At 38.1% G+C, this 121897-nt stretch overlaps 5 protein-coding genes and 2 long non-coding RNA genes across 9 annotated transcripts; 4 read left to right on the plus strand and 3 right to left on the minus strand.

Annotated features, from left to right (window-relative positions):
* Positions 1-3850: 3850 nt before the first annotated feature.
* Positions 3851-18756, minus strand: LOC136248840 (uncharacterized). The gene is made up of 8 exons (XM_066040655.1): positions 18529-18756; positions 17032-17211; positions 16069-16234; positions 14674-14834; positions 14500-14620; positions 11695-11872; positions 8710-8964; positions 3851-4152 (listed from the first exon to the last, which is right to left on the minus strand). The coding sequence occupies exons 1-8, from the start codon at positions 18699-18701 to the stop codon at positions 4064-4066; spliced, it is 1323 nt and encodes a 440-aa protein (XP_065896727.1). The 5' UTR covers positions 18702-18756; the 3' UTR covers positions 3851-4063.
* On the plus strand, positions 18528-26956 carry LOC136248842 (uncharacterized). The gene is made up of 2 exons (XR_010697843.1): positions 18528-18915; positions 26694-26956. It is a non-coding gene; the product is annotated as an uncharacterized lncRNA (long non-coding RNA).
* LOC136248841 (uncharacterized) lies at positions 25175-55274 on the minus strand. Of its 3 annotated transcripts, XR_010697842.1 has the most exons (11): positions 55117-55274; positions 45733-45912; positions 45433-45598; positions 44481-44641; positions 44315-44435; positions 43817-43994; positions 35520-35774; positions 26301-27754; positions 26011-26253; positions 25679-25850; positions 25175-25263 (listed from the first exon to the last, which is right to left on the minus strand). XR_010697842.1 is itself a non-coding variant. In XM_066040656.1 (8 exons), exons 1-8 carry the CDS (start codon positions 55248-55250, stop codon positions 32732-32734), a joined length of 1281 nt encoding a protein of 426 aa, XP_065896728.1. In that variant the 5' UTR covers positions 55251-55274; the 3' UTR covers positions 32658-32731. The 3 variants fall into 3 exon arrangements, 2 of the variants coding, with proteins under 2 accessions (XP_065896728.1, XP_065896729.1); XM_066040656.1 differs by lacking the exons at positions 25175-25263; positions 25679-25850; positions 26011-26253; positions 26301-27754 and adding an exon at positions 32658-32817; XM_066040657.1 differs by lacking the exons at positions 25175-25263; positions 25679-25850; positions 26011-26253; positions 26301-27754 and adding an exon at positions 32872-33881.
* A 3539-nt stretch (positions 55275-58813) lies between these two features.
* On the minus strand, positions 58814-70658 carry LOC136248843 (vacuolar-sorting protein SNF8-like). Its single transcript, XM_066040659.1, has 8 exons — positions 70541-70658; positions 70434-70484; positions 70248-70386; positions 70149-70201; positions 66669-66720; positions 66240-66312; positions 64203-64419; positions 58814-59013 (listed from the first exon to the last, which is right to left on the minus strand). The coding sequence occupies exons 1-8, from the start codon at positions 70598-70600 to the stop codon at positions 58906-58908; spliced, it is 753 nt and encodes a 250-aa protein (XP_065896731.1). The 5' UTR covers positions 70601-70658; the 3' UTR covers positions 58814-58905.
* Positions 70659-70689: 31 nt separating this feature from the next.
* Positions 70690-81347, plus strand: LOC136248844 (proline rich transmembrane protein 1B-like). The gene is made up of 4 exons (XM_066040660.1): positions 70690-70891; positions 74929-74972; positions 80550-80684; positions 81005-81347. The coding sequence occupies exons 1-4, from the start codon at positions 70789-70791 to the stop codon at positions 81191-81193; spliced, it is 471 nt and encodes a 156-aa protein (XP_065896732.1). The 5' UTR covers positions 70690-70788; the 3' UTR covers positions 81194-81347.
* An 18730-nt stretch (positions 81348-100077) lies between these two features.
* LOC136251646 (uncharacterized) lies at positions 100078-114416 on the plus strand. Its single transcript, XR_010699132.1, has 3 exons — positions 100078-100293; positions 112884-113021; positions 114290-114416. It is a non-coding gene; the product is annotated as an uncharacterized lncRNA (long non-coding RNA).
* A 3206-nt stretch (positions 114417-117622) lies between these two features.
* On the plus strand, positions 117623-120303 carry LOC136251647 (synapse differentiation-inducing gene protein 1-like). Its single transcript, XM_066044102.1, has 4 exons — positions 117623-117796; positions 118913-118962; positions 119672-119806; positions 120014-120303. Exons 1-4 carry the CDS (start codon positions 117694-117696, stop codon positions 120203-120205), a joined length of 480 nt encoding a protein of 159 aa, XP_065900174.1. The 5' UTR covers positions 117623-117693; the 3' UTR covers positions 120206-120303.
* Positions 120304-121897: the final 1594 nt, after the last annotated feature.

Below are 121897 nucleotides of genomic sequence, written 5' to 3' on the forward strand. Positions count from 1 at the left end.
ATCCAGTAATGGATTATGAGATTTCTTTTATTGATAATAAAGACTGTTGTGAATAGTGTAATTTTGCATTCTGCATAGTAACACTGTCAACATTTCAGTACACACATGAAACTGATCAAATTGCAATGAGCATACAGACTGAGATTCTCCTAATATGAGCTACAATTTACATTACTGGTGCCTTTAATAGCTGTCAAATTCAGTGCAAGGATTGTAGTTATACACTTGACTGCATTATTAGAGTATTTAAGTGAATGCTCTATTAGAGTATTTAATCTGGATAACCCGCCCACGTACAATAATCACGGAGCGAAAAAAACCACCTTGCAACAAAGTCATCAGCCCAGATTAAGCTTCCTGGCCTATACTGAGTTTAATAAAGACGGATTCTATTAGCCACAAGTAGCGCGCACACCAAAAAACTTAACTCTGAACGTGATCTTGTATGGCTTCTCGAGCGTAATGGCGTTTGGCAAGAAGAAACGGCCCGGTTTGGGCTGTTTCCATCCGAAAACGGAATCAAAAATAGGTCATGGACACGCACAATGATCCATTCAGTAAGCCTTACTACTTTTTATCCCAGGATTCTCCTTGTAAACTTCGCTATGCCTGTGTAAGAATAATAATAATATTATTATGATGAATAATAATAATAATATGAACAAACGGGCATATTTCAGTTTTGTCTGAAATACACATACTGCTTCCTTTTCACTTGATACTTACTAGTGGACCTATACTCATTGCAAAGAACCACCAGAGGGTTGTTTTGAGTTGGAGGATACTTTCCAAGCCGGATGGTTTTTAGGCGTGTGTTCTATTCAGTAGTAGTAGAGTTTTTGCAAACTGAAAACATGGGCGATCCCTATTATGAACCCACTATCGTGGTTCATGATATAGTATCTCTAGGTAGATTGTTCCATAATCGAATTGAAGTAGGAAAGAAGCTGTACTTGTATGCATCAATAGCTGTGTCTGGCTGTATAAATTTAAGGTCACTGCCCCTGGTATTCCTTGTTCTCTAGGTAGTGAGACATCCACGCTACTATGAATAATTTTGTGCAACATCTGAAGTTTTAGATGTTTGAAGTGTGTTTCCATGGTATTCCAATTAAGATGTAATAACATGTTTGATACACTGCTATAGTACGTTCGCGTTGAGCTGAATCCTCAAAAACATTTAATAACTCATGGATGCAATTACACATGATCTTGAAATTTGGCTCATTTGTAGTACTGCTTGACCCGCTAAAAATATTTCCAAATCTTGTTGTTCAAATGTTTGACATAATATTTACGGCCAATCAAATTTTTAACAATACATTTCCTATGGAGAAACCATATAAGTATACAGTGTCCATTAGAGCCCTTTCCAGAACTTGTAATGGAGCCAAACCATACGTGCCTGTTGTTGACACCTTTGCTGTTACCAATAATCATCTGGTTGGCAGAAATGTTAACTCTGTTGAGAAAAAATCCACTTTTAATTTTTAGCTGTTTTTCAGGGTTCAGCTCAACGTGAACATACTATAGTTTGGTAATAATCATGCATCACAAAACGAGCTGTTCGTCTTTGTACAGACTCCAGCTTGTTAATTGACTGCCTGCTGTAAGATTCCCAAGCTGTATAGCTGCATATTCCAAAGTGGATTTGACATATGTAAGATACAGATCTTCTTTGATTTTACATGAGCTGTTTGTGAAATTTCTCCTTACAAAATTTATTACAGAGTTTGCCTTTTTGTACACTTTGTCCATGACATACATATATCATTTTATATAAAGAAATAATGATCTTATTTATGTCTACTGCATCATCAAATGCACATGATACACATACCGTTGGGGTTATTAAAACAAAACTAAGATATTTGAACTCACCTCCATTAGCGGGTACACGTATAAGATGGTGCATAGGTTTGCGACATACTATCCTAAGTAATGGCTTGATTAAAACTTGCATATATTTTTTATTGTAGCATGTGTAATTTCAACACTTTTTAATTTTTTTTCTCAAAATGCTTGCTTGTGTGAACTAGGCAGGTATATTGCTGAGACAGTCACATACATAATTATCATATTTAAAATCAAAACATTTAATATACATGTACAACATTTCATAAATGCATATTAATTGACAGTTTTCAGTAACCTGTAGTACCTTCCAACTACAAAGGGACAAAAAAGTTAAACACTGTAGTTAACAGACACCCTGCAGCTATGATTTTAGCTAGCTAGTAGCTAGAAGGCTTTGAATATTCAAGTCCATGCATACCACCTTTATCCCTGATAGCACCACCAATTAATTATGCATATATACTCAACCACATTACTATAGATTATATGCATATGTAAGAATATGTATTTAGGTGGTCCCAGTGTCTAATGACCATTGGCTGTTTACTAAGTACATGTAGACTATAGGAAACTGTTGGTAAGTAGAGAGTTCTACAAAAACAGGAATAGAAAGTGGGGACAATTAATGAAAAATGCCTGATACAAGTCATCATGTCAATATACAGTGCATGCAGGTTGTATTTTATACCAAAATGCTTCTTTACAGCATTGCTGGATCCTTAATGAAATCCTAATAGAGCAGTCCCACAGCACTAAAATACTCCAACTGCGCAGTTAAGAATTGTTTTATTAATCACTATTCCTCCAGGGACTTGCATTGAAAGTAGTCTTGAAATTATAGGCTATCCAGCATACATTAGCTCCATAGACTAGGATATAGGACTAGGATTGAAATTAGCATCAGCATGTTTGTTAGGCTGCATGCCGCTGTTCATAATGTCTTTGGCCTCCTCATTGGGACTACTTCAGCCTGACAAGTATACCACATATATGTGACTTCTTATCCTAAGTCGTCAGGTACAGTTTCCCAAACCTATGTACAGGCACTGATAGTTAACTAGAATACTTAGTAAACTTCTTCATTTTTAATAGTTGTAGTTTTAAAATGTTTATATAATGGTTTAAAGAAAGTAACTTTTTAGTGTCGACTAGTCTATCATAGAGTCTGGTTGTTAAGTGCAAGTATATTCTGCACATACATTCAGCGTAGCAATATTTTATGCATAGCACCATAGCTATAGTTCAACATCGATCCTGACATTAAAAGCCTAAACGGTCTTAAGTGAGTAGTAGCATGAGTTCAGCAGTCCAGTCCAGTCCAGTAATTGTACGTAGCTAGCTATACAACCTGTTGCATAACAAACATCAATCAGTTGTTTCTTTTATCAGCACACAAACTCTGGTCTTGTAAAAAGCATCGTATCATGTGTACATAGGAGGGGGGAATTTAGTGGTTCTTGCTCAGAGTCAGATGTAGCTAGCTATGATAGAACTATGTTTTCAAGAGTGGGCAAGCCTGACCTGACATACCTTCTGAGCAGCCTTATGGCCCAGCCCCACTGCTGGTCTGTGCTTACCTGAAGTCTAAATTTCTCATGCTCTTGGTACTGAATTGCAATAGAGAAGTCAGTTAATAAGAACTATTCCAATAGAATGGTCATTAGGTATTACAGGCCAGAGTGAAAACCCTTATCCTGTAATGTTGCTGTATAAGCACTATTCATACAGAACAGTCTGACTATGTGAGACTTCGTGAATATAAGATAGTCAAGCTCACATAGTTTGTCAATTGTAGAACTGAACTAAAGTTTTCACTTCCACAATTGTCCAAAAGTTTTGTTTTACATGCACACATATTTACGGAGTACATATTGCAGTTAACCTAACGACAATCATGACAAACCACGCTGTAAGTTGCTAAATGTAATTCTAGCCCAAATGTACCATACCCATGATAGTAGCTTAGCCAGCATTGTGGTACAGCTATAATGGGTCTTATTTGAAACTCTTTATTTATAGTATGTTGTTCAACTACTCTAATAGAAAATACAACTGCTATCAATCCTAACTGAACAGTCATTTGTGGTACACTTGTTTTATATTGGTACAGTAACAAATTATATATACATTTACTTTACATATACAATCTATCAACAGTCACACATTGTTACAAGGTATATTCAATGCAGGAGAGCCACACAGGTGTTCACCAGTTTGCTGCACTACACAATTTGGTCATTTTCTGGATCAGGATATCCATCTCCACAGAATGCAGGAACATTGAGAATCTCAAATCTGAACAAACACAGTCACAAGTATTAAATACTGATTACTAGCATACTTAAAAATTAATAATTTAAAAGTGAAGTATATAGGGATCTAAGGAATAAATAGTAACAAGAAATGAGTGATGGTATTACAGCGGGAAAATCCCTACATTGGCATGATATAGCAATCATTTTGTTGAATGCTAAAGTAACCTGACAAGTTATGCTGTAATACCATCATTCATCTCTCACTTTACTACTTTTTATCACTTGGATCCCTTATAATATACTAGATTCAGTGGTGGATACAGGGGGGTTGCAATGGTTTCAGCTGAAACCCCCTCTGAAAATAGTGCGTGTACCCAAAATTTATTTATGATTCGTGTGGGTGATAAAATCATCAGGAGTTATGCATAGTGTATTATATTGGGACTTGCTTTTGCCTTTGAAATCGCTGAAAATGCCATTACGGCATTTAAATGTGTTAAATGTCTCTAAAAATAATTATCGTTTTAATGAGTACAAGTGCTGTTTTGTTTCATTGGTAAGATTCAACTGTCAAACAATGTTGTGCAGTGATGTTTACTGATTCATTGCTAGCTACCGTATACCCAGAAAGTTTCGCGGTACGTAATTTTCACGGTCAGTAAAGCTACTATGAAATTTTATCACGTGAAAATTTATGTAAGTCCTACAAACTTCAACTCACCTTACTAATAAACTAATAAATCAGTGTGGCTCCTGGTGTGTGATAGTGTTGTAGGCATATGTGAACTCCACATATGCTTACAAACTGTATCACACTTTTCCGATTTTAAAATGGGCATAGCTCACGAATGAAGCTGGCCTACTGCATGCCTCATACAGAGATTGCCACTACTGTGCTACTTGGTTCAGACGTGCTTTAGCACTCTGTACGATGATTGAAGTAAATATATCAATGCAGACCCTTCGTAGCTGTGTGGTTGAGAACAAAAATTTCAGCAGCAATCTGTGAAATTTAAAACGCGAAAATTCTGGGCTAAAAAGCATCTGTGAAATTTAAAACGAGAAAATCTTGACTAAGGACAAAACTGTGAAATATACATACTGTGAAAATTTCCGGGTATATGATAGTTTAAGCTATAGATCTATGTAGCTATAGGCCACTGACATTCACCCCAGCTGGACTATATACACTTTTCAGTCTGGGATCACAGTTATTGAAAACTTCCAGAACCTGAAATCCCCTCTGAAAATTTCTAGATCCGCTACTGAGACTGTTTAGTTTTTTTTGTTTTTTTTGGGTTATTGCATACAGCTATACATGTGTAACTAGGGTGGCTGCTGTATTAGAGTATCTTAAGTTAGCCTCTGGTCTACCAAGACTGAGGCATGATCACTATTCCTTATTTTCATTGTGCTATTATTATAAACTAGCATAGGTAACTGCCATACAAGCAGGACCATTTCATAGCAAAGCCTAGTAATGGGGTTAACTAAACAGCAGAATTGCATGCAAGCTAAACCAATAATTATTAAGACATGTGCAAATTATGTGGGCACTGTAATAATGTGGTCAACAAAGAGTATTAAAGCAGTTGAAGGGGTCAGTGGAAAAGGGGATAACCCACATTTTGAGATTTAACATTTTGTCAAAACAAAATTGCTTGGTTAGGCATGTTAATAACGTTTCCACAAAATTTAACAACAGGACTTCAAAGTTCACGTCACAACCAAATTTAAATTTACATTAGTCTACAGCAATTCAGGAATGTCAGAAAATTCTATTTAATGCCCACCATACACCAATTTTATTTTTCAAGTTTGGGTTACCCCATTTTCCACTGACCCCTTCAGTTGTAGCTCTACTGCAAGCAAAAGTTTGAGTAAAATTAACTTAATACTGAGGTACACACTTCCTGGGTATAATTTAGGCATTCACATCACTTAGAAAATGCTATGCATAGTATGCTTTGATCTTTGGCAGATAATGAGGTCTTTAAAAACCATGAAGAAACCTGCTAGTAGGTTTCTAAAATGGTTAGAAACCTGCTAGCAGGTCTCTAACTAAGTTAGAAACCTGCTAGCAGATAGACCTCAGCATTGCAAATCTCACTTTTGATCATTGATTTGCTATGCCATCTCTGCAAAGTATATACAGGCTAAGAGCCCATAGACCAACAGAGCTTGACCTACTCCATTTCTTTTATAAGCACACCTACGCCAATTCGATTATGGGAGCTAGACTATAACGTTGAAGGTACGTTTGCTATCATAAGCAGAGAATTCCAGAAATATAATGGAGGTCTATTTAATGCCCGTCAATGTTTCAAGCCTGTTTAATATGCTTTTACTGTACTTTAAGCAGACTTCCTATTAAAAGAACTAAATAGGTAAGCTTTCTTGTAGAATGTTTATTTGTTTCTTGTAAAAAAAGTTATTTAGGTGTGAAATCGTGTATATACTGGCTTAGTCAAGTATTTTTAACCATTGACAACAATGTTACCACTTACTTTAAACCCTTGGCAGTGCTGGCTTTAACTTTATTGTCACAGTAGCTATCACTCTTTGTTTGATCCACCAGCTAACAGAAGCAGCGATAATGTAGCTAGTTACAAGCTTTAATTCGAAAACATGTTCAATCTTCTCTACTGGCCATGGTCGCATGACTTGTTTTAACACTGTGACGATTTTGAAACGATATATAACTCAACCCCACAATGGTTCCACCTACATAGCGATATATATAACACCCACATTTTCTAAGTCGGTTAGGAACCACGCCCTCGGCTCTTCGTGTTTTAGAAACCTCGCTTCATTCGGTTTCTAAAACCACGAAGAGCCTTGGTCTAGGTTCCTAACTTATACATAGAAATAAAAATAAAAAAGTTGTGAAACAAGGGAGGTCACCTACACCTGATGATATACTGGTGGACCCTAATTCAGTCATGGGTATAGACTAAATATGGGATTAAATGCCAAAAGTATATCTTCAGGTGTGGGTGACTTCCCTTGTTTCACTTTTTTATTTCTATAATCCCTAAAATTCTTAATTTTTCCTTGTAACTTGTAATACTAAACTTCCAGTTGTGAAGCTTGGTCTATATAAATGTTTTTAGCTTTTGCAATTAATGCTATACGGTAGTAACACTAGACCTCTTAATACTTTTAATGTAAATAGCTGATATTAAAGTCCTATACAGTGCTCCCTCAATTATCCAAACCCCTATTATCTGAACCTCTACTATCTGAACACTTGGTTATCTGAACAGTAGAAATGACTGCTCTATTAGAGTATTTTACCTTTATATTAGAGTATTTGAACAGGCTCTGTATAAAAATGAATGGGCTTTGAACTTTTTGATTACCTAAACATACCTTGGTCTGAAGGGGGTTGGATAATCAAGGGAGTACCATACAACATATCACAGGTTCACATTTAAATCAATAGTTAATAGCCTTTTCCATAGCTAATATCCACATTTTTACACCTATGATTTCTGACATCCCTGATATTCTAGCACCACCAATTAAAACACAATATTATGCACAGCATACTCAACCACACTATGATATCATATGCACCTGTGAGAATACTTAAATCTTTGTGCATTAAGTGTCTAATGATCATTGGCTGATTTTCTGTTAGTTGTTCCTGTTCCTGCTTTCCATTCCTGTTCCCTAGAACACTCTGTTAGAATTCCACCATTCTCCTATACGTGTACTTAGTAATGTTGGAAAAAGGTCATCGTGTCAATTTACTGGTTGGATGTTACACCTTTGCAGCATTACTGGATCCTTCCACTAAAATGATCAAATATACACACTCTAATAGAGCAGTCAAGAATTGTTTTATTGATAACTATTCGTCCAGGGTCTTGCATTGAAAGCCTTGGCTATTTGTTAGCTACTCACATAAATTCTGAAAGATATTTTAAACTATTAAAGACAAGGAGGTATAGCTATTCTAAATAATTGACAGCATCTGTATATCAGTTTGGAAGACTGCATTTGCAGCCTCAGGATATGACAGGATATATGCAACATGCCTCCACTCATGGCAGTTTGTAGCATCTCTAGCCTCCTCACTGCTTGACAAGGTGCCACATACTGTATCATGTGACTTCTTACACTGAGATTGCAGGTGCAATTTCCCAAACCTACATTGTTACTTAACTAGTAAACTTTTTCATCTGTATCCTTTAAAATATTTACATTTTAAAGAGAGAACTTTTTCAGTGCATGCTGACAAGTCACTTGGTTTATGTAGCCGGCTAGTCATCAAATTCACAGGCTTTGAAAGCACGCCAGGACCCTGATGGGATGGTTATTAGTTTTAAACTGCTCTATTAGAGTGTTTTAGTGCAGAGTGACTGCTCTATACCAGAGTGCTCATTTTAGTGAAGGATCCAGCAATGCTGTAAAAAAGGCATTTTGGTACAAAGTTCACCTCATATATTGACATGGTGATTTTTATCAGGCATTTTCTGTTGTTCACGCTTTCTGTTCCCATCCCATTACCGTGTCCCTAGAATTCTACTAACCCAAGAATGTTACCAAAAAATGGTATAGGACATGCACTAAAAGCTAACTACCAACTTACAATCATCTGTGGCTCCGTATCCACTACCAGAGGTTCCCTCTATTCCTGTTAACTCCTTCACCTTGTCCAAACACTTCACACCATCAGCACATTTCATCCAGGCATAGGCACCAGGAGAGTGTTCAATATCATTCAACAAGTCAATTTCCGTACAATCCTTCATGGCTTCAGAGAGACGACTAAATGCAGTAAAAATCTTCTTACGTCCAAACTCATGGTAGGGTAACATGCCACTGGCTGGAGAGGGATCCTCCTCTGTAAAGTACATAACAATAATATGCGAAGAGAAGCAAAATAATTCAGAAAGTTATGTTAATCAAATAATCCTATAGCTACAACCTGCTGGCTACTCTATTGGATTTTTCAAATCAATAATCAGTTGATCCATAGAGTTACGTAATTACAGAACACGGTGTAATTTGCTTTTAATTACATAATTTACTGCTAATGTGATAAACAAAATACCAAAAAAGTACAATAAAAATCTATAGATTCCTCCCTTCTCCTGTGTATGCAATATAAAGTCTAGTAAGGACATTCTGACCTAGTGACTGCAAAGTTTTGCATGCAAACGTTTGTAAAGATGTCGATTTCACACAAAAGCACTGTAGAAAAATATAATAATTGTCACAAAATTAATATAAACTATTTTACAGAAAACAAAGTACAGTGACCCTTTACAATCTATTATACAACTTTGCGTGGGGATCAAAGGAAAAAGTGTACTTTAAATGTCATAAAGTACACTCTCAGCCGGCTAACAGCTGCATCGACCACAAAGAGTACTTTATTGCACCGCAAAGAGTGCTTTATTCATTCAATAAAGCACTCTTTGTGGGAAATAAAGCACTCTTTGTGGGCAATAAAGCACTCTTTGAAGGCAATAAAGCACTCTTTGTGGGCAATAAAGCACTCTTTGTGGGCAATAAAGCACAGTTGCCCACGTGCTCTAGTGCAGGCTAATAGCCTGCGGGGCTCGCGCCAGTACGAATAATCACCCAAGCCGGTGAAGGCTGATAGCTTCGCCGTGCTGAGTGATCAATCACCCCAGCCAATACAAGTTCTACCACTGTATTGCTTTTATAGACATACCTAAACGCTTCGATGATGGGTGGGAGAAGGTAACATTGCTGTTACGTTTGTTAATGTAAACGGACAAGTCCTGGAGATATCACAGAAATACTTCACCAATAGAATCGATTGTGGGTTGCGAGCAAAACCTGCCAAAAGACGCAATGAACGTCTACCATGCCAAACTATGGTGAACTACGCGTGAGTTACTTTGTTAAACTGGTTTGTGTGTGTTCAGGCTACTAATAGTTCGTGCAATGCATGTTAATTACGAGTTCTAGTGTATGGTGAAGCTACACGAGTAGAAAGTTCCATAAATCATTTAAAGCATAGCCGCGAGTGCTATATGAAAAATAAAGTACTCGGCACTTGGCCTCGATGCTATTTTTCGCCGAGTACTTTATTAGCATTTCGGCCACGCGCCTCGTACTTTATTTTTCATATAGCACTCGCGGCTATACTTTAACATATACATATACTGTACACATGTTCTAATCCATACACATAATAGACCCATATGCATATGGTATAACCTGTATGCATACACCCATATGGGCCACTTAAAGCAAGGGTTCTATATACATACAGGGTGCCCATACACGTATGAGACAGTTGCTTAAAGCCATTAAGATAATAAGCCTTTCACTTGAAAGTGTTCTACTACTTGTTAGCTTGCCATTGCGATATACGTAGCTAGCTATTTCCAAATATTTATAATGATGGGGTAAAAGGTTTGAGAATTGCATGAAGCCAAGATCAAGACACTCTTATAAATAGACCAGTCACTATCTCTAATAGAACAGTCATCGAAACATTCCTTATATCCATAGGCCAATAAGCAATAAGTATCTTACTAATAAAAAAAAGTAGCAATTCAACCTACACAACAATAGGAATCAAGTATTGCTGGACAGTTTGATTACAAAGATAAGAAAAACTAATTTTTGAGTGTATTTTGGTAACTAAGTTGCCATTCCTCATAACAACATCACACGGACTTTTGGTTTGGCTATTCAACAGAGCCTCCTTTGGTCTCTCTGGGTACCAAGTTGTAAGACAATCACACCAACACATTATGAGTTATGCATGAATTTGTTGAACAGCAGTACTTTAGTCAATGACCATTTTTCAAACAGTTCACACATTCCAATAAATAACTTACTAGAGAATTACCCTGTCACTTTGAGGTTTCTATGGAATATTCAACTACTGGATAACAACTTGTGACAAATTTTATGGAGATTGAATACATCATTAATGAGTTATTCAGGTTAGACTGAAACCATGGATGTTATAGGTGCTACTGTTTGCTCATAACTTGAGGCCTGCTAGTTCGATTTACTAACAACTGGGGCCTCAAAGAGAATAAAGTCTCCTCTAGTGAATGGTCCAAACTGGAAGGATATGCGTTGTTGTGGTGAGAAGTTATAGCTATAGAGCAAAGTTACTGTAGGCCAACATAATGCAACCAATGGAGAAACCAGCATAGAATTGCATTGCTGCTTGCTTGGCTATCACACACATGGCTGACATTAATAGTATACTAGCCCTGGATAAGAGGAGAAATTTCTAGCAAAGAGAAAAGCAAAGACACTCAAACTAAACCAAACAAACAAAACCACTATGTACACTTAGTTATCCATCACATGCCATCCTTGATGCTACTGTAGCAGGCAAGGGAAGTTTATTATGTTCAAACAGCAACAAGGTATGCAGGAGCAGAGTAAGACCCATGGAGTTAAAGTTGCTCCATACACTTACCAGCTGCCCATGCATGTCTCCAATATGCAAATGGGATCACAATACACACATGAGACAAGTGAGTTGTCTCCTGTACAGTGTGGTATGAACCATATGTGTACAGGGCAAATACAGGTATGATTCATAACACATACTCATCACACACTCACTCACTTAGTACAGAGCTAATGGTGTTGTATGCTCGCAACATTGAGTCCTCTGGTGGTGTGATCAAAACACCAAAATCCACTCCCATTATGCTATTAGCCAGTTTAGCATCCTTCACCAGACCCCAACCAAACCGGGTACCAGCAAGACCACAATGTTTGGAAGCACTAAATATCATAAGGTCCTAGAAATATACAAAACAAGACAATCAGTGTACTACAAAATGTACAACAAATTTCTTTCCCACCCCTGCTACAACAAAAAACTAAACAAACCAGTATTTTTTAAAAATTGTTACTTTAAAAATGAAGTAGGGATCCAATAAAAAGTAGTGAAACAAGAGATGAATGATGGCATTACAGCATAGCTCGATGGAAAAGTCCCTACTTTAGTACATTAGCTGTAATTTTGTTCAATGCCAAAGTAGGGACTTTCCCACCGAGCTATGCTGCAATACCTTCATTCATATGTTGTTTCACTACTTTTTATTGCATAGATCCCTACTTCATTTTTAAATTAACAATTTTTTAAAATACTAGTAGTATATTAGGGGTCATGGAGATTTGGATTAATCTTTCTGGCCAAAAATATCACCCAAAAACCAGTTTCACAATGCCATCCTAGCGCCTTGGCAGTATTGGTTAGGCATAACCAAGCCCAAAAGTGCCTTCAGTATAACCCTAAATGCTACCAATAGGTTTTAATTTTCTTTATTCAATGGAATTTTCTACTAACTATCTGCCTGCCTGCCTGATTCCTGCAGGCAAGCATAACTCGATGACGGCTAAGGCTACGGGTTCGATTTTTTCACTGCTCGACATCACTTTGTTCCGACACATGCCTTTTGGCATACCGCAGTGCGTACAATGGGTACATCATGGACTTACCTTTGTCCTCTTTTTATGTCCCATTTCTTTTTGCTGACAGCTCAAGGTGTCAATTCACGGTAGCAATGGCTTCCCTATGTTTGTAAATGGAAATTGTTTGTAATTTCTGTGGTGATTGGATTGATTGCAAAGGCGCTCTCTTACTTTTTTTCATTTGCAATGCTGTGTAACAGGCTGAACAAAGCTAAAAGTGAAGTAAAATGGCCACTTCACTTTTGAGTCAATGATTGATAGCTGGGGCACGCATTCAGACAAAAACATAACTCAGGTGCCATCCTTTCTTTTGATACAGTATGCATGGGTTCACCAGTCATGATAATGTTACAAAAAAGTAAACAAGTACAAGGAAAATCAAACGGTACAGTCGTACCGTTTAAGTAGGAATCCAAGTGAAGTTTTCACGTGTCGCCCAAAATTTCGCCTTTAAAAATCATCCTAGAGATATCTTACGAGATGAAAATCACCTTTACAGAATAGTACTGGTCCATATAATACATAAAACAGTATTAAATTCAATGAAACTCTTACAGGTGGCCGGATACAGAATTTAAAAAAAATTGCCAAAACTTGAATTTAGACTGACTGCCCGACTGACTGACCACAGTTGCAAGCCTAGAGGCCAAATGAAGCAGTGCACTGTCACCATTTTATGCCACAATAACAAACTCACCAGTGGGATGTGCCTTTTGGGGTTCCGACGAGTGTGTGCCCTCTGTGCCTTGTCTTTTCTTTTATCTTCAATCAGGTTGCTTGTCTTCTTCATCCAACAAAACCATATCGAAGCGTTAATTTTCTATACGAACACTTACTTTAAGCAGCTTAATAGATGCCACAAGATTATTTAAGGAGCTGAGACTACGCTACTGTACGGAGGTACTGGTACTAGATAGCTTTCACGATAGGTCACAAGATCACGTCCATTCTTCATTCTACGCATTATCGATCTATCGATTGAAACCACGATGACACACCCCTCTTACACTAGCTGTATTTCAGTGACCACACACCTTTAAGTTGGAAGGCTGACTCGAGGTACTCTAATAATCGTTTGAAACCATGCCCCCCTTTTGGGCAAGTGCACATCTTTGCAGGCTGACTCGAGATACTCTAACACAGCAGTCACCCTAATAGAACAGTCACATGTTTATAGCTAGCTGTATGCTTTAACAAAAAAACTAAACAGACTAGTATATTAAAAATTATAAATTTAAAAATAAAGTAGGGATCCAAGTGATAAAATGTAGTGAAACAAGAGATGAATGATGGTAGCTATTACAGCATAGCTTGGTGGGAAATCCCTACTTTGGCATGGTATAACAATTATAGTTGAATGCCAAAGTAGGGATTTCCCAATGAGCTATGCTGTAATAGCTACCATCATTCATCTCTTGTTTCACTACTTTTTATCGCTTGGATCCCTACTTTATTTTTAAATTTATAATTTTTAATATATTTGATTAGAGATCATAGAAAAAAAAAGTAGTGAAACAAGAGAGGTTGCCTACACTTGCAGATAAACTAGTGGACATTTAATTCCTAAGTCATGGGTATCAGGGGCGTAGGCAGGATTTCCAAAAGGGGGGCTCTGCCCTAAGTATAGAATCTCCACAGCGGCCGTCAGGTGTGCACATGTAAACACGTGTACACGTGTAAACATGTGTATTCTTATAAATTCATTCGCAATAGCGAGTAGAGGTACTTGAATTCCTCTGCCTGAAGACCTGCAGCTACCCATTTCAGTGGATTTGTGTAAGTTAATTCAGTTCTAGTTAACCAGTATCACGATTTTAAAATCTTAACTCTGAAAAGGGGGTTCGTCCGAACCCTTTGAACCCCCCCCTGGCTACGCCCCTGGGTATAGACTGATTAAATGTCAACCAGTATTAAAATTTATTTTATGATCAGGGCTACATCATAAAGTCACCTCAGTCATCATCACACTAGCGTTGGTGTACATAGGCCAGTAGTACACCATATCATACATCACATGAGACCTGTCACTGACCAGTGGCTTCCTCAGTTCACCATTAGGATTATTGGGGTGCCTAGTACAGTGTACATTTGTATAGTAACTGTGAAGTAATGATTGTCTCCTTACGTCACTATCTCGATGGTGAACTCAGATGACACATTCGCTTGTGGGTTCCAGTTTGCTGTAGAGATTGACCCGACGATGTTAGAATATGCACCATAAAATGGTGCCTGTACAAACACATCCACTGTTGAAGGACAGTCCTTTCTTCCAGCCTTGACACATTTCTGTTATATTAAAAAACAACAACATTAAAAAGACAAAACATGCCATTTACCGAATATAAAGTAGTAAACATCCCCGAACCTTGGACATAGCAAAATAAAGAATTTTATACCTACACCTTGTATATACATATTGTGTAAAAACTTCAGTTATTCCAACAAGAAAACAGCCAAGGTAATTTTTACTGTATTAGAGTGTCCTGATTCACACACACAATGCAAAAAAGCAAAACATTCGGCTACCATGGTAGCATGGCCATGCCTATCCAGTGAACCAGCACTGGGACACCTCTGCGCTACTCAGGTGCTGTGAGTCAGCACAGACAAATACTTCTGGGGCAGGACTAGTAGTAGGCTGTGCCATGTCCCACAGGTGAAGGTGTGGGCACCCAAAGTCCCATCTGGACCTTCATGTGCTGTGTGAGACTTGGGACAGTTGGAATTTGGTTAATACGAAGTACCTGTTGATGTTACAGGGGGTGGGCTTGGCACCAGCTAGGTCAGCAGGTCCTCATTTACACAGCTGCATATACTGGAGCAAGTTTCACACTCAAACTACAACAACAACAGCAACTGGACATCAAAGATGAAAACTTTCGATTACCAGGCCATTGGCTATGCTGTACCACACCCATGCATGAATGAATGAATGAACGCGCGCACACACACACACACACACACACACACACACACACACACACACACACACACACACACACACACACACACACACACACACACACACACACACACACACACACACACACACACACACACACACACACACACACACACACACACACACACACACACACACACACACACACACACACACACACACACACACACACACACACACACACACACACACACACACACACACACACACACACACACACACACACACACACACACACACACACACACACACACACACACACACACACACACACACACACACACACACACACACACACACACACACACACACACACACACACACACACACACACACACACACACACACACACACACACACACACACACACACACACACACACACACACACACACACACACACACACACACACACACACACACACACACACACACACACACACACACACACACACACACACACACACACACACACACACACACACACACACACACACACACACACACACACACACACACACACACACACACACACACACACACACACACACACACTCACATCAATAATACTCTCTGACAAAGCAGTGATGGTCATGTATAGTACATTTGTTGCTCCCACTCCATGAACAATAGTGTAACCATCAGTGTCAGCATTACCAACAGTCTTGTGTAATTGTCTGATAGCTGCCTCAACTGGTGGGAGTAGTGTATTCTGATAGGCTGGACTATATAGTGGAGAGAAATTGTATGCATACACCAATGAACGAACGAACATACACACACTCATGAAAGAATCTAGACTACTACAATACAATCAATTAGTGGGCATGGCTTCATGTACTGTAAGCCTGCAGACAGCAACAGATATGGATTCATGCATATCAATTCTACTGATATATGCCTACAGACAGCAATCTTGATTAGTGGGTGTGGGTCACAAAAGAAACTGAGCTGCAGCAGGAATAGACTATGACATGTTAATACACTCCCACATTGTCCAACTAATTACTTTGTTTCACATGTGATCCAATCCGGATCAGACCTGGATAATGTGTAAAGTGGCCGGACAAAATGTGACCCAGTTATGTATGTATGTATGTATGTACAAGTACACAAAAAAATGGAACTGAGGTATGCCAAAAGGTACGTGTCCGGCTGAAGCAACGCCGAACAGTGAAAAAATTAAGCCCATAGCCTTAGCCGTTATTGAGCTACGCTTGTCTGAAGGTATCATCCAGTTTCTCAGTAAATCAGTCACTAGAAAATTCTGTTTAACAATTAAAAAAAAAAAAATTTTCATAGCAACTTGGTGAAAGAGTTTCAAGTCGATTTGAAAGCTTGTTAGGGCTTAGTTTTACCTAACCAATACTGCTTTATCGTTGTGAGGGATAAGTGAAGCTGGTTTTGAGTGATTTCTTCCATGGGCCACGCCCAAACCTTTGTGGTCCCTATCATACAGTACTATTGTACTGTATGATGTAACTGCCATTGTAAGTATAGCACATATAGTGTAGCCTCATACCGATAGTCAGCAGGAACACTGAGGCATGGATTATAGGATGAACTGGTGGTCCAATACTCTGATAATACCTCTGGATTGCCGTGCAGTGATTGTATCTGGCAGTCCTCCAGGACAGACATCTCCTGACAGTGCACACCAGAGTAGCACTGGTAACAATCCTCTCCACCAACTCCCTGACACCTGGTGGATATAACATCATTTAATTAACAATAATATGTCATCATTTTGTCAATTGATTAACAAAACTATTCTTTACTAAATCATAACACTATAGTGCTGTGACCTGCACCAGATATTTGGAGTGTTTGTGCAGCCAAGTACACTGTATAACATCCGATCAAACAGCCATTCATTAATGTAGTGTTGCTCAATTGCTCTAATAGAACATTCACCTGTTGATAAATATGCTTTAATTGAGCAATTGTTTTGGCATTCGGATATCTGATTGTTACGATAATTAAGGTTCGGGTAATCAACTCTACACTATATAACGTACATACGCAAATAAGTAATTCTCCATGAACTTTACGACACCAAGTTGGTCAGATATGTGGCCACATGTTGACTGAGGATCCATATACATGTACTTAATTTCATTTTGTTCATCATAAGGCCCCTATTTGGTGATTATTAGTTTCTCATCCAGTCTTTCTAATTATTATTATGATGCGAGGGCGGGAGGGCATTACCATTAGGCCATTATAATATTTGTACAGACCTTGTCCAAATCGTCTTTCTTACAAATTTATAGCTGCAATCATGCTCTATCGACTTAACCATAGCAGGATTTCAGTTGACTGTTGAAAAACAGAATCCACTGCAGTAATTTGCCAAGGAAAACAGCGATGCATAGTGCACTGTAGCGTTAATTTTAAAAACGTCATCTAGTTTCAATGCAAATTATGATGGTCTGATATCACGTGTTCTTCTGAGCATGCACAGAGTAAATAATGGTTTACCACGCGGGTAGCCTAAGAAGGATGCAGGCGGTGGATGAGAAACTAATAATCACCAAATAGGGGCCTAATCATGATGGTGTTTAATATAACCATTGAGGTGATTCCCTCTACCATAGATAATGCACTTGTCAATTTCATGCCCCACCCCCATACCCCTGGGCATCCCCACACTCAAGGTGGGGATTTGACATTGCTTCTCGTCCCCACACCTGAGGCAATTGGCAGTTGTCCAATTCACTGACCAATTTTCGGTAGCTGCATTTCTAAACAATAAAATCGCACTTGCTATAATTTTACTAGCTACAGGGCAGGTTTATTACTAGTCGCATGCATGAAATATGTGCTTAGTCATCCTTGAGGTGTTGTCAAATCCCCTACCATGGGGGTGGGGACATAGTGGGGATTTGATAGCCGATTTTTCCCCAGTAGTGGGGAATTTGACACCACGATTTGTCAAATCCCCTGTATTCCCCCACCCTCCCCGGGGGTGGGGCATGAAATTGACAAGTGCATAATATATAAGGTGAGGTATACTAACTTGTTCAACAGTGGGTCCCATTTTCCTCCAGGAGAACACGGATCAGGTGAAGGTCTGGTACAGAGGTCTACTCCATAAGTGACATTCACATGCTTCACAGGAGCAGCTGTAGAGTGTACTAACAGAACCACAACAAACACTACGACATAAACCAGCATCCTAGCCAGCATCATTATCACGTACACCTAGAATTTGTTGTTGTGGGCTTGGATTGTAACTTTTCACGTGACTCGATATGTTTATAAATTTAATCACGTGTAAGACCAACTCTCGGACCATAAATGGTTGTGGGTGTGGCGATCGCTTTCATCGTCCTGTGTTTGGGTTTTTTCCCTTCAGGTTTAGTGTGAAGAGTAAGAGTTATGGCTGATGGGGACCATGATCCTGGTGAGTTTTTATTAGATAAGGTTGCGACACTTGTTGGTGCCGTGGTCATTTACATTTCTGCATTTTCACTGCAATGAATCACAATTTTTGGCATGCTCATCATTTAAATAGTTAGCGATTCCGGGAGAATTTTAAACTTAATGGAAATACTTTATGTTTAGCATAACCTTGTGCAGTACTCCCTGAGGATCTCATAAACACTTAGTTTTTAAAACTCCGTCATATATGGTGGAGTTATAAGGCCACTCCTAGAAATTCATTGTTTCCCATTTCCCGCCCGCATGCAGATTCTCTTCCCGCATGATCATTCATTATTGCTGTCAATGTTCATTATTTATCCTGTGACTGCATAGGCAGCATAGCAGTAACTAGTTTAGGCCACTCAAAATAAATTCTCTGTTCATTCCGTCCTGGACTCAGGCATATTTGCATGCGGGCGGGCGGTCCATTTCCATTATTTCATTACAGCTTTTCAAGCCATTATTTGCCTGGCACAGCCAAAAAGGCTGCACAAAAGCATGTTCCTTCTTTTGTAAGTTGCAGAAATAACACAAACGTGAAATTTGTGCTGACTTGATAGCACTGCTGACACGTCAGCTGACACTGTTTCAAGATAGCTTTTACTGAGCCTATCAGTATGCAAGAATAACCAGAAAATAATGGAAGAATATGGAATAATGGAACGTTTAGAGCTGGCAGTAACCAGATGCAGGTGGTGGACGGGAAACAGAGAATTTATTTGGAGTGGCCTTAGCATTCAGAAAGCCCTTTTAGCTGGCTTTTTACTGTTCAGGTTCTTAGTTTAAATATTTCTACTGTATTCTTACCTGTAAGTTAGTTATGAATTTCCAAAATTAGTGGAATTATCATGAACTGCCCACCCGCATGTATTTTTAAGGTCAATGAAATGGGAAACAAGGAATTTTGTTGGAGTGGCCTAAGTAATTTTGTCCTTTAACCACACTCCCCATTGCTGGGCATGGGTTTGCTTTGAGCAAAGGGGAGTTTCGTGATGCTCTGTGTTTATGGATTGGATGGTAGTCTATTAACTTGCCTCAGACTGTATCCCTTGCTGTGGATACACTGTGTAAATGCTTTAAATTCTTAATACATATGTCCCTGAAGCCACAATATGAAATATCACCAAAGTTTATTGATGGGTTGGTGGTATATTTACACAATTTAAACAAGTGCTCTCAACAGTGACCCATGAATCTTGGCACCATTAAAAACAATAATGTGTTAAACTGTTCATGCATTTTGTTAAATATCTGCTTCTATTGTGATATTTTTATACAAATATATGCCTTCGAGGAAGTAGTGTTTGACACTCTCATTTGCACTTGCTTGGGCTTTTGTATCAAGACACACGATAGGCACGCGACAGACAAGTGTGTATTTTACAGGAACCAAGAAAATGCCGTATTCACGCATCCGTAGCTTGACAATGGCTGGACAGAAATTAACCATTTTTGCTGTGGAAACTCCCTTGGGGTGGGGCACCTCCCATTTCAAATTTGAGCTGAATCCGCCAGGCCATCACTGAGATATGCACCTTCAAAGTTCGTCTCAGTTTATTCATATTTTTCTTTATCTTCTTATTATTATTCTTCTTCTTTTCGTACCACTTAGAAAAATTGCTATAACTTACGCATGCTTTAGTCGATTTTCTTCAAATGTGAAAGGCTGTAAGAACGTAATTTAGCATGTTTACAGTCCAAAGTTTGTACACTTTGGATAAAGAACAAGGGAGTTACATGCGATTTTTGAAAAATTTGATAGTGATTTTGTGTCACGGCCACAGGGTAAACCGTTTGAAGGAATGACTTGAAAATCGGTCTGCACATGGAATAACCATTGTAGTGCAAACCTTTTGTGGTTTGAAAGAAACCGCACTACCAGTCATGGAGTTATAACAAAAACTCCAACCATATGTAAAATGCGCACGATCGAGTTTTGTTAATAAAAAGTAATACTTGCCACATCTACCAGGAAAACTAGTTAATGGAATCAGCTGAAATCAGGTAGAGAGGTAGATAAATCATTTTAGACTGATCTTACAGCAGTTTACAAGGAATCAGACCAAGCTACACTATGAAAGTGAACTAGGTGTAACAAGTGTGCGATCGAGATACTCTAATAGTGCAGTCACCTTAATAAACATTCAGCTGCGCAATAAGTCACTCTATTAGAACGTTCAGCTACAATCAAGTCACCATTCAGCTAACAACATAGGGAGTTCAAGTCACCCTTCAACTAGTATCAAAAGCAAATAGCCCTGTAGAGAGTTCAGTTACAAACAAGTCACCCTGTAGAGAGTTCAACTACAAACAAGTCACCCTAAAGACAGTTCAGCAGCAAACAAATCACTCTGTAGAGAGTTCAGCTACACTTCAAGTCACCCCGCAAAGAGCTCAGTAGAGATCAGCTAGAAACATATCACCCTGTAGAAAGATCATCTAGAAACAAGTCACCCTGTAGAGAGTTCAGCTGGAAACAATTAATTTAAGCCACCCATAGAGAGATCAGTTAGAAACAAGTCACCCTATACAGAATTCAGCTACATTTTGTAGAGTGTTTCAGCTAGAAATAAGCAACCATGTGGAGAGTTCAGCTACAAACAAACTCTTTCAATAGAAAGATCAGCTAGAAGCAAGTTATCCTGCAAAGAGTTCAAATCCATTTGAAGTCACTCTGTAGAGAGTCAAGTAACCTTGTAAAGAGATAGGTTACATTTCAAGTAATCCTGTAGAGAGATCAACTTGAAAGAAATCACCCTGTAGAGAAGTGTGGTAGAAACAAGTCACCCTGTACAGAAATCAGCTAGAAACAATTCACCCTGTAGAGATCAGCTAGAAACAAATTACCCTGTAGAGAGGTCAGCCAGAAACAAGTCACCCTGTAGAGAGTTGAGCTGGAAACTGTAGAGAAATCGGCTAGAAACAATTCACCCACAAATCACTCTGTAGAGAGATCTGGTAGAAACAAGTCACCCTGTGAGAAATTAGCTAGAAACATTTCACCCTGTAGAGATCAGCTAGAAACAAATCATTCTGTAGAGAGATCAGCTAGAAATAAGTTACCCTGTAGACAGTTCAGCTGGAAACAAGCCACCCATAGAGAGATCAGTTAGAAACAAGTCACCCTATACAGAATTCAGCTACATTTTGTAGAGTGTTTCAGCTAGAAATAAGCAACCATGTGGAGAGTTCAGCTACAAACAAACTCTTTCAGTAGAAAGATCAGCTAGAAGCAAGTTATCCTGCAAAGAGTTCAAATCCATTTGAAGTCACTCTGTAGAGAGTCAAGTAACCTTGTAAAGAGATAGGTTATATTTCAAATAACCCTGTAGAGAGATCAACTTGAAAGAAATCACCCTGTAGAGAAGTGTGGTAGAAACAAGTCACCCTGTACAGAAATCAGCTAGAAACAATTCACCCTGTAGAGATCAGCTAGAAACAAATTACCCTGTAGAGAGGTCAGCCAGAAACAAGTCACCCTGTAGAGAGTTGAGCTGGAAACTGTAGAGAAATCAGCTAGAAACAATTCACCCTGTACAGATCAGCTAGAAACAAATCACCCTGTAGGGAGATCAGATCAACACAAATCACCCTGTAGAGAGATCTGGTAGAAACAAGTCACCCTATGAGAAATTAGCTAGAAACATTTCACCCTGTAGAGATCAGCTAGAAACAAATCATTCTGTAGAGAGATCAGCTAGAAATAAGTTACCCTGTAGACAGTTCAATTGGAAACAAGTCACCCGTAGAGAGATCAGCTAAAAACAAACCACCTGGAGAGAATTCAGCTACATTTCATAGAGTGATTCAGCTAGAAATAAGCAACCCTGTAGAGAGTTCAGCTACAAACAAACGCTTTCAGCTAGTAGAGAGATCAGCTAGAAACAAGTTATCTTGCAAAGAGTTCAACTACTACATTTGAAGTCACCCTGTAGAGAAGACAGCTAGAAACAAGTATAGCCTTGTAAAGAGATAAGCTACATTTCAAATCACCCTGTAGAGAGATCAGCTCAAAACAAATCACCCTGTAGAGAGTTCTGGTAGAAACAAGTCAGCCTGTAGAGAGTTCAACCAGTAAGAAGTCACCTATAGAGAAATCAGCTAGAAAAAAATCACCTGTAGAAAGATCAGCTAGGAACAAGTCACCCTGCAGCGAGATCAGCTACATTTCAATCACCCTGTAGAAAGATCAGCTTGAAACAAATCACCCTATAGAAGGATCAGTTAGAAACAAGTCACCCTGTAGGGAGATCAGCTAGAAACAAATCACCCTGTAGAAAGATCAGCTTGAAACAAACCACACTGTTGAAAGATTAGTCAGAAACAAGTCACCCTGTAGAAAGATCAGATAGAATGAAGTCTGCACCATGTAGCACTACCAGAGAACAGTGCCATGAAACAACTATGGTTTGTCCATGAACAGTAAAATAATCCCCATTGAGGGTGCTCTGTACAGTCCGCTTATATGGCTTCCCATGAAATTTAATTTGTTCTATAACTTACAAATGGTTTTAGCAAATGTTCTGTACTTTTTTACTGGATATATGCTAACACTAGTACACAGTTTAGTCCAAACCCAACTGCTAAATTTGCTTTAGAACATGAGTTACAGTTTTCCCTTTATACTAGAACTAGTCCTACAGTTTACACACTAGAGCCTTGATACTTTTGTGATACACTATGCTAAACAGCAGAAACCATTGTGCGTTTTTATTTTTGTCTTTTAGCTTCTCCTTCATCACATATTTATCTTTTGGGTTGACACTCCCAGAAATCCTTTTCTTTACTTCCATGTTATTCATCATCTGAACTTGCTATTTAAAAATGGCAAACGCTCTTCTTTGGCAAAATTGCTAAAGTAGCTTGTGTGAAAATTTCATGTCCATTGGATTAAAAATGATGGAGTAGTTCTAATTTAAGTGAGAGGGTGTAGAATAGCAAGATGCGTGCGCTTGTTGCTATGGGATACCTAATTTATGGGTACTAAAATGTGTCCGCAACATGTCACAGACTAATTAAGTGACCATAATATTATTTTAGTGCAAAACAGACTATGTCTTGGGAAGCTTTGTACAAACTGTATAGAGCACCCTTAAGTGCCATGAAAGTCATTTCATTGATATTTCATTGTAATATCCATGCCATGAAATACTCATGATTTCATGGTAATTTTATAGCACTGACAAATTATTTCATGGCACAAGAAAATTTCATGGTTGCAGTGGCCATGAATTGTCAAATTTTCATAGGCAGTCTCCATGAATTCTTATAGGCAGTGTCCTTGAAAACTACATGAAATTTCATGGTTTACCTCACATTTTCATAGGCTATTCTCTGGGTGTTCAGCTACATGTAGAAATAAATCAGATTAGCTAGAAAAAATCATGTTGTAGAGAGATCAACTAGAAAAATAACTCTATAGGGAGATCAGCTGGAAACAAGGCACCCTGTAGAATGAGGCTGTGGGAAATCAGCGTGATCAAGTCACCCTCCGTAAGAGCCCAACTACTTTTCAAGTCACCCAATGGAGAATCCAGCTATGAACAAATCTCTCAGTAGAAAGATCAGTTAGAAATAAATCACCCTGCACAGTATTCAGTTAGAAACAAATCCCCCTGTAGAGAGATCAGTTAGGCAAGTTACCCTGTTACCTGCAAAGAGTTCAACTATTTTTCAAGTCACCCTGTAAAGAGTTCAGTAGAAACAAGCAGCCCTGTATAGAGATCAGCTAGAAACATATAACCCTGTAGAGAGATCAGCCAGAAACAAACCACCCTGTAGAGAAATCAGCTGGATCAAGTCACCCAGTAGGGTGTTCAACTACATTTCAAGTCACTCTGTAGAGAGTGTAGCTAGAAACAAGTCACCCTGTAGAGAGACCAGCTAGAAACAAGTCACCCTGTAGAGAGTTCAGCTGGAAACAAATCACCCTGTAGAAAGATCAGCTATAGAAACAATTCACCCTGTAGAGATTGGCTAGAAACAAATCACCCTGTAGAGAAATCAGCTAGAAATAAGTCACCCTGTAGAGAGATCAACTGGAAACTGGAGAGTATTCAGCTACATTTTGTAGAGTGTTTTAACTATAAATAAGCCACTATGTGGTGAGTTCAACTACAAACCATTTACCATGTAGTCAAAGAGTACAGTTACATTATGAGGCTCCATGTAGAAAAGAACTACATACACATTTCCCTATAGCTGCAAACAGTTTAACCTGTGTGATTTATTTTTATGATCAATCAACAAAATTAAAAATTATTGCCTAAATTACATGTAGCTAAAAAAAATCATTAAAATCTTCTTCATAATAATCTTCTCTCTAGATCTGTGGTAAAGAAAAAGACAAGTTAAAAGTAATACCTAAAGCTGGCCATAGGCTGGCTTTAGGTTTGAAATTACAAAAAGAAGTGATATCTAATCAAAAACAGCCAAGCTGTAAAAAAAAGGGTGCGGTCTCCAAAAATCCAGGGTGAAAAAAGATGTGAAATCAAAGGTGGCGGCCAAGAAATGGCTGAGATGGTAGGTTAATGGCAAAAATTTTAATAATAACAATTCAGGTGAATTTGTGTTGCCTCATCCACTAGGATTCGGCACCAAATTCACCTGAATTGTTGTTATTAGCCGTTTCTTGGCCGCCACCTTTGACTTCACATCTTTTTTCACCTTGGCTTTTTTGGAGGCCGCACCCTTTTTTACAGCTTGGATGTTTTTGATTAGATATATATTCTGTATGTTCATACCATATTCCATGCAGAATTCTCTTATATAGCAAGGTACTCCTTCCATCTCATCTGAAAAGGTAACAGCAATCTAGCATGGTTGATACGTCACTTCCTCATTTGTGAATTTGATAAGACATGGCCTGGGTCCTGTGGGTCTTCATCATATGAATGGGGTAAAGACATCATCTGCCTGCCATACAACAAGGTGTTAGAAGCTGAACATCAGTAACATTGTATTAGATACATAAGTTAATTAAGGGGTGGCCTCAACTTCCACAACAATGGTCTCAAGAATTTGCAAGGTAACAAAGTTACTGCCTTTAAGTGCCTGTTTAGTTAGGCCAACTAACCTTTCCCATAATAACTAAGGTGCTCTTTTAGTAATAAATTGCCATGTCACACCGTGGCCTTATTAAGGGAGGTGGAATTGAGAAGCTGCAATTCATCAGCTGCTGCCAAGAACTTTGAGGCATTGTTGGACAGCATTGTTTTGGGTAGTTATCTCCTGCTCACGAACTTCCAAAATGCCAGCATGAAACTCTCTACTATGTTGTCATGTCCAGCACCACTTCGAGGTGTACTGCTTTGTAGAGCTGGGAAATATTTCAATTTATTAGTGATATCGCAATATTGAACTCACTTATATATGTTGTGCACTGTATATATTATCCGTGGACGTGTCCCGTGCTTATGCGAACAAAATAAAGAGCAACCTTGAGGCTTTCTCTAAATAATTTACTTGAGAAAACATGATACACACACTATAAATCAGTTGAGAAGATATTTTTGTGCAGTTTGTTCAAGTTACGCTCCCTCAGCAGTGCATAGCAACATACTTACAAAATAATTCATGAACTACGAAATACGCTAGATTACAATATTTGCAAATCTAATATTAATTGTTGCCTATTTAGAAAGGGACAGCACGGGCACCTGAAGTAGCACAACATCAATTTGTTTTTCTTTACACCTGCAGAAATATTGTATTTTAGATTACAGTAATCAATGTGTGTGTGTTTTTTACATTTATTAGTTGATGCCAGAGAAAAGACAACATGCTAGTACTGTCGTTAATGCTTTGAAGGCAATTTACCCAAAGGAGTAGCTTTCTGGCTGTACAGCTGTCACTGTATTCAGCCGCTGCTCAAGAAGACTATTGTGACTATGCAAGAAGATTACTGTGTTAGTATATAACTAGATTATTTTTGTCATGAATTGTAGCTATCATAGATTTAGGTTATTTTTTGTAACTGTTAACAGTGGATCTTTAGCTTGTTTATAGTGAATGTAACAAAACTTTGTGGCTAGCAGTGTTGCATAGATACAGTCTATGACTTGGCACATCTGGCAGTGCATGCTCCTGAAAAACAAAACAAAACAAACAAAAAACATTCCCCTGGGGTACTAAAGAGAATGCTACTGTCACTAGTCGATTGTCATTATGTCCTGAATGATTCCAGTTCTAGGAGGAGAAACAGGGCACGATAAACAGAAACGGATTGCACTTCATCCGTAAATTTTGTATATACTCATGTTTTCTAGACCTAGCAGATTGAATGTTGTGTTTTGAGTGTAGAGGGCAGGTTAGTTAAAGTAAAGCAACAGAGGGTTTGCCTGAGTTATATACAACGATATCTGGCCTGTAAGGTGTGATTAGTAAGGTAGATGGAATAGTGGCTTGAGGTGCTTCACTAGCTCGTAAAGCCTGAAGGTCAGCAAAAACATGGATAGATGGATTGTCACTAAACTTTTCTTTGAGTTTAGAGACCAGAAGGTGAAGAACTGGATCGTGACGGTATGTATATGTCTGTTGTGTTAAGGCAACAGGACAGCCACCTAGAATGTGAGCTGTGGTAGGATGAGTTGAGTCACACAAAGTACACTTAACATCAGATCAAACACACCATGCGATTTTTAAAAAAATTTTTAAATATATATAACAAGTAAATGAAAAGATAAGAGACAACAAATCAAAGTACATGTGATGGACGCACCTGACCCTCAGATGTTGCAAGGTCAAGTGCTCCAATAGTCACTGGGCTGCCACGATGAGACCTGGCTCCACGCAAGCAGGTTACAGCTGACCTCAGTAACCTGGATTTTCAAGAATTTTAATTAAAACATGAAATGCTCGTGCCAACAATACTGCATAACATGAACGCATTACACATTATTACTGCATTTCATATCAAAAACTTTGTAGTGTTCTTATTTTTACTATGCCATTTTAACCCTTCTACCATCACCAAGATGATGCCTTTCTGAACTTCATGGCTTTCCATTTACATTAGACTCACCACTATATCACTGCTATTTTTGTATGACCTGATTCATCACCAAACTACAATTTCTTTTGAAAATCACTTTACATTTAACTCTACCTTTGTGTAATGTAATGTTGTATACATTTGTTGGGGGAATTCTTAGCCTCCTACTCTCCACAGTGAATTTTTCACAAATTAATAAAAATAAAATCAATTACGTTATGAGACATATAGGTGGAACACAATGGTGGTATTGACATTCTTTAATGGAGCAGTCAACCATTCTAATAGAACAGTCACTTTTGTGTTTTTTTTGTAATAATATAATGAAAATTAATTGTCTAAAATATCATTTATGAAATTTCCTAAGACAAGACCCTATGAATGGCATCCGTACCTATTATATGCTTCAAACACCACTGTGTTAGGTATTCTTTGGCCTGTTCCACCACCACATTTTATGAAGATATTGATACTCCCCAATAAAGCAGTCAGTGGAGAGTGCAATCTACTAGGTGTACATAGCTATTTAAAATTAATACTGTCTAATAGAACAGTCACTTTGTAGTGAAATATTCTAATAGAACATTCACTGATTAAAATGTTCCAAGACAGTTAATTGTAAGAAATGTTGCTAACCTAGAGCATAATGGGAACACTGAATTTGAAGAGCATAATAGCCATTAATAGGCAATTTTTTTATGGGAAATTCCTGAAAGCATTGTGAGCAAAATTTTGAGCATATTTGACTCAGGCCTATCTATCTCACTTTTATAATTTTATCCACTGGATATCATCAAGAGTCCTCTCTATTATGAACTCTTGATATCATTTATTACTGCAACAGTCTACAAGTAGGGACCAGCCTATTTTATTCCAGCATAATGTAGAGCATGTATAATTGATGCCAGAAAGGCATCCAGTTAGCAGTATATAATTATTATGTCTGTAAGCAATAGGGAAGCAGGGGCAGATCCAGGGGGTTCCAAGGGTTCCATGGAACCCCCCTTTTGAAAAAGCCTCTCTCACTCGAGATACTCTAATAGAGCAGTCAAATCGAGATACTTTAATAGAGCAGTCACAGTAGTCTTTTGAGGAGCAGTGTGGCAAGCTATATATCTAGTTATAAAAAAAGAAATATAGTTGGTGAGGTGGCAGCTATTGTCAGCAGGTGATGACTTTTTTTTTTTTTTGGTTTTCAACTTATACAGCTAGGCTAAAGTTGCAATTTCAAAGTGGAACCCCCCTTTTTAAAAGTCTGGATCCGCCCCTGGGAAGGATAGTTATTAAAACTCTACATCTTCATGCATGTATGCAGGGTTGTGTATATGTAAGCAAACACATGTACACATGTCCAAGCCCTAAGATAGGCATCTTTACAGCTATGTTAGCACCTTATAGTCATTACCAGAACATCCCTGGTATGATTGTTACTGGGATACGCTCCTCATCTGACATTTGGAATCAGCATGCTTTGTTACTTCCATCAAGATAAAAATGATAGTTTCAAAATAGGTTATGCTTATGGTTAACACAACAGGCTTATGATCACTGCATGGCCATAAAATGTATAATATAATTTGCAGTCTGTATGGCTCTAGCTCTGTTGCATAGGCCATAGGTTCACCTGGTACATATATTATGGAGATTGTTTGCAGAGATCCTGCCCCAAGTAAAATTCTAGGCTTGTCGAAGTGTACTTCTGCCGAGGATCTATTGCCCAAATGATTTTGTAAACCAATTTAAGAACATAAAAGTTAAGTCTTCTTTTAGGATTGAAACAGGTGTTTAATACTGAGATGCACTATTTTCATAACTTTGTTCATTTACCCAATCAACTCAAACAACAGTCACATTATATATACCATAAAATAGATTATGTGCTTGCTCGACATGTTTGTATCCTTTGGCACTTGAGAAGATCAAGGCCCCTCAGTGTTGATGTATTGTAAGTACAGTCAAACTCCGGTAATCTGAACACTTGTTAATCCAAACAGTACAAATGAGTGTTCTATTAGAGTATTTTGCAAAGGAGTGTACGTTCTATTAGAGTAACTGATCTAGGTTCTGTATTATAATCAATGGATTCACTAGGACAGGTTTGATTGTTCTATTAGAATATTTGCATGATTGTTCTGTTAGAGTATACATCAATCTTTTAAGCTGCTTCACTCAGATTTTAAGGTGTATAAATAGGGGTAAAGCTTGACTCTACATAAGTTAGCCAATTGTGTGCTCTCATCTTCTTTCCAAATGATGATTACAAAGCCAAAATGAGGCTCTCTACGCATCCCAGAAACCAGTTATAGCATCTAAAGCAAGTGCCATTTAAATACTTTACCCACTTTAAGAGGCAAAGGAACCACAAATAAATGATTCAGACTTCAATTTAACCCTGGTACACTCTGTTTTTTGCTGCAATGCATGGCATATACTCTGCTTTAATAAAATGGGGTTGATACCTTGAAAGTTGGTTCTGATCGTGTACTCAAAAGGTGCTAATAAAGCTGGAAAGATGGCTGTCTTGTGGCTTGAATCATTTGTTTGCTTACCCATACTCACGTATCGGTTGCATCTCTTTTAGCTGCTTTTCAACCATATAATGTACTTACCTTTTCATGCAAAACAATACAGTGGATCCTCACTAATCCGAACAGCTCTGCTTCTCTAGTTGACAAAAAGAAAATCTATTAATTCAATGTTATTCAGTTTGAAATCCGTCAAGTCCTTACTTTCTTGGCTACAATAGGCGCAGGGGCGGATCCAGGAGTTGGCAAGGGGAGGGGCACAAAGCCACAAACAGGCTAAGTTGTAAGTGGTTGGGGAGAGCCAGATTCTCTAGTTCGTGCGGTTGCATTTTTGAAGTAGCAAATAATCACCTCTTAGTAGTGTCTCACTGTTGATTTTTGCCATTTTGGCCTTTTCAGATAGTTGTAAAGTCTTAAAAGTTGTTTTAAGGCCCTGAATGTCTTAAACAACTGCAACGCGATAATTATTTTAGAGGCGCTTAGTACGTACGAAGGTGCTGAAAGACAATTTCACGGCTAGTTTGACTTTGGTTTCAGGTGAATTTGTAATAAATGCTAGTAAAATGTGCATATTTTCATGAGTTTCTTGGCCTGACAAAGTTTAGTAGCTATTTTAATCAGAAGTATGGCTGGCTCCTCCACACGGTTAGGGGGGGATTTGCCCCATCCTGGATCCGCCATTGAGGCGGGTGGTTACTTAAGATGCCTCGGCCTTGGGCTGATAACAAAGATAGATAGGCTCCACAACATGTACATAATTTCAAGACATTCTAATGCTTCTGGATGAGCACTTGACAAACACATTAAGAAAATTGTTCACAAGCAGAAACATTAGTTAGGCCACTCCAAGTCATACCTTAGTTTCTGGTCACTCCCAAGCCTACAAATGGATGCGGGCGGGCGGATGATCAGGACTTCAGGACTATAGACTCTACTGTGACAATATACTGTATGGTATTATTATTTGCTCAATTTAGCAAATTCATGTTGATTTTATACTTAACCATGCAACAACATAAGTAGTTGTGCTTCGGCAAAAAATGCACTAGGAAAGTTGTTGATGGATCATGGCTAGCTATACACTGATGTATAGCATTTAAGTATATATATATTTATTTATTTAGAATATACTATAGGAAATGTTTTGCTCATGTAGCTACTTATGCTTTCCAAGTGAAATAAATGTCTCATTAGCTATGTCAGGAAAGTATTACTATGACTTATAGCTAAGTTGTTCAAATGATCATGATACACAATGAAATTTAACTTCTATTTTCACATCAGAAATTCTTCATTCAAATGTAAAGTCTTAGCCCACTAGCTATGTGTTTCCAGCCTTCTATTCAGTAACCTTGAGAAAAGTAACTGTCAAAGTTTTGAGTCATTGAGTGCTCCAGACTACTGTTTTTTTAGTGATCATCTGGGAATGTTTAAACTATAAGGGTTTCTACTTGCCAATCTAATTTTAGTTATGGAAAAGTTTAAGTTTAAGCTCACTGAATGTTGCCGGCTTTCCATACCCCTGTAGTGTTCAGTGATAAGGAATTAGACTAATCATTAGAGGACTACATTTGAATTATAAAGTTAAAGCTATGGCCCATCTGCATGGACTAGTAGTTAATGCTACTGAAATTACTTTAGTTACAGAAGCATTAGTAAAACAGCTATATAATCAAGGACAAAACTAGCTATAGTTAGAAACATTTTATTAGTGTGGCATATATACCTAATATATACCTAATATTAGAGTTAAGAGTAGTGTGACTGCTCTATTGGAATCCCTGAATGCTCTATTAGAGTATATCGATCTTTTGCAGTAAAAAATAAGTGTCTTGCTGGGTCACGTGCACTTAAGCACCTGTAATATTAATAATAGTCCTCATAAACTAGGGTTTCAGGTTTACCATGTGGGCGGGTGACCAGAAACTAAGGTTTGACTTGGTGTGGCCTTATGTGAAGATCACTCTGCTGGACATCCTTGCTTTAGTTTTCCATGTCTACCATGTTGTACACACTCCTCTACAATATAGTTTTAGTGCCAGTCCACAAGTGTCTGTACATAACCACAAACTCACCAGCCAGCTATTTTTTAAGTAGTGTAGAAAAGACTTGTCAACCTATTTTTATATTATAGCCTAGCTACTAGCTAGCTGCATACTCTGAAAGGAGGTACCCATGCACAGTATTAAAAAAAAAAGGAATCTCTACAGTAGAATACAATATAATGGTGGTCATCTTGCTATACATGAATAAAACACAAGTTCATAATATCTGTTGTATTATATTAATTCACTACACAAGTTGGAGATCTTCTGGATCAAGATGTCCACCTCAACTGATGCCATGACCATTGAAACTCTTACGTCTGTAACAGACAATCACAGAGCAGAAAATTCCGTGCAGATAAGAATTCATGCAGGTACTACTGCTATTCAAATAGACCAAAAAAACATTTCAATTATTTAATATATTCAAAAAAAATATTATATGTGTATGTTAGAGACCTAGCATGAGGATTTTCAAAACTGAAGTGAAGCTGACATTGTAACACAAAGATCTGAGGACATGGTCTCTAACAATGGGGGCACTTTATATGAGTATATAGGTGGAGTCATTGTGTGATTATTGTTTTAGCAATAAGTACAGATGGCTGAAAAAGTTTTGTCCAGGAGCAGAAGAAATCAAAGCTTGCACCTTATTGCTGCTTTCTGAAGTTACACTTAATTGGGTAGCTATAGTGAAGGAAATATAATGCCAAGAAGAAAATTGACAAGTTGTTGCTCACCATTGCCTAAGGTATCATATCTAGCAGTGTAAATAACAGATGTATAAACAGTTTGGAGATGTGGATGATTATGTTATCACAAGTTGTTACTTATCACAGTGCCACAGCAGTACAATGGTTACTAGTTGCAAATATGTGAGCAAATACTGACCACACAGATAACATAAAATAACCATTCTGCAAGGAAGCAGGTCTTTAATAAAGTTTGCCTACATTTTAGCTGAAAACAAACAAATGGGCTCTAAACAGGATATTTCTGGACATGTTCATTCATCGTAACAAATATCAAACTTTACTTCCCAAAATTGAATGCTTCTAAGCAGGCATACAAAATGAATAGAATGGTTGAACGCATCTTCACGTGGCCCATTTTCAGATATTAGCCTGTAGAGAGCATAGCAATAAGCGATAGAAAATGAGATTTATACTGGCTGCTTGTCAAAGACCTCATTATCTTCCAAAGATCAAAGCATATTATGTATACCATTTTCTAATGAATGTTTTACTATTTGCTTCTACAAGACAATTCATACATAACATTAGTATGTAGAATACAATTAGTACAAGTAATCAAGTTAATTTTCTTCTCTAGTATATTAAAAGGATGAACATCACATTATTTGATACCCTAGACATGTTTATACCTAAAAGAATATACACATTTCATAGAAATAAAAACCAACGAAACAAGGGAGGTCATCTACACCTGCAGCTTCATTTTTGTAATGATAATATTAAAACAGCCTGTCTATAATAGCCACCAATAGCTGAAGGTGTAGATGATCCCTCCCTTGTTTCATTCCATGCTTTCATGATCTCCTACTCAAACGTAATTTTTTTTAAAAATATTTCCTTCAATATTTTAACATAATCCATTAACCAGTAAATTGCATCAATGGTGCCAGACATATTAGATGAATTGTGCAAGTGAATGCACGCCCTGGTTATCAATTACTGAAAAGCAAAGTAGCCATTCCACTTTGTTTTCAGCTATGTTCTGTATGAGAAACACCTCTGCAATCAATCCATTCACTACGAAAAAATTACTGATGACTCTCATGATATAGCGAATCGTATGGAGAAAGAAGTGGGACACGATGGAGGACAAAGGTACTGTAGCTGCTGTGTTCCAAAAAAGGCAAGTCTTAAACCTACGCAATATCGAACAGTGAAGAAGTCAAGCCTGTAGCCTTAACTATAGTCATGTTATACCTGCTTGAAAACATTAGTTAGTTGGTTAGCCTATACATTAAAATTGCTGGTGATACATTTGTACAAAAAAGCTCAAACCTTTGTGATTCCTACCTGTACGATACAAATTAAAATTGCTATTGTAGTTGTCATGCACTAATAAGTTGCTGAATATCAGTTAATGCAAAGTAATGAACTGCCATAATAGAAAGTTAATAACAAGTATAAGGAATTTTACAACTAACACTATATACGTAGCTACACTGTATATGTACCATTAGAATAAAAGTGCTGAGACAAGAGAGATCATAATTGGGCATTAAATCATCAGATAATGATCATGTTTTAGCACTTTTGATCATAGTGATCCCTAACTAGTAGCTATACACTAGCTTACATTTTTCTGACACTTCTGTTGCACTATATAGTAGTGGATGCCTATACTATAAATCAGGAAAAATTTGCCGACAAAATTTTTCATCGCTGGCTGTATCGACAAAATTTAAAACAACTAATTATTAACTATATGAATAATCTGTGCATACAAATATCGTATAGTTAATCCATCAAAATGTTTTTGTCAATTATGCCAGTGACGAAAATATTTTGCGTCAAAATTTTAATACTGATTTACAGTACAGTACACCACATCAAAGAAAAAAATTAAGTCTGTTGACTTGGCATATATTTACCATGAGCCAAGGAATCTAAGTTAAAATTGTTAACTAAAGTGAAATGGCCAGTAAGTGTTTTCTTGCTTTTCACACTGTATTTGATATTAGATGGACTAATATTATTCATAAAGTTTAATGTGTAAGATGTTTCTAGAATGATTTTTAATGATGGAATTTTAGGCATACCAGTATGCATCATTTTGGGGGATTCCTACTTAAACAGTACCACCATAATGTTTGATAGGACAAGATTTAACATGTAGTTGGGATCTGTGTGATCTTGACACATGTAGTTGGGATCTGTGTGATCTTGACACATGTAGTTGGGATCTGTGTGATCTTGACACATGTAGTTGGGATCTGTGTGATCTTGACACACATGAAATTGATCCACTTATTTACTACATGACCACTAACAATTATCTGAGGCTCCAAATTCAGTTCCAGCTAGTCCTTCTATCCCAGCAAGCTCCTTTATCTTTTCAGTACAATTTACTCCATCAGCACATTTCAACCAGGCATAAGCACCAGGGGAGTGTTCACCATCATTCAATAGCTTGATTATTTTACAATTCTCCATGGCTTCAGAGAGACGACTGAATGCAGTAAAAATCTTCTTACGACCAAATTCATGGTAGGGTAACATGCCAGTGACAGGAGAGGGATCCTCCTCTGTAAAGTAAATTCTATGTTAGTTGCAAATTTACAGTATACAAGCATATATGCACTAACTACTTGACTTCTCTACTCCTAAATTTGAAATCTGGATGTTCAGATAAAATAGCATCCATATTATTGCCTATGTTTAAATTCTAATTATGCACCACCAATTGTACAGTCACAAATTAGGTTTACATTACACACATACATGTATCTCATTTTACAAGTAAAATGAAATATTAAGATTTTCCCTAATGTTTCCTTTGTTACATAATTATGATTGCCATACCGCATGATATAAAGAATGGTACCAGATATATCATAAAACTAATTTGCTTCTGCCCCAATAGGGGCGTACCGAGAGGAGTTCTGAAACCCCTTTGGATTTTACACACCACTTGAAACATTAAGAAATTGAAACTTCAAGTTCCCAGAAATTGGAATCTGTCATGGAACAGGACACATTTTAAACTTTTATATTAGTTAAGGCCACTCCAAATAAGAATGTAGTTTCCCATCCTGAGGTTTTCATTTTTCGGTGCTGGCGGGAGGCTTATTATCATTATTAAAGATTCGACTGCTCTATTAGAGTATCTCGATCTTAAAAGGATTTCAAGGTCATGAAAATGAGAGATAAATGTCATAATTACATGAACAAATAATTACAAAAGAGGTCAGGAGTCCAGTCTCAGGGTTACCAAGTTATTACTAAAAAGTATGGAGCCCTGGCAAGACCAAAAAAATAAATAAACTACATACAAAACTAAACAATTATACATGGCTTCTCAACAGGTAAACAGATCAACTATATCCCAAGTAGTGGAAGCACGGGAGTTAAAGATCCTGTATGAACAGGAGATTGCAACACGAGCTGCTTGCTGAAGAATACAACGAATAGTATTCTTTGGTAGATGGCATACATCGCTTAGTTTAGAGACAGTCTCTGGCATGAAATGGCCCAAACAGCCAACCTCAATTGTCACAAGATTAACTGAAAATCTAGCCTGTTGAAGGTCAGTCAGTAATGAACCATAGCGATCTTCTTTACGGTTCCTTGCAGCTAAAAGGTGATGTTCAGTATTAGTAACTACAGAGAGTTCTAATAATGCAATGGAATCTGTGGAAACTACCACGAGATCAGGTCTGCTTAAAGTAGATGTAATATGAGGTGGAATAGTACTTGGGGGACTAACACTTGCCTGGTAGCCAGGAAGATCTGCATAAATCTTATAACATGGTGGTAAATCCTTCTTAAAGTTGCGAACAAGAACCTGCAGAACAGGGTCACGACGCCAAGTGTATCTACCTTGATCAAGCGCGACGGAACAACCAGTTAAAATATGGTTAGTTGTTGGTTGAGTACAGTGACAAAGGGTACAAACTGTACTAGTGATTATATTCCAGCGAGCCAGATTCATAGGTGTTGGTAAGGTGTCACAACTGGCACGCAATAAAAAAGAAAGTTGCTTTTCAGGTAAACCATACATTAATCTCTTCCACAAGGGACAATTTTGTTTTAGGGTAACTATATCCAGGAATTTATTCTGTACAGTCAATAGTTCAAGAGTGGAATTCCAATAGCAAACATGAGAGGACTGTAAACTGGTACGAGCCTTGCTTTTAAAAGTAGAGGAATGGATGTTAGAAACAGAAGATTTAGCAGCAGAAAGAGCATCAAAAACAACATCTGGTGCATCCTGAAAGTCATTAGACAAGAGAGAATGCCGTAATTCAACAATAATTGGGTCAACAGAGCGTTCAACAGCCAGGATATAAGATAGCTTAGCAGATTCCTTGAGATGAGGCAAAAAAGGAAGGTCTAAAACATCAGGATGGAAAACAGTTCCTGGAGTGCAATTACGAGGTAAATTTAGCCACTATTTCACAAACCTCAGCACAGATGATTGAGCAGATTGAATGGATGACACTGTAAGTCTCTCCACAGCAATATGACAGTGAAGTACAGATGAAACAAAGTTATTAAGGATCCACACTTTGTATTCTCTTCTAATAGAACAGTTGTCGGAGATACAACAAGATTTGCTGTTTGATATTGTCAGAGGCCAGCTTACGAGTAGCAGTGGGAGAAATACCAATTGTCTTGCCTAGAAATTTCGTACAGTTAATACTACAGATATTGATAGTATTACCAGTAAACATTGAGAACTCTGTAGTGGGCGCGACACGATGGCCATTAAAATGAAGGGATACGCATTTGGGAGGTTGAAACTCAAAGCAGATGTCAGCAGCTTTCAGCACTAATGAAGTAAGAGTTAGTTGATGTGAGTCAACTTTACTAGAAATGACAGTCAGATCATCAGTAAAACCTTTTGCCTTGTGAACTTTGGAGGAACAAGTCTTTGGTTCAGCAAAAGCTGCCCTAACAGAAGCTGAAGGTTGGGTGTTAATTGGTTTATCGACTCGAAAGTTCTTACGGTAACAACCAGCAAAACACCACTCAACAGTATGTAAATCCACTGACAGCTCTATATCACCATTGTCACAATGTAAACTACAGGAACCATCACAATAATAGGAGGTGACATTAGCTCTGTACCAACCAGCAGGAGAGTCTGTAGAAGAATCAGACCAAAGAACATAAATAGATACACCAGGAGGAGGTAAATCAGTTGAATGGGGAGCAAATAACTGAGCAGAGTACCCACAATGTTCTGATTTTGAAAGGAAAACAAACAATGGATTGATAGCTAGGTTAAACAAAAGGGGAGACAGTGGATCTCCCTGGAACACTTCCCTATTAATATGGAATATTGTTGTGTTCCAATCAGCTGTGGAAACATAGGCACTTTTTTGCAAGCTTAACAACCATTAGAACCGTTCATTTTAGGTTTCATTGTGCTATTTAGCAATGCAAAATAAAAGGCTCCATGAGAAGTTCCTGAAAGCAGCACAGGAAGTGGTTTTGGAAAAATAATGACAATAATGACCATTTAATGCGGGTGCCCAGACGTGATGCAGGCGGAGGACAGGAAACTACACTCTCATTTGGAGTGGCCTAAATAACAGTTTGAACATGATAGCAATACTTATAGCATTGTTCTGAATTATGATTTTGGTGAAAAGATCGTGATACTCTAATAGAGCAGTCAGGTAATACAAACTACTCTAATATAACAGTCAATTAACTTTAGTGGAAACCCCTTTTCAAAATTCCTGCGTACGCCCCTGCCAATTATCAATTACTGAAAAGTGAAGCGGCTATTATGCTTTGTTTTCAGCTATGCTCAGCCTGTTACACAGTGTTACAAATAAAGAACACTACAAGAAGTATCTCTGCATTTAGAAAATATGGATGATACCGTGATGTCAGCACAAGGAAGCAATTACACTCTATAAACTACAAGTTAAGCACTGCAATAAAGGGTTCAGCACTATACTGCATCAGTTGCACGGTAGCTGCATGCTAGCTAGTTGCACTAAACCATTGAAGAAAATACACAGCTAGCTAACTAATGCTTCTTTAGGTTCACAAGATAGTTAACATACTTATTTATTCAAAACCTCAGCTTGAATATTTCTTTAAATATTGTACAAAATCCTCCCACTTTGAGCTACTGATCCAAGACATGTCAGTATTCGTGCAATCACCTGTCATCTCTTCAAGTGGAGTTGCTTGCACATAGTCATAGTGTAGAGATTGTTATAGGCCATGAAAAGTTAATTATGTTCTCTGGTTTCTCATCAATTTTCGTAGAAGGAATCATACTACCATTAAGCAGCAGTGACAGTAAACAGTGTTCAGTAGACATGCCAGTGCTCAAGCAATTTATGTCAAGATGCACAAACTTAGTATATACATCAACTACTATTTTACTTTGCACTCCATGCTAGTACTACTCCATGCCCTGCAAATTCAAGTATATAGTTCACCACATTAAAACATAAAAAGGAAGTAACATTCAATCAATTTTGTGCGACCTTATAAGTCTAGTATAAATAGTCAACTTCAAGGACTGAATCTTGAACCATTCTTTGGAGGTACCAGGATTTATTGCCCGGGGACTCATATCATTGGTTGTGTGTTAACCGTTATATAGAGTAAAGCTGAAACAAATGTTCAATTGACTCGGATATTCGCTTGGTTGTGCAAGTATTTGAATACCTCCGTAAGTATTTAAATACAAAGCAACTAAACTTTAGCAAATAATTGCAGTATATTTTAGTATTTGTAACTGGATTTTAGGAATTTTTCAATTTCACTTGTAATTAATCTAATTCTAATTATATTTTCACTTATTTCAGTGGTGAAAGGTAATTGTAGTGTATTTGAAATAATACCATGGAATTTAAAATAGAGAATTACAAATTAAGTTATGTAAATTCAAACAAAACATTTCAAACTATTCAGATTATTCGCTTGTTGTACTATTCAAACTATTCAAATACTAAATCAGATATTCGTTTCAGCACTATTATAGAGGTGCCTGTTGTGCAGAGGTTGGTGATACACTAATATACAGAGTCTATGGTGGCATACTGTCAGTAATTAGGAGGTGTCCATTTAAAGGAGTGCCGGTTAATGGAGGTTCTACTGTAAAGTAATATCTAATCCAAAACAGCCAAGCTGTAAAAAAAACAGTGCGGCCCTCAAAAAGGCTATGGTGAAAAAAGATGTGAAATCTAAGGTGGCGGCCAAGAAATGGCTGTGATGGTAGGTTAATGGTAAAAAAATTTAATAACGACAATTCAGGTGAATTTTTGTGCCGCTTGGTCTTGGCAAAAAATTCACCTAAATTGCCGTTATTAAAATTTTTACCATTAACCTACCATCACAGCCATTTCTTGGCCGCCACCTTGGATTTCACATCTTTTTTCACCATAGCCTTTTTGAGGGCCGCACTGTTTTTTTACAGCTTGGCTGTTTTGAATTAGATTTCATTTCTTTTTGTATTTGTATACCACAAAGCTGGCCTATGGCCGGCTTTGGAACTTTTTTAACCTGTCTTTTTTTTCTTTACCACAGGAAGAAGAAAAGATGAAGCAGTTGTACTTTAAATCTTTCTGATTTTATCAGTAAATGTACAAATTATATATATAATACATATATTTATTACAGAACTCTCCATGGTGGTTTCTTTGTAACTGAACACTCTACAAGGTGACTTCTTCTTGCTGCCCTCTCTACAGGGTGAATTGTTAGTAGCTGAACAATCTACAAGGTAACTTCTTCTAGCTGATCTCTCTACAGGGTGATTTGTTTGTAGCTGAATTATCTACAAGGTAACTTCTTCTAGCTGATCTCTCTACAGGGTGATTTGTTTGTAGCTGAATTCTGTGCAGGTGATTTGTTTGCAGCTGAGCTCTTTACAGAATGGTTTCTTTGTAGCTGAACTCTCTACAAGGTAACTTCTTCTAACTGATCTTTCTACAGGGCAATTTGTTTATGGCTGAGTTTTCTACATGGTGGTTTCTTTGAAGCTGAACTCTCTACATGGTTGTTTCTTTGTAACTGAACTCTCTACAAGGTAATTTCTTCTAGCTGATCTCTCTACAGGGTGACTTCTTTGCAGCTGAACTCTCTACATGATGGTTTCTTTGTAGCTGAACTCTCCACAAGGTAACTTCTTCTAACTGATCTCTCTACAGGGAGATTTGTTTGTAGCTTAGCTCTCTACAGGTGATTTGTTTGCAGCTGAACTCTCTACATGATGGTTCTTTGTAGCTGAACTCTCTACAAGGTAACTTCTTCTAGCTGATCTTTCTACAGGGAGATTTGTTTGTAGCTGAACCTTCTATAGGTGATTTGTTTGCAGCTGAACTCTCTACATGATGGTTTCTTTGTAACTGAACTCTCTACAAGGTAACTTCTTCTAGCTGATCTTTCTAGAGGGCGATTTGTTTGTAGCTGAACTCTCTACAAGGAAACTTCTTCTAGCTGATCTCTCTACAGGGAGATTTGTTTGTAGCTGAACTCTCTACAGGTGATTTGTTTGCAGCTGAACTCTCTACATGATGGTTTCTTTGTAGCTGAACTCTCTACAAGATAATTTCTTTTAGCTGATGTCTCTACAAGGTCACTAGTTTGTAGCTGAACTCTCTACAAGGTGACCCCTTCTAGCTGATCTTTCTACAGGGTGATTTGTTTGTAGCTGAACCCTCTACAAGGTAACTTCTTCTATCTGATCTCTCTACAGGGAGATTTGTTTGTAGCTAAACTCTCTACAGGTGATTTGTTTGCAGCGAACTCTCTACATGATGGTTTCTTTGTAACTGAACTCTCCACAAGGTAACTTCTTCTAGCTGATCTTTCTACAGGGTGATTTGTTTGTAGCTGAACTCTCTACAAGGAATCTTCTTCTAGCTGATCTCTCTACAGGGAGATTTGTTTGTAGCTGAACTCTCTACAGGTGATTTGTTTGCAGCTGAACTATCTACATGATGGTTTCTTTGTAGCAGAACTCTCTACAAGGTAACTGATGTCTCTACAAGGTCACTAGTTTGTAGCTGAACTCTCTATATGGTGGTTTCTTTGTATCTGAACTCTCTACAAGGTGACTTCTTCTAGCTGATCTCTCTACAGGGAGATTTGTTTGTAGCTGAACTCTCTACAGGTGATTTGTTTGCAGCTGAACTCTCTACATGATGGTTTCTTTGAAGCTGAACTCTCCACAAGGTAACTTCTTCTAGCTGATCTCTCTACAGGGAGATTTGTTTGTAGCTGAACTCTCTACAGGTGATTTGTTTTAAGCTGAACTCTCTACATGATGGTTTCTTTGTAGCTGAACTCTGTACGAGGTAATTTATTTTAGCTGATGTCTCTACAAGGTCACTAGTTTGTAGCTGAACTCTCTACATGATGGTTTCTTTGTAGCTGAACTCTCTACAAGGTAACTTTTTCTATTGATCTCTCTACAGGGCGATTTGTTTGTAGTTGAACTCTCTACATGGTAGTTTCTTTGTAGCTGAACTATAGTTGCATGAACTCCCTATAAGGTAAATTTTTCTAACTGATCTCTCTACAGGGTGAATTGTTTGTAGCTGATCTCTCTACAGGGTGACTTGTTTCTAGCTGATCTCTATACAGGTTACTTCTTTCTAGCTGATCTCTTGAATTCTCTTCAGGGTGACTGTTCTATTAGAATGACTGCTCTATTAGAGTATCTCGATCTCGCACTTGCTGCACCAAGTTGGATTTCATGTTATAACTCTGTGGCTTTAAGTCTGATTCTTCTACACCATTGAAGAGCCTTTCTAAGATGATTACTCCTTCTATACAGCGATTTTCAAAGCATTCGCCCTAGATTTTCAAAGCATTCGCCCTAGCGGTTTATCTGGTAGGCGTAGCAAGTAGTCGTTTTCATTAGCTAATCTTGATTGCATAATTGTTACACACTGTTGGTTTTTTCGTTGTATCTTCCTGGTTTTTAGCTCGATTTCTTTCAAACCACAAAAGGTTTGAGGTTCAATAGTTAACCTATTCACCCACCGATTTTCAGCTTCTTCCCATACGCGGTTTACCCTGTAGGCGTGACAACATATTGGTGTTATTTGTCGTGAATAATCGATCATAACTCTTTTCCTGTTTATCGTATCCTAGCCAAAGTTGGTACAGAGATGCACCTTTATACCCCCCTTCTGTGTGCCAAATTTCAAGGCAATCGGATATTGCGTTCGCGTTTTATAGCAGTTTTTGTAAGTGTGCAAAAAGAGGAAGAAAAATAAGAAGAAAAAAAAACGAAGAAACTCAGCCATTTTTGAAGTCGCATATCTCGGGAACGCTTGAAGCAATTTTGCTCTAATTTGGAATGTGGAGTGCTGAAGGTGGAGGGAGTGTCCACAGCAAAAATCGTCTTGTTTCATCACGGCAGCACAGAGCTACGAAGGTGCAAAAATTGCGTTTTCTTTCTTCCTGTCAATATACTCACGGGTGTTGTGTGTCTTGATTTTGAAGTCAATAAAATGAACTACGCACGTATAGACAAAATCTTGAGTTAGGATTGCCACATGCCATTATTCTGGCACCAGACCTCTGTACATCACAGTTACTATGATGGAATGAATACAACACACCAGAGCCTCCATAGTACACTTACTAAGTATAGAGCTCATAGTATTGTATGTCCTCAATACTGCATCCTCTGGCATAGTATATACAATTGCTTCATTGACGTCATTCATACTCTTTGCTAACTCGACATCCTTCACCAAGCCCCACCCAAACCTGGACCCCGCAAGAGCATCATGCTTGGAAGCACTGAAAATCATTATATCCTACATGTGTGAAAATAGAATCTGTAACCTACATGTATCAGTTTCTTATCAAAATGGCACCCCTACAAAATGGTAGGGACATAAATGACAATAACGAGGTTAGACTATAATGTAAGTATAATACAATGTAAAAACTGAAATGTCCACATGGCACCAAAATGTCCCAATATGGATACCGTTGTCACCAGTGGTGTTCATATTAGGGCATTTTGGTGCCCAGGGGAAACTTCATTGTAGCAAAATGGCTATACACAAAATTTAAGAATTTTAATCACATCCTGTGTAATATATTTTACCACACACACACAGAGCACACATACCTCTGACATCTTCACACTAACATTGGTGAACATAGGCCAATAGTACACCATATCATACATCACATGAGACCTGTCCTTGACCAGTGGCTTCCTTGGTTCACCATCAGGATTGTTCGGTAGTCTGTGTTATACATGAAAAGTACTGTACATTAGTAATGTAACTAACGTTACGATTTCCATGCTGAATTCCGATGAAGTGTTTGCTTGTGGGTTCCAGTTTGTTGTAGAGATATACTCAATAAGGAGGGGATAGCCGGGATAAAATGGTGTCTGTACAAATACATCTACTGCTGATGGGCAGTCAGTCCTTCCAGCATTAACACATTTCTATAACAACATTAAGAAATTGTCACGTCATGATGGGTACAAGCAATACTGTTATTATTGTAACAGTCAGTAATGAATAGCACTAGCTTGTGACATGCAACCTAATGAGTCATTAACAGTTTGACAGGAGCACATGAAAACAAGTTCTCAAGCATTTCTCAGAAGTGTAAATTGCTTATCATTATTTAAATAGCCAAATCCATCTATAAATAAAACTGCTTTGAAGCAGTAGGCAAACAGTTTAACTATAAAATTAACATATAGAAAACACAATGCATCCACCATTATCCAAATTTCAGTTATCCTAGTACCTCGATTATCTGACTTCATTTATATACAATGCTCCATTCATTTACTCTAATGGAACATGCATTTACCATACATTAGCAGCTAATCCAACAGTCATTGTATATTGGCATCTTAGGCGGCTCCAGGATTTTGGTGACTGGTTTCTGATCAAAAGCACAGCTAGACTTTAGGTGAAGACAAAAAAAAAAGTCGACACCTCCTAAGAATGGCTATTCTCCACTAAATAGTATTTGTACCACTCATAAAGCACATAAAAATCTTTATTCACAACTTCATAGTTTGCTACACAGAGCCTACACTACTCTGAATACTGTGAGTAAGTGACTGACTGCTCTATTAGAGTATCATGATCTAAATGTGACCAGTTTCCAGAAACTTCAGAAACCCCCTGGAGCCGCCCCTGGGAATTAGCTTAGTTTACTGAGCAAATTCGCTTATCTGAATCTAATTCTAAGTTTGGATAACTGATGAACTGTACTTGCATTTATAATACTCCTTGACAGAGCAATGATAGCCACATAAAGCAAATTGGTTGCTCCCACTCCATAAACAATTGTATACCCATCAATCTCAGCATTCTTGACTACAGTGTGTAACTGTTTAATGGCTGCTTCAATTGGTGGGAATATCTTATCCTGATATGCAGGACTGTAATGAAAGATGACACACAATGAAATTCACAATAGAGAAACTGACAATTATATGCTTGTGTGCAAGTGTACGTGTTGCCTCTGTGTGTGCGTGTGTGTGTGTGTGTGTGTGTGACAATCCACACATCATACTGGTAGTCAGCAGGAATACTGAGACAGGGAATGTAGGATGAGTTGGTAGTCCAGTACTCTGCCAACACTTCCGGGTTTCCAGCTAGTGATTGTATATGACACTCCTTCAGGCTAGACACCTTTTGACAATGTTCACCAGAGAAACACTGGTAACAATCTTGCTCTCCTACCCCATGACATCTGGTGGTGGAAAAGATTAAACTTGTAATCTACATCCTCACACACACAGTGGTATATTGTGTGATCAAGATGTTTGTTATTACACTAGTGATTACTAACAAGACATATGTACATAGTTCTGTGCTCCCGTCTCCTAATTAGATGGTTGTTAAGTACAAACGTGTCCACTTTCTTGCACAAGCATACCAAATTAAGCAAACTCCGTTTAGGAATTCTTGAGGCAGAAGCCCCAAATTTTACCCATAATTCATTTGTTTTGGACTTTTCAGAAACACAAACAGTACAATAATAATAATAATACAGAAACAAAAATGTACAATTACATTTGTATGTTCTCCCTTCACTTTGAGGCATTTGCAGTTGCATTACCACTCAAAAAACTAATACATTTCAACAACAACACAACAGAAATGTGGAAACATGTTACAACGTAGTGAAACAAGGGAGGTGCCTACACCTGAAGATATACTAGTGGACACTTTAATCCCTAATTCAGTCATGGGTATAGACAGAAGTAGGGATTAAACGTCCATTAGTATGTATAGGCAACCTGCATTTTTTGAACAAGCAGCTTCTATTTTGCCTCATGGCACCAATATGATACTGATTAGGGGGTCCAGGCAAATGATGGGGATAAGCATTTTGAGGCAATTGTAGTAGCTACTACTACTTGAGAATGGCTAGCATTCACAAATTTAGACTAGCACAACCAGCATAAAATTGTCAATAATTTATGCATTTGTGCCTGAAAACATTTCACTTAGGTAAATTTAAGCCATCACATACTGTATAAAGGGAAACTTTGGCGGGGGTAAACTTTGGCGGGGGTAAACTTTGGCGAATAGCAAGCTAAATCACGTTTGGTGAAATAAACTTAGGCGAATTCAAGCTCAATCTATAGCTATAATCTCAGATGCTACGTGTTTGGCGAATTTGTAGCGAATTGCCAAATTCACCAAAGTTTCCCTCTATATGGTATTACTGATCATTGTGTAACACCTGAAACCTTTGAGAATAATACAGCAAAAAAAAAAGTGCAACATGCACTAATAGTAATGATGTAGCAAGAAACTTGAGGTGATTACTGCATCACTTGGATAATCCACTGAAAAGTCTACAACCATCACCGTGGTGGATCTGAGTGAGGCGATATCATCCCTGAGAGATGTTACTCCAAAAATCCTACTAAGCAATGTACAGTAACTGTCTTTTGTTACTCAGACAAAAGGATTGATGTGCACGGAATGTCTACTTGCAAACAGGTATATATTTTACCAAACCATGATTAGGCTGTGCAAACATTATTAATTGTTTCTCATCCCCACCACATTCCTTTTTACCTCACTGCCTCAAATTTCATTATTGCTGTTATCAATCACATGCACACGTATTTTGATACTAAAAAGGCTGGCTATCATTTTACAGCACAGCAAATGTCATTTGCACCTCAGAAACAGTGGTAAAACATAATACTAGTTCTTAAATTAACCTTTATAGTAACGGACAGGTTGATTTGGAGTATTTATGAACAATGAAAAATGACCTCCCGCCTGCAAGGAAATCTGTGGATGAGAAACAAGCAATCAAGTTTGCCTGGCCTACCTTGTGGATAACAAAGTGGTATCAGTCCCTGTATGACATCTGGCATTGTTTCTGACAAGCACAATCTAACCATTTAAGTAGTACATGACAATGTGATGAGAGACATCTTTAATATTATTAAGGCAATAATACAATATAAATACAGGGGGCTGCAGCAGGGACATACCGAGGGGGTTTCCAGGGGTTTCAGGAAACCCCTTTCAGTGTACAATATAAAGGAAAATTATTGCTCAGACAGAATGGCCAATCAAAAGTAATTTGATTGGCCATTTCTGAAATTGCATGGCCATAAGATAGAGGTGTACTAGCCTAGTGTGCAAAACACACTCTGCAGTGTGAAGCACAAGCCTTCTAGGGGGGTCTGGGGGTGTGCCCCCCCCCAGGAAATTTTTGAAAAAGGATCACTCCAAGATTGAATTTGAGACCACTTTCAGCTACTTTCATGCACATGCATTTTACAGAGAATTAATTGTTTATTAGTAATACGTGTACAAAATTTGTGTTGCTGCATACATATTTTACAAAAAAAACTATGAATCAATGTATTGTACAGCCAGTTTGTAGACTTAGCTAGGCTAAATACTTTGTTACAAGTGGTGTTGAGCCAGCACAGATTGAATTATCAACTAGCTATTGCTAAAGTTTCTCTTGTGAATAGCAATAGATCAATACTTACTCTCGAACTTTCCGCGTGCAGAACACTTTTATCACGTGACTTTTCCACTTTCTCCAGCCACTGCATCTCTACAGATTATAACCACGAAATGGCCATCTTATACTTAATATCGTACCTCCACTTCGCAAACATTACTTTCTTGTCTTCTCTTGGAAGGTGGCACTCGTGTAGTCAGTGTAGTGATCGCTTCTTCACAACATCGACAGTAACCCACAATCGATACTTTGGGTAAATACGAGGTGCAGTGCTCTAGCTTACGCATGCGCATCGAGTCGATGCTTCGACGGGATCGAGACTTCACGTAGTGATTAAATAGCTTCGGTAAGGAAAGTTAACGATACGACAATAATAATAACTATAATATTACATGTTATAAAGACTAATAATATAGAATTACAGTTGTAAGGCACAAATGGCCGACCAACGGCTACATTGATCGGTCAACAGCATCACTTGGTCGGAAAATGGCCGAGGGTCGACCGTTATATTGTACTCTGCCTTTGGATTTTACACATTTAAGAAATTGAAACTTCAGGTTTCCAGAATCTGGAATTTATCAAGGAACAGGACATATTTTAAACATGACAGCAACACTTATAGCGTTGTTCTGAATTATGATTTTGGTGAAAAGATCGAGATACTCTAATACAGCAGTCAGGTAATTATATAAAACTACTCTAGTCTGGCACCACTGACCCTATTTTAGGTTCCTATAAGTGCCCCAAAAAATAGGGTATGGTCTGTCTAGAATCAAGGACTTGTGCCACCATTACCAAAAACTGGTGCATCTAATTAAATCGCAGTATTGCCAATTAAATGCATCGTGGCTGCACAACTGAGTAAATACTGGGACAAAAGTCACAAAACAAAAGTTGCGTGAGTTCTTCTTGTGTCAGGGTGAATGAACCAGGGATGATTTTTCATTTAACATATGTGTGTAATAGACACCTTCCCTTGGAAAGTAGAATTATCACCTCCACAGCCTAAACATCAACCGCCCATAGAAAGTAACTCCTAAAGGCATCACTGTCATGATTGGATTCTTCACTATTCGTGATCTCTTACTATAGTTGTTAATGCAAGCTGTAGTGTAATTACACATTCCTAAGCACAAGTCCTGAATACTACACAGACCAGACCCTGGGACACTTATAAGCACCTAAAATAGGTTCGGCAGCGACAGACCAGAGGACGTTGGACACGCAAACGTGAGCGCATACATTTGTACTGAAAGTATAACCAAGCGTTTGGCGAAGTTTTAACAAATATCATTCGAAAGTGCACTTCAAGTTTAGTATGTTCAGGCGGTCTACCCCAGTCTACCCCACTACTCCAAGCACATAAATTGCAGTTGAAATCTCAGGAGATCACGTGTGTTGTGAGTTCATCAGTGTAATCGATAGGTAGAACTATAGGGACACCTTATGTGCTTGTAGTTGAGCCCAGTTAATCGTCAAAGAAAGTATGTGGATGCTACAATCGCCTCCAAATAGACTAAGGAAGCGGACGCCGCCCATCCTGGGCCTTACGGAGAATCGAATAGAGAACGGGAAACCTGGGCACTTATGTTTCAGTAAGAATTCTGTTGTACATCACAATAAACACAAGGTTGTACTATATTTAGAACTTGCACCGCACTATAATTAGAGTTTTTGCATGCACGTGCACAGTTGTTGTAAGACTTGTGATTTTGTTGTGAGCACGTTTTATCTGATCCAATCTTTATTCATCAACTGTTTGTCAGAACTTTACATGGTGTCAGAAGTGGGATCAAACTCTTATTCTCATCATGGATAATTTGAAACCACCGGGAGAATTGGATTTGTGTACCAATGGGCCAATCACCATTGTGGAGAGATGGCGGCAGTGGAAGCAGACGATGCAACTGTTTATCGAATTGAGTATGCCCAAGAAAACTGAAAGGGAGAAGTGCAGCGCCTTCCTCTACACCATAGGCCAGGCTGGGCGAGACGTGTACAACACGATGCAATTGACGGAGGAAGAAACGGACAAGATCGAAGTCTTATTTGCCAAATTCGAAGTGTACTGTAAACCCAAACAGAATGTCGCTATTGAGCGATACCGTTTCAACACGCGAGCCCAAAGTAAGGAGGAGACAGTTGATCAATATGTGCTAGAGCTAAGACTAATCGCAAAGAATTGTGGATTTGGCAATTTAGAAGATCAATTGATTAGAGACAGAATTGTTTGTGGCACATGTTCAGAAGATGTACGACAGCGGCTGCTGCGTGTTGATGGAAAAAGCCATATCAATTTGCCGCGCAGATGCAGAATCCAAGAAGAGCTCCCAATACATTGCTGAAACAAGTGCAGAAGTTTTTGGGTTGAAACAGAAGTACAACAATCGTCACAACACCCAGTCCAGAGTTGCCAGGAAGCCCCCAGAAGAGCTCACACAGCAAAAACGTACATGTGGTAATTGTGGTCTTGCGCACCCCAGAAAGCAATGTCCTGCGTATGGTAAGCAGTGCCTCAAGTGTAACAAATTCAACCATTTTGCAAAGCTCTGCAGAAGTGCTCCCCACAAAATTGATGCTATTGAACAGGCTGAACGGTGTGAATACCACAGTGACTCAGATGGTGGGGAATCTTTGTTCATTGATGCCATCAAGAATGATACAGAAATTTCAAACAATGACTGCTACACAACACTCCCAGTAGAGGGCACCCCAATTAATTCAAAGTTGACACTGGATCACAAGTGAACATCTTACCAGTTTCAGTGTATCATAAGTTGACCACCCAATCACCACTCAAGAGGTGCAACACTAAACTCACAAGTTACAGTGGTGGGAATCTGAAAGTGTTAGGGCGCAGCCATCTAAGCTGCAGACAGAAGAAATTGCTCTTTTATGTGGTGGACACAACACAAGACCCAATTCTGGGCCTATCAGCATCTCAGGAGTTGGGTATAATCAAGATTGTGTTAAATATAATGCAGGGTTCAGCTTCAGATCAACTTATCATGATGTACCCGAAGTTATTCAAAGGCTTGGGTTGTCTCAAGGCACCTTACCACATTCAAACAGATCCATCAGTCATCCCAGTCATAACACCATGTCGAAACCACCCTGTGGCCATAAGGGACAGACTAAAACAAACGCTAAATGAAATGGAAGCAATGGGTGTAATAAGAAAGGTGGATCAGCCCACAGACTGGGTGAACTCCCTTGTTGTAATTGAAAAACCACAGTTAAAGAAACTATGTGTCTGTCTCGACCCCAGGCCTCTCAATAATGCTATTCGCCGAGAACATTTTCAGTTGCCAACCCTTGAGGACATAACTACCCGATTATCAGGAGCTCATGTTTTTACCAAGCTGGACGCCAACCATGGCTATTGGTAAATACCCATTATCAGAAGAGAGCCAACTGCTGACCACTTTTAACAGCGTATTTGGTAGGTACTGTTTTATGCGGATGCCTTTTGGAATCAAGTCAGCCCAAGAGGTTTTTCAAAAGAGAATGAGTCAACTGCTTGGTGACCTGCCAGGGGTAGAAACTGATATTGATGACATTCTTGTATGGGGCACCAACCAAGAAGAGCATGATAGCACGTTAACGGCAGTACTAAAGAGATGTGAAGAGATCGACCTCACTTTGAACAAAGATAAGTGCCTATTTGGAGTTTCAGAGGTATCCTACATTGGTCACATTCTCAATGCTACTGGTGTTCAACCAGACCCTTCGAAGGTCAAAGCAATCACAAATATGCCACCACCATATGACAGAAAGGGTGTGGAAAGGTTACTTGGAACAATCAATTACCTGTCAAAGTTCATTCCCAACATGTCAACCGTAATCCAACCGATCCGAGAATTGCTGAAGTCAGAGATCATGTTTGAATGGATGGAGCCCCAAGAAAGAGCGTTTTGCAAAGTCAAAGAGATCTTATCTAAACATCCTGCACTAGCATATTTTGACGTAGCAAAACCTGTGACCATATCATGTGATGCTTCACAGTCTGGACTAGGGGCTGCCATTCTGCAAGATGATAAACCTGTTGCGTTTGCCTCCAGGGTTCTCACCGAGGCAGAAACAAGGTATGATCAAATTGAAAAAGAATTACTAGCAGTAGTTTTTGCTTTCAACAGTATGTCTATGGGACAGAGGTGACAGTGGAGTCTGACCACAAACCACTAGAAGCAATTACCAAAAAACAGTTGTCGGCTACACCACCAAGACTGCAGAGAATGCTTCTACAATTGCAAAAGTACAGTTTTACTTTAAAATACAAACCAGATAAAGAAATGTTAATAGCTGACACTCTATCGCGTGCCTATCTTGAGGATGAGCCCCCTTCAGAAGATCTTGGTGAGGACCTGGTCTGTGCAGTAAATCAAGTGATCAGTAACCTTCCAGTATCAGATGCCAAGTTAGAAGTAATACGACAGGCAACAGCAAATGATCCTGTTATGCTCAAACTACAAGACACCATCAAATGTGGGTGGCCCACTAATCGATTTCAAGTTTCTAATGACCTCAAGCCCTATTGGACTTTTCGAGAGGAACTAAGTGAAGCTGATGGAATTCTTCTCAAAGGGGAAAAGATAATGATACCAAGTACTCTGAGAAAAGATATGCTGGCAAAGATTCACACAAGCCACCTGGGGGTGGTCAAATGCAAACAGAGGGCAAAAAATGTTTTTTCTGGCCAGGAATGTCAAGAGACATTGAGGAACTTGTATCCACATGTGACATCTGCTTACAATATCAGCCATCAAACTCCAAAGAGCCCATGATACCCAGTGAGATGCCCACCAGACCTTGGGAGTTGGTGTCAACGGACTTGTTTAGTCTGGACGGAGAAGACTTTTTGCTGATCGTAGATAGCTATTCACAGTACATAGAAATAGCCAAGCTGTCCAACACCTCAAGTAAAAAAGTAATTGAGTGTACTAAATCCGTGTTTGCTCGCCACGGCATACCAACAACAGTCAAAAGTGATAATGGGCCCCAGTACACTGCAGCAGAATACAAAGAGTTTAGCAGAACTTGGGGATTCAAGCACATCACTGTAAGTCCATACCACCCACAGGCCAATGGCCTAGCAGAGAAATCAGTTCAAATCATCAAACAATTGTTGAAAAAAGCCAAAGCAGACGGAAAGGACCCCTACCTCAGCTTGTTGGAATACAGAAACTCCACAGTGAAGAGTATTGGTTCTCCAGCACAATTAGCAATGGATCGCCGATTGAACTCTGTGCTACCATGCATCCCAGAACTGCTAGCTCCGAAAACAATAGAACCAAAGAAAGTCATGGAATCAATCCAGAAAGCAAAGGAAGTTAACAGAAAATACTACAACCAGGGTGTTAAAGACCTTCCTAAACTACAACCAAATGACTCGGTTAGAATTCAGATGAATGGAGAGTGGGTTCAGGGAAGAGTGATAAAACTAGCTGGAACACCAAGGTCATACATAGTAGAAGGACCAGGTGGTCGAGAATATAGACGAAACCGTAGACACCTTAAAAAGACTTTCCAACTCCCATCTGCAACCAGTGTAGATGACGATGATGATGTGGAGGCACAACCTGGAGAACTAGAGACAGTCGAACAATCCAATAACCCACCTCCATCAGTTAATAGCCCACCTCCATCAGTTGTGACTTCAACAGGACGCACCATCAGGGCTCCCCCAAGATATCAAGACTTTGTAAGACACTAAACTACATGCACACAGCACACCTGTTGTAACTTTTATTAGGGGGAGTTGTACTATATTTAGAACTTGCACCGTACTATAATTAGAGTTTTTGCACGCACGTGCACAGTTGTTGTAAGACTTGTGATTTTGTTGTGAGCACATTTTATCTGATCCAATCTTTATTCATCAACTGTTTGTCAGAACTTTACAAAGGTACAGGTGGCTACCCCACCCTTCGGCACAACGAACTTAGGGATTTCACTGCTGTCATCCTGTCAGAAGTCTGTACTGATGTGTGTGTTGAGCCCCCTTTACAGTCTCTCTCTGGTGAAACACTCACATACGCTACTGCAAATCATGAGGATGGAGCACGATTGGATGTTTCAGCTGTTGGGTTCTGGGGTGGTCACCACCAACGGGCTTTCTTTGATGTTAAGGTGTTTAATCCAACTGCTTCGTCATACCGTGCTACACCAGTGGCTTCATTGTATCGGAGATTTGAAAAGGAGAAACGTAGGAAATATGAGCAGAGGATTAGGGAGGTTGAGATGGGTTCATTTACCCCATTAGTCTTTTCAACGTTTGGTGGAATCAGTGGATGTACCAGCATCTTTTACAAACGTCTAGCCTACTTACTGTCCCTGAAGAGAGAAGTTCCCTACAGCAGCGTAATGTCTTGGCTACGTTGTCGCATCAGCTTCTCGTTGCTCCGCTCAGCGATTGCGTGCCTTAGGGGGGTGCGCTCCCACAGTGGTTGTCCCATCAGCCATAGGGCACTTGACCTTGTACTATCAGAGGGTCGGGTGCCTTCCCCCTAATTATTTAAATTGCTCCATTTAATCTCATTCCAATTTTTGTCTAGCACTTCAACATCTAGTGCTAGGGGTGGTGGCAAGGGGTGCTGGTTACCCCGGGGAGAAAAAAAAAAACAAAAAAAACAAACAAAGGTAGAGTGGTATGGCTATATTGATAAAACCTTTTTGGTATCAGAAATATGCAATTAACGATAATAGTTTTTAGTAGCGCTTATAGAGTGAATATAACCTCCAATATGTCATAGATAATATGCTCGAGTATAAGTCACTTAGCTGTAGTAAAAATCCCCTTTTCAAAATTCCTCCGTACGCCCCTGTGCAGGTACCATACACTGATGCTCACAGCGCGCAGGGTGGTCAGTACAGGAGCCCTGGAAAAACTCTTACATCAATACAAAACTAATACATAATCCCCCGTTATGCAGCACACAATCCACACACCTGTTCAATAGTGGGTCCCATTTTCCTCCAGGAAAACACGGATCAGGTGAAGGTCTGGTGCAGAGGTCTACTCCATAACTAGTGTCGCTTACAGTTGGGTACGCTAAGAGAACGAAGATGCAAGCAAGCTTCATATCACGTTGAACATTGCGATTGTGGTTTCGACTTTTCTCGTGCACAGTCGGGCCCGCGCTAATAGAGGTTAACTCGAACCACGCTCGAACCCACAATCGCGATGTTTATGTAGTCTAGATCACACAAAAGAATTCTCACCTTTGCTAATTAATAGATACAACGGAAAACAAGTAAACAAACAATAACAACAAAATTTTATTTTTATATTCACTGACACCCTTGCCATGCCCACACAGGTTCTTCCTTAGGACCAAATACGTGGTCACATGTGACCGAGGACTATCATATTTTCTGTAATTTATGTACTTTCATCATTTCATAATTGATGGTTTTCTCTCTTAGAACCTAATTACAATAAACGATGTATGCTTGACCAAATTTGGCACTTTGAGGGTCAATATAGAATATGGTTTTTTTTTTAAATTAGAACAGTAGTAATAAAAGTAAACATCCTTGATTATGGAATACCGGGCTATTGCAATGTGTAGCTACATGTTTAAAGATTAATCACGAACATGTTGCCATCAGCCAGCCTTTCATTCATTAGGCCGAGAACGTAGCAGTATATGCAGAGATAGTTTGGGGCTGGTAACTCTATAGTACTGAACATTATCCTCAGAACAAGTGAATTGTGAGGCTAATACTAAATCTAACAGGAAGTTTGCTGTTAATATAGTTACAATGTAACACCAATCACCTACTAAAAGCTCAGGCAATGGCTACACCATACAACGAAGTACCCTCACAAAATTTAAATAGTATACGAGACGATTTTTTGAAATTTGATTTGCTATTATTTTGGATAGGAATTTTTGTGATTTAGTATAAATAGCAAACTATTGTTTGGTGTTCACATAAATTAATTCTCATCATACAGCTGTACACACTGTAAATGCACATACACATCTTTCTGTTCAAATGTGAGATTTTCAATGTTCCTTCCTTCAGTGGAGATGGCCAGAAAATGCACAATTGTGTACAGTAGTGCAGAAAACTGGTGAATATAATAATAATAATAATAAACTTTACAGTGTATATTTGATTCACTCTTCAGGCCCGTAGCCAGGGGGGTTCTGAAGAACCGCCCTCTTGGGAAAAAGGTCCACAATTTCAGTAAAAAGCAATGGCGGATCCAGCATGGGGCATTTGGGGCAAATGCCCCCCCACCTTGTGGAGGAGCCATACAGCCATGCTTCAGATTAAAATAGCTACTAAACTTGCAGACATGCCAACTCTCACGCATTAGGCGTGAGTCTCACTCTTTGGCTAGTAATCTCACGCTCTCACGCCTAACCCTCTGTTTCTCACTCTTTCAGCTTAATTCTCACGCATTTCTCACGCCTGATCTGCTTTGTAATTAGCCCTGTGCTTAAAATTGGGCAGACCTGTGCTTATTGTTGTACTTAGAACATGCGACGACCTTTTTTTTTTTTTTTTTTTTTGGTCTTCACTACCAAAAATCCTGGAGCTGCACTTGAATCTGGTCCACACTGCTGGTAGTGTTTGAGGTCTCACTCCTAAAATTGTTCAGAGGTTGGCATCTCTGAACTTGTGTCAGGCCAAGATCAGTTTATTAGCTAACTCATGAAAATATGCACATTTTACTAGCATTTATTACAAATTAAAAGCAAACCAGTCAAACTGGCTGTGAAATTGCCGCCCAGCATCTTCGTTCGTGCTAAGCGCCTCTAAATTTAATTATCGTGTTGCTGTTTTAATGATATTCAGGGCCTTTTAAACAGCCTTAAGACTTCACAGCCATCTGAAAAGGCCAAAATGGCAAAAAATCAACTGTGAGACACTACTGAGAGGTGATTATTTGTTGCTTCAAAAATGCAGCACTGAACTAGATAGAGAATCTGGCTCTCCCCAACCACCTACAACTTAGCCGGTTGTATACAATCACTGGACTGGACTAGTGGACTGGACTGGTGGACTCAGTTTTTTTTTTTTTTGTTTGTTTTTCATTTTAGTACATATTTGGGCAACTGGTCGTAGCTATTGCTACATTGAATGTAAAATATGCAGGTGAATCTGTCTACTTGGCACTGTCTGTTATCTTAGAATTGTGTGCAATTCTCTCTCTCTTGGCATAATCTGTATTGTACGACTACCATTTGTCTTATCATGAAGTACAAACCATACAGTACATGTGTATGTAGTGTTGTAGTATCCATGCAAGTTATAGTCATGGAGTCAGCTAAATTAAGTGGCAACAGTTAACTGTCTTGCTATTTATTCAATAGCTGATAAAAAGGTTCTATAGTTTTTGCACGACCGCAATAACAAGTGAAATCACATGCACAAGATTTCAACCAATCAAATTGATCCATTTTGAACTTTAAACTATAATTACCACATGTGACTTCTGTTTTAGATTTGTTGACATGCAAGAACTATTAGAACCTCTGTACATAGCTGAAGCTGGGCAATGTTGACAAGTCTGGCATGATCACACCTTTCTTTGGTTTGTGTGTGGGTTTCTTTATGTGTGGGGGAGTGGTCTAACTACATGAGACTAACATACTTTCAACCAGTTGCCCAAATATTTAGTTAAAAAAGGGAAAAATACCTGAGTCCAGTCCACCAGTCCAGTCCAGTGATTGTATACAACCAACTTAGCCTGTGTGTGCCCCTCCCCTTGCCAGCTCCTGGATCCGCCCCTGATTTAAAGGTCCACAATTTTAGTATACATGTCCAAATTTTCAGTAGCAAAAGTCCGTTAGCTACGGTTTACTAAATACCACTAATAAAAAGCTATAAATTAAGTGCTCTGAGTAGCCAGCTCATTCAGTGCTTGTAATGGAATGCAAGTTCGAGATACTCTAATAGAGCAGTCAACCACTCTAATAGAACAATCACTCTAATAGAACAATCATTCTAATAGAACAGCCACAACTACATTTTCCTTAAAAAGCTGTATGTAACTGCTTAATTTATTTACACAACATATATTGAGAATGTCTAAACTAGAGCTTTCATTAAAATTTTGATAGGCAAGCCCCCCCCCCATGCAGATTGAGCCCATGAATAGCATCCATGCATGCTTCAACTCCATGCAATGTGTAAAGTTCATTGTTTAAAAACTATTTGTTCTGCTCCACTACCCCTATTGACAGAGCGCTCAATCTTTCTCATTCTTATTCACTGTGACATTCCAATATATTATATATAGACACATGCATATACCATAGCTAGATACTACACACTGTGTAGTATCTATGCAATGTATGCATATATATATATATACAGACAGTATAATTACAGTAGCATGTAGAGATATTTCCCCAGATGTCATCCATACAGCTATTCTTGAGCTTACCTAGAAAATTGTTATTTTTATTGACTGAAATGCCATTAAATTCAACCTTTTAGTATCTATTTTCAAAATATTTCCCTGGGGGGGGAGGGCATGCCCCCAGAGCCCCCTAGTTTCAGCATGCTTCGCTGCCTCGCACATCTTAATATAATCTGCATCGTGCCGTATAAAAAGGTCCACTTTTCTTCTAAAAGAACCTACCCAGATAGAAGTCTGGCTACAGCCCTGCTCTTCTGCACTGAATATGATTGATGTGTGACTGTTGATGTGTAATTGTGCTTCAATTCTGTACCAGTATAATAGAAAATTATATTTATTGCGTGTGTGCAAGTGTGTTAAGTTTTCCTGTTTGATGGTAAAGTGAACAGTCCTGGAAACCAGTAGAGTGGCTCTTCTCCATTTTGTGTGTCCAACCATGCCATCCCTTCTGCTATCATGTGATCCTAGAAATGGGAAACATGTTAAGACATGATAGGCTTACACTTTATCCTATAAGGAGACCTACTATAACTACAAGTACACAGAAAAATTGGAATTTTCAACTAGAGTAGAGACCATAGCACATTGATAAAAAGTACTGAAAAAGCTGGAGTAGTGCACGATATTAATTCACAGTAAAAATATAAGAAGTGTTATATTCCTACTGTGCTCAAGATACCATAATGGAAATGCACAGTAGGGATATAACACTTCTTATAGTTTTACTGTGAATTAATATCGTGCACTACTCCAGCTTGTTTCAGTACATTTTGTTGATGTGCTATGGTCCCTACTCTAGTTGAAAATTCCAAATTTTTTTGTGTACTTGTTTGTTAACTTTTTTTGTAAATAATTATTATGACTGGTGAACCCACGCATACCACATCTGAAATGGCGCTGCGTGCACCAGCTATATCAATTATCATCTGAAAAGTGAAGTATCCATTACACTTTGTTGTCAGCTATGTTCAACCCGTTACACAGCATTTCGGATCAAAAACTGTTCAAAAAACACCTCTGCAATCAAAATAGCCACTACAGACGATTTCTGTTACAAAGGGAAGCCATCACGTGCTACCACCAAATCAACACTTTTCGTTGTCAGCAAAGATGAATGGGACACTGGTAAGTCCATGAAGAATGCATTGTACATACTGCGGTATGCCAAAAGGCACCAGTCGGGCTGAAGCGACGTCGAACAGTGAAAAAATCAAGCCCGTGGCCTTAACCTTTATCAAGTTACGCTTGTCTGAAGTCACCAGGCAGTCAGTCAGTCAGTAGAAAATTCCGTTAAATAATTTTTTTTAAAAATTCTGTAGCAACTTGTTGAAAGCATTTCGGGTCGATCTGAAAGCTTGTTTGGGCTTAGTTTTACCCAACCAATACTGACTCATTGTCGTCAGGGAAAATTGAGGTTGTTTTTTGGGTGATTTTATTTTGTGGGCCACGCCTACTTCTTTGTGGTCCCTACTATACACTACTATCATAGTGTATGATACAGTATACATTAACTAGAACCCAAGATTTTAGACCTTTGTTTGGAGAAGTGCATGAAATTTATTTAACAAACACAACTCAATCACTCTAATATAACATACACTACCATAACGTCGTTAAATGATGCGTTGCCAGCGCTACCAGTGCAGGTATGCACAATAAACATGATAAGGGTCTAAGTAACTTAGACACCTCCAAAATCCACCAAATAGGGTCTAAAATGCATTAATAAACAATTTGAGATACAAGTCTATGGTGTAATACATTTGCAAAATGCAATCTTATTACATTCCATAGTCATATCACAATAATCACTATTACACTATATAACTGTTAGACTTTCTTGCTCAGGCATCACAACACAGAGCCTTTAAGTCACTAAATTCCTTAGAACCCTGTGTTTCAAAGTCTTAGACTACACAACTTACAATATTGAATTTCTTGTTGAAGTCTAATGTATCATCACTATTTATTAAGGCTGCACAGATACCAAATTATACAACACATCTAACCTGATATGTTTTCTGATGAACTGATATTACAGTCACAGCTGATACCTCAAAAGTGTAATCGACATCCCTTATTGGGACACAGGTATTAACATACAATCACTATAAGTGGCTAACCATACATGGCAGTGTACCCTCCAACTCATAGTGTGTTCAGATAATGGAAAAGTTCAGATAAACGAAGCCCATACATAATTTATATACAGAGCTCCAGTTAAAATACTTTATAGAACCAGGAGCTTATGAGCCGCCGAAGGCGGTGAAGGAGCACGAAACTCGGTGCCATCACAATCCAAATTACGTCACATCAATTGGATACAACACGCGTGAATATTATGTAATTGGCATGCATAATTCCACGTGCAGTAATGAACGCCCCAGCTGCCGTAGTTGAGGTGGAAGTGAAGACCAGTTCGCCACCGTCCAAAAAGAGGAAGACCCAGCTGAAGAAAAGAAAGGCTAGGCTAAGCTTCACTGTCACCATGGGTCACTGCCAGTCGCCTCCCTGTACTTCTTCTGTGACGCTTTTGTGTTCCCTCATTGTCGAAGCGTACATGCTTTGGTGACGGTTCAGTCATGTACTTAGGCCTCCTCGACAATGAACACGACCCACTATGGTTGAGCTCGGGATACTACCGCCCCTTGATATTTCGTCACGCGCAATTCCGTATACAGCTTCCAATAACAAGATTTTAGTTTCCTTATAAGGAAACTAATCGGCAAACAATTTGGATTGTGATGGCACCCGGCAGGCAGCATAAAAGTTTCATGTTCCTTTGCCACCTTCAGCGGCTCATAAGCTCCTGATAGAACATACTCTTTAGGCAAAATACTCTAATAGAACAGTCACTCCCACAGTTAGCATAACAGAACATTTGATATTCGATGGCTGGAAAATGGAGGGACCACTGCACTACAATACTCTATATTAATAATCTATATTAAGGATCATAAAGATTTGGGTTTTTTCTGGCCAAAGTATCAGTGTAAATCCAGTCTCACAATACCTTCATGGCACCTTAGCAGTATTAGTTAGGTATAACCAAGCCCAAAAGTACTTTTAATATGACCCAAAACACTTCCAATAAGTTGGTACAAAATTTTATAATTTCTTTTTAGTGGAATTTTCTACTGACTGACTGACTATCTGACTGACTGACTGACTGATTTACCAGACAAACGTAACAGTTATGGCTATGGGCTTAATTTTTTTCATTGATAGTCAACCCAACAGGTGCCTTTTGGCATACCGCAAGTACATGCACTATGGACTTACCCATTTTCTTTGCTGACAGCTCAAGATGTCAATTCATGGTAGCGTGTAGTGAGCTACATTTGTAATGGGAATTGTCCGTATCTTCCATAGTGACTATAGATTGATTGCAGTGGTGCTTGTTCTTTGTTTGTAACACTGTGTAGTGGGCTGAACATAACTGAAAATGAAGCATAATGGCCACTACACTTTCAAATTAGGGTGTGCATTCAGATGATAACACTAAGTCTGGCACCATTCTTTGTGATATACATGAGTTCACCGGTCATAACATAAAGTAAACAAACTAGTATAAGGAAAAAGTAGGCTCGAAGAGAGATAGTCGTGAAACAAGGAAGGTTGCCTACACCTGCATATCCCTAATTCAATCATGCGAGTATAAACTGAAGCAGGAATTCAATGTCTACTAAGTGAAAACAATGGGACCTACCTCAATCTGTTTATCTTGAACTTGCAAATCAATTTGTTAGTATATTTCCCTGTGCGCACAAAGAAGATGGTCATTTCAACAAAGAAATGATGATGGTAAACTTTATCTTTACTGCATCGTACATAAGTATCCACAACTCATATTCCATGAACAGGAATTCATATGTTTCACTACATACCAAAACGATTACAATGTGCATAAATGTTACCCAGTTCACTTCAATAATTCTATAGCAAAACATATTGCACTTTGCGTGGGAGGATCAAAGCGATGCCGCGTATCATATTCTCCATACAGTACTAATCAACTGCATAACTGTACTGTATGAGTCATACAGTACAGTTACGCAGCTAATTGGGCAAATACAGTACAGATATGCGGAGAATTTGTTTAAGGAATGTTGTGTAAACAACACACTGTAAATCGCTAAAACCAGCCAAACTAATCCTATGAGTTCGTTCTACGGCTAGGAATAGATTGTATAAACACTTACTGATCGTCTGATCACGAAGCTTTTAAACACGACTCCACTAAGACAGCACAATTGATCACGTGCGTGACATTGTAAATCGCTAAAACTAGCCAAATTAATCCTATTAGTTTGTTCTACGACTAGAAATAGATTATATGAACACTTACTGATATCCTTATCACCGAAAATTGCAGCGGTTTGAGTACTAGAGAAAATCACTTCGAGCCAGACGCGACCAGGAAGTACAATATAACACTTAAAGCACCGTCTTGCTTGTGTGTATGAAAAATACAGTACTCAGGGGGCAAATACAGCACTCGGCTTCGCCTCATGCTGTATTAGCCTCTCGACTCGTACTGTATTTTCCGTACACACATGTAGCGGTACTTTAACTCTAACAGAATGTTGTAAAAATGGCAGGTTTTTGCTTAGCCGGTCACATATTATGAAGTACAGTAGTTTTATTAACAATGTCATAAAATACACTTTACCTATGATCTACACTGCACACATGGTCAGGTCATGAAATACACCTTAGCTATGTTTGGGACCTACGTACTTGACATGGGCACAATGATAAGGTGGCCATATTAACAAGGTCAAGAATCATATAAAGTACACCTTAGCTATGTTTGGGACCTACTTGACATGGTCACTATAATGAGGCATATATCAAAGTGAAAAAAATTATTATACATACCGCCAAACCTTTCTTCTTCATACAGCAGGAAAATTGCAATGGCTTTATTGAAACTGAAAAATATTGTGTGCTCTTCAGATGACGCAAGGGTTCCTTCCCATGCTTGATCCTACCTAACAAAACACTACACCAGAAATAAATTAGTTTGTTAATTGCTGGGTTGCTCTGAGCCAAAAAATTTGGTCAATTTTCAACAAGAGCAGCTCCATACCAAATCCACTGATTTCATCTGCTGTGGGTTTTAACGTACAGACGTGGAATATATATGCCAAGTATGGGGAGGAACTAAGAGAGTGCACAATATTTCCATACAAAAAGTACAATTCCTGTCAGTTGAAGAAAGCTAATGTAAGTTTGGTGGCACTATACTACTGTATCACCTACAGGTTGAAATAGTCAGGGAGTAATTTGATTAATAGTGATGTTTTTGATTGCAGACCTGGTAACAAAGGTGGCTGCTAAGTGTACATCAAACAAATTAAAAAGTGAAGAATTGTGTTACAGACTGACAGAAAATTAAACCTTTTAACAGCTATAAAACCATTGCCAGCTCAAGCACAGAGCATATATGTACATACTGTATATTCCTACCAACGTGATTACATGTCCCCACAACATGATTGTATGGTGGTATGGTCATACTATAGAAATAGCAGTGATCTTAATTTGGCACTTCCAGTTGAATTTTTTTGATGCCAATATACCACATACTGTACATGGACAGTATTACGGTCCAGTTGGTAATACACTGTATTGCACTGGAACAACTCACCAAAACTTTCTTTGCTCTCACTTCAGTCCACCCATAATCACTGACCATTGTGGCAACACTGACATGAGATGTCTTCTCTGCTTTCTGAAGAACAATGGAGTGGTCGAGGCTTAGTTCTCCCGGTACTGACTGCACCAGACGATGCTTGCCAACAGGAATAATGGCAAACCCGTTGCCAAGTAGTTTGAGTTTCTTGATGGCCCTAGCAATATCATCACTAGAAGGGGAATATTGACAAACGAGTAATTTTCACAGTTGGAAGAAACCTGTACTACCACATGTAATACTCAATAACTTTGCCTGACATGCTGTAGGACTGGAACACAAATTACAGAGCAGATACTAAGAGACAAGTAGAGTAATTTTCAAGCATGGAATGGGTGCTTAACACTTATTGATGCTGGCCTTTAGCCATAGCAAGTCACACTTCAGGTAACCTTATCATCAAAATGATTTACATAGGAACTTCAGTTACTCCTGGGAGCCATCTAGTGTCCAGATAGTTGATGTCCATAAAATCACCAATGTACATGTATCTAACCCTTTAGCAAATTATTACTGTATTTCCAAGGGCATAGGCAGGGGGGGTTCGGATGGTTCGGACGAACTCCCCTTTCAGAGGCAGAATTTAAAAATAATAAAAATTACACCAAATCTTACAGCCCTGGAGCTCTCCAGTAGATACTTGCCCACTGGCGCTCCTCTGTACTACTCTTGAGGGTCACATATTAATGCTGAAAAGCTTATCTATTGAATCACGTGATCAATTTCACACATGACGCATGGTTGAAATGGCACAAGTGAAATGGCGAAGGACTGTTCAGTGGTCGGTTGAGACATATTACAAGACAGCAGCTGCTAAACTTGAGTGGTCGTGTTATACACGCATGTGTCAGGTTAGCACAAACTGTGTGAATTGTTGATGTATATTTATCTGATGAATGGTTTGTTTATTTGTTACATGTTGTGGGCACGTGATGTCTCGAACATACTGGAGTACAAGCCAAGTTTGAAGTTATTGACCATCCACAGGAGGACCGGCCGGGAATAACGTATAGCTGGAAAAAAGTATTGCCAACTAAGAGACTAAGGCTTCCGTGTGCTAGGAAATTGAAGTTGGCTGTCAGTATGCTGTCCGGAAGTGAAGATTAGTTAGTTTTACAATAGGTTTATAGTTTCTATAAGCTGCATAAGCAGCAGTGTGTAGGTTTAGCTAGTTAGATGCACAAACAGCACCTTTTAATGCTACTGCCTAAGGGCACATTTTGTGTATCCGTCATTTTCGTTCAAATATGCATGGTTTAGGGGAAGCACCCAGGCCTTCCCCTTAAGACATTCAACTTTATATCTGAACCCCCTTCAAAAAAATCCTGGCTACACCCCTGATTTTCTCATATTAAATCCGGAACTTTTATTTCCTTCCCAGCATTTTGACCCAGCCTGTAAACAAATGGGGACTTAAAACTAGGATAGATCCAAGAGACACCTGATGTTTAATTGAATTAAAGTGTCATCCATTGTAGCGGTAAATATAAAGAACCTTTGTACAGTGCTGTTTTTACTATATAAGTAAGTGTAGTCAAGGTGTAAAACAGTTGGATGATACATATCTGGATACACATGGACTCATACAGACCACTCACTACAATGACTCATAGAACCTTTATCACTTAGATGGTTCTAGGGTATGAAGAAAGAGCAGCCACAGCAAGGAAACGACTCACCGGAGCTATATTTCAAACCAGTCGTTTGTTTTCCCAATATGTGTTGTAGTGCTATAACCCACTACTGGCTTATAACTGAGACTGGTGTTTATTTGAATGCAGCTTTATATAAGGAAACATGGTACACATTTCAACTACTCTAATAGAACACACACTGCTCTAATAAAATAATAAATTTTGGAATTTGTTTGAAAGAAAGCTCAGATGACTGGTGTTTGAACACCTGAGATTCCACTGTGGTCTAGCTACAGTAATATTTCTCTCTCTCCCACAAAAGCATCTATGATGGTTACCAACTGTACATAATACTTACTCTGATACTTCTTGTTTTGATTTCCCTCTGGTAGCCATTAGCCTTTGCTTCAGCTCATCAAATCCCATCAACCCTGAAAACAAAATCATTTGTGACATAGTTGGTGATTCAAAGTCAAGCTATTTAGTACCAGCTTGTTCGTCAAGAAACCAAACTTATAGCACATGGCAACACTTAATGTTTTAGGAAGTAGTCACAAGTGTAGAACATATCTTCTGTGTGATAAATCAAAAATATTGCTACTTCTGGTAACAATGATCTGGCATGAAAAACCGGATGATTCCAACCCCAGGTACTTTTTCTGTATATGTATGCTGATAACAGATAGGAAATTGGAAATACCCTTGTTGTTGTACATCAGATTAGAAAAATGCATAAGAAAACATCTATTTGAGCTGCAGTACTTAATTCACTAGGTACTCCACTAACCTCCAGTTCTTTCTTTAGCAGCCAAACATATTTCAATAATCTTCACACCAAGCTAAAGGAAACAGCAATATGAAATAATAGTTTAACGCATAATTAAAAAAACAACAAAAAAAAACGATGTAAAACAATTTACAATGTATCAGATGTTTGTAGGATCAGGGATCAGCTATTCTCAATGGTCAGCATACGATGTAAATGTTCATTACATTAACCACTTGTGGTCAAAGCCCATGAAGCATTAAAATTCACCACTATTGCACTTGTCCACTTGTTTCCAATACTAGCTTCTGACAGAGATGGATAAGATGGATAGACAATGTTTTTTTTGTTTGTTTTTTGTTTTTTTTGTCATAGACAGTAAGGGTCACACAGAAGGCATAGCCTACAAATGTGCTCCCTGTACATTGACATGCATACAGATATAGTTATAAACAGCCATAAAACTATGGTTACTGAAAACACAACAACAAGTAACACTAGCTAACTACAAAAACAAAACAGACAAAACAATTGACAGGGACAACAGGACAGTTGAACAAAAGTGACAGAGCTCTAACCAACCAGAACAGATCTAGATTTAAGTAGTCTGTTGGTATAATTCCAGAGGAAAGGAGCAAAAAGGAATATGTATATGTTAAAGCATAGCCTTGCTCGTGCTATATGAAAAATAAAGTACGAGGCGTGTGGCCGAGATGCTAATAAAGCACTCGGCGAATGATTTATGGAACTTTCTAGTCGTGTAGCTTCACCATACACTAGGACTCGTAATTAACAAGCGTTGCACGAACTATTAGCAGCCTGAACGCACACAAACTAGTTTAACAAAGTAACTCACACGTATTTCACCATAGTTTGGCATAGTAGACGTTCATCGCGTCTTTTGGCAGGTTTTGCTCACAACCCACAATCGATTCTATTGCGAGTCACATGGTGAAGTATTTCCGTGATATCTCCAGGACTTGTCCGTTTACATTAACAAACGTAACAGCAACGTTACCTTCTCCCACCCATCATCGAAGCATTTAGGTATGTCTATAAAAGCAATCCAGTGGTGGAACTCGTATTGGCTGGGGTGATTGATCACTCAGCGCGGCGAGGCTATCAGCCTTCACCGGCTTGGGTGATTAGTCGTACTGGCGCGAGCCCCATAGGCTATTAGCCTACACTAAGGCACGTGGGCAACTGTGCTTTATTGCCCACAAAGAGTGCTTTATTGCACCGCAAAGAGTGTTTTATTCGTTCAATAAAGCAGTCTTTGCGGTGCAATAAAGCACTCTTTGTGGTCGATGAAGCAGTTGGCCGGCTGAGAGTGTACTTTATGAAATTTAAAGTACACTTTTTCCTTTGATCTCGCCCACGCAAAGTTCTATAACAGTACTTAATGATATACAATATGTGACATATAGAACAAGTATAAGGAAAAAATAGGAATTTTAAATTAGAGTAGGGACAGTATATAGTGCTGCAATAAAATGTACTGAAACAAGCTGGATCGGAGTCGTACGTAATGTCCAAATACTGTAAAACAATAAGAAGGGAATATCCCTACTGTGCTACACTCAATGCACAGTAGGGATATTCACTTTTTATTGTTTTACAGTATTTGGACATTACGTACTACTCCGATTCAACTTGTTTCAGTACTTTTATTGCAGCACTATACACTGTCCCTACTCTAATTTAAAATTCCTAATTTTTTCTTATACTTGTTTGTGAATTTTTTTTGCAAGCTTATGACCACTAAATAGCCTGCTTTTCACAAAACCAGTCACTAAATGAGTTAATCACAGCATTATTATACTAGATCATGACTCATACAATAACAACTGATCAGTGGGCGAGGCTCTACATAAGCCTGCAGACAACAATGGACGTGGGTTCGTGCATACCTACAGACTGATTAATGGGTGTGGCTACCATATGTCTACAGGCATTAATTTACATAAGTGGGCGTGGCTCACGAAAGAAGCAGCGCCACAGTGACATGTAGTAACACGTCCACATTTAATTTAGCACGTGGGGTCAGACCTGAATAATCTGTAAAGTGGGACCTGGATGACCCGATTCGGTTTAACATTGTTACTAAATAAACTATATTTATTGACTTACACATTGCTATATAGTTCACGAGTTGCTCTCTCTGATCAATATCAACAGTGAGTCACGTACGCGTGTGTTCAAATAGTTGGTGCAACCAGCGACCACATGTATTCAAATAGTTTGATGCAATATACACTGGTAGATGGAAGCGTACTGCAGTCTATTAACACTCAGCGGTAGAACCTTGACTGATGGCCATGGTAAAGAAGGATAAAAGGTAAGACAATAGCGCAAGCATTGTAATTGTATGCTTATCAATATGTGACCGGATCTGCAAAATCCCGACACAATCGTGCATTTTTCAAATCCCTGTTTATTAAATATTTATATTCTACTTAGCCAAGTGTACCTTATGGCAAAGTTTCAGCCTCACATGCCAATAACTTTAGGAGTTACAGCCCTACAAAATAGCAACAACAGAAATATCGATTTGTACAGCAAATATTGGGAAAATAAATTACAGGCACCTAAAATAACAGTTGTAACATTCCAACGAATTGAGGTATGGAGCTACAATTTTCACTATCATGTTCGCCATGAACAGGGGAATCAATAATTATTGGATAAATTTTTCCTTTACTCACCCTTCTTCACTGCATACAAAGGTGAAATTCGTGAAGAAAAATCAATTGCATACAATCGCTTCGACGTGACGTAAACAAACGCTCAAAACTTCCGTATCCTTGGGTCTACTGCAATGAAACAAAGATTTTCCAACTCCTCTTGAGCAGGCAAATACGATAATACACAGGTTTTTATTGTTAGTCTCTTTCTTCACTAAGAAAGAGGTGTTCAAGAAATTTACAATGTTTTTCAATAATATGCAAGTATTTCACCCAATGTATTCAATGCTTTATACTGCAAATTTAGGCTTGCACAATTGTGTCGGGTTTTCGCAGATCTGGTCACATATACCAAAGGTTTTTTCTTAAGTGAACTAGAAACGTTTCTGTGAAAGAATTAGGGCTGTAGCTGTAGCCAGTTTTCTGCTATGCTTCACTGAAGGCGTCAGGCAGGCAGGCAGTAGAAAATTCCGTTGGATAAATTAAAAAAAAAAATCTGTAGCAACTTGACAGAAACATTTCAAGTCAATCTGAAGACACTTTGGGGCTTGATTTTATCCAACCAATACTGTCATGTCATTGTGAGGAAAAATCGTGGCAGGTTTTTGGGTTATATTATATCACGGATCGCCCCACATCTTCGATGTCCCTACTATACAGTACTATCGTACTGTATGATAAGACAGAGATACATGTGGTTACAACAAGGGTAATCAAGCAAGAATGTTCTTCCATGCCATTGAATCCAGAAATGATGAACTAGTAGTGGCTCAAGCAAATCTATGCCATAAATGTTTTCAACAAGTTTCCTACGTACCTCATAGTAAAAATCTCCAACTCCCAACATCTGTGCCCAAAATCCTTTACTAGCTGCACAAGTACACACGATAACTACTACAGATTCCTACTGACTTACAAGCAAGAGGATCTACTCCAATCCGCGCACACATTTGTTGAAACTGGGCCCTGAATTCTGGTTTACTTCTGATGTCATTCTTATGATCTGCAGCAAACTTTTCCAAATGTTTTTTGAACACTTCCACTTGACTGGTGACCTGTGTACACCGATGCAGTATCAACACAAAGAGTAGATCTGTCTTACATGAGCGAACTTCAAATCTGCAATGGCAGTGCTCTTCTCAGCGAACTTTTGCTGTAAAACAGTAAGAAACCGCACTTTGGTAATTGATACAAAATGTGTGCACTCACTTTAGCAAGTGCCTCTTTCTTAATGGCTCCGATGCCGACGTGTCTTCTCCTTCCTGCCATATTTTGGTCCCTTCTCCGCGCAGTGTCACACAGACTCGCGCATGCTATAATAATTCCTGTTACTAGCGCTCCCCTGCCCGTGATACCACATTATTGGCTCACGCGACCCTGTGGTGAAGTCTGTGGTCTCGGGACAGCTATTATTGAGAGGTTGATTGACAAGTTGACAGCTGACTGGAAGAGTAGAGATGTCAAATTTCACTTACACTGAAATTTCCCCTCCTCCATACAATCCCCAATTCTCGACTTATCAACCAGTACCCCAGTACGGGACCGCCAACCAGCTTCCTTGTGAGTTTGAAATAAGCCTGTGCGCGATAATATGATTTTCACGTGGAATGGTTTTAGTCATTAAATAGCTAACTCCTACTTTGGCCACTGAGCCGGTTACTGGTGTCTAACTCAGTGTTTTGTTTTTGTTTTTTCCCGGGGTGCCTGCACCCCTTGCCACCACCCCCAGCACCAGTGTCATCACATGTGATTCTGTATCTAGAGCTCAGGAGCTATCGCAGTCTCCATCATGAACTATCAATTATCGGGAAGTATGATTTTCGAACAGCTGCCACTCACTTCATGGAAATCTAACAGCCTAGGTTATTATACCACAAAGAACCCTAGTAGCTACCACCAAGCAACAATTAGCTATTCTCCAATAATTAAGTATGTAGGATTAATAACGTGAGAGCTGCAGCTAATTGTATGCTTGCTCTGATAAATGCAATGTTCAAACCATAGATAGTATACCACAGACTATCTATGTTCAAACAAAAGTATCCATTTTCGAACATTGCATTTTACTACCAGAAAACAATGCCCATTTTTTTTTTTTCAAATTTTGATATAATATACCTGTGTTCATTAGCTATCAATGACCAAAAATCGTTTCGATATCTTTAGCATAGAGGAAGTACGAACCTTACAATTTCAGCAGGTATTCAGGTGACTTCCATATTTTATTAACCATGCCCACCAGTAGATTTTATGCTTCTGCAAGAAATGCACCAGGTCATAGATTCTTTACACCTGTGCATAAGTACAGAAACTCAAACAAGTACCTTGCACGTGTAGAAGTGTACTGTAAAGTTGATATATAGGATATTTTCATTGGTGTATTGTATTTTTAGCTCCTAGCTATAGCTACATGAAGGAGATGCATGAAAAGTGAAAAAAAAAATGAAGTAACGAGAAGCAACCTCCTGACCATCCATGTTAGTCTAGGCGACCCCAGCACAAATACCACCCTAAAAATTAAAGGGCGTTCCTTTTTCTACCCTATATGGGCACATAAATTAGCACAATGTCAACATTAGCATACTTTTGTACACGCTCTTCATTTTGCAGGCCACCTAGACTACCATATAGGGATCAGGAGGTTGCTTCTCGTTACTTCATTTTCACACATGTAGGAGCTAAAAATACAGTACTCCGGGTTCACCAAGACTGAATTAGGATTAAATGTTAACTAGTATATCTGCAGGTGTAGCCGACCTCCCTTGTTTCCCTACTTTTTTTTTCTATGATCCCCAATCAAACTCAAAATTTCTAATTTTTCCTTAACTTGTTTATACATAAAAGTCAGTCATTGTTACAATTCATATAGCTGGCTAGCTAACTGTCAATTGTTGGGAAATATGATTTTCATACAGCTGTCACTCACTTCATGGAAATCTAACAGCTTAGATTATTGTACCACAAAATAGCCTACATTAAGCAGCAATTATCCTCAAATAATCAGGTATGTAGGATTAGTAGTGTGAGAGCTGCTGCAGCAGTTAATTGTATGCTTGCTCTGATAAATGCACCATGAATACAAAACTATCCATTTTCAATCATCACATTTTTACTACCAAAAAAACAATGCCCAATTTTTTTGCAATTTTAATATAATATGCCTGTGTTCATTAGCTATCAAATAGTTTCAATATCTAGCATAGAGAGAGTACGAACCTTACTATTTTTGGCAGCAGGTATTTTCGGACGCCTTCTGTATTTCATTTAGCCATGCCCACCAGTAGATTTTATGCTTCTGCAAGAAATGCACCAGTGCTAAAACACAGAAACTCATAAACTACATGTGTACGACTGTACCGTGAAGTTGATATCAAGGATATTTTTTTCATTGCCCAAGGTGTCAATTCGCGGTAGCACAATGCATGGCTTCCCTACAGTATGTTTGTGAACGGGGATCGTCCGTATTTTCCATACTGATTGCAGAGACGATTCTAACACTGTTCTTCGTTTGTAACGCTGTGTAATGGGTTAAACATAGCTGAAAGCAAAGCGTAATGACTGCTGAACTTTTGAGCCAGTGATTGATAGTTGGGGGCGAGCAAATCATCATATTTTCATGGTGACTGGATTGTTGCAGAGGCATTTCTTCTACTGTTTTTTGTCTGTAATACTGTGTAACAGGCTGAAAATAGCTCAAAGAATGGCCACTGCACTTTCAAAGCATGGCTGGGGCACGCGTTGATGCGGTATGCGTTGGTCAGCAAAAAGAAATGGGACACAAAGGAGGACAAAGGTGAGTCCATGATGCATGCATTGTACGTACTGCGGTATGCCAAAAGGCACTTTTCGGGACGAAGCAAAGTCGAACAGTGAAAAAATCAAGCCCATAGCCTTATCTGTTATTGAGTTAAAATTCTTTTAAATTTTAATAAATTTTAATTTTAATAAATTTTGTAATAATTTAATAAATTTTAAAATTCCATTGAATAATTTTTAAAATTTTTGTAACAATTTATTGGAAGCCTTTAGGATCATAATGAAGGAACTTTTGGGCTTGGTTATACCTAACCAATACTGCCACGGTGCCAGGATGGAGTTGTGAAGCTGGTTTTTGGGTGATTTGTTTGGCTAGGAAAACCAAATCTCCATGATCCCTAATAATTATACAGTACTACCGTACTGTATGATATATAGCTATAGGTATGCTGCCTTATGTATGGATTAAATTTTGTCATGACAACATTGCATGGATCAACATATGGGCTACTTTTACTTACAGTGGGACTCCTCTGTTCCTGTCGCCTTGGTAACAGTTAGAGATAGAGATGTACCGATCTAGTATTGGATCGGTACCAATCTCGACAATTTGAGCAAAATCAGTAGAACTGATTTTCTGTTAAAGCCACCGATTGATCTTTCTAATCACCATTTCTTCAAACATACTAGACTTCTATCATTTCTCTGCTTCATTTACGAAATAAGCTAAGTATAGTGCCATTTCTTCTCAGTGAAACTACAAGAAGCCATATAAATACACTCGAGTTAGCTGTTTTAATTACTAAACTAACTTACCCTTGAGCTTACCAGAGATCCTTGGCAGAAAACAATGAATAGTGCTACACCATATCAAATAGGCTAAACTATTAGAATCTCTGCTACAACAGCCTACAAACCATTCCAGGCAAGTCTTGGTAGGAGCATGCATTAAAATATTTGTGGGTGCTGTCACTGCTGATTGTCTTGGTGGTGTCATTGAGGTCACACCACCATTGGTATTGACTCCAGTAACAATGCTGTGATCGTTATTCAACTAACAATTGACCTAAAGCAATCAACTAACAACAAATGCTATAAGAACTACCTGTACAAGATCAGTAGATCGGTAACAAATTTCCTAGATTGGATCAGTATCGGTAAAGCTCAGAAAAGTTGAATCAGTACATCTCTAGTAACAGTCCTTAGTAGAGAGGCATAGCTACTTCTAAGTGTATGTACATTAATACAGATGGAATCATTGATAAAAGTGTCCTGATTATCTATAAGGTTTCCACATATGAAACAAGCTATGTGTTTTACCGCTTTTAATACTTTGAATATCCGATTTCTACACAACTACATGGTCTTTTGGATATTACTTGTAATCAAAGACTAGTGGTATCAAGAGTTCTCCACTATTTAATAATTGTTAGCTCTTGGTGATACTAATGATGTGCATGCTATAATAATAAGTTACAGTACAGCCACATTTTCTTGGTGGAAACCATGTAGGGCATAACAAATAGTTTAGGAGTGGCCAGGCCAGGCTGTCTGTTGCCATAGGGAAAGGCTGTAGGTTGGAGCACTTATATTTGAGCACACATCATACATCGGTTGTGTTATTTATAATAACATGTATTATGACCTTGACTGCTTATTATATATTGCTGCAGGACATTTACTATAGAAAAACTCATATAATGCATGTAGAATTATTGCATGATTATTGATTTATCACAACTAATACAAAGTCACATATAAGTTACACATATGCTGCATGTTAATATAAGAATATAAACCTTATAAGTCTTGCATGTAATATGGTACAATTATTGTTTTAGATCCTACAGTCTCAGAACCACAAGGAACGCATACCAATATTACAGTAAGTATGTTTGTATCATATATGTCCATAATTGACTTTGTAGTGTCTAGTTTGTCAGCTTATGAATAGGATGGTATTACAGCTAAACTATGTAGAGACATATCTGTGGTAATTAAACTATCGACAGGAAAATATTATAAGATAAGGTGGCGGTCAGCTGTTGTGCAAATGTGCATGGTTAGTTTAGCTACGTATGTATGCATGCCATAGTCACAAAGATACTGTTAATCATGAAATCCTCACAGAACACTATGTTGAACATGCCATTGTAAAATCCACATTGATTATGTAACTCCACATTCTAGACCACTACACCCGCTGAGAAGTTTTTTTCCATAGCAGCTCATCGTAATAGACCAAAATTTTGAATGTTAGTCATGAATAGGTTGGAAAATGTTGCCTTGTATTACCATCATGCTGTGGTTAGGCATTTTAGCTTTTCCAAACTAAGTGCTAGTTTTGTGCATTCTTTAGTGCCAAGATTCATAGCAACATGAACACTGTTAACAATCACTGGTTGGGGACAAATATCACTTCATGTTTGTTTATAAACTTGCCTCAAGAATAGATGAAAAAGTATTCTTCATGTGCAGACATAGTCTCACCAGCCAGCCTGTATTTTTTTCTTTGTGCCTGTATTTTTCTTTGTCATTTGGTCAGAAACCAAATGATAAAAGAAAAAATACAGGCTGGCTGGCAAGACTAGTGTAGGCAGCAGATGGAGATCCATGCCTCCTTGTTGTTAGCTCTGGTACACTACAAGCTCTGTATGGATAAAGAAATACAGTATTACAATTGTGGCCGACCACCTTAATGTCTAGACCTCAATCCTTAATAAGACACAAAAATTACATACCAATAGACTTGTGGGACTATTGTTGTACTCTTATAGATATATTTCCTTATTACACATTGCTACATATTATCCCCACACAGTAGGAATACCTTTGAATGCACACTTCAAAGTTTGGTAATCAGAAGTGTTCACATACCATGCTCAAAGTTGATACTATGCTTGTCTTCTTACATTGATACAAAGACATTTTATCTTGTGTTGTATATACATATTGAGAAGTGGTGTGGTGAGCTTGTATCCATACAGGTGTTTAAGAACCTTAGGAGAGCCTATTGTTTAAATGTACTTTTCATCATTCTTCTGATAAAATTATTTATGTATGGTGGGATAGATTACCAAACAGTTTATAAAAATATTATCATTAATTTCATGTCATTTCACCAGCCACAACACACTGTGTTGAGGTGTTATGATGCAATACTTGTTAACAGATATTATGTGAAGGGATTCCATAACATGTGTTTCTATGGCTAACACTGACTGCACAGCTACACAGTCAGCCCCCAACTTCTGATAGTTTGTTCTGACTGACAGACTATGAAAAATTGTAGATGCTTCTAAAAGTATATGAAGAAGAATCTGCTTAACTCTTTAGCCCCAAATGCCACTATAGTGGCTTTAGTCCTTAAAAACGAAAGTTATTTTGTGAAAAATGCGTATTTTGGCATACAAACTTAGGCTCCTTTTACTCCATGTAGGGACCACCTATTCCTTCATTAAACTACTCATGGATTAAGGATAGATCTACAACATCATATAACTTTACTAACCTTGTATATTCCATCTCTCCTTTGTGACAGGTAGTATCGTCGTAACTATAATTGTCTTAAAAATGGCCAAAAATTCTTTCAAACGTAGATTTGCCTTACATCACGCTCAATCGTGCTACAATGCTCGGATAAAGCTTAGGATAATATCCGTTAACCGCAGAGTAGTGTGGTCCAAACTGTATATTCATAGGATATTCCGTTTACGAGATATATGCATTTGAGCACATGCGTGTAACAAGAGCCACTATAGTGGTGTTCGTGTTTAACAGAACACTTTTTGTTAACTTAGGGGCCAAAGGGATAATTATAATTAATTAATTAAAGTTAAAGTGATGAGCCTAAGAGGTATATTTGCTATGGAGTGGAATGATAATTGTTTGTCCATAATCCTTCTATGGATAGGACAGTATACATATTTTGCAATGGAAATTGTTCATCCTATTACTTTCAATTTTTTCTATTCTTGTATATATACCATATAGCTGGTTATTTTTGAACCAGAAATTTTCATAGGAACAGTAAAATCTGAATTTCGAAGAATGCATATTTCGAAGCACAGGTGGTGGATTTCAAGCAAATAGAAATTCGTGTTGCAAATCACAAACGTACGTAGAGTCTATACATGTGCTCATTAGTTCACCTTACTGATGGAATCAAGGATAGAATAATCCACACTTTTGCACACTGGAAAGAAGACTGAGTTATAAGTGGAGTAGTTAGCAGCCACTGGCTAGGCAATCGGCTTGATCACAGCGTACAGTAGCAGGTGGCATGGATTCCCAACAATGGCCATTCTGGATAGTTTACTGGCTATTGATGTATTAATGATACTGTTCAACCATTATTAATAATACTGAGCTTAAATTTGTAATGAATACACGAGCGAATACACGTTGTTCGATCATGTGAAAGCACATTATTTTTACTTGTGGGAATTTATTTTCAAAGAACAACAGGACTTAGGAATTCATTTTCAAAGAGAAAGGCCTCTGAGAAACATCCAAAAATAACAACCCTTTGAAAATAACCAGCTATATGGTACCTATTCTGAAAGAGCAAAGAGGCTGCTTGACAGTGATGATAGTTTTGGTTTGTAGATGCACATTCCTGTTAATTGTAATAGAAACAATTTTTTTCTAGCCTATATCACTTCCATAAAATGATTTTAGCTATATATGTATATGTGGGTCAACGCAGGAAAAACGATTTTTTCATATCAACAAATTTCATGCATGTTATCTCAGATGCAAAAATTGGCAAACACGGTACAAAGGTGTTTTGCATCTCTATTAACATAAAAATTGTCATAATGGCAAAACTGTTTTTACTGTGAAGTGTAGAAACTCTACTGATCTGGTGAAATAGTAGATGTGCCACTGGTTCCATCTTTTATTCTAAAGTGCATTTGACTAAAATAATCCCACTGATTGTTTGAGTACATGTAATTTATGTGTGCTTGAAACTTTGAGAAGCTAATATATCTTGTGTATATACAAGAGGGCATGTAATTCCAGAAACAGTGAAATTCTAACATGACTGTAATAGTTAGAGGAAGTAGAGTAGGACATGCATTGCGTGCCACATATTATACCATTTGGTATTCACGTAAGTCTCAATAATCACAGTACAAAACCAGCAAAACGTGTGGTTCACTGGGGCTCAGTGGATATTTAGATAGTATTTTGTGTGAGCTTTGAGGAAGTGTACTTTGTATTGAAAGAGCCTTTTAATAAATGTGTAGAACAGCATTTTTTTCCATATTTGCAGCATGAGATCCAAGTGCTCTTACAAAACAAAGTACATAACCTGCAAGAGTTTGTGAATTGTTCTCTAAATATCTAGTGAGCCCGTGTTTTTTTTTGGCTAAGAATATTAAGAGTCACATGAAATAGTGACATATAACACATGCTCTACCTCTTCTGAATACTAACTTATTATAAGCTTGAGGTCTTGACAATATCAAGTCATACCAACACCATGAAGCAACACTATGGCATGGCACAAGAGCAGAAGAATGGCAGTATAGTCTCTGTTTATTTGCTGGAATTGCTTGATCATAATGAAGCAGGTAGTAGGTATGCTATCTTTGCATAACACCTGAAATAGCAGCCCATTCTCAGTTACGTGTAAGAATGATGTAACTAACAATATAAGCCATTCACATCAGACGTCATATTTGAGTGTATGGAGTTAAGTACGTGCTCCTTTGTTCATGGGATCATATAGCTTTTGCTTTAAGATGTTCACAGTATTGACTGTGTTGGTCATTTTTGTTCTAAGGTTATTCATTAAGCCGGAACATGTTTATTTATATAATTGGTGTTAAAAGTAATAACACTATAATAGGATAACTCTGGAGTAGCTACTTTCAATTGGGGTGAGCCTGAGCAAACCCTACTCTGGCACTAGTGGGTAGTTGGAAAAGGTGGATATGGTCAGACACAGACACGGACACGGATATTTTTAAAATATACTTTTACATTTACAAAACAGTTATTTTTCATACCTAACGTTGTTTTTACAGCAGCATTCACTTCCAGACCCAGGCGTCGATTTTGTTATAGCTCCTATATCCATTTATAAGCGTATGTGCGAAGGATAGACTAGCACTCTAAGACCATATAGTGTTGTATACACATGTTCTAGAAATCTAATTCAGCGTCATAGAGATTAAGCTGGCATGTCCCAACTTAATCTTATAAAGTCAGGTCCTTGAAACCCTCAACACTTGGTATAAGCGCCTGCGCCTTATACTAAAAAGTGTAAGATTGTGGATTTGGCCTATTAAGCTAAGTTGCATAGGACATACAAGCTAATCTCTACAATTATATAACTCTGTATTAGACTTTAGAGCATGTGCACAACACTACATGGTCTTTGGCATTCTGTGGAGAGCTGGTCTAGTCCTTCGCATGTGCGCTTGTAAATGGATAAGTGCTATGACAAGATCGACGCCCAGGTCTGGAAGCAAAGACTGCTATAAAAACAACATTTGGTATGAAAAATAACTGTTGTATAAATGTAAAAGTGCTTTTTGAAAATTTCCGTGTCTGTGTCCGCGTCCGACCATATCTGCCTTTTCCAACTACCCAGCACTAGTTGATTCAACTGTGGTACAAGCGTCACATTCTTGAATGTTTACAGTGACTACCACACTATTAGTAGTTGATTTAACTGTGGTACGAGAGCCACATTCCGGAAAATTTACACTAGTAATGCGAGAGGATTGCCCAGCATGTGGCAGTTTTAATGTATGGCAAGCAATGTTGAACATGTGGAAGAGAGAGAAGAAAGGCTGAGAAGAAGGGAGCACAATAGACTCAGAAGGAAAAACAAAGCTAAGGAAGAAAGACAAGCAAAGTTTGTAAAACACAAATAGCTATTGCAACAGTACCATGGCTAATACCTTTGCCTTCAAAATACTGTAACTTGGCTAGGTGAAGAGAATATAATAAACTCAGATATGAAAAAACATGCAGCTGCATTGCAAATGCTGAGAAAGACTATCAGCAGCATTCTTTTATACACAAAACTGAATCCAATGAACAGAGAGAAGCAAGGTGTTTGTAATTCTATGCAAAGAGGACTGTTTGATGGGTGATTTAAGCTTTTTGGATAAAAGCTTTTTGGATGAAAGCTTAGCAACCCACTAAGTGCAAACCCAACTTGTTTACATGTTTCTTGAATTTCTTTTGTGACCTCTTTGTTGACTACATGTAAGGAAAGAATGTTAATATTGCAACCTTATCTATAACTATATATTATAGCAAGAGTACATAATAAAAATAGGGGACATGTTAACTATCATGCTGTATCACTGCTGTGCAGTGTGTGCACATGTGTCAAACTTACACACCATGCTATTAGGCTCGTCCCAATAATGCTGCTTGCATATGTCTAGTTAATAAGCACGTTTTAACTTATCATGTATGTATGTGTCTATCCTTTAAGGTTGTTCAGCAGCCAGTGTGTAGTACTATAATTGTTGCAAATCGCAGACCTGAAAACTACCTTGTATTTTCTATTATCAACTTTCTATTCTGTTGTATATGCTTTGGACTGGCAGCACTGATATATTCACTGCAGGTTAGTGCAACAAACCATCATCAGTATGTCCACCCCTAAATATGTAACCATGGTAATTAGGAATCCACAGCACATGATGTTCTCGTCATCAAGAATGCTGTAGAGTTTAATTTATGGAATTTAATAATCAATATACTTTGAAAGTTTACTTGGGTAACTTCAATATATCATTACTTTTACTTGTTCATCGTTAACACTAGAGATAATCATTTAAACCCTAATGAGTACACTTCATTTGGCCCTGACTGACATTTGGACATCTCACTGATACAAAACTAGTTACGTATGAGATAGTTGTATATATAACTCTTTTGTTACAGGTTGATTCACATTATACTGCTGGGAGGGTTGCACAAGCATGGGCTGCATCAAATGCTGCCAAAAAGTTGAACATTTCTGGATTTATTATTGGAACATTCTTCACCGTCATTGCCACTATTACCATTGTCGTAGTAGTTGTTATTAACGCCAATGAAGATGATGATTATGACTACAACTATGACTACTAAACTAGCCATGAAATAACATTCCATACATGGTACTATTTATCTATTATCTTGTAGCTTTTCTTAACTTTATACTATCCTTGTAGTTGTTCCTTTTAGTGGTGTTTTATATATTTTGCGTATTATTAACCCCCCAATACATGTGTAATAGATATCATTCAGCTTCAACAATATAACAGCTTACAATCAACTGAAGAAGAGAGAGCTGGTGACCAGCTCCAGCCTTTTTATACAATCTCTAAGGTCAAGGTTACACATAACAACAACAAATTAAGAGTTCTCATAACAATTCTAATTGTTCATATCTATTATTTACAGTTCTAATTATCCATATGTATTACATCTCCCCGCTCTTAGATCAGATGTCCCCATCTTTCTGTCTTGGTCTTAGGCGACTTTTCCAGGAGTTGGTTTCCTCATGTGGTAGCACAGTTGGTGATGCTCCCTCCTGTTGTTGGTCTTCAACATCATCATCAATTGAGCTGTCAGGGGTTGAGCCTTGGATTCCCTCAGCTAGGTTAGTAACACCTTCAATATTTTGTGAAATTGGCCTCTTATCACATTTATTTCCACTGCCAGTAATTCTTGTTGGCCAAAACTTATCAGGTAATAATTCAGAGCAATATCTCACCCTGTCATAAGCTACTCTAAATGATTTTGCTTGTGGCCTATCCACCGGACGAACAACCACTCCAGTTTCATCCTGTGCTATTATTCGATAGGGCCCATGAAATGGCCTAGCAAACTTGTAAGACTTACATGCTTTTGCAGCCGGCATGTACACCATCACTCTATCACCAACTTTAAAATTAGGTGGCTTAGATCGCTGATCATTATATAATTTCTGATTTTTCTGGGCTTTCTTAATATTGCTTCTCGCCAATTCCCATGCTTCATCCATCTTAATGGTTATTTCTCCCTTGTAAGTGTCCACATCCACTTCCTGCTTAGAGCCACCGTCCATATCCAATACTGTTGGCAATCTGGGATCCCGCCCATAGAGCAAGTAAAATGGAGACTCTCTCACTGACTCCTGGACACTTGCCCTATAGGCAAACAGAACAAATGGAAGGTGACTATCCCAATCTTTTCCACTCTGCTCCACCTTCTTAGCCAACATACTGGTTAATGTTCTATTGAATCGTTCTGTCAATCCATTAGTCTGTGGATGATACACTGTTGTGTTTAATTTACTTACACCTAGTAACTTGCAAATTTCTGTCATCAGATATGACAGGAATGCAGGGCCCCTATCTGACAACAACTGGCATGGAACACCATGACAGCAAATTATCTCCTGTACAAACAGCTTTGCAATAGTGAGTGCTGTTTGATCCTTGGTTGCAAATACCTCTGGCCATTTTGTAAGATAGTCAGTAAACACAACAGCATAACGATTTCCAACATGTGAAGTAGTGAACTGGATCACATCAACTCCCACTCTATGAAATGGCCCCTCTACAGGTATCGGCGTCAATGGAGGGTGGACAGCCCTACCAGGGTAACGTGTAGCACAGACCAAACAACTCTGACACCATTTGGAAATGTCACTCCTCATTTTAGGCCACCAGTAGTGCTTTGGCAATTCTCCATGTACCTTCGCATCTCTCAAATGAGCACCGAATGTTCCACTATGAGCCTCTTCAAACAATTTAATACGGTCACAATCTGGAGGGATAAGGCGCAAAGTTTTATCTGTCTCAATATAATACAGGACATCTTCCATCATGAGATATTGATACCTACTCAATAAAATTTCCCTTGCCTTCTTATCATCATCAGGTAACATTCCCCCTTCTTGATATTCAATGATTATCCTTAATTCTGGATCTTCTCTGTGCCTGCTTCCTATACTTTGTTTGCCACTGTCATGCGATACTGGTTGTACTGCAGCAGTGATAGACAATTCAGACTTTTTATCTAAACAGTCTTGTCAACATCGATATCACCCTGAACCACTGCAGCAGCCACCAGTAACTCCTCTGTACACTCATCAGGCAATGATGACTGATGCACTGGGAATCTTGACAAACTATCAGTACTAGTATTACTTTTACCCGAATGATAATGAATAATCAAATCTACCTCTTGTAAGGCCAAACCCCATCGTGCAAGTTTGCCTGAGGGATGAGGAGTATTCAATAAGGATTTAAGGGGTTCATGATCACTAAATACATGACAACGATGTCCATAAAGATAATGGCGGAAGTGTTTGACAGCCCACACAACTCCTAAGGCTTCCAACTCTGTAGCACTATATCTCTTCTCGTGTGACTGTAACGTTCGACTAGCATATGCTATAGGTCGCACTGTTACATCCTGTTGTCTTTGGGCCAATATAGCACCCAATCCAACTCCAGAAGCATCGGTCTCCAGGATGAATTCCTGGTCAAAATTAGGAAATGCCAACACTGGTGCTTGGGTTAAAAGTTGTTTCAAATTTTGGAAGGCATTTTCCTGGGCTTGACCCCAAGAAAATTCAATGTTCTTTCGTGTAAGTGCATAAAGAGGGTTTGCAACTGTAGAAAAATCAGGCACGAATCGACGATAGTAAGAAGCCAATCTAAGAAAAGAGCGTAAAGATGTTAAATCATGTGACTGAGGAAAACACTGAACTGCTTCTACTTTCTTAATATCAGCTGAAATTCCTTCCTTAGATACAACATATCCAAGATACACAACTTCACTTCCAGCTAGACAGCATTTCTCTGGCTTCAGCTTCAAATTAGCATTTCGAAATCTTTCAAAAACTTCCCTCAAGTTATACAGATGTTCCGCAAAACTTTTCCCCACCACCAACACATCATCTAAATAAACCATACAACAATTCCTTGATAGTCCCACCAATACTGTCTCCATCAATCTTTGGAAAGTAGCCGGTCCATTACATAGTCCAAATGGCATTACACAAAATTCATAATGCCCTGAATATGTGCTAAAAGCAGTCTTCTCCTGGGACCCGGTATCCATTTGTACCTGCCAATATCCAGCAGCGAGATCCAAAGTTGAGAAAAACTGGGTCTGTGATAACATATCTAAGGTATCATCCACTCGCGGTAAGGGAAAAACATCTATCTTAGTCACAGCATTTAATCGTCTGTAGTCCACACAAAAACGGTAGCTGCCATCCTTTTTTTCAACCAAAGCAACAGAGCTAGACCAGGGACTACTTGAATGTTGAATCACTCCCTGTTTCATCATCTTCTGAACCAGTTCCTCCATCTTGCTGTGCAAAGCAAAAGGGATTCGTCTTAATGGCTGGCGTATAGGAGGGCTGTCTCCAGTGTCAATTGAGTGTGTAATCAAATCTGTGCATCCCAATTCCACTGGATCCAGGGCGAAAATATCTGAATACTCAGAGATCAACTCCCTTAGTGAACACAACTGGTTATTTGTCAAACCAGACGCGTTTATTTTCAGCAAATCAAACAATTCAGACAGTCGCTCCTGTTCTTTTTGTACTGAAACATGTCTACTGTGTTCATTCAAAGACTCAGTAATCACAGAACTAACCAAAGTAGTTGAACCATGATCGTCATCAGTACCCTCTGTCTCACAAACAGTCACACTACCAAGTAGACCCAGCTCTTGTCCTGGTTCTAAATATACTGGTTCACATCCATGGTTCTCCAAAATGAGAGTACACTTATTACCGTCAAGACAAACCAACGCTTCTGGGCTGACAAAAAACTACCTTCCAATTCAACAATGTTAGGCTCAAACATAGTCACAAGTTGTCGATCAAAGCATATATCCTTTACTTCAGCCCTCACCAATTTTTGATGTCTTGCAGGTATCCTTGTTGCTTGAATCAAACAAACTGCTCCAGAGTTCAGTTCAGTCTTATTGTCCTCAACAGTTTGTAAAGGTACCTCAGCTAATATTTCAGACTCCAAGTTAATGGACTTGATCACATCAGCACCCTCTACATCTTGCTGAATTTCTTGAGGTACAACATCTACCTTACTGTCATTGTCTGACACAGACACATCATCATTCAACATATCATTATCATTCCCCGTCTGAGAAGCTTGAACAAAAAGGTATCCCAGTTTAGACAACAAATCTGTACCAATAAGTAGTTTGGCTGGTGCCCCCCTCTGTACCTGAATCAGAGCATTTGTTGAATATTCTAAACGACTCACTGTAACTTGAATCTGCCGCACCACCTGGAGTCTGTCCCCACTGTAATTCCGCAACACAACTGTGGTAGGTTCCAAACGAGTCTCCACTGCTGCTCTCCATTCTATAGATGTTTGGTTTGGACTTCGTTGTTCTGCCAATATCTGTAGGAGAGCTTCCAGTTGAATTATGGTTACCGGAGATCCAGTATCCAACAAAGCTTCAAGAGCGACTCCTTCGACTTCAACCAAACCAGTCAAGGTGGGACCCAACTGAATACCCTCTGTCACAGAATTTGAAGAAATGTTATGCATTGTCACAGTTACTTTGTTCAACTCACTACTGATGTTCTCCATCGACTTGCCTTCCGAAGTGTTGGATTCTCCAGAGGGAGTAATACTTGAGACAGTGTTGTTATCAGCATTTCCAATATTGTTTCTACCTTCACTACCGGCCTTCCCAATACCATTGTTGGTCTTCCCAGGTGTCTCTGAATACTTACCCTTGACTTGGTAAGGGCACTGCCTGATCAAGTGAGAGGGTGATCCACAATTGTAACATCGTGGTCCCATGTTAGATCTGGTCCCACTGAAACTTTGCGGTCGCGGAACAAATGCAGGTTTCGGGTCTGGACGTACAGTCCGAGTCACTGGTGAGAGCGAAGATGCTGACTGAGCAGAATCCAAGTCACGCAACTTAGCCTCTTCAAATCTAGCCTTTGTAAGCAACTGGTCAAATTTACTCTCACATCCTACAATTTTTGACTTAATTTCTGGTAGAAGTCCAACCACAAATTGATTGACTAAAACTGTTTGGCCCAATGCCTCTGCTTCCCTTGTTCCTTGGTACACACTAGGATAAGCTCTGTGAAATAGAGTACGGAGCTCCTGAGCATAATGATCCACTGACTCAGAAGCATGTTGTCTTCTATCATGAAATAAACTGCTTTGTATTGCAGGCAATCTCACAGGTGTAAACCACTTGCGTAACTCAGCAACTAATAGGCAATAATTGGTACGTTGTTCCATAGTACAAGACCGAAAAAATGAATACGCCTGTCCATGCAGTCTAGTTATTAAATTCACAAGTTTGGCCTGAGAAGACCAACTGAGAGCGGAGGCCATCAACTCAAAACGCTCAAGCCAATCCTCAAATGTGTCCACCCCAAGTTCTCCATCATTCCCCTCTCCACTGAATTTAGGAAGGGGTGGTAATTGCTGAGCTAATAATACAGATGTAACAGGATCAATATCCCTCACTGCTGCATTAGAGCTACTGATAACTGGTTGTGTAATACCAGGCAGTAATGGCAGTGAACAAACTGGACCAGTATATAACACTGGTGTTTCTGAACTCTGAGTGGAAGGATTACATGTCTGAAGAATGTCACTTACCATTCCACCAGATTGTACTGACTGCTGTTGTCCAGAATAGTCTGACACCTGCCATTGTGCTCTTGTTATTGACGGTGAAGAAGTACATACGGGTTGTTTAGTTGTACTCACATTTGTAGAGGACAGAGCACTGGTATTGTGAAACCCTTCCACTAACACATCCCTCTTTGATGTCTGCCATGGTCCTCTTCCTGCCTCTTTACTCTTCAATCGACACTGTAACTCTGCTAGCTGCTCCACCAGCCTACCTTCACAAGCCTCCCACTGTCTTCTCACCTTTGCTTCAGCTCTATAACACTCTAATTCCAATTTATCTTCTGCTAGAAGAACTTTCCTTTCTAGCTCACCATTAAGTTTCTGTAATTTATTCAGTTCTTTCTCAAGTAGCTCACTCCTGGTCTTCCAATGACTCACACTATTCAGTTGTTTTTCCATCTCTTGACATTTGTACTTCCATTGCTCCAGGTCATTGTTTTGTCTCTTTATCAACTCCTGTAGTTCAGCAGTGGCTTGGTGACCTGTGCTGGAATTAACAGGGTTAGTCTGACCTTCTGGCAACTGTTGGAGTAACTCTTCATAAAGAGTTTTAAGCTGTTCATTCTCTACTATCTGTCTCTCACACTCATCTTTCCAGTGGTCTCTTTCCTTCTCTACTTCCTTCAAACTTTCTCTACTAGGATTATCAGTTAGTTTCAAGTTCCTAACCTCTAGTTCTTGTTTCTCCCTCTGTAGAATATCCAACTGTAACCTCAAAGCCTCAGTGGTTGTCATTATGGTTGCTCTTCTTCTGCTCTTCTTCCTCACATTCGGACAAGCCCCCAAATGTAATAGATATCATTCAGCTTCAACAATATAACAGCTTACAATCAACTGAAGAAGAGAGAGCTGGTGACCAGCTCCAGCCTTTTTATACAATCTCTAAGGTCAAGGTTACACATAACAACAACAAATTAAGAGTTCTCATAACAATTCTAATTGTTCATATCTATTATTTACAGTTCTAATTATCCATATGTATTACACATGCTATATAATAATATATCATATATACTTCTTGGCAGCCATGGAACAGCAGGGGTCTTTGTCACATACTGTACAGTGTGTAATGGATATGCGTAATGCAAGTCAGCTAAGCAAACACCCATATGGTTTTCAGCATGTAATAGTGGCTAGTTAGCGATAGCTACTCACCTAGTTCATACACTAATGGTTATAACTTAGTCCACTGTTGCTGATATAAGTCTGGATTTCTCTGCTTGATTTATATCAACCTGTGTGAAATTTATGGTCTTGACATTTTTACCTGGTATGGTTCTGTGAGGAATGGCTATGCAGAATGTCTAAATTTGTAACATAACAATTTTGCAAATTTGTTGAATGCTCTATTAGAGTCAGTGAATACAGTCATTATGGATTTTGGTACTATACAGAGCATTTCAAGACTACTTTTAAGCAGAAACACTTAGTACAGTGCTATATACACCATAGGGACTAATAAACTTCCTTAAATAATGAATCACATTATAGAAGTCAAACGTGTCAGACGTGTCGCCAGTAGCGGTCATTAGCTAGATAAACAGCCATCTAACCACTTAATACGTCAAAGCAAAAAAAAAGTGATTGTAAGTATATAACTGCTACTGATATGAGCACAATTATCTAGAGTTACTCTAATAAAGCAGTCACCCATTTTTAGATTTATTTTTGTTACAGCGCACAGCAATCCTTCAAAGAATAATTGTAGGTTTTGACGTTTAGAGTATTATTAGCAGTACCATATGGGCTAATGAATTCATTGCAACTATGAATTTTGTTTAAGATAATAGTGGCGACATAGTCCAGACTAAATGACACTTATAACCATATGAATACAATTTGCACTTGTATGGATTTCTTTAGTTAGATAAGCTACTGGTTGATCAATAAAGCTGTCTGCACACATCAATTAGCTCTCAGTACAGCTATTTGTGATTTATGACAAAGCAATTTAAAATTCTCTAATAGAGCAGTCTTTCGTTTTTAAGTATTAAATAGTTGGTAATGGGATTTCAGCACTTACAGATAATCTACCTTAAGAATCGATTGCCTATATAGCCTTCATATTTTCTCGCCATTACAAATTTTTTTTTTTCTGTGGTGTTGCTCTATCATGAGTGCACATACTATGTGAGGGAAATAACTGAAAGAAGAAAACAGTGAAAGGCGGTGAAAGGTACAGGACCAAAACCAGCCTTATACTAATGTAGGGTCTGCAACGCGAAAAATTGATATCCTCCAATCAACTACCTAACTATTGTCATGTGTTAGGCTAAGTGTAACTTGAATAACACCAGTGTGGCAGCCAAGTTTGTCACTTTCTTCTGGTAGAAAACGATACAAAAAAAAAGTTATTGTTATTAGTGCTTTACAGTGACCAGCACTGAAGGTCTGACAGCAAGTGTCTTAAAATCACGTGATTTTTCGTTGCAGCAGTTCGTAAGGTTCTTCGTATGCCACGATATTCACTCTCAACATTGTTAAAGTAGTCTATCATCAACTCAAAGTATCGGTGGTTTGATTTTATTGGTCAGTTTCTGGTGGCAGCATGATCTGTGCAGCTTTTTGGCGACAGACAAAATGTTTCTTCCTCTGGAGCACAGGACAAGCAGAACAGCAACTGCACCGTGGGTCAGCAATGACCAGTACTAGGTAAAGTACTTGCATGCGGAGTATGGTTATAATTGAAGCTTGTTAGCCATCTGGCTGAGCCATCTATATGCTGAAATTCGGCCAAAATGACGCGATTTTTGCAAACAAATACCAGAATGGTTGATACATCAGTGAGACAGTCTCCAACAGCAAGGATACGAAGCTTATAAACACCTAACAATACGGCTATCTCGCCCAGTAAACGCATAGGACAATCCAATGCATGAAATAAGCACTCACGTGATCGAAATTCAAATCGCGGAAATACCCATGAAATCGTTTTCATTTCTGAATAGGAACCATGTAGTGTGCTCCTTTTGTAAATATTTGTGTTAATTGTTCACTCAGGCCTGGTCTGGACCAATGCAGGTGTGTTTTATGCTGTGATGGCATCATAGGTAGGGTCTTAGACTGCTGGGCTAATTGAGATGCTGAACCTAATGCACACAAACTGATTGTCACTTGATTCGAAGTGATTTTAAGGTGATTGGAATAGGTTATGGTTGTATTTTCCGAGATTTGAATATCGATCACGTGAGTGCCTATTTCATGCATTGGGTTGCTCTATGCGTTTACTGGACGAGATAGCCGTATTGTTGGGTGTTTATAAGCTTCGTATCCTTGCTGTTGGAGACTGTCTCACTGAATGTATCAACCATTCTGGTATTTGTTTGCAAAAATCGCATCATTTTGGCCGAATTTCAGCATATAGATGGCTCAGCCAGATGGCTAACAAGCTTCAATTATAACCATAAGGTATATGTGGGTATTATGAGTCACTTAAGTTAAAAGCATTCTTATCACCTAATAATGTGACCCCAATTTTTCATACTACTTGTAGGCAAAGGTGTACCCATAAACTACACTATCCTAAAATTTCAAAAATTATCCTACCATGTGGTGGGCTGTATGATCTTTTCTCTAAAGTACTTTATGTGCTCCTGTTATGAGTCATATGGGGGTATTATGGGTCACAATATTCATTACTTCATAAGTTAATTATTTTATATTCAGTTATGGCAAGAGTACATAATATAAATATATATATTATGTACTCTTGGTTATGGTAAATGTTGTGGAAATATTTACAGGCACTCTAATGGCATTCAAAACATCATAGTTGACTTGGTTTTTGCACTTTATATCTTCATGCTCCTTACTACATGGTAAGAGGTACATGTAGCTAATCCAGAGCAGTATTCCTGCTTAATGAACTAAGTTATGTCTTAATTGGATTTGCGGTTAGCTTATGGTCACTGTCTATGTTGATCTGAAGTGGTATCATTCATTTCTTTCTAAATCTACAGGATTTAACCCTCTGAGCACATTTTAAGCTATGCGACCCTTAATACAACCTGACCCAAAATATCAGCATATACCTTACTCCGCATGCAGGTACTTTACCTAGTACTGGTCATTGCTGACCCACGGCGCAGTTGCTGTTCTGCTTGTCCTGTGCTCCAGAGGAAGAAACATTTTGTCTGTCGCCAAAAAGCTGCACAGATCATGCTGCCACCAGAAACTGACCAATAAAATCAAACCACCGATACTTTGAGTTGATGATAGACTACTTTAACAATGTTGAGAGTGAATATCGTGGCATACGAAGAACCCTACGAACTGCTGCAACGAAAAATCACGTGATTTTAAGACATTTGTATCGTTTTCTACCAGAAGAAAGTGACAAACTTGGCTGCCACGCTGGTGTTATCAACGGGTGTTATTCAAGTTACACTTAGCCTAACACATGACAATAGTTAGGTAGTTGATTGGAGGATATCGATTTTTCGCATTGCGGACCCTAACTAATGTCACCCAGCTGATAATAGTGGCGTAGGAAGCACGGGTGCTGGAGCACCCCTACAAATCTGTCCGCGCGCGCCACAAAGTAATTAAATAGATCACGTGAACAGGCAAAAGGGATTCTGATGGTCACGATGATGATTCCGATGTTGCAGCTCGCCTAACACTAACGCGAGTATTTGTGATTCAGAAGAAGTATAGAAAACGATGGATTCACAATCCAACACGATGGATTCACAATCCAACACGATGGATTCACAATCCAACACGATGTCATGTGTCTCATACGTGCAGAGATAGATAGGATTGGAGTACAAGATTCCAATTAACATATTCCAGTTATAAAGTTTACGGAAGCGACGAAGGCGAAGGTGATGACACAGCAAACACCACTAGTAGCAGTAATGCACCTATCAATGTTATCCCCCACCTATACCCCCTCCCGGGCGTAATGGGGGAAATGGTGGGGATTTGACTTTTTGAAAAATCAAATTCTCCACCCATGGGGGAACAACTAGTGGTCAAATCTCCATGTAGTATGGCTGTTAGGTACTTTAGGAAACAGGTCAATTCCTTTAGCTTGCAAGTTAAAACAAACGCCTAAAATTTCGAGCGGTCAAATGCCCAGTTTCAGATCAAATCAGGTCAAAATCCCCCACTAATCCCCTAGTAAGCCCGGGAGGGGGGTAGTGGGGCTTAACATTGATAGGTGCATAATAGGTGTGTACTTGTGTGTCAGTACCCAAGTATGTGTGTTGGGTATACCCCTCCTACCTTTTTATTGATGGTAGCTGTTACAGTTACAACAACAGAGAGATCGATCCTTCTCTAGTCTACGAAGTGTTTATTAAGTAGTCTGGGAGTACATGTTACCTGAACAACTTGTTGCTTCAGAACAGAATTGATGATTTAATTGTTAAAGCATTTACACTTAATACTATCTAATCCAAAACAGCCAAGCTGTAAAAAAAGAGTGCGGCCCTGAGAAAGGCTATGGTGAAAAAAGATGTGAAATCCAAGGTGGCAGCCAAGAAATGGCTGTGATGGTAGGTTAATGGCAAAAAATTTAATAACAATTCAGGTGAATTTGGTGCCGCTTGGTCTTGGCACAAAATTCACCTGAATTGTCGTTATTAAAACTTTTACCTACAATACCATCACAGCCATTTCTTGGCTGCCACCTTGGATTTCACATCTTTTTTCACCATAGCCTTTCTCAGGGCCATACTCTTTTTTTACAGCTTGGCTGTTTTGGATTAGATTTCACTTCTTTTTGTATTTGTATACCCCAAAGCCGGCCTATGGTCGGCTTTAGGGCTTTTTAACCTGTCATTTTTTCTTTACTACAGGAAGAAGAAAAGATGAAGCAGGGTGATTTTTTTTGTAGCTGACCTCTCTGCAAGGTGATCCTTCTAGCTGATCTCTCTACCGGATGACTTATTTGTAGCTGAACTCTCTACAGGGTGATTTGTTTGTAGCTGAACTCTCTACAAGGTAACTTCTTCTAGCTGATCTTTCTACAGGGTGATTCGTTTGTAGCCAAATTCTCTACAGGGCAATTTGTTTGCAGCTGAACTCTGTACATGGTAGTTTCTTTGTAGCTGAACTCTCTACAATGTAACTTCTTCTAGCTGAACTCTCTACAGGGTGATTTGTTTGTAGCTGAACTCTCTACAAAGTAACTTCTTCTAGCTGATCTTTCTACAAGGTGATTTGTCTGTAGCTGAATTCTCTACAGGGCAATTTGTTTGCTGCTGAACTCTCTACATGGTAGTTTCTTTGTAGCTGAACTCTCTACAATGTAACTTCTTCTAGCTGAACTCTCTACAGGGTGACTTGTTTGTAGCTGAACCCTCTACAGGGTGATTTGTTTGTAGCTGAACTCTCTGCAAGGTAACTTCTTCTAGCTGATCTTTCTACAGGGTGATTTGTTTGTAGCTGAATTCTCTACAGGGCGATTTGTTTGCTGCTGAACTCTCTACATGGTAGTTTCTTTGTAGCTGAACTCTCTACAATGTAACTTCTTCTAGCTGAACTCTCTACAGGGTGACTTGTTTCTAGCTGATCTCTGTACAGGGTGACTTGTTCCTAGCTGAACTCTCTACAAGTGATTTGTTTGCAGCTGAACTCTCTTACATGGTGGTTTCTTTGTAGCTGAACTCTCTACAAAGTGACTTCTTCTAGCTGATCTATCTACAGGATGACTTGTTTCTAACTGAACTCTCTACAGTGTGATCTGTTCATAGCGGAACTTTCTACTGGGTGATTTGTTTGCAGCTAAACTCTTTGCATGATTGTTTCTTTGTAACTGAACTCTCTACAAGGTAACTTCTTCTAGCTGATCTCTCTACAGGGCAATTTGTTTGTAGCTGAATTCTCTACAGGGTGATTTATTTGAGCTGAACTCTCTACATGATGGCTTCTTTGTAGCTGAACTCTCTATTAGGTACCTTCTTCTAGCTGATCTGACTACAGGGTGACTTGTTTGTAGCTGAATTCCCTACAGAATAACTTGCAATGCAATATAACTAAATGCAGCTGAATGCTTTATTAGGGTAACTGTTCTATTAGATTATCTCAATCTCGCATTTGCTGCACGTAGTTGCCTTTCGAATCATAACTCAGTGATTTGTAATCCGATTCTTCTGTACTACTGCAAGAACTTTTTATGATGATTATTCCAGTTACATACTGATTTTCAGCTCGTTGCTCTAAGCGGTTTGCCTGTAGTCTCGTGCCCAGACCGCTTTTTTTTCTTTTTGTGTGGGGGCGGTGAAAAAAAGGGTCTGGTGGATCTCCAATACATTTTTTGTGCAGCCGGATCTACAACTTTTGGGAATCGTTGATTAGTGGTGATGAATAGCAAAGGCTTGTTAATGAAGCAACAATAGGAAATACGGCGCGCGTACCCAAGGATGCAGCCTTGCCAAGCAAACGCGCGCCGTATTTCCTATTGTTGCTTCGTTAACAAGCCTTTGCTATTCATCACCACTAATCAACGATCCCCAAAAGTTGTAGATCCGGCTGCACAAAAAATGTATTGGAGATCCACCAGACCCTTTTTTTCGCCGCCCCCACACAAAAAGAAAAAAAGCGGTCTGGGCACGAGACTAGTTTGCCTGGTAGACACGAAAACTATAGTACGTTCACGTTGAGCTGGATCCTCAAAAACATTTAATAACTCATGGATGCAATTACACATGATCTTGAAATTTGGCTCATTTGTAGTACTGCTTGATCCGCTAAAAATATTTCGAAATCTTTTTGTTCAAATTTTTGACATAATATTTACGGCCAATCAAAATTTTCTCAATACAATTCCTATGGGGAAGCCATATAAGTGCAGTGTCCATTACAGCCCTTTCCCGAACTTGTGATGGAGCCAAACCGTACATGTCTGTTGTTGACACCTTTGCTGTTACCAATAATCATCTTGTTGGCTGAAATGTTAACTCTGTTGAGATAAAATCCACTTTTAATTTTTAGCTGTTTTTCAGGATTCAGCTCAACGTGAACATACTATAATAGTTTTTTTATTCATAAAAATCGATCGCGTAATTTTGACACAGGTTGGGTTTTATGTCATATCTCCGTGGTCTTTATCCCGATTTCTTTCAAACCACAAAAAGGCACTCCTACGATGGTTGCTCCATCTACATATCAATTTTCAACTGATTCCTCCAAGGGGTTTACCCTGTAGGCGTGACAGACCTTCGACTTTATTTTACACAAATAATCGGTCATAACTCCGTGAATGTTCATCGGATTCCTACCAAAGTCGGTACGGAGATCCGCCTTAATGAGCCCTTTAAGTGTGCCAAATTTCAGCCCAATCCGAGCACGCATTCATGTTTTATGGTGAATTTTGCGAAGTGTACGAAATGAAGAAGATGAAGAAGAAAAAAACGAAGAAATTAAAACGAAATTTTGTTCGCTCGTATCTCGGAAATGGCTGGAGCGATTTTCTTCAAATTTGGTATGTAGACTCCCCTAACTGGGCGGCACGTCTCTAGCAAATTTGGTTCCAATCGGATAAGGGATCACAGAGCTACATAGGTGTGAAAATTGCGTTTTCTTTCTTTCTTCCTGTTAATATACTCACGGTGTGGCGCGCCGGCTTCTTGGGCCGACACACGATTGATATAGGAAATTAATCAATAAATATAACTGATGTGTAACTATAAATGACAGTTTTTATATAATTCAGCCAAGGCCGTCTTCCATTTTAGAGTATACACACAATATAATACATACTGAGACATTTCTACCAGTACAATTGCATGTAAATTATTGTAATACAATGTTATAGGGTATTATTAATCCATATTTGTAATTTAGGTAGCTACTGTACTATGTGCATACATGTGATCATTGTTTTGTCCATAAATATGTAATTTCCAATGATTTGAGCCATACAATTCTGAAAATGTTGTCAGCATCTGGGGGGCTGTGCCCCCCAGACCCCCTGCCAGTGAGTCCACCTTCCACCTCAGCACCCCTGCTGAAATATCTTCCTACAACTCTGGATAATATGGTGGCTTGAAACTGCAATTTCTACAAACTGTACATGTCCCCTTAAATGCAAACTATGTATGTGTACTTTTTGAAATGTGATTATTGCTAGAAAATGTGCCATTTTCAGACATAATAACTACCATGATACAAACTTTGTTAAAATAATCACACACAATTAATTTTATTGTGCTGGTTTGCATGGCTGGTGCATGCAATACTAAGGCAACAAGAATCCATCTCATAGTTAACAAGTTTTGTGAAAAGCCAGATTGAACACACTTATCTACAATTAGACATTGTTTCATAATGTAGAATAATGATTACCTCTAGTGACAATAGGTAATTAAAACTTATCATCTGGTTAATGCTTGTTTGAAGTACACAGAACTTCACATTTTGAAGGATTCAGTTTCATTTGCCAGAGGTTGCAGTGACAAATAAAGTCCAAGTCGGTTTGCAAAGTCTCACAATCCTCAATAGATCTGATTGTCTTATACAAAGTCACATCATCAGCAAAAATTTTGACTTCAGTATTCACAATGCTGGAAATATCATTAATGTATAAAATGAATAGCAATGGACCCAAGATAGATCCTTGTGGCACCCCAGATGATACTTTGCACCAATTAGAGGATTTACCATTGATTACAACTCTTTGACAACGAGAGGTAAGAAATGCATGGAACCATTGTAACAATGCACCTCAAATTCCAGTTAACTCAAAAGCCACTCATGAGGTACTCAATCAAAGGCCTTGGAATATGTTTTATACTATCTCCCTACAGTAACTATATACTTGTGTAGAATTTGAAATACCTGTCCACGGAAGGTACTGTGATGTTATATAGCCTATAATAGTAAGGGTTATAATGTATTCAATTTTACAGGAGCATATTTGTTTTCCTGGGGTTCCAGAAACCCCTTTAACTTGTTAGCATGCAGCAGGAACACCAAACTATCATAGTTTGGCAGCACAAACATACAGAACAAATGGGAACAGGGAAGGCATACAGTATAGGTACAGTGTATTAGGAACTTACATATACATTGATGGATTAACTAATAAGGCAGAACAAGTATATATTGAAAATGTTAACCTTTATAAAGATCAAGATAGTCACTCTAATAGAGCAGTCAAAATTACTCTAATATAGAACATTGATAGTGGAACACATGCAGGTTGATTCACTTCGTGGTCATGTGATACTGTTAAATATATTATATCAAAAGCACAGAACGAATTAAATTTGCCTTATTTATATCACTGGAATAAGCTATTGCAGTTGAGACTGAATCTGCTGTGTCAGTGTCTGCAGCTACTACAACTTTAAATGGTAAATTATGGCTATATCAGGGGAATGACAATTTCCTCTTACCTAAAATTTTAAATGAATTTCCCCTTACCTAAAATTTGAAATGACAGCAACAATGCCACACACAATTGTCAAAAATGTCATTGTATTTAATCTCAATTCTTCAGACTTTCTAGGTTAAACTTATTAATTTATGATGTATTTAACTTTAAAACACTCTCACATTTACCCCCATCAGACAGTCTAACAACAATTAAATTTTTAAAAAAACAAAAACAATCTCACTTAAAAATTGTATGCAATTTCCAAGAGCCTAATTTAAACAATTTGCTAGATAAAGTAAATAAGTTTGCTTTCAAAATAACATGCACATGCAGCCATCAAATTTACTCTCAAATTTAATCCATTCCTGCTTTCAGAATATCATGACACTGAACAAAAATCACTCTCAGATCATTAATTGCAGGATGCCTGATTTAAGCATTTCCTTTTCAGTTTTTGAGAACTGATAGCCTACATAGTTAGCACCCACAGATTTAATCAGCTCAGGGAGTCTAAACTTAACACACAAAGGGCAGCAAGGTACTCCTGCATGCATGGTAAACTGTAATAATGCATCATTTCCTGCTCTGCTGATCTTCATAAGTATACACATCACAACTTGTAACAAATTAAATCCTTTAATGGCTTCTATAAGTAATATATGTCAAGAGGAGTGGGTATATCCATTCACTGGACTGGTTTAATGGACTGGACTATACTGGACTCACATAAAATTTGTTCAAACACCTTATTCAACCACTAAAATTTAATGTGTAAGTACAATACCACACATGGAGCGAGGGGTATATTTAATGGTATATAACTTTGGTTTGAATTCTTGTTACACTTAGCTACTGTATTTTTGTGTAACCTTACCTCTCTGAAAGTGAGCACATTGGGAAGCAATTCTTTCTTAAATGTAACACTGTGCACTCGTTTCTATTTACAAACATCATAAACCAAGAGGCCAGCAAAGCTAAAATGAATTCACAGAATTTCTAAGTTACATAATGTAGTAATATGTGATTGTAGTTGTATGTTATATTATGTGGTTGTTAATGTGTGGTTGTAGCTATAGTTTCTTAATGTATTATGGTTTGTTGTAAAAGTTTCATATTGTTCTATTGTTGTAGCTGAACTATATCTGTATGCTATTGTTTGATTATAGTTATTGTCTAAGTAAAGCTGAGAGAAGACACGTGTAGCTAGCTAGCTAGCTAGGCGTCACATAGCCAGATATTACACATAATGTAATTGCATGGTGTAAAAAGTATATTATTGTGTGCTAATTTACTAGAGAAGACAGACAGATGTGTTAACAGGGCACAGTGCTTGTATCATTGCTAGCAAGAGTAAATAATGGAAGAGAGAGTATCCAACTGCCATATACTGCATCAAAAATGAGCACATCAAGTAGAGAAGCCATCCTGTAGTGCTGTCAAAGTAAGTGTTGAATGAGGGAATAAACACCTTCTAGCTCAGACAGTTTGACTTCAAATCATGCCTGCACTTTAAACAGACTGAGCTAGCAGGTGTTTATTACTTCATTCAACGCTTTCTTTGAAAGCACTACAGGATGGCTTCTCTACTTGACATGCTCATTTTTGATGCAGTATATGGCAGTTGGATACTCTCTCTTCCATTATTTACTCTTGTTGCTAGCAGTAGGCAAATTGTTTTCGATAACAAACTGCACTATAAAGTTTTAGTGCATCAATTTACAAGTTTTATGTCTCATGGTGAATGGTGTCAATTTCTAAAACACTTTTTGTGGTTAAGTCTGGCTATAAAAGACAAGAAAACAAACAAACAAAAAGAACTTGAATCCAGTAATCCAGTCTAGTAGTCCAATCCAGTGAATGGATACACCCCAAGAGGAGTAATATATGTCAAGAGGGCACTAATTAAAAGGCATCATAGTCACTACTAGAATAGCCTCATGAAGGCTGGCACTGTAGCTCTTATAAGCAGTGAAGTACCTGGATAATTAAGATCACTCTATGAACAGCTATACACACCTGATCAACAAGATACTCATCTTGGCAGTAAAGACAATACCAGTTCTTACTTATCATTGGTATCATTTAAATGAATTTGTCACACTGATCATCTTGGTAAGGCTGGTTGGGTTTTCTTCATCATCAAAACTACAAGAAAGTGCACAATTCCAGCCTGAAAATAAGTGCATGTCATCAGTCATTACAATTCGAAAAATGTCATCTAACTGTATTGATGGAAAATGATTTAAATAACTTGTATACTAAGGATGTCCTCTTGTGTTTGTCCAACTTCTTGATGTATTTGCCATGTATGATATTGTATGCCGTGTCATTGGTTAAATGCTTTATCAGGTTCAAAGGTAGATATGAGAGGAGCCCATGCAGGCTAACAAGAATGATGTATAGACAAAATGTGCTATGGGAATTATGCTCCAATTTTCCTTCCACATTAGCTACTCTATTTCAAATTTCTTTCAAAACACTGATCTGTCTTCATTCAATTTTATTATTTTATGCTCATCTAGCTTTCTGTTGTTATTCCAGCTGCAATAATTATTTGTACTTCACATTACCAATCAGCTGCATGCATGTTAAGCTAGTTTTGGTCCTATACAAAATGCAATAAGCATGCACCTCATTGGCTGTAGTTTGAGCTGCAGCATGCTGCATTGTAAATGTGTGGCCATTGTTACAATTGTGTGTTATTTGAAAATTTTAACCTCCAATAAAGACATCAGTGTACTGTAGCTACCTATAATTGCATGAAATTTTAGGGTTTCAACTAGGTCTCAGAACCTATGGCAAGTAAGCAAGCAAACATCACCAGCAGTACTAGCAGCAGTAGCTATAGATAGCAGCAGCAGCAGCACAGCATGTAAAAGCAAGCAAGAGGATAGAGAATAAAAGCTATGTTCCATCACGTGTTTTATTAGTCTGGTCGGGCGCGCGAAACTAGCGAGCCACCTCTATACCTCTTCTGGTGGGCGCGTTCGCAAGTAGTGAGGGCGGGCGCCATCAGACTAGGAGTTAGTTACCAATACCAGGCCAATACACAAGAGTAGTATGTAGTCCCTAGAGTGAACTGTATTACTGATAGACTGACAGCTGAAGAAAACTTACAATGTTGAAGTCCGTTCACACTGAAAATTCTCCTCCGCCATACACTCCCCAATCCTCAACTTACAGTCCAGTAATCAAGTACGGGACGATCGACCAGCCTCCAGCTTGTGAGTTTATCATGATAACTTAATCATAATATAGTAGGCCTACTTAATCTTGCTGTTATTGTGTTAATAGTGTAAGTTTTACATGCCAGACGTTATTAATGCATGCATCCTACGAATAACAAACAAGATAAACACCATTTACTTACCACATTGACAGCTCTACAATCCGAGAAGTCACTCATGCTAAATATCTAGGCAATGGCGGATCCAGGATGGGGCATTTGGGGCAAATGCCCCCCCCGCCCTTCAAGAAATTGCATACAAGATCGAGATACTCTAATAGAGCAGTCAATTACTCTAATAAAGCAGTCACAATGTTCATGAGGCAGTGTAGCTTACCTATGAAGCTATAAATAGGATTTTATTTTACATAACAGACGTGATATAGTTGGTAAGGATAACTAGCTATTATTGTCGTGACCTTTTTTTTTTTTTTTTTTTTTGGTCTTCAACTGGTTTTCAGCAATTTTTTTTGGTTTTCAACTGTTTTTCAGAAAGGTCCCCCCCCCCCCCCCCCCCATCTTTCCAAACTCTGGATCCACCCCTGCTAGGTGTAGTCATTGATCAACATCTTAACTGGAACGAACTCACAAAACAAGCTGCTAGTAAAGCCACCAGAATTAATGTATTCCTACATCGTAATCTTTATCAATGCCCTCCCACAATTAAATGTAATATTTATAAAGCAATGGTTCACCCTATTATGGGGTATGCTTCCTCAGTCTGGGACCCACACACATGTGTTAACATTAATCAAATAGAAGCTGTATAGAGATCTGCCACAAGAATGTGCTATAAAGACTTTTCTAGATTCTCCAGTGTTTCCACAATGTTAACTGATCTTAATCTACCCACCCTGCAGAGCAGAAGGAAAAAATTGAAATTACAAATGCTGTATAAAATCATTCATCGTTTAACTGATATTCCAGATGATTCGTTCCCTCCTTTTTACGAAGTGGCTATTTTAATCAACTAAATACTAGAATGGACAGTTTTAAATTTTCCTTCTTCCCTTCAGTGATTTAACTATGGAATAATCTACCCCAGCACATTGTTAGCTAACGCTCCCACATACACTGAGTTTTGTAATGATTTGGACACTTTTATAATTACACCTGTACATTATACATGATTCCTGCACAGTACACAATATAATAATAATAATAAAATCATGAGGCACTGTAGTCTCGCGCTGCCCGCCCTTCATGACCCTTACGTAATATTAAGCTCAAAAGCATCCAGACTTCCTACTGTAGCTGTTGGTCTTTCTCTTCGACTTTAGGGCACACGTCTAGTATAGTTACTGCATGGGAGTAGTCGACTTTAAGGGACGTGTCTAGTAGCTAGCTAGTTACCACGAGTAGTCGACTTTAGGAGACACGTCTAGTAGTTTCCACGGGATTCCGGGTTCGAAACCCCATCGGCATTACACTTTTTTTTGTTTGTTTATGTCACCTTTTTGGTTACCTTGTTTGTCTAAGTTTTATATAGGGATATGAAATAAGGTGAAAAGAGTGATACCCTATAGCTACGAAGGGCGGCGCGAGACTATTTGATAGTTCGAATTTCATTTCATTTTTATTTTATTGCTAATGCAGACACAAATGATGAACTATATTATATTATTTTATTTTATTCTGAATTTTATTCGAGTGTCAAATTATGAATTAGCTATGTTGTAAAAAACAAAACACTGATAAAAGAGCTGTAGTCTAGACAAGAAAATATAAGTGCAAATTTAATTTCTACATATTAAGGCTATCATTATTAAATTCCTTGCTTTTAGTCACCACCCGCATCGATTTTTAGGTAGCTGCACCAAATTTAAATTATTCGATTATAGATCACGTGACAATATTTCATGATAGAAGGAGGGCACAGAGTGACCAAGCTTTAAGGTAAATGCATTACCTGTACATATAAACATAGCAGAAGGGTGGAAGACCTCCACTCTTGTTCAGCTAGGTGCATGGGTGTACAGTCCTGGCAGCCTTCAAGATCGAGATACTCTAATAGAACAGTCAGAGACTGAAATAATAAGAGTCCAGTGTATAATTAATAATCAATAATCACCTCCCACCCACATCAGTTTTTGTTCCATTGGGTGATGGGAAACAAGCAATAGTATAATGATGGCCTAACAACAAACCATTGAAAAATTGCAGGTCATTATTTTTCTGGATCATCTGGCCACTTCATATTCGGATGTGACCTCATGTATGAATTAAATTATTAGTATGACAATGTGGAAGTAAATTCCTGTAGCAACCCAGCTTCTTTCATGAGCCATGCTTACTTACTGAGATTGCCAATGTGTTACCGTCTGTAGGGATATACGGAGCTGTAGCTACCCATTATTCAATAAGTGTAGATATATGCACAAAGCCATGTCTGTTGCTGTCTGCAGACTTACATGGAGCCATGTCTACTAGTTATAATATATTTAATCTTGTAGCTGGCCAGTTTCTTTTGTGAACCACACTTACTTATCCATATCAAGAAGTTTGTGGACATTTGCTATATTTTTGTTCATGGCAAAAATTCCAGCTGGAACAGGCATATCCAACACCTTTCAATTGGAAAAAAACCTAAAAAAATAAATTAATTATTGTGTACTGCCTACCTCGAGTTTGTTTTAAAACTTTCCGGGTGTTATACATGTAGAGCAACTCTCTGCAAGTACGATGATGCTAGAAGAAGTCCAATTCATTGAAATTTTGGCCTAAACTAACCCAGTGTAACAATTTTTTTCCCCATACATTTTGATTTGGGAATTTTGCAGGCATGTAATAAAAGATGTAATAGCCCACAACACATGATAGATACCTTAGATTCTGGAAATAGCAATTAAAATGAGCTTTAGCAGAAGGAAATTAGAGGAAATTTAAGCTCAGGTTGAAAATCACTTACATTTTCTATAGTGAATTGAATGGCAGATATTTGGTCTGAAGCTATTTTGATGTCTCAACACCCATTCACCATCACTACATTATAGTGTTACAAAAGCATTGTGAATTAGTTCTGCAGGTTAGTTTGTGAAAAGTACAGTGTTTCCGTGATTAAGCACAATAATGCCTGTTCCATGTAGCAAACTTCTTCATATGTGGGAATGTGTGATACTGTCCATAGGCATACGTGGTAACGACAATCTACAGATAGTAGTGGCAAAGTTTGCAGGTATGCATGAAGCCGCACCCATGCTGTCTGTAGACTTATGTGGAATCACACCCACTAACTGATCAAACTTACTCGTGCACAGCTCATTTAGAGGTTTACCTATAACTGCATGCCTACATTCAAGCAGGACAAGGCATAGGCTCCCATAAGCGTGGCTAAGAGTATGAAGACAGGTCATGAACTTGGTGGAAAGATATATGAAATCAAAAAGAATTTTGAGATCAGCAGTGGTAAGTTTATGAAGAGAAACCCTAGTGCATCAGGCAGGTAATTCCTCCATTTATTACATTTGCTGCAAAGTAGCTTGATTTTTTATGGATAAAGAATGAGGTACTGGGCTCACGTTTTGCAGTATTTAAGCAAAAATGGGTGGGTGGACTATGAGCTCTTCAGTTTTTCCTCATTATATAAACACTTTAGACCCCTTAACATTGTCCTCTGCTGCTACTACTACTAGATGGAAAGGCCCAGAAAAATGAGTGCTAGAAAAGAACATGTGTGTAACAAGGGCTGAGTGTCTAAAGGCATTATAAGAGAAAGAGCATGAGAAAAGACAAAGGAGTGAATCCATGATGAAATCAAGAGAAGTTGATAAAAATAAGTTAACAAAGATGAACTGAAACAAAAAGCAGCAAATAACAAGCTCCATGATGGCTGGAGAAAAGAGAGGAGGAATGTTCATAATTATAGTGTTGATAATCTGATTCAGACTGTATACACTAGCAGTTCCATGGTTCCAGCTAGGAAACAACCAAGCGTCATATGTTGCAGGTTGTAATCTTTCCCCCCAGTATGGCTTTTAAAAGTGTAACATGAGAAGGGACATAGCTCGCAGAGGTCCCTTCCTAGCAGTCAGATGGAGTCAGTTGCAAAGGGATCAAGAAATGATGAAATTGGTGGTGACAGGTACTTCATATGTTTTGGTGCATTTGCTGATGATGCAGGTAAAGGTGGGAGTGGCTGAAGTGTCATTGTACAAGGAAGATTGTATTGACAATGATGATGTCAGCATTGAGAAGCATGTATTTGTCCAGCAAATTTAGCTATATAATAGTTTTAATGTAGCAAAAATTGCCCATAAAACTTGCATGAAATTTTGATTGGAACTGCTTTAAATGCTTATATTTACAGCCCTTGAAATTCATGCATTCAGAGCAAAATAAAGTTAAATATACGATAATAACTATCCCATGTGTTGTCAATAGTGAAAATAATCTGACGATTGTGGAAATTATTCTCAAAATTTTCATTGTTATTCTATTCCAAATTTCTTCAAAGTGTTAACATCATGCTTTCATTATACTCAAAATTGTTCCCAATTTTATAACCTTTTCTTCGCTTTTGTAATCGAAGTGTACTACAAGAAACAGTGAAAACTGTTAAACCTAGCTGTATCAATATGTCAGAAAAGCTTTTTGTCAGCAAGATGCTTAGTGACTACTGACTAGCAATAATCTATTTCTTGCACCGATCATTCTATTAGAGTAAGTGACTGCTCTATTAGAGTATCTTGATCTTTATGCTTATTATGCTCTAAAATTGCATTAAAATGCTTTTATACCGTCAATATTCTCATACTGATTGTAGCATAATTCCTGCATCTGTAACAATAACTGAACAGTAACACTGTCTGCTTCCAATGCCTATATATAACTTAGTGAAAGATGCTAGAAGATTTATGTTCAACACAAAGGTCAGAGGTTAGCTATGAGGGTTGTCTGTGTGGATTCATGTGAGTGGCAGGCACAATGCATGTCTGATAAATGAGAGTGTACACTAATACTGACAGAATATGATATGAATCCAAGGCCATATAGCCCATTTCACAATTAATTTTGAGTTATAGCTAGAACATCAGACACCAGTAAACCTTGTTGTCACTGTGGAAAATCCAGCCACAAGGCTACTGAGTCCTATTACAAATGTAATAACTGTAAAAAACACCAGGACATTTAAAATATGTTTAAGCAAGCTTAAGCCAGCCAGAGAAGCCACCATAGTAGTCAGCTTCTACTGCGGGGGGATAGTAGCAAACCTGTTTGTTGACAATAAAATAGATGAAGAAACTAAGTAGGTGAAAACAGTCTAATGAACACTAGAGTGTTCACTGTTATCATAGCAACTGATTATTTGAATGTTATGTTCAGTGGTTACACCTATCAGCTATGTGTGGATGGCCTTGAAGCTACCACATACTCAGGGATGTTTTGAAGGCAATAGCATGATCACATGTAGTCTGGCCATGAGGGTCTGGTCTGTATCACAGCACTTGTGTGAACTGCAAGAATAGATGCAGTACCAATCAGATTGCAGCAGTTTCTTCTGCATTGACTGTTGATTCTTTGAATTTTACCGTCTAGTTTCAATCATATTCATGAGTGAGGCCATGATCTGTAGCAGGATATGGTTATCTGAATCTAATAAAGCAGTTATATTCATAAAAGAGCAAGAGTGCACAGCTGTTAATTACATTCCACCTGCACAAGTCCGATGCAGTGTTGATACAGACTATGTTGAATACCACAACTAACAGTGGTAGCTATTGGACATAGTCAGGGTGGGACCACTTTACCAAAAGTCATGGAACGTAATAATGTAAAATACTTAACTGTTACTCACTACGTACTGGAATAGTAGATGGCCTGTGCAGTGCTTTGCCACAAATCTATGAAATTGCAAACACTGCTTTATCATGCATTGATTGAACACATTGGTAGCAGCACTTTTTTCATAATGCTCACTGATTTGATCTGAAAACTAGTCATCGAGTATGTCTAAATCATCTTACACAATCACTTTTGGTAAACTATAACACACGTGCACTTTGCTACAGACTACACAGCACAGCAATTGACAATATTATTGTAAACGTAAGCTAGCTATAGACCACAGCAAACTACCTAATAACATAATCAGAGTGTAGTATTAATTGTCCTTTACACTATCATTAAAGCTTGATTCTAGTCATTTCACCTTGATACTGATGCATTAGGATCTTTTAAGGCTTTTCTATGACAAGCAGACTACCACAACATGTACTACATTCTTGAAGTCATATCTTCACTTATGCTGGAGAATTCTGTTGTGCCAATTTGTAGTTATATAGATAATACATCCTGTGTCCAAGTTTCATTTCAATTCAAGGAACTATGTGTCTGTGAGGCATATTGAAAAGCATAGTATATGTATGGGAACCAATGTTTCTTAGTGCTCCAGACATGGCCAATCCTAAATTCTTCATGCCTCTGAACTGGCCTGAAGTAGAAGTACTGACAAAACAAAATCCTTAGTCCCATCTTTCAAGCAGTTTATTGCGATGACACTTTTACTGGTCAATCAAATTGGTGGTTAGGGACCCGTCGATTTCGCCAGCAAAATTTTTGGCATAATGGTTGGGTAAAAGCAATGAGCAAAATGCTGGCATAATAGGTGCAATTTTTGTAAAGTGGACATAAAAATTGTACAAAAGATCGAGATACTCTAATAGAACAGTCAGACACGCTAAAATATCAACAATGTATAGCTAATTGTTACAGGAACAACAAGTGACAATCGAGATACCCTAATAAAACAGTCACACATGTTAAGCAATATTAGCTGGCTTCTTGCTTTACATGTTAGAAGTAATTTCTGATCGAGATACTCTAATAGAACAGTCACTTTAAGGCGAAACTGTAGCTTTGCACTTGGAAATATTCAAATAAAAAAGATCAGTGCTGAGCAAAATTTATAATTCTTGAGCAAAATATGGAGCATAATAGGTGAAAAATAAAAGAATTGCTGGAAAGAAAAATAGGTAGAAAAAAAAGCAAAATAGACTGGTCCCTATTGGTGGTACACTTACAAGTGCCCCCAAACTTTTTACAAAACAAAATCATTGCCATATGCAATGTATGATAAAGTAGAGTAGCAACTGCAAAGTACAAACAGTTCGAACCAATCACGTTTTGTAAATGTAATTGCAGTTGCTGCTCTACTTTATCATGTATTGCATATGAAAGGATTTTGCTTTGTAAAAGTTTGGGGGCACTTGTAAGTCTACACCATCAATTTGATTGACCAGCAAAAGTTCTTAGCTCATCGTCACAACAAACTGCTTGAAAATGGTTCAAGATGGGATGATTTGTCAGTACTTGTTTAGGCCAGTTCACTTTACTTAATTTAGGATTGGCAATATCTGGAGCATGATAAGCAATACATCTGTTTATGTGGCCACTACCATTTAACTGTTCACCGAGCTGTCTGACTAGATCAGTTTCTAATATTATTGAGGACCGTTTTGGCTAAACTGGAGTATGTACTTTGGTTCCCTATATAATATGGGTTAGGTATACCAACGATCTAAGTGTCAGTATAAGCAAAGTCTGTTTGCTTATAATTGCTTTCCTTTTGGGGTTTCCTCTGTTTGCTTTGATCAAAATATTCCCAATGTGTTGATTTCCTCAATAACATCTTGGTAGCAGCTGGAGCTCCTGAAGAACATCATCCATAAGTATAACCAAGCAGTAGTTCTGTCCAGTAGAGATGCCACAACATAGACACGTTTTATGTCATGCTATGCTATGCATATTATGCTATGGGCATTTAGCCATGTCATAACATCACAATAATATAACATGAGCCAACAAAACTCTGGTTAGTATTATAATAAATATTTTGATAAATATGAAGGAATAACATTCACAGTAGTAGCAAATGTGTAAATCATGTTTCTTTACTTATCATGTGTAATCTGCTAAAATAATGGGCGCTATTGCTCCCAATATGTTAGAGTAAATTTTACCAGAATAAATTTTGAGACAAAAGCAAGAAGCAAAATGTTGGCATGATAGGACAAAACATTAGCAAAAAATGAACTTGTACTTGAGAATATAAAAGAATATATGGCATAAACACACTTTATTTCCAAAGTGATGTACACTACTTCAAATACTCTAATAGAGCAGTCACTAATTGTACATACTCTAACAGATTAGTCATTACAAAACTTAATGAACACAGTTCAGTTTAGACCTGCATGTATAAATTTAAGTAAAATACAATACTTACTGGTGAAATTCTGCTCATAGTAGGCTAAAAATGAAAGAATTGCTGGAAAGAAGCAAATTGGATTGATCCCTAGAGTGGAATGCAGCCAAACTTGCATGCAATCATTATGTCACAATATACTCTAGGCTATACCATGTTGTATTGTGGAATTGTATGAAGTGATAATAAACATGACAATTGTCAACGCTTCTCACTGGTTGTCTGTAAAAGTAGAGAAGCAAGGAACACCACGAGTAGCAAAAACAATTTACAGTTTATTCATCGTTACCTTCATGGTTGCTGGAAACATAGAGTACACATCTAGGTAGACATTTATGACATCTAAAAGCATCTCATTTTCTAGAGAATCTGTCCCTGTGGAATCAAGACGTAGGATTTACTATGCCTTAAGTGATGCCATGATAGTCATGACATAAAATGGCATAATACCATCCAGCTGCTAATGGTATTAATGAATGTGATGTCCAAACTTTTGAAGCTGACAAATTCCAGTGTTGCCATAGTTGCTGGGGGTACGATTCTGTAATTGAAAAGAAAAAAATTATCCAGATCCACTCTGTCAAAGATGGTGTGATTGTTCTAGTGGTGATCCTTAAATAATCTGATACAGCATCATACAAAATGTTGGTAATTAATGTGGTGTAGACATCAAAGTGACATTCATCAACTTTTAAAAAACTGTTACAACTACTATACACTTGAAAAAATTACTCACTTTAGTTGTCACCTGTTCCCTATACTGATGTAGGTGTGAGCTGGTCACAGGACAGCCCAACAGAAATATCAGACCACCTGAACAACTGATATTTCAGTTATCTTGTGGGTATAGGTGGCAATAAGATTGACTCTGGTAACTGTAGTTTGTAGATATCAATTTGTGCATTAATGTCAATGTTGAAACGTCGAAATTGAATGGGTTAAACATTCTTCAAGTTCACAAGATGCTTGATGACACATGATCAACCTCCTCTGCTGAATGATTGTATGTATTTTTTGTGAGGCAGAAAGAGTGTCAGGATGTTGTGTCAGTCATATTCATGTGTTGTTGTAGTTGTTGTAATCAAATTCAAATTCAATCAATTCAATTGCAAATTGATTGCTAAGTGTGTTGAATGAAGGAGTGTGCTGGTGTGTCTTTATATTATACACAACGCATATTATAACCTGGATATTGGAAATGCAAGTGGTAGCAGTATTGACAGGTGACTGCCACAACTTCTAAGCTGGAAGCCCCTCTCACACAGCTATGCCACTTGGCTGCTTATATTATTACGGTTGAATGTTTATACAGATCGAGATTATTATCATGATAGTACCATAATCAGCATATAAGTTATAGTTAAACCCCACCCCAGGTAGGATATCATTGTTATCAACCTGAGACCGAGGTGAAGCAAAGACTGAGGTGTTGATAACAGATATCCTACAAGTGTAGGTGTGGGGTTTAACTGGCTTCTACCCCGGCCCATGCTTTGAAGCACTTGACTTTATAAACAATGTGACAATTGCTATATTGAGGTGTTGATGACATGTTATGACATGTCTTCTATCCCCACACTTTAAAGCATTTTACTTCATAAAGAACTACAATAAGGCATAGATAGTATATTCTACATAGAATATGCTATATGAATGAGGTTAGTAAAGTTGTGTATGGTTTCAATTTTGCTGTGCTTGCAATGATATGGCTTCATGTTTCCTTTGATCCAACAGAATGTGTAAATCAGCTTGTCCTTCATATTTAATGATTCTGGGGTCAGAGTTTAACTTCCGTTTTTGGAGTTTAACTACCATATCCTCCTACTTTGTTTAGTTTGATGCAGGGCTTCAGTGGGATAGAAGGTGATGACGATGGGGCAGTATTGGTTAGGAAAAATGAAAAAAGTGTTATATATATATATATATCCCTACTGTGCATTTCCGTTATGGTATTTTGAGCACAGTAGGAATATAACACTTCTTATTGTTTTATTGTGATTATCATGCACTACTCCAGCTTGTTTCAGTACTTTTTATCAATGTGCTATGGTCCCTACTCTAGTTGAAAATTCCAAATTTTTTGTGTACTTGAATATTATCATTACCATAGAGCCATAATATGGTACATGTGCTGTTTTCCATATGAACCATTTTTATTTAATAAGATTCACTTATGTATTTTAGATCCTACAGTCTCAGGACCTCAAGGAATACATGGCAAGTAGTGCATGTATATACTTTAGTACACGCATGCTACCCACAGCACGTTCCCACACTAATAACTACATGCACAAAAGGGAGATTGAGATAGGTACCAACTCACTTAAACTTTATTTACACTCCTTTTTTACTGCCACTACTAAAATATTGAACAGCCTTCCAGCTATTGTAATTGAAGCACAAAATACAGTTGACTACTATTTTGTATCAACCCAGCTATAGGCTGGAATGTTGTACACTTTCTTTTTTATGTGTATCTGTGCTAATGTACTTCCTAATGGAGGTCTGCACAGTATCAATAATAAACAAATGTGTCCTTGACATCCCAACTTTGACAAATCGTAGACACATATCTATGGTTATGCAAGTGAAAGAAATATTCCTAATGCAGCAGTAATAATTAACAATACATCAGGACCAGAATCCTTTAAAGATCACAATTTTAATACCTATAGATTCTGGTGGGGTACCCCCAAAAGGATTCAAGTACAACCAATTTCCTTATTACATTAAGGTTGCTACATATGCTCTCCACAAACTATCTCCATGCTTTACACTATACTGGCAATGGAGCAAATATAGCCACATTCAAATTCAAAGCTATTTGTAAGCATATTGATACAATTATTATTGTATACTATTTTACGTATAGATTGCCAAAATTCTTATAATATACTTAAGTATCTGATGTCATTGTACCAGCCAACTCACTGTGGCTGTTATGATGCAATACTTGTTGACAGATATAAGAGGACTTCCTTAACATGCATTTATATGGCTACAATCCACAAACAAATTGGCATCAGACAGGTACAATATGAAAGGCAAGGCCAGTGCCTAGTAGTAGACACTTCTCAAAATAATTAGGGTTAGGGTTGTAATTGCAGACACTTGCAGTCCATCATTCAAAGCAAGAGATCGTAAACTGGGGAATGCTTTTGCTCTACATAATATGCAACCCCCACAGCTATACAGAATGTAATGCAAAAAACCACACATTATTTCTTCATCCTATTGATTACCTTCAAAAAAGCATATTCCCTCTTAGTGAACAATTGTCGAGTGATTCCTACTCATTTTAACGTTGACAATCATAGGCATTAATGCTGCTATACTATAATGTCCACACATGAACTCTAAAGGGTGGTAAATCATATTGTGAGTATGTGAGTTTCATCACATTAACACCCTTTATATGTGTAAGAATAAACTTCTGAATTTTCCATGGGATTCTGGAAGTTGGGCACTTTACCAGTTAAACAGTCTGGCCTGGAGCTTGCAATATGGAATGCCTTCCGTGCACTGTAGAGATCAAACGGAAGCATGTATAAGCTTGCAATTAGAGTATAGTCAGACTGCCTCATTTTAGTATGTCCGTACATGCAGGGACTAGTGAGTAACTACCATGATGAATAGTCAGACAGATGGACAGCTTTTCAGCTTTATAAAACACAATACTCACGCATAGTGTGAACCATTTAAATTTGATATCACTGTAGGCCTCATAGTGCCAAAGACGTGTTTACATAAATACGTATGTTGTACATCTGAGACATGTAAAATTATAACAATGTACTGGCATAGATTATTAACGTGTGTGGGATTAATAATCTATGGTACTGGTGTCTTAGGTGGTTAATTTTATTTGTCATCAAGGACGAATGCATGGATTAATTGCTGTTATACAATTGGTACATGTTACAGTATGTCCATGCAGTCATTCGAAGTTTTACTGGGAGATCAAGCAAGTTTTGTTAGCTTTAAAATCTGTAGTGGTTTTGTATGCGTGCAACTTATTGTGCTACTTGTGACTTTCAGTACATACATTTATGATACTCTGAACAGGTGCAGTATTAGTCATACTTTTTGATTGAGCAACACTTTGTAGCACTGGGGGAACCTGTCATGTGTTTCAAAGTGATTCGATTAATTTGCAGCTGCCTATACCATTGCAATTGTTATTTCATCTTTATTTAACATAGAATTAGTGATTGCTGCTATTGCTTTGTGTACTTATTATCTCTGAACTTCATGATTATGATTATATACTATAAATAATATATATACAGAGAAATCATAATGATTACATATGTTCCTATGGTGTAGCTACATACTTTTATTTAATGTTTTTAACTTACCTTGAATAAATGTGTCTGTCTCTCAAGATTATTCACCAGCCAGTATGCAGAGGTGTAATAGTTGAGGATTGTGAACCCAACAACTACCTTAGCTTTTCTATTATTAACCTCCTGTTCTGTTGGACATGCTTTTTGGGACTGATAGCACTAAAATATTCACAGCAGGTTAGTACAACAGGGTCTTATCAATATGTACACCCTAAAATAAGCAGTAAACCACATGGTAATTTCATTGTGTGAGCATTGTGTCATTCAAATAAATAAGTTCAAGTGCTGTACTTAGTACTAAGTGTAGTGATTGAGTGCACAAGTTTCATCTCAAGTCGACTTGTTCTTGGTATACTCCTTATTTCATTAATCAACTTTTGTGGTGTATAGAAAAGTCATTATCTGCAGGCCAGTATTCAAGTCCCACACCACATTTGCCAACCAGTGACATAACACTGACTGACCTGCCATTAGCCTAAACTTATGCATGTGTATATATGTGACCGGATTTCACATAACCAGGCTTCCACACACACAAAATCAAACTTATGTTTTTACCAGAAATGGATTGCTGGTCTAATACACTATCATATTCCACACTGTGCTTCCTTCAGGACTGGCAAGTCTGGTTTCTGTAGCAGCTTTCTTCCGACCCTGTCAAAGCCACGAGTGGGAGATTGGTGCCATTAAATGGCCATGGCTTTGTGATAAATGTGTGTAGTGAGCTGGGACTTCACAGAGAGCTTGCCAATAGTGTTCTCAGTCAATTTGGAGTGATTTGAGGGCTATGGAGGGCCAAGGAGAGCCCAAACTTGGCCTCTGGATTCTATTTGTCTTCTTATTTCATTTTATACTCCTATATTAAGCCCACCCACCACCCCCCACCCTCTCACCCTATTACTACCACCTGTGATATTTTTACCCGCTCGAAGAAAGCTGCCCAAAACAGGGCAAATTTTGGGTATCAGAAGTTCATACACCCACTCAGTGATAGCTAGTAAATAGATGAATAATTGGTGCAAATTTTGTTTGCACAGCTGTAGGCACTGGGAGGTTACTACACAATGATAACTTAAAATCGCCATATCTCCTAACAAAGCTTTGTGCGTCGAAGCCTGGTTTTGTCAAATTCAGTCACATAATATGTACATACCATGATTGTAAGCTCATACAGGCACCATGCATGTGCTTATATAGCCCTAAATCAGGACATCTCAAGTTAACTCCAAAATGTCCTATACACTTTATAATACAAGTGTATAAACCATTTGTGTTACACATTATGCTGCTGGCAGGATTGCACAAGCATGGGCTGCATCAAATGCTACAAAATGGTTGAACATGTTTTCATTTATTATTGGAACATTCTTAAACATTGTTGCCATAGTAATCATTGTCACTTTACTTGTTATTTATGTTAATGATGATAATGACTATGCCTACAGCCAAGATGACTACTGAGAAAATATTGACACAGTGTTAATACACATAAACCTTTATTATTATATTATGTTTTATCCTTGTACATAGTGATTTTGATATTGTATGTACGTATAAAGCACGGCATGATACATATAATTATGTATGTAACTTTGTAACGTGCATGACAGAATTCATATAATATTATAGAGTTCATTAGGAATTATTTACAGGTTCTACTGGAACTGTATTTGCAGTATGCATGTATAATCTATGTGCATGTTTGTGCAATTAATTTGATTTAATTTAATTGCTTTACAGAATTGTAATTCTGAGAGTGACTGATAGCCTTAAATCGTAACTACACTAATTATAGTTACAAGTATATAATTATTATTGTTAGATGCAGGAGTCTTGGAGCAACAGGCACAGGGACAAAGATAGGGCCACCTCTAGCATGGGGTCAAAAAATTGGCCTCAATAATGAAGTGGCCTTATTACTGAGGCCATTCGAAGTGCATCTTAGTTGTGATTAAGACCTACTGGAGATGGTCTTAGCCTCTAAGTGATGTTATACTGTACTTACAGAGCTGTAGTCTGGGCCCAGGAATCAGTAATTTAAATATCAAGATCGAAATACTCTAATAGAACAGTCAGTTACTCTAATAAAGCAATCACATTACTCAGAGCAAATTATGCAGTTATAAATAATGATTTTTATCTACTGCATTAATAAATATAATATATAGTTGGTGGAGGGCTGCTATATTGTGAGCAGGAAGTTACCTTTTTTATTTTGCTCTTGTGCCCTACCAAGCCAGATTGTCATGTAGCTAGGCCCTGGCATCACTAAAAGTCTGGCTACATCCCTGTGTATTTTGTGTATATGTGCCCATGGGTGTAATGCTGTATGTGTGCATACTTAGGTTGTCAACCTACAGTATACCCATGTAAAATGTACATATATACTGGTACAGGTAGCTAAATATACTCACTAGTGATTATCACATAATTTCTTTAGATTGTTTCGTTTGATTTGAGCAAAACAAAACTGACTTGTGAGACACTTAGCTATTATAGCATAGAATATGTGCATGATGATGCACCATTGTGATATTATGTGATCCTATATACACAGGGATGCTAAGCAGGTTGTACATGCCTCTCTGGAACAATTTTTTCCCAGAGATGACTGGCACCCCTTGCCCAGCACTAGATGGTAAAGTGCTGGACAAAAGGATTGAACTAATGTGAAGAAGCACTTGACCTTCAGGTCAAGTTCCCCAATCGCCACTGGGCTGCCACAAGTTCCACGCATTGAGCAGGTGATAGCTGACCCTAAAAAAGAAAAGTTAATAGAGCACTGTAGCTGCAGCCAAGACATCACCAAACTATATGGCTGTTCCTTCTTTACAGAAAGCAGAGAAACACGTCTCTTGTAAACATGTACAGTAGCATAATTCCTATTCACCCCGAAGGTAGTATAAACACCAAAGAAGTGAATGGGCCCATTTTCAATTCACGAACGTATTGCTTGTATTGCAGTTTCTCCTGCTGTAAAGAGAAGAAATAGCAGTGTTGCAGGAGCTGGAACTTGAATTAAACACTTTTACGTCAAACCAAAAAAAAACTTTTCTGTCAACCACCCCAAAATTCCCCAGCACTAACATCTAAATGAGCCTCATGCATCCTCAACATTAGCAGTTGCATACTCAAGGTTCAGAACAGGTGAAGTCTCTAAGTTCATTATGTCTAGGGAATCCCCCAGACAAGCTATTCATAACATGGTCAACAGTAAATACATGGCCACAGACACATTTGGATGGGGGATCCAAAGGCAACCAACCAAACTTAAAATCCCTGGCCCCTTATATAGAGCAAACCCATGTTCCTCAATTGGGAGAACAGATAGCCAAGAAGAAGCTAAGCTTAAGCCCCCACTTTCTCACTGCATGGATAAGGTTAAAATTTGTTGAAGATTAGCATAGCAGGTAATAAAGGAGGTTAAGGATACTGGCAGCTGTTGTCTCACAGCAAAGATATCAACCGTAGCCTGATTTTGGTCAACATGCAAAAACAGTTACATTAAAGTTGGTCTGCTGTTGAATAACCTGAGTGATCAAAGCAGAAGTGAGTGCTACAGAAGCATTGAATTTATAACTGGCAACTGCTGATGGATCAGCCAAACCAAGTATTCCCCAGTATTCGCACAAGAAGAGCAAACAACTTCCTTTTTAGCTCAGGGACTCGTTGTTACTTTCTGTATGATTTACTTAAGCCTTGTGAAGCTATACAATCACTGGTGTATTTAGTCTGGCAGTTACTAGATGATTCATCATAGTATAGGTATTTTCATGCATAAAAGCACATGCAGTATTATTATTATATTATTACTGTGCAGACCTCTGAAAAGAGTATGATGCACAGATCACAAACAAACAAACAAACAAATTACAAATAGCTTAATCAATATTAATAATTGTTGCTAGACCAGCTAGTCTTTGCTTAAATTGATCAATGTCCTTAGAGTCAATCATGTATTGGGGTAGAGAATTCCAGAGTTTGATAGTGGAGGGAAAGAAGGCCTAGGAATATAGATAAGGATCAATTCTTGTCATTGGTTGTATAAATCTCTTGCTATGGCTTCTTGTATCATGTAACATTGGTACAGGTGTTAGGTAAGAATTTGCTGAGATGTCATTGAGGTGATTAGTGATCTTAAACATCATAATAGCTTTCTGTTCTTCTCTACATTCAGCAAGGGTCAGCCATGCAATTAAGGTTTATTAGCATTTGTGTATAACACTGGCATAATGGGAGAAGTTATTCATCACAAATCTTGCTGACTTCTTTCTATCATATTGATATCCTTTTGTGTGCGTGTGTGGTGACCAAATAATGGCTACATAATCTAATATAGGCTTTACCATCACTTTGTAACAATTACTTTTAATTTCAAGTGGGCAGTTATGCAAATTTCATTGCAGAAATCCTAGTAGGCAACATGAGGCAGAATACTGGCAATTATATTCAGCCATTGGACCCGATAGTGTACCTTCTCAAGCATGTACTGCTCAACAAATGATAATAGCATGCAGCACCTATAAATGACGCTTATATAATTGTACCCTCCACATTATTTTTGTAATTTCTTCTTTTTGTCTTTCCTGTAGCTAGACTCTAATTCCATTTTTCACTGTAATGTTAAGTTGTATTTTTACTATGTCATGCTCCTCACGGTGGTTCTCTATGTGTTCCATTATGTGGTCGCATGTATGCTTTCCGATGTCTCACGTCCTTTCATTACTCTGTGAAATGACATAATATATAATTATGCAATTGGCGCACGTGACGGATGATATAATAAGGTGGTCGTCAAAATCGAGTAGCTATAGTCTGTATAGTTGATTGATAACAAGCGATAGTAGAGATGTCAAACTCCGCTGATACTGGAACCTCTCCTCCATCATACATTCATCAATCTTCGACTTATCAACCAGTAACCACGTATGGTACTACCGACCAGTCTTCGCGTGAGTATATACTTAACCAGCCTCCAGCCGGCAGCTACTGGGGGAGTCTATAGACTATAGCTATAGCTATATAGCAAGCTGTCTGTGATAACTAAAAACCAACCTCGAAACTAACTGGCTAAATAAATTGATTTGTGAAATAATTGTGTAGCTTTCGTGTGCTGTGCTGTGCGTATGAGCATCAGAAAATAATAATGTCTTAGACAATTTATCATGTGTTCTTTTATTATTATTTTATAATTACTACTTTTGGCTGTAGGAACAAGCCTACAGACCTTTAGTACACCATGTGTATTGTCAATTCTTGTATCTGTGTGTGTACCTAAGCTTATGATTGTATGTGTGTACTAGCTATAAAGCATTAATAAATAAATTTTAAAAAAAATAATGTATGCTGAAAGAAATGACAACCACGATGCATCGACCGAATTAAGTAATGATTAATAGGGACAGTGGGGGGCATTCGTATTTTAATTGTCAGAGGTGAAATTCTTGCCGGGATATTTATGAAAGACAAATAACTGCGAAAGCATCATGATTTGCCAAAGATGTTTTCATTAATCAAGAACGAAACTGAGTTAGGCGGTGCTCTTTGTTGCAGTGGGCAGGGAATTCGGCACGTTTATTTTTGAAAAAAATTAGCCTTGGAGTGTTCAAAGCCAGGCGTGTGCTTGAATACATATGAACGAAACATGGCGCAAAGATCAGTCAAAAATGGTTGGAAAAAATTGGCAGCAGATACAATCAGGCTAATATCACTGAATTACAACGTGCATGGCAAGCATGCATGAGTCATTACTAATTAAAATCAGCATCATTGCAGCCATTTCTTAGCTGCCGCCATCTTAATTTTGCAAGAACCTTTAGCTAGCTAACCCAGAATTTTCTACAGTTCAGACCATGCATGCAGTCACCTCAACCATACTTCATGGAAAATAAGTACACTAACTTTGATACATAACCTGAAGCATATTATGATATTACTGAAATGACCATGCGTATTTGTAAATTGATATTCATATAAGTACTGGCCATGCACCATGCACTTTAAACCTTCAGAGTAGCTACATACATACATATAGCCTTTATGACAATATATGTGCATTTTATATATAGATCTCCAGACTCCTGTAAACTCAGAACCTCAAGGAACACATGCCATCACAGTAAGTGTTATACCAACCTTGTATAGATTACATGTGTGGTCATGTAAGTGTGTATTTGTGGTTAGTCAGCCAACATCCTGTGATCTTAATGCAGATCTTATCAGGAATGATCCCTGTGGGTAAGAGTATAGCCACAGGCTAAAAAAAATTGATTTCACTAATAAATATTAATATAATTTTTTTACACCTGAAACCATATTTAATACACACATTGGTGTAGTGTTTTTGGCAGTGCTCTCATATATAGGGGTTCGGGTAGTTGGCTACAGACAATACTTCCTGATCACATTTATTACAAATTATTCCCTGCGCTGTATCTTTCATTATCCTCCCCCACATTTATGTGGTCGATGAATATTTTATTAATTTATAGATGGATTCTATTTAAGTCTCCTCCAGAAAGTACTACCAAAGAGCTATTTTGGTGCATAAGTGTTGTAAGAAGATGGCTACACACTGCATGGATGACTAACAATTTTTTATCCTTAACTTGTCAAGTTTGCTTTTTGGAGATGGTCTTTTGTAGGCATGTATATAAAATCTTGTGCATCACTCTGGCAAGCAGCCAATGACAGGAGTGGTGGCATAATCAGCAATCTTTAGTCTAGTGGGAATGTTCTTCATGGGTTTACAGAACACTCTCAGAAGAACACTTGTATATTATATAGACAGCATATGGACTGTACTCAATTTTATATACTATATCCAGGTACTTCACCAGCCAGTTCATGGAGCTAAAGTTGTTGTGGGGCTCAAACCTGACAACTACATGGCATTTTCTCTCATTAGCTTCCTCTGCTGTTGTCATTGTATTGGACTAGCAGCATTGATATATTCACTGCAGGTTAGTACAATGAACTACTCAAATAGAATATCCCTAAATGTAAGCACTTGATCATCAGAACGGTTTTCATAATTATTATGTTCTTTTGTGCATGTATATAGCTAGCTATACATCAACCTTAGAATGCATGGTGCTTTATAGTATAAGAGAAATGTCCAAAATAAGATACTGATACATAACTTGTTATGTAGTAATTTCTCACTACAGGTTGATTCGCATTATGCTGCTGGTCGGATCTTAGAAGCACAGGCTGCATCATCTACTGCCTTGAAGTTGAATAAGGCAGCCATAACCATTGGAATAGTACTTTACATTCTCTATATTTCAGCATCTGTTGCGACAGTAATTATCAACAACAACAATGATGATGATAACAATAACTACGATTATGATTACTGACAATTAAAGGAGTGGATTTCTAGCAGATTGTAGTCCTAACTTTTATACTACAATTATATTATCTTAGACTGTATATAATTGAGACATGATTTATGGCACATGCAAATTTATCTAGCTATTTGGAATCAAGAAAAATAATAATATTATTATGCATGTAAATTAAGTGCTAAAATAAATGCATTTAAGAGTTCCTTAGTTGACTCTATCTCATTCACCTGTTGCCATCAAAATTAAATATTCATGTTGTATCAGTTCTGTCTAAGCTTGCATGCTAAGTCAGTTCATTATTTAGAAGTGGTGTAAATCGGTGCTATATTGATTCAAAATTTAAATCACTGAACTTATCATAATTTGGTACCAGAGCTTATATGCATGATAACAGTCAGACAGTGCACAAATTCCTGACCAATTGCCCATTTCCGATAACTACCAGTTGGTTACTAAGAGATGCTACATTCTTGGAAACCAAGGAGGGAACATAAATCTGTTGTACTGAAACCCCACAAAGTAGCCATATAGTGAGTACGTGGACAATCAGTTATAACTGATAATACTTCTTGAATCGTGGTTCTTCCTAGGATTGGCATTGATACAAGACCTCACTTCATAATTATTGTACTGTATACTATTGTTTGGTTTCCCAAATATCCTTTAACCATATACATACAATTACACTTTTTGCTTTAAATCTTCATAGCTAACTCTTGTATACAGTTAGTATATAGCTAACATCACATTTTATTAGCAACACTTCTCTACACAATTATTCACTAGTGGTATCAATGGGATGGTCATTGAATAATCTATAATTAGATTTATGATGCAGCAGAATAGGTAAATCAATGTGCATGATTATTATAACAGATGCACTCTGTTTATTTAGAATTTGCCGGATAGCTACACCATTTAGGCCACTCCAAATATATATATTGGGGGAGGGGGATATCTGCTCCATAGCCAATCGATCATTTTCTGTATACTGTACAGCCTCATTTGTTTCAGTGGTGTCAGCTCACGTGAGATCGGTGTGCTATTGAGTCAGCACAAATTTACACTTTTGTAATACCTGCATGTTGCTTAAAATTATACAAGGTCAAGTATGCTTTTATGCAGTTTGCTATGGCTGTCACAGGAAAGACAAAGCAGTCAATCTTATAGAAATGGACCACCCATGCACCTGCATGAAAATTTTGTATGAGTGCAGGATGGGAAACAGAGAATGTGGCCTCAAACAGAATATAATTCAGGGCCAAAGATCATACAATGAAAATACTGTCATGAAATGGATGTGGGAAACTATAAGAATAGCTACTAACAATGATTTGCCATAATAGATCCTTATAAAGAATTTTTTTATTTCTAGAGTGTGCTTAATGGTTACTGACAAAACTGTATGTTGTAAATGAAGCTGTTTCTGTTCATCTGAAAATTAATAAATATTATATATCTCAGTAAGAACATGTAAACCATTGGTGATAAACCAACAGTTAAAGCATTACAGTTGACAGTGTTAGCTATATCTGTCTATATTGTAACCACAGTGATGATGGGTACTATGAAAAGGATTAAAATCACTGCCACATATACAGTGAACAGTTCATATCTCGATCACTTACTGAGCTCTGACTAAAAAGTTCAAAAATTACCCTAGCATCTTAAGCATACTTGATAGGTACCTTTTAGTTACCTATA

The sequence above is a fragment of the Dysidea avara genome, chromosome 3 (assembly GCF_963678975.1).
Source record: "Dysidea avara chromosome 3, odDysAvar1.4, whole genome shotgun sequence".
In the NCBI taxonomy this organism is placed as follows: domain Eukaryota; kingdom Metazoa; phylum Porifera; class Demospongiae; order Dictyoceratida; family Dysideidae; genus Dysidea; species Dysidea avara.

Coding starts and splice junctions, on each gene's coding strand:
- LOC136248840 (XM_066040655.1), bottom strand. CDS start 18,701: ATGATGCTGGCTAGGATGCTGGTTTATGTCGTAGTGTTTGTTGTGGTT. Junction 14,621..14,673: donor TTCACCATCGAGATAGTGAC/GTAAGGAGACAA, acceptor ACACTGTACTAG/GCACCCCAATAATCCTAATG. Junction 11,873..14,499: donor CTAGTGTGATGATGACTGAG/GTGACTTTATGA, acceptor GTATATTTCTAG/GACCTTATGATATTTAGTGC.
- LOC136248841 (XM_066040656.1), bottom strand. CDS start 55,250: ATGAAGCTTGCTTGCATCTTCGTTCTCTTAGCGTACCCAACTGTAAGC. Junction 44,436..44,480: donor TTCAGCATGGAAATCGTAAC/GTTAGTTACATT, acceptor TGTATAACACAG/ACTACCGAACAATCCTGATG. Junction 43,995..44,314: donor TTAGTGTGAAGATGTCAGAG/GTATGTGTGCTC, acceptor TCACACATGTAG/GATATAATGATTTTCAGTGC.
- LOC136248843 (XM_066040659.1), bottom strand. CDS start 70,600: ATGGCAGGAAGGAGAAGACACGTCGGCATCGGAGCCATTAAGAAAGAG. Junction 66,313..66,668: donor TGCTAAAGAAAGAACTGGAG/GTTAGTGGAGTA, acceptor TTTTGTTTTCAG/GGTTGATGGGATTTGATGAG. Junction 64,420..66,239: donor TCAAAACAAGAAGTATCAGA/GTAAGTATTATG, acceptor TTCCCCTTCTAG/TGATGATATTGCTAGGGCCA.
- LOC136248844 (XM_066040660.1), top strand. CDS start 70,789: ATGTCAAATTTCACTTACACTGAAATTTCCCCTCCTCCATACAATCCC. Junction 70,892..74,928: donor GACCGCCAACCAGCTTCCTT/GTGAGTTTGAAA, acceptor TTATTGTTTTAG/ATCCTACAGTCTCAGAACCA. Junction 74,973..80,549: donor GAACGCATACCAATATTACA/GTAAGTATGTTT, acceptor CTATCCTTTAAG/GTTGTTCAGCAGCCAGTGTG.
- LOC136251647 (XM_066044102.1), top strand. CDS start 117,694: ATGTCAAACTCCGCTGATACTGGAACCTCTCCTCCATCATACATTCAT. Junction 117,797..118,912: donor TACTACCGACCAGTCTTCGC/GTGAGTATATAC, acceptor TTTTATATATAG/ATCTCCAGACTCCTGTAAAC. Junction 118,963..119,671: donor AAGGAACACATGCCATCACA/GTAAGTGTTATA, acceptor TACTATATCCAG/GTACTTCACCAGCCAGTTCA.